Genomic DNA, 144179 nt, shown 5'->3' with positions numbered 1-144179 from the left:
CAGTGGTCTTAGTCCCCAAACCTCACACCAAAGATGGAAAGAAAGAGATGAGGTTTTGTGTGGACTACAGAGGGCTCAATTCTGTCACCAAGACAGATGCCCATCCAATTCCAAGAGCTGATGAGCTCATTGATAAACTAGGTGCTGCCAAATTTCTAAGTACCTTTGACTTGACAGCAGGGTACTGGCAAATAAAAATGGCACCTGGAGCAAAAGAAAAGACAGCATTCTCCACACCTGATGGGCATTATCAGTTTACTGTTATGCCCTTTGGTTTAAAGAATGCCCCTGCCACCTTCCAAAGGTTGGTGAATCAAGTCCTTGCTGGCTTGGAGTCCTTTAGCACAGCTTATCTTGATGATATTGCTGTCTTTAGCTCCACCTGGCAGGATCACCTGGTCCACCTGAGGAAGGTTTTGAAGGCTCTGCAATCTGCAGGCCTCTCTATCAAGGCATCCAAATGCCAGATAGGGCAGGGAACTGTGGTTTACTTGGGACACCTTGTAGGTGGAGGCCAAGTTCAGCCACTCCAACCCAAGATCCAGACTATTCTGGACTGGGTAGCTCCAAAAACCCAGACTCAAGTCAGGGCATTCCTTGGCTTGACTGGGTATTACAGGAGGTTTGTGAAGGGATATGGATCCATTGTGACAGCCCTCACTGAACTCACCTCCAAGAAAATGCCCAAGAAAGTGAACTGGACTGTGGAATGCCAACAGGCCTTTGACACCCTGAAACAGGCAATGTGCTCAGCACCAGTTCTAAAAGCTCCAGATTATTCTAAGCAGTTCATTGTGCAGACTGATGCCTCTGAACATGGGATAGGGGCAGTTTTGTCCCAAACAAATGATGATGGCCTTGACCAGCCTGTTGCTTTCATTAGCAGGAGGTTACTCCCCAGGGAGCAGCGTTGGAGTGCCATTGAGAGGGAGGCCTTTGCTGTGGTTTGGTCCCTGAAGAAGCTGAGACCATACCTCTTTGGGACTCACTTCCTAGTTCAAACTGACCACAGACCTCTCAAATGGCTGATGCAAATGAAAGGTGAAAATCCTAAACTGTTGAGGTGGTCCATCTCCCTACAGGGAATGGACTTTATAGTGGAACACAGACCTGGGACTGCCCATGCCAATGCAGATGGCCTTTCCAGGTTCTTCCACTTAGAAAATGAAGACTCTCTTGGGAAAGGTTAGTCTCATCCTCTTTCGTTTGGGGGGGGGTTGTGTAAGGAAATGCCTCCTTGGCATGGTTGCCCCCTGACTTTTTGCCTTTGCTGATGCTATGTTTACAATTGAAAGTGTGCTGAGGCCTGCTAACCAGGCCCCAGCACCAGTGTTCTTTCCCTAACCTGTACTTTTGTATCCACAATTGGCAGACCCTGGCATCCAGATAAGTCCCTTGTAACTGGTACTTCTAGTACCAAGGGCCCTGATGCCAAGGAAGGTCTCTAAGGGCTGCAGCATGTCTTATGCCACCCTGGAGACCTCTCACTCAGCACAGACACACTGCTTGCCAGCTTGTGTGTGCTAGTGAGGACAAAACGAGTAAGTCGACATGGCACTCCCCTCAGGGTGCCATGCCAGCCTCTCACTGCCTATGCAGTATAGGTAAGACACCCCTCTAGCAGGCCTTACAGCCCTAAGGCAGGGTGCACTATACCATAGGTGAGGGTACCAGTGCATGAGCATGGTACCCCTACAGTGTCTAAACAAAACCTTAGACATTGTAAGTGCAGGGTAGCCATAAGAGTATATGGTCTGGGAGTCTGTCAAACACGAACTCCACAGCACCATAATGGCTACACTGAAAACTGGGAAGTTTGGTATCAAACTTCTCAGCACAATAAATGCACACTGATGCCAGTGTACATTTTATTGTAAAATACACCACAGAGGGCACCTTAGAGGTGCCCCCTGAAACTTAACCAACTATCTGTGTAGGCTGACTGGTTCCAGCAGCCTGCCACACTAGAGACATGTTGCTGGCCCCATGGGGAGAGTGCCTTTGTCACTCTGAGGCCAGTAACAAAGCCTGCACTGGGTGGAGATGCTAACACCTCCCCCAGGCAGGAGCTGTAACACCTGGCGGTGAGCCTCAAAGGCTCACCCCTTTGTCACAGCCCCGCAGGGCACTCCAGCTTAGTGGAGTTGCCCGCCCCCTCCGGCCACGGCCCCCACTTTTGGCGGCAAGGCTGGAGGGAACAAAGAAAGCAACAAGGAGGAGTCACTGGCCAGTCAGGACAGCCCCTAAGGTGTCCTGAGCTGAAGTGACTCTAACTTTTAGAAATCCTCCATCTTGCAGATGGAGGATTCCCCCAATAGGGTTAGGATTGTGACCCCCTCCCCTTGGGAGGAGGCACAAAGAGGGTGTACCCACCCTCAGGGCTAGTAGCCATTGGCTACTAACCCCCCAGACCTAAACACGCCCTTAAATTTAGTATTTAAGGGCTACCCTGAACCCTAGAAAATTAGATTCCTGCAACTACAAGAAGAAGGACTGCCTAGCTGAAAACCCCTGCAGAGGAAGACCAGAAGACGACAACTGCCTTGGCTCCAGAAACTCACCGGCCTGTCTCCTGCCTTCCAAAGATCCTGCTCCAGCGACGCCTTCCAAAGGGACCAGCGACCTCGACATCCTCTGAGGACTGCCCCTGCTTCGAAAAGACAAGAAACTCCCGAGGACAGCGGACCTGCTCCAAGAAAAGCTGCAACTTTGTTTCCAGCAGCTTTAAAGAACCCTGCAAGCTCCCCGCAAGAAGCGTGAGACTTGCAACACTGCACCCGGCGACCCCGACTCGGCTGGTGGAGATCCGACACCTCAGGAGGGACCCCAGGACTACTCTGATACTGTGAGTACCAAAACCTGTCCCCCCTGAGCCCCCACAGCGCCGCCTGCAGAGGGAATCCCGAGGCTTCCCCTGACCGCGACTCTTTGAACCTAAAGTCCCGACGCCTGGGAGAGACCCTGCACCCGCAGCCCCCAGGACCTGAAGGACCGGACTTTCACTGGAGAAGTGACCCCCAGGAGTCCCTCTCCCTTGCCCAAGTGGAGGTTTCCCCGAGGAATCCCCCCCTTGCCTGCCTGCAGCGCTGAAGAGATCCCGAGATCTCTCATAGACTAACATTGAAAACCCGACGCTTGTTTCTACACTGCACCCGGCCGCCCCCGCGCTGCTGAGGGTGAAATTTCTGTGTGGCCTTGTGTCCCCCCCGGTGCCCTACAAAACCCCCCTGGTCTGCCCTCCGAAGACGCGGGTACTTACCTGCAAGCAGACCGGAACCGGGGCACCCCCTTCTCCCCATTCTAGCCTATGTGTTTTGGGCACCACTTTGAACTCTGCACCTGACCGGCCCTGAGCTGCTGGTGTGGTGACTTTGGGGTTGCTCTGAACCCCCAACGGTGGGCTACCTTGGACCAAGAACTGAACCCTGTAAGTGTCCTACTTACCTGGTAAAACTAACAAAAACTTACCTCCCCCAGGAACTGTGAAAATTGCACTAAGTGTCCACTTTTAAAACAGCTATTTGTCAATAACTTGAAAAGTATACATGCAATTTTGATGATTTGAAGTTCCTAAAGTACTTACCTGCAATACCTTTCGAATGAGATATTACATGTAGAATTTGAACCTGTGGTTCTTAAAATAAACTAAGAAAAGATATTTTTCTATATAAAAACCTATTGGCTGGATTTGTCTCTGAGTGTGTGTACCTCATTTATTGTCTATGTGTATGTACAACAAATGCTTAACACTACTCCTTGGATAAGCCTACTGCTCGACCACACTACCACAAAATAGAGCATTAGTATTATCTATTTTTACCACTATTTTACCTCTAAGGGGAACCCTTGGACTCTGTGCATGCTATTCCTTACTTTGAAATAGCACATACAGAGCCAACTTCCTACACAGCTGTATTCCCGATCGCAAAATAGTTTTACATACCAGTGCAACACGCTATTAGAAAGGGACCTTAACACGCCCCTTCCTAAAATTGACTTGCAAACCCTATTTTGCGAGTCGGTAACAGGTTTCTATCTCGCAAAATAGGGTTGTTACATGCCAAAAATCATTTTAATGGTTGCCAGTAAAATGCTTTGTACTTCTGGCCTCTAGTTCTCTGAAAACCCCAAGGCTACCTCCAAACTCTCTGGCGTTACAGCAGCACAGGAAGAAGTGTCAGCAGAGTGACAATCTAGCTCCAGCTGAGATCTCTTACAGACCACGTCAAAGGAAGCACAACTGTGTATCATCTGCTTCCACTATGGATCTTTTTCAGCACTCCATGGAGTGAGTGACCAAACAACCGTCCTCTCTAGCTGATCTTGGGGGGCAAGCAATGGGCTATCTCTCACAAGCTAGGAACAGGAGTATTTGAACACTTATGCAGTATCAGCAGCCTGCCTGCAGCAGATCCTTTTGCAAGAATCCCTCTAGGCTGCTCCTTTGTCAGTGAAAGCAGACATCATGAAATGTACCGGAGATCATGAGGCATTTCAGAAAGTCACTAATCCATATTAAACAAGGGGTCATATGTCTCCCTTTCTGACTTCCCTCGTGGCTTTGGGCACTTCTTTGTCCTCCTCAAGCACCATGGTGAAGATATTGGTGCTTATTCTACTTCAGCAAGGCTTGGTTGCATCAACTCTGGTAGTCCACTCTATATCCCCTGTTGGATCCCACTTATCTTTACGAGATAGGTACCTCTGTCCAAGAACCATGATTGAACTGGACATAACCAGGACCCGGACACTAGGACTGATACTAGTGAGGAAGAGTACTTTAATTCCTTAAGGAAGCATTTTAAGATCTTTGAAAAGGTTTTCTGGGCACAGTCCTTTAACAGCTAGGCCCCTCCATTGGAGAATAAGAGTAATTAATCTCTAGTTGATGCGTTTGCTCCCATGCATAAACTTTTGCTCTATATCAATCCCAAACCTAAAAAAGCTTAACAAATGTGTAAGAAGAACTCTGCCATAATCAGGTCTCTGGACAAGTAAAGGTCACCAAAGAATTACATAATGGTAGTGCTTAGGAACTCTCCTGATTAGTGGTGGTGAAGGCAGTTGCCCTAAGACATTCTTCTTCCTTATGATGAGATAGAGACAGGCTTTGACGACTACGGAATGAAAATTTAGGAGTACACTGGTCTCTCACCCAGGCAAAATATGTTGTTGTACCTATGGCACAAGTTAGATGGCCACACCTCAGAATTGGCTGAAACCACAGGAAAGTGGATGAGTGCAACACAGTGGGCCACGTTACGAGAGCCCCATCTATAACTGGTAACGCCCCCATAGTATTACAGATACTGGTAGCACTGGTAACTCTGGGGTGATGTCTTTGTTGGGTAATCAGTCATTTTAACCTCCTTTTTATTCCTCGATAAGCAGCCAGTTTTTTCAGAGTTCTGCAAAGTTACTGCAGGTAGAATAAATCCAGTGAGGCCAATTGCTCCTGCCGTGGAATTAAAGGACCATTGGTAGGAGGTGTGTTACCGTTTGCAGTGGGCTAATAGGACATGGAGAGTAACACTGATGGAGTACTCTTGGAGGAAGCACCATTACCAGGGGCATTTATGGGGCAGCAGTAAGAGGGCAGAAGAACGGGATTCATAATGCCCAAATAGTACAGGTGAAATTTCGAGCCTGGAAAATGTTTTTGTCCATCTGGAGCAGACTACCGCCCTGCTCCCAGAGGTACCCGTTTTGGGAGACACCAGATTTCAGGTGGATTGACAGAGTTAGGTATGACCAAGTGGAACGGGGCTGCATGTAAGCAGGGGATCTGTACAACAAGGGCATTGGGCAGGTTGTGGAAGACTTTCAGTTAGGATGGGGCAGTGTTACACAATATCTTGTTCTGGGAACAGTATAGAAGCTATGGTGGACAGTCAAGGAGATGCCGCGTAGATTTCCATACATTAGATCTGCTACCACAAACGGATCACGGCAGGAGACTTATAACAACGATGTGTATGTCATTGAGAGCAGACATTATTAAATTCCCATTAAAAGCAAGACAGAAGAGGGAAGCGGACAGTGATACTAGGTCGCCAGATAAAAGCTGGGACGGAACAATTACACTTAAACACACAGCCTTCAGTAATGCCAGATGTCAACTAATACAATTCAGTTTTATACACAGGACATACATCACCCCAGCTGTGCTGCTTAAAACAGATCTGCTCAAGACTCAGAAGTCCAAAATACAGACTCCATTTGTTATCACTTACCCTAGACCGCTTTTATAATCCCCAACTACAGGGGAAAGTTTGTGAATCGCTGTTATGAAGGGGTGGGTAGAAATGTTAGGCCAATAGGTGTTTGTTGGGTGTAGGCACCAGCCACACTAAAAGCAAAATAAGACAACATTCATAAATTCCACACTGCCCAAACATTGGCTAACCTCCAAAATCCTGAAAGCAGCCAGTTAGTTGAGAAGTGGGGGAATGTTTTGTGGCAGAAGGAATTCGAATGAAATTAACAGGACAGGATCAGAGGCACCATGAGGACTTCAAAATGTGGCACAAAGTAACCAGAAACATGCAGTTTCTACTGGAGGAGCATCCACTAAGAATGTATAGAAATCCTCATGGTCTGGAGAAATGATCAAAAGGAAAAGGAAAAGATAGAGGGAACACCAGCTAGAAACGGATTGTCGGATAATGCTGTATAAGGATATATGTTGTAAGATTACATGATTGTATAGATATATGTAGTATCGGTTGTAATGACACTCCCCACTTTTGGGTCGAGTTTGATAATTGTAGTTTGTAATTAAGAATGGAAAACGTCAATAAAAAAATAAATAGACCACTGGTAACGAGAGTTAAAGATTGAAGAGGGTTCTAAACTACAATAGCAGTCACTCTTGAAACAAATGGCAGCAGCCTGACATCCTAGCATATCCTAAGTGTGAGTTGTCCAGTCCACTGTAAGCAAGATATTCTGGTGCGTGCACAACAGTCATTTAAGATTTCAGTATATCGATGGGGACAGAAGATTAGGAGTGAACATTTCAGATGTAATTTATCATGGTTAGCAAGCTGGACTAGGGAAACACCCTCTATGCCGGGATCAACAAAAACACATGAGAAAAAAAAAAAGATGAAGGTTGCAGACCATTCAAAACTGGGCTGCCAGAATTACTCAACCTTTCACGCCGCACTTTCATCATACCACACCTAAAGGAGTTCTACTGGCTCCCCATTACACAAACAAGCACAATTCAAACTCTTCAGCCACAATTTTCAAGCACTACACAACACTAGCTCAGTATCCCTAAACAACTGCATTTCCTTTCACAAACCTTCCAGGCCCTTCCTCTCGTCTGGACCTCTACATATCCCACACATACAGAAAACCAGATCACCTTCCAGGGTGATAGTGTGTCTACAAATCTGCATAATGTAACATAACTTAGTGGTCTGGCCACATTTTTTAACATACACATTCCATTTTGTGCCGGTTAATGGCAGATTCATGTTTCTGTGTTATGCAATCATGCTACAGTGATCTTCACGAGAATACTCTAAAAATAAGATGTTGAACTCTTTTTTTTTTTTAAAGAACATCGAGTTTATTTTCCAATATCATCTTACAATCAATTCAGCCATTCAAAAGGAATTTTGAAAATATAGATTAGACACACAAACCTCAACAACATATAGTTCTGATCACAAGGCCTCGCAGTTTAAAGTAAAAAAAAAAAAAAAAAAAAAAAAAACATTTTTCTGGTATTCTAATTTGGATTCTAAGAACAGGAAAGCTCTGCTTGAAGAATATTCACTACCTGTGACGGGCATGTCATGGTCAGAATGACATGGCAGGCAGATAAAATGTTTCCACTTCCTGTATTATTTCAGTGGTAGGTTTGCTCACAGTACAGCTCCACCCTTTGATGGACTAAGTACTCATCTGGAACTCGCTGAAGCCCCCTTGTAGTCATCTCCTGCAACACACAAGAGTTAACTGTAGAGTTTCCAAAGGGATCACTGGCTGATATTACAAGATCAGCAAACGGGGCACCTTCTATTCTGAAGTTGTGATTCAATCCAGTCCTCTCAAGAAGAAAACGTAAAACAATTGCAGTCAATCATCAGGTCAGACTTGGAAAAGGTAATGCCCTAGCCATTTTAAGTTAGGCCCCTCCATGCGGATAACAAAGCAGCAGTATGGCAGGAGTGTCACGTCCTCTTCTGCTCTGGTCCTGGAAAGGTTCACCTTGTGTGTATGCTAAAGCGAGATATTCCTCAATGCCAGCAGCGACAGTCAGGCTCAAGGAACTCCATGTGCTCCTATCCTCTGCACTGGTCACAGAAGAGGAGAGATATCAGCAGAACGTCTCTCCTGGTCCAGCTCTGGTGTCCACAGCATTGCAGTGCCCTCTGCATCAGGTCTGCTGTAGGTCCACAACAGCCACTTGCCACTCATCCTGATCCGGAATGGAAAAGAAGTACCTGCACACGGATGGATCACTGACATAGCTCAGTGGTCAGACTTTTCTTTAATGGACTGTTGAAAAAAAAGAAATAAATAACATTCTGTTAGGAAATATCATTAGCAATTACTTTAGAGCAGTAGGATACCCTATTGTGGTTTTAGCATGCATTGAAAAGGAGTTATTTCATACCGAAGGTAACTTTATAAACATTCCAAAACTGCACCCCAGTTCCTTTGATCACTGCAGTCAAGCTCCTACACATTGCACTAGTCTTACCTACCAGTCTCTTTGGTCCTTCGTGCTAATGCTTCCAGGCAGCTGCAAGTCTGTGGCTCTGGTTTCTAAAAAGCTAGCCCTTCTCCATTCTCTAGCGTCAACTCACTTCAGTCTTTCCAGCTATGTGGAGCAGATGGGGTAGTCATCTCCTGATATTCAGGTCAGGCTGTCTTAGCAACATTCAAGTAAAATACCGTGAATCTTTATATCTCTTCTTTTCTGGGTCCATGCATTCTGGTTTGCTTATTACTGTAGTTCATCGATTTTCTGGCAGTAACTGCATTTGAAAAGTCTGAGATTCTCATGAGAAGCACCGGGCCAAACAGAGGTTTGAGAGCACCATAAAGATTCGTGGCCAGGTGTGTTTTATCAACCTAAGGTGTGTTCCTCTAGTTTCTGTGTTTGTGAAAATCTGCTCGTGAGAACCCAAAATAATCCTGAACTATCCTTAGCCAGAGTTTATCTGAGTTGTGTTGTTTAGTTATTACGTTTTCATTGTTACGTTCTCTATATCTTCCCATTTTTGCACATCAGCTACCACAGTGCAAGTGTGGAGGCTTCACTCAACTTTCATTGGGTGGCTAGTATTAATTTCACCAATAACAATGCCAATTCTAAAACAACATTTGTTTTCTTTGTGCTAGGCATCAGTTCATAGAGGCTCATCCCGGAGCACATTAATCTTGTTCTATCAGTCAAATCCGACACAGTGCCAACCACTGACTTCCAGTATTAAGACTGGTGTACTACGTGATAAAAGCCTGCTTTCAGTTTTCTGTATCAGGAACATGAAGATAAAATCACCAAAAATGGGGAAGAAACTTTAATCTACTCATACATTCCTTCTTATTACTGCTGATCGCCATCCTATCATACCCTACACTAGAGGGTCTCCCCTTTATGGATGGAAAGCCTCACCCACGTAATAGTGGCATGCTTCAGCAGTGGCTAGTCCATCCTGCCCAGGTAAGATAGTCAATATTTAAAAGGAATAGGGGTCGGTATCACTTTCTATACAAGGGACAGCATCTATGCTTAGGGAGGAACACTAAAAGGGCTTCATGAACAGTTTATGGTAGAAGGCTTTGTGCTCCAGCCTCATCATACATTGTTGCCAAGATGTCAGAGTAAATAAATTTGATGGAAGTCCAGCTGTGCTAGGTGTTTAACCTTTTGCCAGTTTAGCTGTTTCCCTTTTGACTGCACCGTGATCAGCGCATTCAGCATTCCTCTCGTCCTTAGTGTTTTGAAGTAAAAACTGCAGTTTTGTGTTACTGTGCCATTCCTTTCTACAAACTAGATTAACAGTCAGTAAAAATCTCCTTCATTTCTAATTGAGAGTGTACTAGCTCACGTTATTCATTGTAAATTGCTATGCTAGTTGACCTCTAGACTCACCGGTTATCTGCTTTAATCAGGCACGCATCGAAGAATACAAAAATGTGATTTGATTAATGTCAGCCATTGGGATGCGACTCGGGGTTCACATCCCACTCCATCGTGTTCTTTTGCCCACCATACCACCTCAGATTAGACCACAAAATATGCAAGTCAGACTTGGCCCTAATTAATCAACCATGTTGACAGTCGACTCTCCTTGCCCTGTCTTACAAAGTGACACCTTTAATCCATACATTATAACTTTGCTTGCAATACCAGATGGGCTTGGAGTGCTATAACTTGTTTTTCTTTGAGAAGTGTTTGAGTCACTGGATCGAGTGGCTCCTCCTTCTCAATACTGCGTATGGGCATCAAGTTCTTTGTTAGATAGTTTTTTCCTCCGCCATCGGGTTTGGACGTGTCTCTCCTCGCTCCGTATTCACTCGCTCTGGTTCGAGACTCTTTCCATCTTTACTTTTGTATTGTACTTCAATCAAGTTTCTTTAACATAATCTCCGATCAAGTTGGGTCGAACTTCAACCACGTATCCTTCAAGGTGGGCCTTGCCCAGCCCTAGGCCTATCTCTATGTGACATTGAAGAATATGAGACCCTGATGGAACAGGTGCCGTTCAGATTTTGCCCTCAGTGCCACGCCAAATTTCCACACACGGATCACCATCAAGTGTGTAACCTCTGCCTTTCCCCTAGATCACAACGAGGCCACCTGTGATGTGTGCCGATCGTTTTAGTCCAAGAAAACACTCCAGGACCGAAGAGCTTGCAGACTGGAAATGGCCCACACGGAGCAAGAGCACACTACGGATATTTTCAGGGATGAACATGCACAGGAGGAGAAAGAAGGGGCATTCTCAATCGAAGCCCCTTCTGACACAGACCTGCAATCTGATATCGAGAGTCAGGACATCACCTCGGTGCCCCCGTGAGTAATAAAGCTGCCCTTCCTCCTTCCACGAATAAAACTTGAAAGAGGTCACTAGACCACCACTACCCTCTGGCCATGGTCGGTCACGGAAGCTTGATTGATCTGCCCCACCCTCAGGCTCAGCACTGAAATCAGGAAAGACTGTGGCTGGGTCTTCTCTAGCGACCTTTATTGTTTCAGTCTGAGTGAAACTATCTAGCTTTGGAACTGACAACTTTGACACCAAGTAGGAGTAGCACATCCATCATTTCGGGATCCAAAATTTTACAGTGCCACAGAATTTTGGTGCCGAAAACAGCTGAAGATACAGAATATGGACATTCATTTGCTTCTCTGTCTCCAATTGAACCAATTCTAGAGACTATGGACACTAAGCAGCGCAAAATTCATATTTAAGAAGATACGGGCAGAATCGTGGCTTCTCTGACATTCCTGTCAAAAAGAAGCTCTCATTTGAGGAGGTTCTCAATACCTCACCTCCACCTAAGAAGCAACATAAAGATAATGTTTCTACTTCTGCTGCAGCAGCAGCTCCTCTTCCAGCTCTGCCCCACCTCCACCTCATCCCTCTCCTCTACTTCCCTCTGCTCCTCATTCACATAATTCTCACATTGAAGAGGATTACTCACCACAGGGTCATCTGTATATGATAGGGGAAAATTAGGGGGTGCTCCACAAGACCCAGACCCTTGGGATTCCTTCGACACTGATCATATTATTGATACGGACCCAGATCTTTACCCTGCCCGCCTCTCCTCTCCAGAGGACACCACAGGGTATCAAGTTATAGCCAGGGAGGCTGCTTATCACAATGTACAATTACATAAGGATCCAATAGAACAAGACTTTCTATTTGATACCCTCACCTCAACACACAGGGACATACAATTTCTCCCTATGTTGCCAGGAATGCTTTGACATGGCGACACATTTTCTAAGAGCCCGGGTGCTCCCGTATCATTGCGCCACGAGTTAATAAGAAATATAAAGCACCTCCATCTGGCCCACTTTACATCCAATCACAGGTCCCCAAAAGAGCAAATAGGCTACCGAAGATTCACCTCCGCCAGAAAAAGAAAGCAAATTACTTGAGGCAGCGGGAGAAAGGGTAGCTGCGTAAGTGGGCAACCATTGGCATATTGCCAATTCCCAGGCACTGTTTGTAAGATATGACAGGGCGCACTGGGATGAAATGGAAGACCTTCTTTAACACCTCCCAGAAAAAAACTGTAAATGTGCACAGCAAATAGTTTCTAAAGGTCAAACAATTGCAAACAATTCAATTAGATGTGCATTAGATGCAGCAGACACAGCCGCATGAGGGGTTAACACCAGTATCCTCCTTAGAAGACATGCTTGGTTAAGGTATTCTGGTTTCAAGCCAGAGGTGTAGCAGCTGTCCTTAATATACCTTTAGATGGGGAGCACCTATTATTTGGTCCACAGGTTGACTCCACCCTCGATAAATTAAAAAAAGACTCAGACACTGCTAAAGAAATGCGTACTCTACAAACTCAAGCTAGCGTTTTTTTTTTTTTGCCGATCAATGTATAAAGGTAGCTACACATCAACCACATCCTCTGAACATTCCATCTCACAGCAATGTCAGGCCTCTTTCTCATACTCTAAAGGTTTTTTCAGACGAACATATAGACGAAACAATTCCAGAGGCAGACGAAAGACCACCAACCCTCGTGACTAACCCTCCTCAGACAAACTTTGACTACCTCCTCATTCCGCTCCAGTAGGGGGGGGGCATCTTCAATGTTACTACAAACAATGGTAGCACATAACATCGGACTTTGGGGTCCTGACCATTATCCAACATGGTTATTGTCTAGAGCTTACAGCAACACCCCCAAACATTTCACCTTGCAGACACCAAATGTCAACAAAACACCTCACTCTTCTAAAGGAAGAGGTTCAATCTCGACTGTTAAAATGAGCTACAGAAACTGTTCCCATACAATACCAAGGCACGGGCGTATACTCTTACTACTTCCTCATTCCCCAAAAGGATGGCACTCTGACCTATTTTCAATCTCAGACCACTGAATCAATATATTCTCTCAGAGCATTTTCACATGGTCACTCTTCAAGACATAATTCCATTACTTCAAAAAGGCGATTTCAGGACTGCTCTAGACCGGAAGGACACTTACTTTCACATTACCATCCATTCCGCACACCGCAAATATCTAAGGCTTGTAGTAGCGGGACAACACTATCAGTTCAAGGTTCTGCCTTTCGGGGTCACAACCGCTCCCAGGTTATTCATCAAATGTCTAGCAGTAGTTGCAGCACATCTTTGGAGACAACAGACATGTATTCCTTTACTTGGATGACTGGCTGATCAATGACACCGTTTTAAGTCAATGCCAAACTCACTCTCAAATCACAATAAACCTTCTTCACAAGTTAGGGTTTACAATCAACATCCTAATATCACACCAACAGCCTCTTCAGATTCAACTGTATGTAGGGGCTATTCTTAATACACAATTGGGGTTAGCCTTCCCCAATCCAGCATGTGTTCACAATTTTCAGCAAACAATCTCTCAGATACAGGTAAATCAAACTTACATAGTCAGGACATATATTCGCCTCCTAGGCATGACTGCATCCTGCATTGCCATCGTCCCTCATGCCTGACTTCATATGCGCCCTCTACAGCAATGTCTCTTTCGCCAATGGTCGCAAGCTCAGGGTCATCCTTAGGATCTAGTGTTGGTAGACCGTCCAGCTTACATCTCTTTACATTGGTGGAATTCCACCAACCTACTCAAAGGATGGCCTTTTCAAGACCTGGATCCCCAAACAGTTCTGACTTCAGATGCCTCCCTCACAGGATGGGGTGCTTCTCATCTCAACAACCTCACACTACAGGGATCATGGAACCCCGGTCACCAGACCATGCACATCAATGTGCTAGAACTTCAGGCAGTCTTCCTACTCCTAGAAGGCTTTTCTACATCATCAAAAGCACAAATCTGATTTTATTTGTACAGACAACATGATAACAATGTGCTATTTACAAAAATGGGGGAGGTGGGTTAGGGACACCATATCTCCTGTTGTCTCAGCTGGTGCAAGCAATCTGGAAGTGGGGCCATCATCACCACATTCATCTCCTGGCAGAGGATCCCCAAAGAACAGACAACGACTTAGCAGATCTTCCATGCAGGACGCATAAACAAGACCACGAATTGGAACTCCACCCAATAGCCCTTCAAAACTACTTTCAAAAGTGGGGAACACCTAACACAGACCTTTCTGCCACAGCAGAAGACTCACAATACCAAACTTCGCATTGACAATGCCCTATGGATCAACTGGTCAGGGATATTTGCTTACGCTTTTCCACCTCTCCCACTCATTCCATTTCTGGTGCACAAACTCAAACTTCTCTCAAAATGATCCTTGTAGCCCCCACATGGGCTTGCCAAACTTGGTTTACTACACTGCTAGATCTCTCCCTAGTACCTCATGAGAGACTCCCCAACAGGCCAGACCTTCTCACACAAAATCTCAAACAGATAAGACACCCAGATTCCAAATCACTCAACCTTGTGATATCGCTCCTGAAGTCATAGAGTTCATTTATCTTCAGTTACCCTCAGAGTGTATGGACCGTCTAAAACAGGTACGCAGACCAACAACTAGGGCCAGTTATGCAGCAAAATGTAAGTGTTTTGTCTGATATTCTCAATCCAAACACATTGATCAATTAACACCATCAGTACAAGATATTCTTTGTTATTTGCTTCAACTGCAAAAAGCAAACCTTGCTTACACATCAATTCGGTTACACCTAGCTGCCATTGAAGCCTATTTACAAAAACAACAACAAACTTCATTATTCAAAATACCAGTCATTAAAGCTTTCATGGAAGGACTTAAAAGAGTAACCCAACCAGGCTACCGCCAGTGCCATCTTGGAATCTTAATATTGTACTCACGCTGCTCTCCCTCCATTTGAGCCTCTTCACTTTTGTCCAATACAATCAATTTCTTACATAGCAGCTTTTTTAGTTGCTATTACATCACTTCAATGTGTTAGTGAGCTGCAGGGCTTAACATTAGAAGAGCCTTTCTTTCAGATACATAAGGACAAATTAGTCCTTCGTACAAACCCAAAATGTCTACCAAATGTTGTCTCACAATTCCACATTAATCAAACCATTGAGTAACCGGTTTTCTTTCAACAACCGGACTTTGTGGCGGAAAAAACACTCCACACATTAGATGTTAAAAGAGCGCTCATGTATTACATTGACAGGCTAAATAATTCAGGAAAATTAAACAACTTTTAGTGGCTTTTTCAGTACCTCACAAAGGAAATCCTATAGCAAAAAATAGCATAGCTAGATGGATTGTAAAATGTATACAGATTTGTTATGCTAAAGCCAAAAGACAAGTAACAATTACTTCCAAAGCACATTCCAGAAGGAAAAAAGGTGCCACTATGGCATTTTTAGGAAATATTCCCTTAGCTGACATTTGTAAAGCAGCTACTTGGTCTACGCCACACACATTTACAAAACATTATTGCGTAGATGTACAATTTTGTCAGTAAGGTAATGTAGGACAAGTTGTCCTATGAACACTTTTTAAGACAAATGCAACTCCCACAGGCTAGCCACCGAATTCTTAGGAGGGACTGCTTTACAGTCTACACACAGCATGTGTATCTACAGCCACAAATGCCACTGAACAGAAAATGTTACCTACCGGTAGACATCTGTTCATGACATGTAGTGCTGTAGATTTACATGCGCCCTCCCCTCTACCCGGAAGCCTGTGACCGTTCCAGTTATTTCATATTTGTATATAGCTGCACACAGTTACTTATATTCGCATGGACATACTCTTTTCTATACTTCTCTTATACTCTATATCTCATCCGCTTGCGTGAAAACAAAGAAGTTGATGCCCTTGTACAGTATTACTGAGAAGGAGGAGCCACTCAATCCTGTGTCTCGAAAACACTTCTCGAAGAAAAACAAGTTGCAGCACTCCGAGCTCAACACAAGATGGCAGAATAATGCACAGCATGTGAATATACAGCACTACATGGCACGAACATATGCCCACTTGTAAGTAACATTTTCCTTTTAATTTATTTATGCAAATCTTCTCTTTAACAGCGCAGATGTAAAGGACCCTATCCTCGAGGACCCAGATTTAAATTTCCAAGGATGTCAGTCCTTGACTCAACTCTGCCTTCAGCCCAAGTGTTGTGGAAATACACAGGCAACATATCTCCACTTCAAACATCTCGGGTTCAGTTAGAGCACTGGATGATGTGCCCTCATTTTCTGCAAAGTAATTCTGGCAACCCTCACTTCTGATGCCCCTGGCCTAGGATCTGTCAGGGCTCCAGTCGGTAGTCGCCATATGGGGATGATAGCTCTTATTGTATTTTCCCAAGTACTCCGTTTGTATAATGGTGGAGTGCATCTGCAGGGTACATAGAAAGAAATGTATCCAATGCGACACATAAGTCATACACTGGGGGATAAAATGAGTATTCTTCTTTAACTGGGCGTCTGTCATGCCAAATCTTAGCAGCTGTTCCCTTCTGTAAGGGCTTTTACCATATGTACAGTTGGGGAATCAGGAAGGGGTGAATAAAATCCCTCTAGCTGCATATCCGCCACACAATTCTATTCATCCATTATTAGCACAGGTAGATGAACTAAACCAGCCATACCTGAAAACAGTGGCCTAAGATTAGAAACTAGCTTGTAATAGCTTTATTTCTTCTCTTCTGCCAGTAACTGCGGCGTACCTCCCCCCTGTATCTACTACAGAGTGTTCACTGAATAGGGAACCCCTGGAAGCATCGATATTAAGGTACCCCAAGCATAGGTACAGAGCTAGCTTAAAATATTTGCTCTTCAGTTTCTTTTTCAGTTGATTGCCTCTTATCGCTGTGAGGTGTTCCCTGCAGAACGAGAAAATGCGCTCCCCACTTTTTCAATGAGCATGTGTATCTATGCCTCAGACATTGAAGGTAACATACCTGTATAGGCTGATGCCTGTCATGATGTGGTAATTGCAAATACATAATTGCCTTAGTTTCCAACAAGGAGATGAGCAGCCCCTTTGGCATGTACAAAATGTCAATGTTGTGTATTTCGTGTCTCCACAAAGGCCTGGTGGTGCCTTCCCAAAAGAACCCTCCTCCCCACATCAAACTGAAGAAGTTGATCCGACAAACAACAGAACAGATACCGACAGATCACATTCCTAGTGTAATTTATCGATACAGGAAAGAAAATAGGACAGGGTTGCCAATGTTACTCACTCGTATCTGCGTGTTCAGTGATATCCCTCCACCGGGGCCCATGTCTCTCTAGTGGCAACATGTGTAAAGCAGAGGTTTGAACACTTTATCAATCTCAATGTCTCAATCCATTTTTTCGGCAGTCCCATGAGAAGGATCACTTTCAGATAGCTGATCTGAATTCGATCCAGAGCTCTTGTCTGGCAGTCCGTCATCAGTTCCAGCGACATCTACAGGTGACCTTGTGGTGCTCCTTCCGCTGCCATTGTTGCCTCTTTGTCCTGTGTTTGTTTTGTAGGAGGTCTTTGCCATCCTTATGTGTCGTTTCTTATCACTTCTCTTTTTCTTTTCTCAGCTCCAAGTCTGGTGGTTTGTTGGGGTAAATTCATGATTTTCAGCCTTCTTCCAAGCCACTTTTGGGTCTATGAAGAATAATATCGGATTGCCAAGGATTACGTTCAGTTTGGATGAAAAACATTAGCATGAAGCCAATTCCCAGTTCGCCAAGTTTCAACTTGACTGCCAGGAACGGACTAAACCGATGACTAACTGCAGTGGTATCATTGGGGGAATACAAGCATTGTGTTGTTCTCTACATTAAAGGGAGCATATGTACATGCTCTTTGCAAGTCTCTATCCCGGTGATTCAGTATCCTGACCATGACAGTTCTTGGTCTGGGGGTCACAATAGCACTCTATGCAAACACTCGATTTAAAATGTTAACAAATCGTGAGGTGAAACTGCGTGGGCAAGCCGAACCTCTAGAAGAGTTCCATACTGGGGATATCCACCTTTTATGTGGATATCAGCCGAGCCCCGATTACTACTGCACGCCGGTCCTGGGCGGGCTTCCATTTCTTTGCCTCTGCATTGCAGCTTTTCCTTCTGCTGGTGTGGCCGCCACTGTAACCTCTCCTGCTGTGTGGGCAGGGCCGGCTCCTCCGCCATTGCAAAGGAGCAGTCCCCACCCACCCACAAAGCAGAGGGAGCTGCAAAACTTTAAAATTAAAACGATAATAAACAATGTTTGTTATTGTTTTATTTTTTAAGGGGTGGTGCCATGGGGGGGGGGGAGGGAAGACAGCCATGGAGGGCAATGAGAAAGTTGCTTAATTGATGAACCATATACTTTGTTGATCATCCATATAGTAGTCATAAGAACCCATCACTTTTTTTTTTCTTCAGAAATTGTATGATATTTACTTGATTGATAAGGTGTTTCTTCCTGGCTTTTTACTAAATAGTCTTCCGACACAAAAATAACTTACAATGTTGATTTTAGCACAGCTCTTTGTATTTATCTACATGGGCCTGTTCTGCCAGTCTTCTAACTGCGCATGAGGATGCGGGCTGTGGTAAATAAAGCAACATAGCTTCTGTATTCCACCGACTCCTCCACTGTGTTTTAGATGCCTCATCTAAAGGATATTGACACACATGCAGCAAGAGGAAAGTCCCCTTCGGTTGCTTTACAGACACAGGCCCAAATCATATCAGCAGAACTGGACAGACTACGCCTGAACGTATTTTTACCATCTCGGAGAGCATCCCATATGGACGAAAGATGGTACATAAGATTAAGTAAAAGACTAATGACATGAGTCGTTTCTGCTTTCTTGGTCGTAAAGACCCTTTGATCATACGACCTTCTGGGTATTGCCCAAAATAAAGGACCCGTTTTCAGGGGGTAGGAAAGAGGAATTAGCTAACAGGCGCAGGGGAAGAGGACGGTGATGCAACAACCAATCCCAGGCTTCTGAGTTTAGCTTCTAAACTCTTTACATGCTGGGCCCTTGCTCCAAGTCCTTCTAAATGTAGGATATCCCACTTAGATACGACTAAAGGGCCTGCTTGAATAGGAATACATGAGTTACTGCAGTAGTAGTTTCTACTTTACCTTAGAAACTGGTGCTTGCTAGACGGACATAATGCAGAATTCAGAACCTTTTGACATAAGCAGAAGTATCACCACAGACAGAGGCTCCAATACACACCACAGCGCTCATTATATAACCTGCAACATCAATGTAAGTTTTGAAGAAGCACTGCAGCTCACAAGTCATTGGCCTGTGCCAAGTCCACCATTCCCTTTATTAATATCGCATAAGCATTTTCTTTCAATCTCTCTTGATACAATTTTTACACTGGAGAGCCACAAAAAAACTAGACTGTTTATGTAGTGGATTCTGACGGCGGCATACTTTACAGGATTAATGAAAGGCGGTTTATGGTGTCACTGGAACTTAAAATGAATTTAAAACCTTCTGAATTGCACATTTTATTTGTGGTGTTGCTTCTAGCATTTTTTTGTATTCATCTTAATCCCAAAATGCACCAACCTTCTCAAACTGTGTCCTTCCTTTGGGCCTTAATGCCTCGTCTTCATTTGCATGTCATTGTGCAGAGTAAGTCAAGCTCAATGATGAGGGACATCATTGTGGAGACCAACACGAACAGTAAAGAAATGTAACGTGAATTTGTAAAGTGTAAGTTCATGCCTTGGTTCATCTTAGCACTGAAGACATGTATTTATTGTTACTCACCTCATGGGTACTCATTTTATAAAACTCGGCGGGATGAAAAGCTGAGTGAACCTGTCGGGACTCAAACCTGTGACCATGATGTCAGACACAGGGTTCTGGTGTAGCTCAGTCCACAGAGCCACCAGATTCTAATCAGTACGGTTTGAACTACAATGTTTAAACCATATCGTTTTAAATTGTATTTTATATTGAGAATGCAGCTTTATTTAATCAATCAATTCACACTTGTATTTTTTTCCCTCAAAATGTGGCAGTTTTGTTAAAACAAGGCTTCGTATTTCAAATGTCTTCCTTGTTTGTCCTCTAATCTCTCCCTCATGTTTAGGTCCCAGCTACCACTATTATTCCATTCTTGTTTTTGTATTAAAAGGCATTTTTATCCGAATGTCTTCAAACATCTTGTCCATTCAATCTAATAGTAGTTCTAATTAATTGGTTGCCGAATTAAGTAAGACAAACTAACTGTATTTCTCACCATCCATTTCCAACTAATGATGTGCCGCCATTAAATGCTAAGTGCGTACCACACAATCACATAGTAGGATCTATGTGAGCCTCAACATGAAGATTACTGCTCAAGGCCTGCACCCACGCGGGTAGAACAACATAAGAACAGTGTAGTCTCACCCTCTCCAGCAGTGTCAGTGTTTACTGCGTTTGCTCTCGACGACGGAGGCCCCAGTGGACGCGCGCTTGTTGCGATGGTGTGGAAAGGTGGGCATCAGCTCAGGTTCACAGGCTAGAAATGGAAAGAGGCTAAGTCAGAAGTTCTAGAACTCTATTTTCCCAGAGTGCGCATAGTTTCCATAAACACAGTACTCACGTAAAGGCTTCTCCTTAAAGTAGGAGCTCTCCAGGCAGTCTTCGGCAGTGGCTCTGAGGAGGACACAAAATAGAGGCACTCAGTACTCAGACTATTGTGTGCAGTTAAAAGGAAAGTTCCCATCAGTCCTCAAATCACAAAACTTCATTTGCCAGACAGACTTCTCATTAAAAGCTTTTTTGATGCAAAGTATGTACAAGTTCAAAAGGTACATGTCTATCCCAAGTCACAATATAGGAGCTATGTTAATAAGTACAGTGAAAGAACATAAGACAACATTTGCATTTTTACTCAGGAGTCTGCTTTATATTAATGTCTAAGTATTCCTCTCCCCTGGCAAGGATCCTTAAAGTGCAAGCCTCCTAGCTCCATCACAAATGCCAATAAATGGTGATTTCCCTTCCCCCATGACATGAGGGAGTATACTGAGAATGCAGTTGGCAATATGGAAGACTTCAGTTAGGCCCTTGTGTGCAGCCTGGTATACCAGTTCTTCTATTGATTGCCGAGCGCAGCGAAGATACACTTTGTGCCATACATGGCGCGTCTAACCTGGATTTACCGCGCCACTGGGGATCCTTGTGGTAGACTGCATGTCAGGAATGCACATTACATATTTTCCTTTTTGTAGTCGTATTCAGATGGCTCATAGTTAAAACGGTTTGTAGAGTTGTTGGAATATGCTCTTCCAAGCTGCTATAAATGTGTATTCGTGGATATGGGGCTCTGTGGCATAATACCCGTAAGGATTTTGTAAAAAAAAAAAAAAAAAAAAAATGTATAAACTGAATGATATGTCCACTGAACTGAATATAATAAATAAAAAAAAAATCAGTTCTTATATCAAGGACCAGTTTACTGCGGCACTTGCTGTCTGTTAACTACAACAGTATATTGTGACTCTTACCGCCCATTACACAGTGGCAGCTGCTACGTTTTAAAAGTGATGTGGCACATCAAAAATTACATGAAACCCTTAAAAAATAAACTTATCTTTGATGATCTTCTGCAGCAGAGTACACGTTCGGCTTAGCTGCAAATACACCTGATGTTCCTCCTGCTTCGCGCTGCTTGCTGAATATTAGCATCCAAGCACTGCTCTCTTGCTGCTTACAAAGCTAAACAGCATAAGAGCAGTGCTAGGGCTGGGTGGAGCAGGGAAACACGGCGCCCCATCGTAGACCTACGGGCCTGTGCCTCTGCCTCTCAGCTGCCTTTCAGCTTTGGATTGCAAAAGCCTGAATTGCGCATGTCAGTCTGGCCACAGTGAAAACACTGGCCAATCTGACATGCATAGTTCAGATGATACAGCTTCAGGTCCTTCCAATGAACTGCTGTGATGCAGTTGGGAGGTCAGGGGGTCAACGCACCCACGTCCCTACGGACGAACTGCCCCTGCCATTACAAAAGGCAGTAAATCCGGAGTTTACTGCCTTTTAATTGATCAACAGGCTGTTTCACTTTACTCCGGCAAGGATCACTATCCAGAGCATTTCAGGAATAACTCTTACATTTCCCAAATATTTTTCTTTTAGCCTTGTACTTAAACACACTAATAATGTTGAGCCTTTCACGCAGGCCAATTCTTATGATTAAAAGATTACCAGGATGGCAAACTGCTTCGAATATATACCATAGTTCTAAGAAATTTGAGTCCTTCCATGTTCATATGTTCTTCAATGTGCCAAGCCTCGTTCTACAACCATAATAGTTGTCTCTCCAGTTCTTGTTCTTTTACCTGCAGGTTGAATTATGCTCTGCATGATAGCCCTTTTTTTTTTTGCTGTACCTTCATCCACTGTACCCCAAGGGAGGTGGTCTAGAATGACAAAAAAAGACCCCATGCTGATGCTTGGTGGACAACTTGTAGAGGGGCTAGGGGTGACAGGGAGAGGCACAAGGAGACTGAGAAAGAGCTGTAGGCCTGGAAGAAAGAGAAGCAATAAATAGCTTTGCCTTTCATGCAAATGGAGGACACGATGAATAGCATAGGAGGTTAGTGAACCTTGACAAAGGCTGCCGAAAGACTGAGAAGAATAAGAAGAGAGCAGAGGTGTCAAAGCCATGGAATTGAGATAATTGCATGTGGGCCATTTGAGGAAAGTTGAATTTACAGAAACTTGATTATATATGGATGAAGGAAAATGGCCCTTGTTGCAGTTACCCCCATCCCCCCACACTTTTTGCCTGATATTGATGCTGACTTGACTGAGTGTGTGCTGGAACCCTGCTAACCAGGCCCCAGCACAGGTGTTCTTCCACTAAAAATGTACCATTGTTTCCACAATTGGCACACCCCTCGCACACAGATAAGTCCCTTGTAAAAGTACCAGTGGTACCAACAACCTTGTGACGAGGGAAGGTCCCTAAGGGCTGCAGCATGTGTTGTGCCACCCTAAGTGAACCCTCACCTAACACATGCACACTGCGATTGCAGATTGTGTGTGTTGGTACGGAGAAAAAGGCAAAATCGACTTGGCATCCCCCTCAGGGTGCCATGCACACAAAACACTGCCTGTGGCAAAGGTAAGTCACCCCTCTAGTAGGCCTTAAAGCCCTAAGGCAGTGTGCACTATACCACAGGTGAGGGCAAAGTTGCATGAGCAATATGCCCCTACAGTGTCTACGTCCAGTGCACGCAAGCTAGTTGAGATGCCCAGCCCCCGGACAAAGCCCCACTTGTAGCAGCAAGTCCAGAGGGATAATTAGGAAAAACAAGGAGAAGTAACCACCTCAGCCAGGACCACCCCTAAGGTGTCCAGAGCTGAAGAGACCCCCTCCTTGCAGAATCCTCCATCTTGGTTTGGAGTACAGGAACCCTGCAGAGGGAATACCGAGGACCCTCCTGACCGCGACTGAACTGGACGAAGATAACTGATGCCAAAGCACCCACTGTCCCCCAGGCCTTGGAGAAATTGACTCCCGGAGCAGCAGCGATCAACAGGTGGCCCTCTTCCTTGTCTGACCGGTGGTGTGCCCGAGACACCCGCCTGGACCTTGCCTGCACCGCTAGAGTGACACCCAGGGTCCCCTCATAGAGTTTCATTGGAAACCTGACGCCCTGTTTGCACCCTGCACCCGGCCGCCCCAGTGCCGATGAGGGGTGTGAGATTGGTGCCTACTTGGGGCCCCTCCAGTGCTCCTGTAATCCCCCATGGTCTGCCCTCTGAGACACTGGTACTTACCTGCTGGCAGACCGAATTCAGAGTACCCCCTATCTCCATAGGAGCCCACGTTAAGATTGCTCAACATTGACCTCTGCACCCAGTCGGCCCTGTGTTGCTGGTGGTGGGTGTTTGGGGTGGACTTGAACCCCCAACAGTGGACTACCTATAATCCAAAGACTGGAACTGTCAGTCGTGTACTTACCTCTAAAACTGTACTTTTTTTTTTCTTCCTCCAGGAACTGTTCTGAAAAATGCAGTGTCCCCTTTTGAAATAGATATTCTCTGTTTACTTAAAAACTGTTTTCTTTGCTAAAGTGAAACAAAGTTACATTGAAGTCGGTGTTGTGTACTTACCTGCAACAGTAATTATTTCTGAACTGAATCTTGTGGTTCAAGTAATAAAGTAACAAAATATTTTTTTTCTATATAAAAACCTATTGGTCTGGAGTTAAGTCTTGAGTGTGTGATTCTCTTATTGTCTGTGTGTGTACAACAAATGCTTAACACTGCTCTCTGATAAGCCTAACTGCTCACCCACACTACCACAAATAGAGCATTAGTATCATCTATTATTGCCTCTGTCAAGCCTCTGGGGAACCCCTGGACTCTGTGCACACCATATCTCACTTTGATATAGTATATACAGAGCATCCTACAATGGATGAATACTAGAGTTTTGAAACAAGATGTGCCTATGGCTATAAAGTGGTAGTTGTCAAAGAATGAGTGGTCAGCAGTTCTGAAACACTCACAGTAAAATCAAGATGTAAAGGAGAGATCAGAGACCAAAGTAGGGCAGATCACTACTAGAGAAAGTGGGTGTTCGATGGCATCTGTCGCTGTAGATACACATGTGCATAGCCCGCCATCTGGTGTTGGGTCGGAGTGTTACAAGTTGTTTTTCTTCGAAGAAGTCTTTCGAGTCACGGGACCGAGGGGCTCCTCCTCTTTGTCTCCATTGCGCATGGGCGTCGACTCCATCTTCAATTGTTTTCTTTCCGCCATCGGGTTCGGACGTGTTCCTTTCGCTCCGGGTTTCGGAACGGAAAGTGAGCTTAAAATCGGAAAATTACGTCGGTATTGTTGCGTTCGGGATCGGATTAGATAGCATCAACATCGAATCGATAGGATAACATCTCCGTTGCCCTTCGGGGTAGTTTTCGATCCCCCGTCGGGGCCTGGTCGGCCCGACCGCGTGTGACATCGACGCTGATGGAACGGACCCCGTTCCGATTCTGTCCTAAATGCCACGACAAATACCCATATACAGACCAACATTCGGTCTGTAACCTGTGCCTGTCGCCCGAGCACAGGGAAGAAACTTGTGAGGCCTGTTGTGCGTTCCGGTCCCGAAAAACGCTCCGTGACCGCCGAGCCAGAAGACTGCAAATGGCGTCCACGCCGACAGGACACCGAGAATTCGAGGACCAAGAAGAAGTAGAAGCCTTCTCGATCCATGAATCGGACTCGGACGAATTCGACGACCATGAAACAGTGAGTAAGACGTCGAAGATAGCACATAAGAAAACTGACAAGGCCCAGGGGACGCCACTGCCATCAGGCCATGGCTCAACCCATAAAATCGGTGACCGACCATCGGCACCGAAGAAGGCCAAAATAGTGCCGAGATCGTCCGACTCGGGTCGAGACACAGGCACCCAGCCATCTCGGGACCGAGATAGTGCTGCCGACAAAGATCGACGCCGAAATAGCGGAGCCGAAGCTGCTCGACGCAGAGACAGCGGCACTGAGGAGGATCGACGCCGAGAGGGTTCGACTCCGAAAAGGAGAAAAGTCGCCTCGGAGCCGAAAAAGAGCGTGGACATAGTTTTGGTGCCGAAACGACCTGCAACCGAGCCAACTACCGATTCCTATTCAGAGGAACAATCACTGTCCTCTCAAATGCGAAAGCATAGATTCGAGGAGGAATTACAATCCACTGAGGTGGACCACACTCAAAAACTGATTTTTATACAGAGTGGAACAGGGAAAATAAGCACCCTTCCCCCTATTAGGAGGAAGAGGAGACTTGAATTCCAACAAGAACAAGCACCACAAACAAAACTGGTCAAGAAGGTAACTCCGCCACCCTCTCCTCCACCTGTAGCTCACATTTCACCGGCGCAGACTCCGTCACATTCACCGGCTCACACCACCTTAAGCCAAGGTGACCAGGACCAAGATGCTTGGGACTTATACGACGCCCCAGTGTCGGACAACAGTCCAGAGGCGTATCCTACAAAGCCCTCACCACCAGAAGACAGCACGGCATATTCACAAGTGGTGGCCAGAGCAGCAGAGTTCCACAACGTGTCTCTACACTCGGAGCCTGTCGAGGATGACTTCCTCTTCAACACCCTCTCTTCCACACATAGCACCTACCAAAGCCTGCCTATGCTCCCAGGAATGCTAAGGCACGCAAAGGACATATTCAAAGAGCCTGTCAAGAGTAGGGCAATAACACAGAGGGTGGAAAAGAAATATAAAGCACCTCCCACCGACCCAGCTTTCATCACCTCACAACTGCCACCAGATTCGGTTGTGGTAGGGGCAGCTCGCAAGAGAGCAAACTCTCACACATCGGGCGATGCACCACCCCCAGAAAAGGAGAGCCGCAAGTTCGATGCAGCCGGTAAAAGGGTCGCAGTACAGGCTGCAAACCAGTGGCGCATCGCTAACTCTCAAGCGCTCCTAGCGCGCTATGACAGAGCCCACTGGGACGAGATGCAACACCTCATTGAGCATCTACCCACAGAACTACAAAAGAGGGCGAAACAAGTGGTTGAGGAGGGCCAAAACATCTCCAACAATCAGATACGCTCCTCTATGGACGCAGCGGACACAGCAGCGAGAACAATTAACACGGCAGTAACCATACGAAGGCACGCGTGGCTACGAACATCTGGTTTTAAACCAGAGATACAGCAGGCGGTGCTCAATATGCCATTCAATGAGCAACAATTGTTCGGACCTGAAGTGGACACGGCAATTGAGAAGCTAAAAAAGGACACTGACACTGCAAAAGCCATGGGCGCGCTCTACTCCCCGCAGAGCAGAGGCACTTTCAACACCTTCCGCAAGACAACCTTTAGAGGGGGGTTTCGGGGTCAAGCCACACAAGCCAGTACCTCACATTCAGCACCGTCCACCTACCAGGGACAGTACCAAAGGGGAGGCTTTCGGGGCCAATACAGAGGAGGACAATTCCCTAGAAGCAGGGGAAAATTTCAGAGCCCCAAAACACCTACAACCAAACAGTGACTCACACGTCACTCATCCCCTCCACACAACACCAGTGGGGGGAAGAATAAGTCAGTATTACCAAGCGTGGGAGAAAATAACAGACACTTGGGTCTTAGCAATTATCCAACATGGTTATTGCATAGAATTTCTACAAATCCCTCCAAACATACCACCAAAATCACAGAATATATCAAAACAACATTCGGACCTCCTAGAAATAGAAGTTCAAGCATTACTGCAAAAAGAACGCAATAGAACTGGTACCAGATACACAAACAAATACAGGGGTTTACTCACTGTACTTTCTAATACCAAAGAAGGACAAAACACTGAGACCAATCCTAGACCTCAGAACACTAAACACATACATCAAATCAGAACACTTTCACATGGTCACGCTACAGGAAGTGTTACCATTGCTAAAGCAACAAGATTACATGACAACCTTAGATCTCAAAGACGCGTATTTAGTGCAGTTGACTGTTGGATGTTAGCAAGGGGTGTTATCCATGTGTGGGACCAGGCTGAACTGAACTTGGTTACGGTTCTCTTGAATGAGGTTTTGAGGAAATCTGGGTGGATGTGGACTGAGGTGAATTAGATGGTGGTCAAAAGGGGAGGGGCTTACTAAGGGGGATGAGTGGTTACAGACGTAAAGAGTAAGATGAGGTCTACTAGTTTGCCATACGAGTATGTGGAGAACATGTGAAGACAGAAAGTGAACAGTTAGATAAGAACTGATTAAATACAGTGGATTTTGATGCTTATTCAAGGTTAAGTTGCACAAGCCCACACGGTGTGTGCTGGGCCGGCTTTAGTGCTGTGGTGCCCGGTGCAACATACTTTTTTTATGCCTCCCATGACCTCCTTCTCCATGAATTCCCTCACTACCACTCGCCAACAGTGCACCATATCTCTCCATAGCTTCTCTCTGACCTATTTTCAGTTTTTATAGTGATACTCATTGTTCTCTGGCACTTAGTTCTGTGATCTCTGCATGGTGCACGTTCTTTGCAGCAGGCACATAAACCCTATGCCCTACTTCATGAGCCAAAACTGCCACTAGACAAAAAATTACGATATCTCACCAGCAGGAACAATGATAACCAGAGTTATCGCGACATCTTTATTGCTGCCTGAAAACTGCTGGAGCACAAGGATGTTCATGTGCTTTTAAACCGATAACTTATATTTAAACACAACGTGCCCCCACCAAAGTCAGCACCAGGCATTGCTGCAGCAGTCGCATCACCCTAAACCAGCTGTGTGTGTGTGTGGAAAGGATGCTGTGATTTTTTTCTGACTCATCTGAAAAGTTTCATATGCAATTCAGCCACTTTAATCTGGCCGAAAAAACCCTTGACCATATGCCACACATACCGCGTTGCCACAAGGACACGTTAACGACTTTCATACTTGTTTAGAACAACAAACTAGACAACTTTGCCATACTAATTTCCAGAAAAATAGGAAATTCCACTGTGATACCTATGTAAGAGCTACAGTTGGAAACACAGAATGCTCAGGCTGCGTTGGATTGATCAGTATATATCATACAGCCTCAGGACCACTGGAGAATGTACTCAAAGATCTTAGGCCCATACTAATGCAACAGTGACACCAGGGGAAATGTTTACTGCCCAACTCCTCCAACTCCCTAAACTCACACGTTTCTTTAAAATGTTGTTTATTTAATTTTATGCAGTAGAATAATAACAATTTCAGTCAGTACAGTGAGAGCAATACATACAAGTTAGGGACATAAGCCGCCCGGCAAGAGAAATGGGCCTTCAGCAACGGTCATGCATGATGAGGACACAAGACATTACATGCGATGCAAATATGTAGGTCTAGGAGGGATGAGAGGGGCGCTTGCAGGCTGCGAGGGGGAGGAAGAATCCAGATATTTGAGGGGCAAGAAGAGGGGGAAGCTAATTCAACGTGCTGATCAATCATATATTGGCTATATGCTGCGCCCTGTAGCCACCACGTGACCAAGGAGGCCCTTTTCTGCATCCACACCATAGCGGCCTATCGCTTTGCAAGCACTATTAGTTTAGCGGTCAGACGCCGGCAGAGATCAGGTAGTGCTAATGTGTCACCCAACAGAGCAATCTGAGGGGACAACAGAGCATGGATATCGAGGATTTCGGAGAACGAGTGAATATGTCTGCCAGAAAGGGGTGAGGCCGTGGCAGTGCCATGACATATGGCTGAAGTCGGCATTGAGAAGTCCACACTTGTGACATTCGCTAAAGTTGCATCCAGCAAACTATGGTATTCTAATAGGGGCATAGTACTATTGATGCAAACATTTGAACTGAATCACCTTATGTCTGTAATTAAAATGGTGTTTTTAATTTGTGTGCATCAATATGCCCATGCGTTGTCTATCAGCGAAGGACTCGGGAACTCTCCCAATGGCGCTTGACCTCAGGAAGCAAATCCATGATGGGACATTGTCGTGCGTCCGCTCTTTGAATGTAAGATGCAGAAAGTGCAGTTCCCTGCATTGTAGTTGGGAACAAATCGGACACATCTTTAAGTCAGTAACAGTGTATCAACTGTTAATGGCAGCCTCTCATGGGGCAGGCATAGATGTTTATGCACACGAAATGAATCTAGCATCAAACCATGTAAATATTCAAGGTCAAAGATTCACTCGCTTGTGAATGAAAACGTATGAATCCTCTTTAATGTAAGAAGGGGGCATTTGGTAAATGTTCAAAAAAGATGAAACAAGCATTCAAACTGGGAACAAAGCAACACTTATTCACCATCCATAATGTAAAGAACATTGCATTCCTTGGTACAGAACACGGCACGTCTTAATGGAGTTAACATTTTTGGGCCACCTGGGCCATTTCAGACGCTCCTGAGATTGAGACACCAGTGAAATAAAAGTGACTGAACTTTTCACCTCAAAATACAAATGGGGCCAATCAACATTTTGGTTTCAACTCACACTATGACCACACACATGCTCTTACAGGCAGGCCTACCTGGGATTCCAATGTATGCTGCAGTCTCCAAAAAAGAATGTACCACGCGTCATGACAGAATGTTGTATAAGATGTGAAGGCTGCAAAGGATGTCAATCCTGAAAGCCCAGTTTCCATGCACAGTGAAGACTGCCCAACAACAGAAACCAGGGAGATAGGCTGCTCAGCATCTGGGAGACCTAGCACTGGTTCATCACGGCCCATTTAAATCACTGCATACAAGGGGAGGAAGAGTAAGTGTAATCGTTCTTAGGATTTACCTTTTTTTGGGGTCGTACATGAAGAGGAAGTTCAGGAGGCGAAGGCCTGCCTCGGAGAGCCATGGGAACTTGTGCTTCAGGTTGTTATATGGCTGCTTCCTCACGGTATACTGGCCAACCAAGGGCAGCTTGGCGAACCCCTGGAAGAGAAGGATGGTAATAAACATCTGGCAGAGAAAGGGTTCTGCATCTAGAGAGCTAACACTTACTGGCCAGATGTTTTCATTGGGGGTTCCCAGCAGCTGCACGATCAGGTCAATCTGTTGGATCTCTGAGCTTCCTGGGAGCAGGGGCTTGTGGGCCAGCAGCTCCGCAAGGATACACCCCACCGCCCTGGGAGAGGAGGACGGAAAGCAGGGTGTTGGTCTAAAGACAAAAGTAACAGCTGTGCAAGCGGCACCCACTGCCTTGCAAGCGGCATTGTACGTTTGGAACAGAACTTCTATTATCAGCCTGACTCTGGGCACATGATTGGGTCTGGTTAGAGGCTGCTTTAGTTATCTAAACCATGCTGGTCAAGTCCTTTACAAAGTAAAGAAATGTGTGCACAAGTTTTCTTAAGGATGCCGTAAAAATGCAGTATTTTGTGTATGTTCTACTGCTATTGTCATTTTGACAAATTAAAGACATGCGCACATAAGCTTTTTAAAAAAATCCAACAAACCAGATGCCTTTTGTCTATTTTCTAATGTCACACTATAACTAACAGCCCATAAAATTACCTTGCTAACAACCACACTGCTGCATACAATGTCTTCCACAAACCACTAATACTATACTTTTTTTAATGTACTAAACAACCATTCCCCGTCTGTTTTGGCACGTATTAATGTAACAAAGTACTCCTATCCCACACGTTACTACCTTATACATGATATACAGCACTTTGAGAGTTAAAAAAAACCACACTTTTACTGATATACACTTACCCATGTATTCCATTATCTTACAAAAACTTTAACCTTTTAATTTTTATTCTCTCCCTCAACCTCCCATTCTGAATGGATCTTGCTATTGGTAAACATTTTACAACCAAAACATAAAATGTGCTGTCTTCACGTTTATCATTAAAATGTAACAGAATATTTTGCCACGTTAGTAAACACTATCCCTCTTGTTTTTCCTTCTTGAAAATGTCAAAAGCCAGTTCCTATTTCTCTATTCCATATGAAACGGCCTAAAGATGGCGCACTGTTTCAAGAGTGCTCCTGTGTGCTACTATGTAAGAGACCAGGGATCGAGCCTGTCATGGGATGTATGTGGTGGGCTCAGACACTGTTGTGAGGTGGTGTTTGAGCTCCAGAATGTGGTGGGGGAACCTTTACTGCAGGCCACAGAGTATTCAGGAATGGATCAGAAGTAGAGAGTTTTGCAGGAAAATCTAGGGATTCTCACAGAGCCAGGTGCCCTTAAAAGGTAAGTCGGGTTGGGGCAGAATTGCTCAAATGTTGGGCACCAGCTCCCCATATGTTAGTGAGACTGCCGAGCCCTGCTTGTCACTTACAGATATGAACAAATGAACGAATAACAGAAACAGACGTTCTGAAACGCACTGCTAACTTAGGGTGTCCTGGCGCGACTGGTCTGGTGTGTAACCTTTTGATTTGCCTATAGGCCATTCTGCTTGTACTTTTGGAAAGTATCAAGCTTCAGATGCAGTTGTGGAGATAGAACCACCCCAACAAAAAATACAGATGTTGCCTGATATCTAATTTACTGCAGCGCTTAACACTTCCTATCACCCTAGTTGTCTGCAAAGTTTTCCAGTTCAAATTCCTACCCCTCGTGAATGTACATCGCAGGTGAATCAGCATGTCTTACCACATGTCAATTGCAGTAGTCTGAGTTGTGGTTCCAAAAAGCAATTCAGGTGCCCGGTACCTGCCAAAAAAATATAATCGAGAAGGACATTGTCTGAAAATCTGTGCAGTAGTTCTTGAGTTGCCCAATTTCTACTCCTCAACCCTTCCACAAATTCTATGCCACCCTGTGTTTCCTTCCAACATGTATATCTACTGGGGCTTGCCCCAGTGCAGCGCTCTGTGGCTAACCGCTAGGTTCACACTTTAGAAATACCAAACATACATACATACATACATGCATGCATGCATACATGCAGGCTCACCTGCTCAGGACTATCCTTCAATGTATTTCCCATTGGCAGGTTGGGGGGGGTGTCTACATCCAAGTGACTGGAAGAAACTTCACCATTATTGTGAAGCTTGTGCAGATTAAATAGACTTCACCAAAGGCAATCTTAAGACATCAGACCGTGTGTGAACATCCAATATGACAACACCCTTCTACCTGCTCTGTGGTCTAATATTTGAGGTTCAATGGGAAAAAGCTTCTAACTTCCAGAATGGCTACTGGCTATAGTCATGTCAGGCGAGCTTGCAAAATGCAAGATTATGAGTTACTAAGCATAACACTTAAAATATTACTTGAGGTGATTTCTAGTGCTTGCCACAAGTTATTTGATGTTTTTTCTGCAGCATTTCCTAATCCAGGCACTGACATGTGTTAGCTGATTGATGCATCCGTTGGCAATCAAAAGCACCTGCTCGGGGTGATGATGTAACATCCGGTTTAAGAATGAGTGTGGCAGAAGAAATTGGTTTTATATGTAATCTTGCACAATGACAGGTCTGCTGTTTGCACAGCCAGGTATTGTCATTTGCAAAAACTCTACAGCTGCCTTGCTAACTGCCTATGCCTGGAGTTCTGAGATGATAATAGCCGGTTAGAGTCCTAGTCTGTGATTTGGTGTATTAAAATTTGCTTGGAGTTTGCTCAGTCTACTACTCCCCAAACTCAGAACATTGCACATTTTTGTTTTCTCAGTTGCTCTTTGGTGACATTTTAACCACTTAATTTGCTTAATATTTTTTCTTTGACGCATATCCTGTACCTAACATCAGAATAGATGGCAGGTCCACAGTAGAATTCAGGGAGTCTGCGCACCTCAAAAGCAGACTATGTTTCTTACTACAACATTACCAAAATTGGATCCTAAAGCACAGTATTTAAAGACATTGGTAACAGAGAGATTCTTGCAAAAAGAAACCGTTTTCATTGTCAGCTTCACAGAGACCGTGTCAGGACACCTCGGAAACAAGTGTTTTTCCCCCACTAACAAGTCACTGCCTTCACTAGTCTAGTAAAGTGTACCTGTTGATCTACATCTACAAGAAGAAAAGCAACTCACAGCAACAAACCCATACATCAGCAAACTGATTCTTGTCAAGAGACATACTGGAGGCTAAAACGAATCACTTATAACAGCGTCCGAAGAAGAGAACAGACAATACATTCCGAGGGAATTTTCCTAGTAGACACATTTGGAAGCAGCATTTAGTACAGCACTGAACATGAACCAAGAGAGCACAGTCGACACCTCTCATACCAAGCGCCTCAACACATAGCAGCAGCACGTCACAGAAAGCTTGTAGGAGAGGCAACTGAGCCCTAGCCTGTCCCCAAAAAACACACACTATGCACGATGACCCATGTGCTCTCGTTGTGTGGGGTTCACCACATTGAAACTCACCACAGAGTCACTACTTTTGGAGTCATCGGCTTTAAGGGAACTCCGTATGCACGAGCCAACCCAAAGTCCGCTGCGGAAACACACAAAAGCCATGTAATTAGAGATTATAATCAAGCAGGGTCTTGCTCAACTACATGCTGGAAACCTAGTCTGGCCCCTATTATTGTGGGAGGGAAGTAAAACACAACACAAATTACTTTGAGGGTTCAGCGATTAAACACATGGATGGTAAAACCGATGAAGATATTCAGAGACACAGTCATGTTGTCAATGCCCTCTGTGTAGTCACTCATCATCCATGCACTCAGTTACCCTGTCACCCATTCTTGCTTTCACCCACTCATCCACAATACCACAGCTCCACTTGTGAGCCTAGATCGTCAGCTTTCCCTAAAGAGGTGTCCAAAGATTGGATGGGACTTTAATAAGCCTGGCTGTCCATTTATTACCTTTGAAAAGCCCTGCTTAGTGATCTCTGACTAGTCTCTCCATCCAGCAGCCTTCCTGCACGAATTACAGATTCTAGCAGCTGCTTTCCCTGGCTGCTACTGTTCCCAGATCCCCAAGATAGAAGTAACTCCAGCTCTCCTGCGTGCACAAATACAGTGGGCACGTTCAGCAGAGTGCCCTTCATGTGTAGGTTGCATATGCCAGTGCGCTTGTCATGAGCAGTTGGTTCACCACAAGGCAGGATGACCGTACTGTGCATAAGCTGAATACGTGCTTGCATGTGCACTGAAGCATGCCCCTAGATAAACCAGCAAAGCGCAGCATAGACCCCACTGGTATGGAGAGTAGTCAACTCTGGGGCAAGCCCAGTGGCAATCAAAGCACTACCTAACATGATAACCGCTGTGGGAGAGGTACGAAACACACCAGCACAGCTCAGGTCTTTTTAGGGGCGAGCGCAAAGCGCTCCATCCTCTGTAGTAATCTCTCTTTGGCTTCCAACCACACCCATGTCACATCAGACACTTTCATTGGTTCGTGGGCTTGCCTTTTAAAATCCGCTTGCTTCCATTTGTGAAAGGCATGCTGACGTCATGCCTTTTCCGGTGTTTACCCCACCTACACAGCACTGGTAAACTACTAAAAACATATGAGGCTCAATGTTCTCAGCATGGTTTCCGGGCCACTTTATCTGTTTATTTTCCACACAGCGCGATCGGTTTTTCCGTTTTAAATTTCAGCACGATTACGCTGCATTTTACATAATGCGATCGCGCTCCCTTTTTTCCCTTTTAATTTGTGTGGCAAGAAAAGTCTGGTTAGGAGTTACACCGCTAATAGCTCTAACTCGAGCAAATGCGAGACCCGTTGCATTGAAAATGCTTGTTTCGTTTACCACAGCCTGCGTGCACCGCTGACTAGCCCACTCTATATGCCACAGGGCCATTACGCTTGGTTATGAGGTATATTTTAGGATATGGGAAACCACAGCGTATCGTACAGCACTGTACCAGCCCTGCTGCAAGTAGCACACACAGCATGAGGTGCAATTGTTGTTTTATCAGTGGCGACCAGAAGAAGAGTTTTTGGAGCTTGTGATGCCACAGCAGAGGGTGCTGGAGAAGATGGACCATAGCAAGGATGGTTTCTCCTGGTGCAGTGGGCAACAACAATACACCTCCCACTGCAGTTCATCTGAAAAAGCAAGAACTGGTTTTGGAGGGAGGTGGAGGGAGGGCTGGCTTTTCTCCAAGCAATCCTGGTTTACTTGTCTACAACTGTGTCAACTGGAGTATTTTATCTCTTTCACCACTTGTGTCTTGGAGTCATCTTATTATCACACCAGAACTGAGCCCCCACTACACCTACTTAGCATTAGGCCCTTAGGGAAATTACGCAGAGCAGTCCAAGGGGAGCTGGTGTGGGCTAAAAACTCAGAACTCTGCAATTTACACAATAATAGATTTAATAAATCAATTAATGTACAGTCAGTAGTTTGACTTTTAAAAACGAAAAGTACTTTAGTTCACAAACAACTAAATATTAAATGTAAAATTACAAATCTACACAATGAAAAGCAGACCTTTTTATACCATCCTGAAATAAAGATCTTTGAAAAAAGACCTCTCAGTGCTCAGCAACGTAAACCCTCTTACTGTGGAGTTTATCACAGCATCACAATGTAAAACCCCTTTCCTATTGGATTTGTCAGAGAAGCCACGTTGAAAGACTCCTTATTTTATTTGTCACAGAGTTCACAATCTAAAGCGTGTTCCTACCATATTTTCCACATAGTAACACCAGGCAATGTTGTTTCCTGCTGTATTTAACAAAGTCTGCATTAACAATGTCTCCGTCAGTTATAAGCAAAAGAACAACTTTATCGGCAGGCTACCACAACTGCTGTCCAATGAAAAGCCCATAAAGATGATGACCAACAATGGGGCGGAGCAAAAAAAAACCATCTCCTTATACAGTATCTGAATTATTTTTTTGTGATTATATGAGCTATTTAACAGCTAAAGCTGTCCCTAGCCAGACCTAACCAAGGCACTGGCATTGAAATACGACTGCCTATTTTTGTAAGTCATAAATGGCTTCCCATTATCAGGTCGCAGTTCATAATTGTTTCCTGTAGGTTGAGGAAGGACTAAGCTGAAGCTGCAAGTGCAGTTGCTGCGCTTGCAAAAAAATATAACTACTAATAACGTGAGCTACGAGGATATTGTAATGGGCAGCCTTTTGGGAGACGCCTGCCCCTTTCACAAACTTCGTTCATGAGGGACCTGGGGTCTGGCATCATGCCTAAGGCCCGAAGTGTCATCAAATTACATTTCTATCACTAAGTTTTGTTGGCGAAAGCAATCTGCACTGCACAAGCCTTCCACCCAGTTACACCGGGGCAAGGGACTGGGACGGACAGAAGCCGCACACCACATTCCTTTGAGCATAAGCAATATGGCGACATCCGCGCCCATCACAGCCTTGAATGCGCATGCGTGGCTACATTTTGATCTGCGACCACTTGCAGGCAGAAAACAAGGTGTGCTCACTGCTCATTTTGTGCAGATTAATTCTGTGATACAGCGCTTAGTCATTCTTTGTCCCCCGGAGGCGCAAACAAGATGGGGAAAACCATTTTGTGAAATTTGAAATTGCTCCGTGGAATCTGCTACACAATGCAGCTAAGTGAGAGATGTCTGTAAAGAGTAGCGAATAGGTTTCAAAACACAATGGACGCTACAGAATGAGTAACCTTGAGGCTACAGTAAGCCTGCTGCTCATTATATCCCAGCGTTACACAATGAACAATATAGTGCTTCGAGGAAAGTAGAAATAGTTATGGTCTTTGGACCTTATCTGAGCAGCCCGTTGTGACCATGCAGGCGCTGAAATAACCTCACAATAAACGTCTTTCCAGCACTAGGAAGAAGGAACATCCATCTTACTGGTGGCTCCAGTAAAGACCTACTAACCTGCTCCAGGAGTGCCCGCCCCCAGTGCCAGTGACTTCTCATGCATTGCCACAGTCTAGCTGCTCAGTCTGTCTTCCAGTTTGCCAAGTGGCTTTCTGACAGACTGTGAGCAAGAGCTGTGAATATTAAGCTTCTACGGCCTGTACACCGGCTACGTCACCTCCCAAAAAGACACTCTAATGCTCTGTATCTAACAAACGCTTCTGTCATCAAAACTTTGGAGAATACAACGTGTCAACAACAAGCAGTGTTAGTTAAACGCGGAGAGATATGGGGACTGGGCCAAGATCGGGGAACGCGTTGGTGTAGCAACAAAAGTGAAGACTCACACACAGGTCACAAAACGTATATAGGGCAAATGTAGGAGAAAGGACCACATCCGCTTTAAATGCATGGGATCTCTGAACTTACCGATCTTCACACAGCCTTTGTCCGTCATCAGCAAGTTGGACACCTTCAGATCCCTGGTTATTAAAACACAGGTACAGTTTGAGGGTCAGGCATGAGAAAGCATGAGTCATAATCAGGCAAACAGGGAAGAGACTGAATGATACAGTCTTGTGTGACCTGGCTGCTCCCTCCAGATGGGACGTTCTTCTACTTGCCAACTTCCCTGGCCAACCTATGCATGTTACCGCCTACTGCCGAGCAAGTTTTTATTCTCATCAACATCATTATCCCATTTGATTTTACATCCTCGAAGTTATAGTTCTTCACTTTAAATCTACCCAGGGCTAACCTGCAACGCGTTTTTCTTCCTCAAAATGCAATATATTATTTGTTAAGGCATGTTATAAACATTAAACAGAAATGTATCCTAATTTCCCTTACCTGTGCACAATGAAGTTTTCATGGAGGTACTGTAGTCCCCTTAAAAGCTGCAAGATGATGCACTTGACCTGAGAGAATTTAACACAATGCTTTATCAACTCCATAATCAGAGCTAGCGGTCTTGAGAGACTGTAATCCGAAGATGCAGCCATCAAACTACTGTTAGTCAGTGACGTTCTAATGTTTCTAAGGACCACAACAACGTGCATCATACCTGAGCCTCCGAGAAGGGTGTCTGCATGTTTTCCAGCAGGCTAGCAAGGTCCTGTTCACAGTAACCCATCACTAGGAAAATACTGAAAAAAATAACAATCAGAGCAGATCTGCCATCACGGGAGATTCACTTGCTAATGAACAGAGGAAGTGGTGATTTATCAGGTTGTGTAGAAAGACTCCCTAGAAAACAGAGGACAGAAAAAGCCAGGTTTCAAATAAAATTATCTCAAATGATCAGATTGTGGTTCTGAGACACTTACCTTTCCAGGTGATTTCCGACAACTACTTCCTTCAGCTCCACTATATTAGGGTGTCGGAGTTTCAAAAGAAGAGTGATTTCCCTCAGACTACTGATGGGGATTCCTGCACACAGACAGAGAGTGAAGCAAAGTGAGATCAGGCAAGGAACGGGAAACTGAGAGGCAACATCAAAATAAGCTGGGTGGGTGCGGGACAAGGTACAATTCAGAAAAACTGAGTTTACAGGAACTCAGGATAAAAGAAGATAGAAGTAAGGCAGATACACCGATGTTTACTTTCTAAAACCAAAACACTCAAGAACTTAACATGATGGGCAACATAAAATCAGAGTCCCAATTTAGATGGAAAACATTAAAAGTGAAAACCATCAATCTATCAGTAGTTCATTCACCATGTTGTACTGCTCTCTGTTTTTCCAGACTGGTTGGGAAATCGCTGAACTGGCAGGAAGGATCTAAAATGCTTCCCAAAAAAGAACACCTTGAATATCCTTTCGTGTGCAAGAGCTCAACCACGTGCACTACTTTAGACATTCACACATTGGCAATGCGTGCAAATATCAGACAGCAGCTCATCTTCACTGTTACAGGCCCTCCACCTCATGTTCAGCATGGAAGCCTCCAGGTGAACTCAATCACCAGTATAGCTGGGTAGAAAAAACATCTGGCCACAGGCTTGGGGACTTGCAGTACAAGACACACTGTTCAGGCTTGGACTCATCCAGGTGGTACCACAGAAACGTACTCCTGATGATGCGAATACATCTTCTGCTGCAGTCCTCTCTTTGGAGGTTGAGTTTGCCTTCCTCTAGTATCCCAGTACTGCCATATGATGACTGAGCACTACTGGAACCAGTACTTGGGTACAGCTGGAATCACCCCCATCTTACCCTAAAGTTGGCAAACACATATCTCACAGGGCTAGAAATCAAGCTTTCAAGATGTATTTCTTCTAGTGTAAAAGAATGCATAAGCCATTAAAGACAATAAAATTAAAAAGAAAGAAAAGAGGAGCAAGAAGAGATAATGTAAGAAAGCACCGTAGAAGCTCCAATAGTTTCTCCAGGCAAGGCTCCTTCATTAGGACCCCCCGCCAGCAGCAGCCGCTGCAAATCACCTTTAACAAATGAAAAGATAATAAACCATGTTTATTATCTTTTCGTTTGTTACAGGGATAGGGCATTGGGGATGACGAGATGAGGGGAGTGCACTAGGCACTCCCCTCACTGTGCACGTATGTTTGGCCAGCCTTCTCGGGCGGCCACACATACATGCACAATAGGCTCTTTCCCGCCCCACAACACAGTTGCGGGGCTGGAGAGAGCATGCACAGGCTCCCAGTCTGCTTGGGAACGCACAGCTCTGAGCAGCGCCAGGATTGTCGGCAGGGCTTGCCTGCAGCAACAGGAGAGTAGCGACGGCGGAGAAGCAGGTAAGTGATTTTCTTTTCATTAATATGTCCCTGTGCCCCCACCCTGCACCCCTTCAATGCCCCGCGAGCCGCTCCAGAGTTTCTCATGTACCGATAATGGTCACTTGAAAAGATTAACTGGAGCTTCTGATCCATAGGTAATCACTTAAGGGATTTTGTGATTCCTGCACTTAGCAGTTTTTCACAACCTAACTGGAGTCCTTTGTATTTGAGGAATACTCCTCCCATTTCTGCATAGATTATCACATGGTTGGTTGGTGGATTCTGGTTGTCAGAAGACAGTGAAGTTGCCTTACAGCAGCAGCCAGTAACAATCTTATAGCTCAGCCAGCATTAATAACCTATCTTAAGGAGCATGCAGGGGAAACTGAGCAAAGTACATACGTTTCATCACCCTAGATGGACTAAGATAATATGGATGGATACTGGTCTAATGTATCTTACTAGTGTGTGAGGTGGGCTGGCTCTAGCGCTTCGTGTTGTGTATGATATGAAAAGAAGTGTGGTTGCTTATTTATGCTACTGTTCAATATGTTACATTCACTGTGTTATATTATTTTTCGTATGAAAAAATAAATAATTAAAAAAAAAATAGCTAAGACAGCAAAAACTATTAATGGACCAAACTTTGTACACAGAAATGTTCAACCGGAAACATATGTTAAAGCAGCAGATCTATTATTTGAGGGGAAACTTTATATTATATTATCTACCAGTGAAGTAGTAGAGAAGCGCACAGAGATGTGGTGTCGACAAAGCCACTAAAAGCAATTTTATCTGTAACTGCAAGTCAAGGTGCCATTTAGCTTTCAAAACCTTTAAAGCAGACATCAGTGTAAAATGGAGCAACAAGCATTTAAACAAAACATACGCTTTTTTGCAGTAAAAGAGATCGTTTATTCTGTCACAACCACAAACTCCTCCAAAAATTTAGGCTGACCTCCCCTTGTGGGTGCAAGAGGTTTCTGTAATTGTCTTGGAACGTGCATAGCTAATAGGAGGAACGCTAACACCCTTCTACAAACAGTCGACGCAAATTATTCAAAACCAGTCATAATCCCCATTATCAAGTAACATTATGATTTAAATCACCTTTAGTCACCACTACATTCCCTCCAAGATTGTAAGAAGCCATTAGGAGACCCGAAAGAAGAAAAAAAAAAAATCAAAAACCTTCTTCTGAGGGACGATATGCATTATTCGAAGTATGCAGGAAAATGTCCTTGTTATTGCTTCGTTCCTTGCGACAAGAGAATACTGCAAAGTCACCATCTTACCCCAACTCGTCATACATGCCCTGCATCCGGTTCCCTGTGGTGTCCGTCAGTGATCATCTCCCTGCTTTTTAACCCTTTACCTGCATCACTTTCCTGTCATTATTTATTCCTGTGGATTCTGTTTTATCGTGCATCCTGCCCACACAAAGATCTCCATCTCAGTAATCATCCTGCCCTCACCATGACCAATGATCAATCTCAAGTCCAGTTCCCTGCCCCCGTCCAAACTGCTGATGGTGGCGCTTTAGCAACACATTTCTCTGAGCTTAAGGAATAATAGCCCTCTCCTAGCCCCACCCCAAAATATACCATAGGACAAAACTCTTTCAAGTCTCAACCCTACACTTCCACGTCAGTGGGTGGAAGACTTTATTGCTGGTATTTCTCTACCTCATTGTTGTCCTAGATGATGAGCTTCCGGGAACTTCTCCTAAGCAGACCCAATTCCATATTACAAATATATAAAATCATCTGTACTGAATCACTCTTAGATTTGTCAATGATATTTATCCTAACATGAGTGTCTCTAATTTTGCGTAAGGCTGTTGGGTGTCTTGGGTACTACGGGCTGCTTGGGGGTCCGATCCACATTTTATGAAACTGTTAAAATAAATAAACCTATTGACACCCGAAAAGGTTGATAAAAATGGATATCTAGAGATGAATAATTTAAGCTGCTACTTGCCAGCCTATTATCTGGCCTGAAGTCACGGGCACCTGGCTTTCTCTTGCCCATCCTATAAGAAACGTTGGTATTCAAACTGAAGGCCAGAGCCAGAGATTACCAATGTATGTAAATCGTGTCTCCACCTTAAGCAGCCAAAAGATCTACTCAATGTTCTGGCCCACCGCAGTCACAGTCGCAAACATGTATGACATCCCCCAGAGATGCGAACAGTCGTTCTCCTGCGCCCAATTTACAACGTTTTTTTCTTCTGCAAATTTAGGATGAAGTCACTTCCACGCCACGCATAAGACAATATGTAGAGGGAAAAAGCTTTATGAACCAGGCCTCTTGTTACCTTGAGAGGTTCTCGCTCAGTAGGTGCAGCAGAAAGAGAATGCAGCTGTGCACCTACTTTACTGATTCAAATAACGCATGCACTTGCCCCCTGCACGCCGCTCCCCACTCTGCCTTGATATCGCAAACCTGGTTACGTTTAAACTCCAGTGTCTCTTTCACAACAGTATTAATGATTCAGGTGTAATATGCAAAAGGTGCCCTTGTCCCATTTTGGACCTGGGACCTGCATCAGGACCATCACTTAATCCCGAGCTTCACAAAGAACCAGTTCATATGATATTCAGGCTTATCTGCTAATGTGTGAGCCTTCCCATCAGTGACATAGTTGATGCACTTTAGTACCCTGTTCCACATGTCTTCATCCTACAGTGGAAAGATGCCCTCCTTGTAACAAACTTGTGCTATACAAATAAAAAAGAACACCATAAGAAATAGAAGGAAATCCTCTTTTGTTGCCCAAAATCTAAAACAAATTTGTCTGACCAGACACCTAGGGCTAGGACATTGAGAGCAATGGAGGTTAATGCACACAAGGCAAATGGAATCACACTTCAGTGTCAAATCTGGTGTTTAAAGACTGGCTGATTTATTTAATGACTTTTAAGGCATTTTAACCCATTGGCTTATAAGTCTTTAACTCAAGTGCCCTATTGTATTCCACTCAACAAAATACACTCAATCATTTTTCTATAGAACTCGTCTCTTTCACCAGGACAATCTCAGCTCATATCTCTTTCGTAGTATCAGACAATCACCACAAGGGCAGGTAGCAACCATATAATTGAGGTTTTTTAGGAATGGGCGGTGACAGACAACAGCATCTTGTATTTTATCCTTCAACCGAAGTTCCTCTGTGACAAGGCAGCTGATCAGAGGACAGAAGGTCCTGGAACTCACCATCCTTCTCCTTGTCCATTCGTACCTTCTTCAGAGCTACAATCTCATTTGTACTTGTGTCCCTGGCACGATCTTAATAAAAAAAGAAAGAGAGAGAGGTGAGAGAGTGAAAGTGTGACCATCTGCCATGCAGTAGGTCCTTAGCCCACATCATGCATTTCAATTGCTAAATATTCCATTACATGCACAGAAAGTTCGTGAAATAAGTCATAAACTAGGAGACAAGTAAATTCACTGGCCACAAAGGAAAACTTTACATTTATCTTGATGAAGATGTAGGATCGGTTTCAACGAAATTCTCTTCAAGTGGTCCTTACTTACACACAATGCCATAAGTGCCTTCACCGATCCGATTCAGCTTCTCAAACTCCTTCACACTTCGGCACCTGCCGAGCTGGAGAGAGAAGGAAATTATCTCACGTACTGGTCCAGCAACATACAACATCGAAGGCCGACCTTCACACATCCCATTGTTTAACCGCCAAAACATCAATATACAGTGGAACGTTGGAACCCAAAACAGATTTAGCTACAGTGTTCAAACACATGCAGTTCTATTCCCCTTCTAAAGCGCTTATATTTAAGTGTCAATCACACGTGTAACTTAGCCCAACTTTTAAACATTTTCTGAAGGTCAAAGCCCTGCCCACTAGGCTGCTCTCTATGTAAATCTACACAAAATAGATACCCTTCTTCTGCAATTGTTATGTTTCAATATAGTTGGTAACTGCACATATGAGCCATCCCCCCATTTTGTGACAATTTTCAACTTGCTCAAGACTAACCAATAATGGTGTCCCAATGCTTATTAAGGACAAATTGTTTCCAGAGTCTACCTTGGACGTTTTGAAAAATGTACTGCTTTTGACACTCAATCACACAAAATGTGATGGAAGGATTGCTTGCAAATAGTCTAACCACTGGCAGTTGCTCAGCGTTACATTCCAACACATTATTTCCATTCACTCCCATAACATTTTGTATGAAAGATCTAACGCCCTAAGTGGACAAGGGAATGCCCTGATGTGGGCCCCTAGCTCACTATGCCATATGATCCAAGCTATACCACATCGATGACGCCTAACAAGGCCGAAGCTGGTCTGGGGTTGCTTCGTTCCCTTCTGGAGGGGGCCTCGCCTGGCAGGTCAGGTTGGACTGTTCCCATGAGGAGCGGAATCAGTACTGATTTGCATAAGGTGGTTCTTTGTCTAGAGTGCCACAATGGGTGAAAAACTATGGGTTGGTTTGCTACCCCCAGTGATTGCCAGCAGTTAAACTATTTGCAAGCATTTCTCCCATCTCCTTTTGTGTGACTGCTTTTGCTGATGCCACTTTGATGTGAAGCTCTTAGTCTCCTAAGCTGTGCTGCCTGTCACCCTACTTTTACTGTAACTACCTGTACATCAGCCACCTATTACTCTACCTCACCTCTCTCGGTCTTCTTATGCATCCCACCAGTGTAGTGTTTCCTTTTACTTCACTATCCTCACTATACTTCTCAAACCTCTAGTGGTAGTCTATACCTTTGTCACTTCGGGACAGATTCACATATATCGAGCAAAATATGCAATATACATTTTGCTAATTCACAAATATAGGTATACAATGCACAGGATCTGCATGAAAATAACTGTCAGTCTGCAAAAAATACATAATTTGCATATACCTGCGCATCTGTACATGGGAAAGTTCAACAAAAGATACCATAAAAAACAGTTATTGATCCCAGCTAAAGAGTCTGCTAACAAAAATGAACAACTCATTACTGTGAAAAAAATACATTTCGAAGCAGATCTTGACTTTTGTAGTGGTGATATAAGACACAAGGCCCTCTGCAGTAACTTGAAATCTTCTGCATCCTCGTATAACCCTGCAACCTCTGACGCATGACAGCCCAGTGGTCTCAGTGCTTGCTAAGTGAAACTCACGCGCAGACAGAAACTGACCAGCTCCCCCATTGTTAGCTCCCTTGTTTGCCCAGTCGTGTCCTGTGCCTGCTATGGTCCTTCAATCATACACAACAATTTCATCCATGTTGCATCCTAGTATCCTCTCTTCCACACCACCGGTCCCACTGCATTATACATGCCAAATAATCGAGGCGAACTTCCAACATAACCGTTATTTACCTCACACTACAGATGTTTCCCTTCTGCTTTCAATAATGCCTATTAAATCCATTGATCACTTGGACCACTGATCCTTTTGCACCCTCGAGTCCATACTCCTCTAGAGACACCCTTTACTTCAGGGACCCATCAAAGATCACTTGAGCCACAATAATACCCATGCAGCCTCTGGTGATTTGCCTTACTAGCACTGTGATCCTCCCCGTCCCATACTGGTATATCCCACTAACCATCTGAATCCAATCAGAGCCACTGCTCACTAACCCTGTTGCTCCCCCTTAGCCATATGCAGTTTAACCCTCTGCACTTCTAGAGTTCCCACTCATATATCCTATGTACCTGCAATCCAAGTGACTCCCCTCCCCTTTGACGCTGTGTTTTAGCTGTCCTCCCCTGTAGATTGTATTTGTAGAGTGTATTTATATAGCGCTTATAACTCCTCACAAGGTCTTGAAGTGCTTTACACCAGGCAGCACACTGCTCTGGAACCCAAGGTTAGTGGTTTTCCAGTGTTCTTGGTTACTTGTTTTTTTGTGATTAGTATTTCGCTATAGTTTCTCTGTGGAAGATAGAAATGACTAAGAGTTAGGTGTTATTGCTGGGAGTAGTGCAGATTGTTGGTGGGGTTAATAGTTAAGCTAGAGGTTAGGTGTGTTAGGTTGCAGATGTATGCCTTTTTGAATGTAAAAGGCTGTGATCTTTAAAATGAGTTGTGGGCAAATTGCAGACATATATTAATAGCGATTAAGGCAAACATGAAAGTGACTCGGTGAGGGTTGTGCCTACAGAGAAAACACCTGCAGTATAGTAAAGGAAGTAAATGGTCACTGTCCTCCTAACATCATGTAACTCCATGACCTCCAGTGATAACCTGAACCCTCTGGAACATCCTCTTAACGTTATTAACCGTACAGACCCCCGATGGCAGCATTAACTGTTCCTGCCCCCCCTACAATTCTAAGTGATGGTTTAGGACACCCATATTAGTGAAACACAGCCCAACCAGTGATCCCTGCAACCCACAGATCCCCATGGACCGTCAGTGATGCACCTGGACTCACGAACCCCTCCAGCCGATGCACCCAATATCTTTAACGACGCCGCCTCTTGCACCCCGAGTAACCCGCTGCATAAAGTGTGACCCCACTGCACATCTCTCCAGAGGTAACTCCCCTCTTTTCACGAGGTCCCCCCCTCTCTCACCCGGTCGTCCGGGGGGACGGTGAAGAACCCGTCCTGTCTGATTCTCTTTAGCTTGATGTGTTGCAGCTCGGGATCGGGGACGTCTGGCTCCCCCATGATGGTGGGGTGCAGGCGGCGACCTCGGGTCTTAAGCGCACCCTACTTACAACCGTCCCCGCCTAGGAACAAGTCTTTCTTCTCTTTCCTTCACGCTACCTTAGTACGTTAGGTCAGGTGCCGTTGAGCGGGAGCTTGGTGCCCTCTGCTGGCCACTACTGGCCTTGCATCTTCGAAGCTTGAGGACATCGCAAACATTTTCCCAAATACGTGGTCTGTGAAGTGACCGAGGGCCGCATTCACCCAAGCAGGGTGGCGGTCGCGGAAGGGGAGGATCAGTGCTTTAAATGGAAAAATAGAAGTTCAGGTACTCTGTAATAGAGTACCTGCTTGTTTCTGAGATGTGCCGGTACTCTCCAATTAAAAGTATTACGTTTTTCTTGAGATATGCCGGTACTCTCTCTCAAAATAAAAAAGTGCCGGTACTCAGTGCCGGAGAGTAGTGGTGTGCAGGAGAAAGGAAGCATGCACATCTGTATATCTAATGGCTAAACTGCATGCACAACGTGAAACTAGAACACCAGAGGTCAGTGCTTTAAATGGGAAAAAATAAGCGCACTACTCACCAAATTAAGCTATAGACTGAGGGTGGGGTTTTGGGCGGAGTTTGGGGTGGAGCTAGGGGCGGGGCTAAGGGGAAAACTTATTAACGAAATTAAGACTTCCTCGGTGCACAGTTGTGCATGAGGATACAGAAACATTTCTACTATCTGTATTTTTATTTTTGCATGTGCAAGAGGATAGTTTAGCAAGGTTTTTCAAATGTCAAATGCATGCAGATTGTTTCTGCACCTATGGCATCTGAGCAACTTTTGAATTTTCACTTATCCACTATAGTGGATACTGTTTGCAGCATGAGAAAGAACCCTAGACAAGAACTTACCACGATACCGCTCTTTTTGACAGATTTTGCCTCTTTTTATCTAGATTCTTACTGTTTATTCAGCTTTGGTGCTTCCTTTAAAGAACCTTTTGTAATTCTCTTGAATTCAATAATGTTTCTTCACCTAACGTGGTAGCTGTCGGTTTAAAAGTTAAGAAATAATGGTGCACATTGATGTAAATTATTTAAAGGACAAAAAACAAAGGTTGTGGAACTCCATGTGGTGACTAAGAAAATAAACATTGATGATTTATGTATTTTGTATTTCTTTACTTATTTATTAATTACCCTATTATGTTGCAAGCCAATTGACTTCCTGGCAAAGTTAAAATTGTATTCACAGTTCCTCCTGTGTACTTTTATTTGTATTTAAAGGGCCCAAGAACCTCTTTTGAATATTTATTATGAATAGACATAATTGTTTCATTTTTCCTTCATTTCAGCATGTAACTTTGTAAGAGGACAAATAGTATTGAAATGAATGTTGGTGCCAAGCTGCTGTTTCAGAAAGTGGAACCCCCTTAAAGTGATGCATTTTAATTCACTTTTAAATTAAATAAAAATGCAGGTTTCCCATCTCCTTTTCCCTCATTCTTTCTTTTCCTTCTGCTCTCATCGTTTCCACCAGTCCTTTCCATCCTCCTTTCTCTAATTATAGTTCTGTGACTCCCTGTCTCAATCCTTCTGTCTTCTACTTAATAATGCTTGTCTTCACCCCTCATTCTTTCTTCTATCACTTTTTCTCATCTGTCTCTTTTTCTTTCTTTAGTACCTTCCCTTCTCACCTTCTCCAATCCTTATCCTCATTCCTGTTCCTCCCTTTCACTTTATCTCCAGATTGTTTCTCTTCTCCTTTCTATCTCCATCTCCTTTCGAAAGGTATAAATGTGCACATGCAAAACTCGACTGACATTCATACATATCATGTACCAGAAAGAGCTATCTGCCAGAGAATCAGTGGCAAACAGTATTAGCCTTGTCACAGCGGTCAAACACCCAGCACATGCATTTCAGGGCACTGGTTTGTAACCCTATTTTCAGGGACACTGAAATTATGTAATTCTGCAGCTCAGGCATTTTCCGCATAGTAATGGAATTTCTGCATTTGTCACATAAACCATTATCTGCTTCATAATCTGCAGATTATTACTAAAATAATTGTTTCCAGCTTTAATGGTTCAAAAGTTGCTAAAAACATGGCGACAAATGCTCTTGTGCAGTGGAAGGCCGTTCGCAAAGGTTTGCTGATCATCTTTGAGTTTCTTATTGCTCTATCAGGGTAGTAAACTGGTACTAATAAGGTGAAATTGTTTCCCATACAGTGTTACTATATGTAAACATGAAGAAATATTGTAGTAATACTATAATAAAATGTGCCGCATTAGGCCTCCTAATTTGCCTTTTCTTGCTGTGTAATTTAGTAATTTCTGCCACATAATTTGGTCCTCTCCCGCAGCATAATTCCAGTGGCCCTGGTTATAGTGCAAAAAATCCTTTTAGAAAACACTAGGGCTGGACGCAGAATGAAATGCACCATGCTGCAGCAGAACCGATTTAAAGTATGACGGTGGCTTACTTTGGGCGCAAGTGCGTCACATGTATAACGTTTGAAATATCTGAAAATAAAGAATGGTGCTGGAAGGGAGCTTAATTGAGATTTCACAGAGAGTTACTGTTTGATTAAATCATGCTTTATTGGGTGTTTATGGAATTTGGTAATATCCATGTCCCTTGCTCTCCCTGTCTTCACTCTCCACACTTTTTTTAAATCTCTTTCTCCTCTCATTCTCTTCTCTCACATATTTCTCTCCCTCTCTTATGGGGCGCTGAGGAAAACTAAATGCAGCTTCATTATTTGCCCTTGTAAAACTGTGCCCACACAGAACTGGAATGTTTTTTTCACCCTGTCTCCTGCCTTCCAAACTCTACTGTGGCACAAACCATTTAGATCTGCTAAAAAAAACATAAGATTTACACGTTGGATTTAATGTCCTGTTTCGCATGGGACAGGCAACGGGCCCTGCATCACACATGTACAATGGGATTAGCTGCGCAGGGTCAATGGACCCTGCACTGTGAATCACCTTACGATGAAAGCTGTCTGAAACGCAGGGGGCCCTGGCAATGCACATGAGCTGCTGATGGTTCATCAGCAGCTCAGCTTTGAACAACACTGATACACGACTGTGAAATGTCGCGTTCATGTTCTCACTGTTCCTCTGAGTACTGGTGCTTTCCTTTTGTGAAGGAGACATTCCGGTACTCAATGAGTGAAAACTGAAAAGTGCTGGTACTAGTATCGGTGAGTACCCGCCCATTTAAAGCACTGCCTGAGATCAATCCCGGCTTCTAGACTTAACCAAATTGTGTGATCCTAGGCAAATGTTTTATTTCTCTTTCCCTCCTTTTCTTGCATTATCACATATAAGAGGATCTCAAATTATATGAGTTTGGGATGTGCGTTGTAAAACCCTTCTTCTATATTTGATTTAATAAACTATAATGTTCATGCTTTATAGCAAACCAGGCCAACCAAACGTCCACATAACTGACTTGCCTCTTAGTTCAGTATTGGCATTGTTGTCAGGTTGGGGAGAAGCATGAATGTTTCTAAGTTCATGTTAGAAAGCTATAACGTTAGAAAAAATGTATTGATCCGCATGTTAAGGAAATACATTTTTTTAACTCTGAAAATACTTGATCACATTTTTACACATTTTTCTGAAAGATGTCTTTAAAATGAAGGTGTGCAAACAGTTCAGTGGTGCAGGTCACCCTAGTTACTTCCTTTCTTTAATGTAAACTAACCTTTAAAAAATGTATGCTGCTTATTTAACATATTTTAAATGTTAGGGGTTGATTCTAGTAAAAAAACAGCCTAGTGCAGCTGTTGACTAGGGGGCTGCATCTAAGGGCAGGAGGGCTGCATGCGACCCCCGGGCTGTACTTTGAGTATCACTTATCTGGGACAAGGTTTTCTTTTTGTCTGATTTATTTATTTAGTTATTTTTTTGTGCAATTCTAATTGGAGCAAACAAAGGCCGAGGGAATGAGTGCTTTACAATTGAAAAGATAAATTACAGGCTTTTCTTGGGTATAAGGACTAAACCCATCAGTTAAACAGCGATAACTCCCTAAATCTGTGTGAACACGTTATCTCTCCAAACACTGGCATATAATCCAGTTATGGAAACCACACACGTAGGAATATAAAATTTGCTGACATTCATGAGAAGGAATTTTAATTGTATTAAGGACACAGAATAGAGGATTATGCTTTAGATTTTAATTCTCCGGTCCAAACATAAAATGTATCCCTATATCTGGAAAGAGCTGTGACTTCTCCGTTAGGGCCAAAAAGTGCCTCCCTCGCTGAGAGCACAACAAAGGTGAAAAATAAAAAAGGTAATAAAATGACTTTTTTACCATTTAATTTTTCACTGCTCCCAGCCTGAGCTGAGTGTCAGGGCTGGGTGGGGACGTTGCTGTAGATTGGCAGGAAGGAGAAGTGGTGCTTACTCCAGTTTAAAGTGCACATGTTACTTTGGGCTGCTGTCTTGTCACAACCAGCCTGCCATGCGCACTTTAAACTTCTCCAACCCAAGCTGCAGTAGAGAGCTGGGTGGAGAGCAAGCGCAGAACCCCAGTACCTAAAGGAGTGTTGAGCCAGCCTGCTCCAACCAATCCTGACTCTTCTCTAATGTTGCTTAGCATTATTAACAGCATGAGAGCAGCGTCAGGATTTGGTAGGGGAGTTGGCACATGCTTGGATAGACTGGAAGAGCATCGAGGACAGTAGGATGGAAACCAGTGGGTAATTACACCTTTTTTTCATTTTATGACCCACTGACAAGCACTGTAAGAAACTTGCACTGCCTACAGCCTCAACTCCAGAACTCTCAGTCGTGGTCCGTTATAAACACTGTTTATAACAAGCCAATGATTAAGAGCTTTGGCGTTGACCCTAAAGGCATTGCTGGTTTCTCATAGTGCCTGGAAGTGGATCAAATTAAATGATTTGCTTGCCCCACCACCTTTGCATGTCACCACCTGCCACTGTATATAAGCTATGTGAGAGGCACTCCGTTGCTATCACCTCACATGTGTTCAATAGCCACAAGCCCAAAGTTGGAACCCCTGCCTTCTTCCAGTGACTTGCTATTTTTAATTTAGCACATATAAAAGTTTCCAAATCGGCTGACCAATTTTACATCACTGTGTAGGTTTGAGGCCAAAACTTTGCACTCTCAGAATCTCAAATATCAAAACCTATAATATGTCTGCCAGGAACTCCTTCCGAACAGATCTTCAGGTTAGAGCATTTCCTCTTTCGAAGTCTATTAAGGGTCACTTAGCATGCTGGCATGTCCTTAAATGTATTGCGCCTTGCTTGTCAGCAGGACTATTCCTTCCAAAGTCTTCCCATAATTTCCCCCATCTGCCACCTAACCTCTTCCACCTCTTCCAACCCCCCACACGTCTTCCCTTCGTGTAAAGTATTCCCACGTGTCCCCGCCTCCACCACTGCCCCATCGCCCTACAGGGAGTCAATAAGGAAGTTATAGAACACTGATATTAAAGCTTTCATACCTGAGAAGCCTGTAATGAACTTCTTGATAGCCGTCATGTCCCTGTTATCGATTATGCTCCTCCCCAGTGGGGTTAGCCACTGCACGCGATGGCTGTGTAATCTGGATCCCACTAAATATTGATTAGTTCTATATTTGACCTCTTATGTCTGCAGGCAAAGGCTTATAAAACCACCTGATGGAAGAGCAGGGCAGGGCTGAGAGGTGGAGGTCCAAACCAGTTAAGTGAGCCAAATTCATGAAAGGGAAGAGAAAAAGAAAATGTAAAATTCGAAACCTAAAGAGAACACAATGGCCAGCAAACGGGGGTGAAAGTAAGTACATAAGGAAATATGAAAAGAAGGAAGGAAAGCTGAAAGGAGAAGTGAGAGTAAGAAATGGTGAAAAGAACTAAGACAGGATGCGTGGATGAATGATTGGAAGCATGAAAGATTGGAAGGAGAGGTGAAAGGATTAAATAACAAACGGTTGGAATGAAATAAGAAAGGACTGACAGGTGGATTGGCGTTTGGGAAAAAGGCTGTTAACAAAAATGAACAGAAGAGTGAAAGGATGGGTGATCGATGTGTGGACAAAATGGTCTCTGAATGGGTGCAAGGATTGATGAATAAACAAGTGGACCAATCGATTGAAGTAATGTCAATGGATTGTGGGAATAATGTAAAGTGCTTGAAATACTTTATTTGCACAAGTAATGAAAACCATTGCAATCTAATAAAAAAGACATTTAGAGAAGGGGGTTTGCATTGCATTGGGTACAGCATAAGTCGTGACAGTACAAGAAGAAAACGGTTAAAAAAGAGTTAAAATCACCACAGTAGGATAAAAATGTGAGATCTGGTAAAGCCATATGAATTTAAAGTGATGAAGTGCTAACCACCCAACTCGGAAGGAAATAGGCTGCCAGGACCCAGAAAAACCGGGAGTGTACAATTCCCAAGGTCAGCACTTTGCGTTGGGGCCTAGACGCATAGATTCTTTGGAGTGCTTTATAGTCCATGAGCTGGTTTAAGATTCAGTGCTTTGGGAAATATCAAGTTCTAGGTCCCATACAAGAGAGAGGGCAAGGGTCAATCCTGAAAAGGGTTGTGATCTTGCTTATTCTGGATTGCTGCATATTAGGTTGAGGACCATTTAATAAGAGAATCTACTTTTAAGAGGCATTTAGCAAAGCAAGCCATCATTTGAGGAGTCCGTTCTTCAGGCAGAACAAAATTGCTTGGTAACAGGAACTGATGGCATGGGTATTAAAGATATTTCAGAGGTACACTTTACGCAGTGCAGTAGAGCTGAACATACATACAATAAGTGCAGGAAGTCCTCCCGGGGGTATGGACAAAGGCAGTACCCTTTGTGCCCTGAAGATTGGAGCCATTTTGGAACAGCAATTCGTGAAGGAAGAACCTTGCGTGGAGCACTTTGATTTTTAGGTGGTTTCTTAGGAAGGCATCCATGTATCACTATACAGCTGGGCCCTTGTATGTATTAGTGATCATCCATGCATGGTTGCGTAGTCTGAACTTGGATTTGTCTTTATGCCAGGAGAGATACTTCACTTGTTTGTTCAGAGCTCTCTTGAGGGCCCTGATGAGGCAGGTTTAATTACCAATGTTGCTCTACTTGTAAAAGTTTACATGTTACCGCTAGTTATCCTGACCAAGAAATTTGATTCAAGGGTGTATTGGAAACAATTTCTTGCTACAGCAAGGCTCTTAAGGAGTTTGGTTTAACCTGTCTTAGCAATGAAGCATTTTTGAGAAACGACCTTTCTTGCAACAGTTCATGATCCTGGTGGCCAAAATCCAGTCAAATTTGTGCCAGAGAGTTACTTTGCGGCAATGAAAGATAAGGCGGAACATTTTGCTCTGAGCAATGTTCAGGAAGCTTGCAAGCTTACCAGGGAAGATCTCCAAGCTGTATGTTGATCTTGGAAGGTATTTTGCCTTGACTGCTGTAAGCAAAGGCTGCCTAGTTGGACTTTGGAGTTTAGTTGCCAAGACTTATAATGCTGACATTTGTGATGCCATTCTTGCTTTCAGAGTGTTTAAGTGCAATCAGTGGGACCATCTAGTCCGGAGCCTAAGTATTTGTAACTTCCACATCAATCAACTGGCCTTCCCCTACAGTGCCGTAGCTTTTTTTACTACCTGTTTGCCCAATATGATTACCTTTAATTTCTCAAGGTTGACTAAAACTCATTAGTCAAACAGTATTGATGCAGGGAACATATATCATCAGCATATAGTAGAGAGGTGATTAGTTGTTGACCCAGTTTTGGAGGATGGGAGTTGGTAGAATCCAGTTGACAACATAAATCAGCTAGGTATAGATTAAATAAAGTCAGGGTCAGCATACACCCTTGATTGATGCCTCTACCAATTCAGATTTTAGATGTGCCTCTCCTGTTGCAGCCAAGTGTGACCTTGGCCCAGTTCTTGGAGTGTAGCAGCAGGATTCCTTTTAGTGAATTTGGCGGGACTTTCCATTCAGCTAACTTTCTCCACAGACAAGGTCTATCGACAAGTCAAATGCTTTGGATGATGCTTTGGATAGATCTACAAAGCAGGCAAACATGGATAGATTTTTCCTGGTGTATTTTTCTGTCAACATGGCCAGTCCCAATGCCCTACCCTACAAAGGCAGCCAACCCGCTGGCCCTCTCCAGTGGTCAATTTCAGCCCCAGGAACCCCATCCCCTGAGGACCAGCCTTATCTAAATGTGGGTGGAGGCATGCAGCTCTGGGCCGATTTCGGCCCCAGGGACCCACCGCCCAGGGCCTGGCAAAAGGTAACAAGGGAGAGTGGGCCATGCAGCCCCCCCACCCAATTTCAGCTCTGGGGACCCCATTCGCAGGGCCTGGCTTCATTAAAATGTGGGAGGGGGCATGCAACCCCCCTCCCAGGCTGATTTCAGCCCGGGAATCCCCTGCCCTGGGGTCCAGTCAATTATTATGGGGGAGGGGCACGTGGCCCACCCTTCCCGGGTCAATTGCGTGGTTACTCAGCATCAACTGATTGGTGAATTGGAAGCAGTTGCCAATTCCAGAAGTGTTTTGATCCCTAGAGTTTTATGGTTTTATGGTGATCTGGGTGCCATAGAGCAATTTAGGTTGACGGTTTTGATGAAGTCTGGTACTGGGTAATGAAAAGGTTGAAAAGGAGGAGTGATGTGATCAAACTTTGAGGTATGCAGAAAGGGGCTGGTGTCATCAGGCCAGTGAGAGTATGCTAGTCTTGTGATAGAGGTAAGAGATATAGGGCCTCATTATGACCCTGGCGGGCGGCGGAGGCCGCCCGCCAGGATGCCGCCCTCCATTATACCGCTCCGCGGTCAGAAGACCGTGGAGGGTATTATGAGTTTTTCCCTGGGCTGGCGGGCGGTCTCCAAAAGACCGCCCGCCAACCCAGGGAAAAAAAACTCCCTTCCCACGAGGATGCCGGCTCGTAATCGAGCCGGCGGAGTGGGAAGGTGCGACGGGTGCTACTGCACCCGTCGCGTATTTCACTGTCTGCTATGCAGACAGTGAAATACTAGCGGGGCCCTCTTACGGGGGCCCCTGCAGTGCCCATGCCATTGGCATGGGCACTGCAGGGGCCCCCAGGGGCCCCATGACAATCCCTACCGCCATCCTGTTCCTGGCGGGCAAGCCGCCAGGAACAGGATGGCGGTAGGGATTGTCAGAATCCCCTCGGCGGGGCAGCGAGCTGCGCCGCCTTGGAGGATTCTTACGGGCAGGGGAAAACCGGCGGGAGACCGCCGGTTTTCCCGTTCTGACCGCGGCCAAAGCGCCGCGGTCAGAATGCCCAAGGGAGCACCGCCGGCCTGTCGGCGGTGCTCCCGCCCCCGTTGGCCCTGGCGGTTCTTTACCGCCAGGGTCAGAATGAGGGCCATAGTGATGAATGTGTCCTCAAATGGCAAGTTCATCTACCATTTGTAATAGGGTCTGGTGGTGCACTGTATCAAGGGAGGAGGGCAGTTTGTGTGGTAGTAGTACAGCCAAGCCATTTTTGTCCACACTAATGTTCAGGTAATCTCAGATGGATATCAGAGCAGTGTCTCTGCCTGCACGAAAGCCCTTTCGATGGTTATAGAGTAGGTTGTGTCCTTGCATAAAGTCAAGGATCTGAGTTAAGACAGTTCTTTCAAACAGTTTTCCTAATGAAGAGACATTGGATATTCATTGCTATCTGGTTAAATATGCTGAGTCAAGGTTTTTCTTATTGCTAATTGGACTGATATGAAGTCTCGAGGACAGAGGGCAAAGTCCCTGAAATTATGAAGTTGTTGAAGATGCTTCTTGTTCGAAAGGCAGCAGTTATGGAAAGTATAATGTCCTTGAAGGTTTGTACAGGGCCTGATGGGGAGCTAGCTGGCCATGTTGCCTTGACCAGCTTCTTGAATTGGTACTCAGATAATTTTTTTATGTAAGTACAGACTGTTGTCTGCCTCTCTCCTTCCTCTTGCTAATAGGATGACCAGCCTTACTGGTTTATTGAGATGAATCACTTTTCAATCTTGCACCCTGATGGCTTGAGCGATGCCATTTGGACGTATGAATGCCCCGATTGTAGTTCTAGTTTGAGATTGTAGGCAGTAAGCAAATGACTCAGCCTGTCAATATTTGCCTCAGGAGTAGTAGGCATGGGGACCTGAGCCAACACCAAGGCCAAACGAGCCTTCACTGTTTAAATTAGGGTTTGTACAGGTTCAGGGGCTGGTCTGAGGAATTTATATTTCCTGCCCATGCACCACAGCTTGTGCTTCAGTTCAGCAACTGCTACCTATTCACACATGCCCTTCTGGTCTTTGGCTCTGCATGCATATCCTGGCCTGGCCCATCCCTCTGTCCCCACAGACTGCAAGTGCAATGTGTGACATCTGCCAACTGCCAGTGGTTCCCACTTATCAACCAGTGGCTGCTTCTAGCTTTGACCGTCATTGCACCACCCCATCTGTTCTGCAGTAAGTTAGGTCTAGGGGCATTTATACGGGGAAACAGCAGCATAGTGCTGCTTGGCTGCAGGCATGTGAAGGCCATCAATGATCAGGATGCAGTCATGCATTAGTAATGAGGGCATCAGCCTGTTTGTTTTAAGTCCGTGCAGCATGCAGCAACTCCCACAAAATGTATTTTATTGATTTGTAAGTTACCACACAAGTGGCGGCAGTGCCATGGGGCTCACTGGGACTCAGGGTAGCAATACCACAAAATAAAATGATGGATGGAGTGTTGAACCTTTTCAAATACTCACCCCTAGTCACAGATCTGGGTTTAATCCATTGTTATTTTGCTCGCCATGTCACTCCAGTTGGGACCCAGCCATATGCAAATCAGTGTTGACCCTCCGCCTCTTGGGAACAGTCCAGCCCGAACTGCCAAGCCACGCCCTCCCTGGACCCGAACAAGTATCCTGGGACCGATTTTGGGGTATCACCCCTCATCAGCCAGGCTAGCTTGAATCCAGTGGTGCAGCAACCAAGAGACCCAAGTCTGGGCATACCTTGGCCACTTAGGGCGCACATAGCAACACCACTCGGAGTAGAGCAGGTAGTGTTTGCCTAATAGAAACTGTTGTTGCAGAAGCAGGAACTGTATGGCTCAGCTTGGACTAGTGCTGGAGATAGTAGTGCATGCAAACAAAAACTGAATTTTTAATTGTTAAGCAGCTCGGCCATAAAATGTGCACAGTCTGTAGGGATCTTCTAGTGAGGAGTTTAGCACAGGAAGCCCTGTCCACCCCTAATCCCTGACACCACTGCACCTGCTGCTGCACGCACAGGCAAACCCACTGCAGATGACACTCCACCTCAAGTAGTGGCAAAGGCAAACAGTAGTGGCAAAATGAAAATAGGCCCTTCTTCAGATGCCTGCTCTTCGGACATCATTGCAGCTTATCATGGATAGTTTAATATCAGTCTTCAAGAGGTTTGAATCTTTAGAACACTCCATGGGTTGTAATTTTCGCGGGGGTTGCAGTGTTCTCCATGTCTCCTACGTGATACCTTTGAGAAAGCGTCCTAGACTATGGCCAAAGTCAGAGGACACAAAGTGCATGAATGTTCTAGCAACCTGGGTTGACAGCTAGATGACCAGACCCACTTAAGTAAAGGAGTGTGACGTGATGCACTGACAGTCATGGAAACAGGGGCAAGGGAATGGAAATGGAATCACCTGATAAAACCCATGAGACCTGTGAGATCAAAGTCATGACGAAGGGGAGGGCAACTGATACAGTGGTCTAGAGAAACATTAAAGAGAAATAACTGAGAGGTTGTGTGTCATGTAAATACCAGCATACTAGCATTGGTAAAGCCAATAGGTCTGGACCAATATTTCTGCCATTGGCTACAGCTATAAGCTTTGCCTGTGCTTGTTTTACTTGCTGTTTGTCAAAGTTTGTAATAACTTTACCATTCCAAGATGATCAACACACGTGGAAACAATGTGCTGACAATCTTGGCTTGGTAAAGAACGATAAAGTATTCCAAGATGGCTGCCCATCTGTGCACACATATGTGATCACTTTAGGATGATTTGTGTTCCTTTTTAGGCAAAAACATTCAAATATAGCTGTCCATGTACATACGTGCATGCATTCACATGACTGGCCCTCTTGGAATCACTTTTGTTAGATGGTCCTAGCAGGTCCACATTAAACGAGTATCATTGAGTTAGATAACAATAAATATATGTTTTTCCACACCAAAATGCTCGAAGTGGTGGCACATTGTATAGTCTAACTTCGGCGTTGTCGTTTTATGAATTGTCAAATACCGCTAGCAAAGCTAGTAGGTCTAGCTTTAATGTGCTAACTCCTGTAAATAATATTTATGGAGACCTAGGCTTGCATTCTTTAGCATATTAAAGTGATACCTATTGGCTTTACGGGTTGTATTTTATAAACAGTAAGAAGACAACAACAAAGCTAGATATACAGTGCATTCGTAAAGCACAATGGCACTCCATTTATCAGCCTCTGAAGGATGAGAGACTGAATAAATCTAATGGTGTTCGAACCTATGACCATGATGTCAAACACAGATTCCAGTGGTCCATACATTAGTCTCCTGAGCTACAAGATGCAGGTTTCAGCATGCTTCAGGCTGCATCGAGCAGTGGAACAAATGGCAACAGTAATTTAAAAAACAGACAAAAATACAAGAGCGGCGTAAAAACCACATTGCAGATTACTAAAACGCTTCTCCACGCGCTACCATTAAATACTGAACTAGAAACGCAGTAGTAAAAGGAAAAATAAATATGCAAAGATAGTTTACAGTGCTTTAATATCAACTTAAACAGTGGCAGGTAGCCAACTAGAAGGGAACCTAGAGTTGGTTTATTGTACAAATAAATGTTGCTGTAATATTGACAAGGATTGGCATTCTAAAGGAGAGTTGCATGGGTGAACACTTTCAGAGGGACTTTTGAAATCACACTTTACTCCTGTGTTCTTTTCCCGTAACATCAATGTACTGCTTTGTCTTGAAGGAAATAATGGCTGGACCCTGATCTGAAAGGAAGGGAAGCAAAAGACATTGTAATGTTAACAAGTATTTACATTACAACCAAGGATGAGGCCTTAGAGCAGTGACAAGGGTTGTTTTGAAAGGATGGCATGTGATGGGTGCCAGTGACACAGCACTTAGTAAAAGTGATTGTACCTTGATAATGCATAACTATCGCTACCTTCGTTTGACTAATCCTGTTGAGAGGCGCAGTAAATGTACACGAGCACAGTGCAGAACTGCCGGCAGCCACGGCTGTGAGGAAAGAACATACAATATCCTAAATGGTAGGTGAAACCTATTAAGAAAACAAAACAAGTAATACACAACAAATGCAAACAGTTAAAGTAGATATCTTAGTTGTGTGGTAGTTGCTTTTCCTTTTCTCATATTAAATGCATTATACCTAAGCTTATTCTAACCTAAACTGTATTTATTCTGTTCTACATCTTCCATTGATTTTACAATACATCATGGAATGACTACTACTGCTGTTTTGTGTTCTAAATGAAGAATTGCGTGTTTTACACTTATAAATAGAGAGCAGTATCAAAGACTTTTCCCGCACTGTACTTAACCAAGGACATCCCAACTGTCTCAAGCTAATTACGTACAATATATCAACTAGCATATTTGAATAAATTGTGAGAATGACTGAAATCCAATGTAATACCACCATGAGAGAATCTCTGAATGTATTCTGTAGTAAAATATTTCTTCTTGCTTGTTCCCTATTGGTGCATATCTTGAAAACATTTGTCTAAAGCCCCATAAAAGGACGTGTAATTTTCTGTTCCCCAGAACTCCTCTTTCCTCATCTTTAGAAGGCAAATCTATGCCGCATTTCATATAGAACTGTACTGAGGTCCTTGTACTTATGATTTGTATGTTTTGCTGCTAAACTTACTGATGGCATATTTCATGTATATTGCCTAATAATTCTTTACATAAAATTCCAAATGATAAATCTTGTCTGTTTGTCTGATTCTTATAAGAATGTTCAGCATTGATTATTCAACTTGATCAAAACTGTATATGCAATGGGTCCACTTGGGGAGCACAAAAGTCTGTGTCAGAGCTACACCACTCCTAGTCATAGACATTGGCACGCCTTTTGGTATGATCATTTAGGACAAGTTTGTGCAACAACAGATCTGGTTGCAGAGGTGATGCTTCCGGTTGGAGCTGACCAGTGATTGACAAACTACTCGGCTATAGAACCAAGTACTGGACCTTCATGGTCCAGATGGTTCCAACCTCACCCGCCCCCCATGATGTAAATTGACCCAGTCTCAACCTCATCCTGGTTCCAGAAAGTCTAGGTGGCCGAAAGAAAATGACAAGAGCATTAATAGGGATTGCATGCATGTGAAAATGAACCAGTTGTGGAGCAGTGCATGTTGGGAGTTGTAGTAGGCTCGTTATGATGGAATGCAGTGGACAGATTTTGACAATTATTATTAGGGGGCGATAGTTATTGTGTTCTTAATGATATTCTTTTTTTAATTTTTTTATTGACAATTGTATGAGTTGTTATACACATGGTATAGAGCTAAAGAGAGAAACCTCAGGTTAGAGTAGTGGACTGAGTACCTCAAGTTAGAGTAGTGAACGTACATGCTACGGTGAGGTGTGCTGTGAGGCTCTATCAGTTACACCAAAATAGGAACCTCATCTTTTCTTCCACAATTGTACTAATTGAACTCAATGGCATCTGGTTCCTTAGTGCACGGGGTGAACGCGCCGAATACAGTGACTTTCACAGGTCGAGGGCTCACTGTTGGATTAAAGTAGTTAGTATTCTTACTGCTGTAGAGATTTTCTGTATAGTTAAAGCAGGCAAACAATAAAAAAATTGGAAAAAGTGGTTCAGAATCAGTCTGGCAGTATTCGGGTGTTGCTTCATCAAGGAGCTGTGCAAGGATTGGCTGGTGGGTGCCGCAGCTATGCCGTGGTAGGGTGACGTTTAGCAGAGATGTACTGTTATTCAAGGATGGATCGTGAACGCAGTAGTGTGGAGAAAGACAGTGAATGGAATAGACAGTGACTGAGAGCTTATCAGAATGGGAAATCCTTTGTCAAAGAAGGAAAAAGCCGTACATAAGGAGGAAATGTTTCCCCCTGAAGTTACTCCAGCTTGGGAGATGGCAGCCAAGAAAGGTTTGCACACGTGCATGTGGCTTAGCCAGTGGCACAAATACCCATCCAAAGATGGAGAACCTCGATTCCCATTGAATGGGACCTTCCATATCCCTCGAATAAAACATGTGAGGAGGAGAATGTATGAATTAAAACCACATGCTAGGCCCACACAATTTGAAGCCCTAAATCTTTGGGAGCAAATGGCAAGTGAAAAGAATAGAAGGACATTTGAATTAAAAATCCACAGTAGGGCTCATGCATGGAGAAGTGCGCAGGATGAGGAGAGGCAGAGAAAGTGAAGGGAGGAAGTCATTGAGATCATTGGTACCTATCCCTTAATAGAGAACAAAGAGAAGGAAAAAGGAGAAACCAAAAAGGGAGACAGAACCAGAGAGTGAAGTGGAAAACACCTTCATAGAGAAGCTCCTCAGCTTAGGACCACCCCCACACAATCTAGCAGCCGTTGCACCGAGCGCCACAGTCCTGGCAGTAACCGAGGCTGAGACAGTTGCAGACTCCCCTATAGATGCTTCACACTTCAGAGCTATACAGAAACCACTGTCTTATCCCATGCTCAGGTCTCTGTACCCACTGCAGTAAGCACACTGTTTTCATCAAGCACTGTAATTGCTTCTCCGGTTGAGGCACCTATCCAAAGCAAACCTTAGGACTTTGCACCGAGGCCTAGAGTAATGGCACGAGGGTTCTTGCAAAGAGATGGTTTAGCTAGCAGCAAGAAGAGACCTCAGACAACTGTACAGTTTCACCAGTTAATGCATTAGGCTCAGTGCAAACAGCACTGAGACTTAGGGCCTGATTTAGATCTTGGCGGAATCGGTCCCACTGTCGCTTTTCAGCTGGATTTCCCACCCGCTGCCTTGGTGGTCCGCACTCTGTATTTAGATGTTGGAAGTCCCATAGGCGAAAGACTGCCCGAGACCCACCGACTCCGCCGTGAGTCTCCACCTGCATCGACGGCACTATAGGACATAGCGGCTGGTGGCGGGATTCCAGCCACTATTCCGGCTTAGCCAATTCTGATGTACCTTACTGCCAAGGCAACTGTGCTGGGGAAATCTCCATACCTCAGTTGGTGGATAGGAAGGGAAATTATGTAAAACCTCCCTTTTTTTCCTTTTCCACTTCCGTTTCCGGCTGGACCTGACCGGACAAGACCTGCCGTTGCTGCTGCCACTAGACCACGAAGGTAACACAACCCCCTCATCGGCAGACTCGAAGGTAAGCATTCCATATTACTTGTGAACGTCGTTTGGTCACTTGACATTAGCGCAGAACCAGTGCATTAACATACATGTCACATTAAACATTTTTTTTTTTTAAACTTGTGACATGCATATGTCTGTAAAACATCTATGTCAGATCTCAATGGAGACACACCTGCATTAAAATAAAACGATGACATACACAATTTCTATTTTGGTGTAAGTACTCATTACCAAATGAATGCTGAACCAAAATTAAAAGAACATCACATTACATGTGTGCATTGTGCAATGGGACCTGTAAGTGAAATGAGGTGCTTCTAATTGTAAAGGTGAGTCAATACATAAATTTCACTAGAACATTAATTCCATTCCAGTGACACAATGAATTGTACTGCAATACATAATGTGGGACACACTGTGTGAAAGTTGGATTCAACTCATCAGAAGTATTCCTACTCTCATGTGTATTATTTTGGTAGTGTAACTTATATGTGACAATGGAAAATGTTTGGATGGGACAATTTCCTTTGTTGCCCTTAACTTGTCTCCTGCTTCTGGTCCAGGGGTGTCCTCGTCAAAAGTGGGCATTTATTGGGCACATATCTGGCACCTCAAAACTTTTACTTGGGAGAGGTGGGTGTGAAGTGGCTGGTTGAGGCAGAGGGAGCAGGAGTGGGTGATGTGCTTGTGTCTGTATGTGTGCCACTTGCATGTGGGTGTCGTTTTTGTTTTATATGTCTGGTTGTGTGATGTTTTGCTATGTGCAACATTCAGGTGAGTGTGGTTGTTTGGATGTGGTTGTTGTAGAGATGTGTGTAGTTGTGCTTTTGTGTAAATGTGTTTGTGTAGATGATTGTGTCATTGTGTTGGTAGTTGTGGTTCTGTTGTATGTGGCTGTAGTATCAATAGTGTGTGTATGTTGTGTTTAGGATGTATGGCATTTTGTGTTTCCTGCGTGTAAATATTGTGTTGTGGAATGGTAAAGGATCATGCTGTGTATGTACTGTATTGTGTAGTGTGTTATGCAGGTGGACACATATGGCTAAAGTACATGGGGTGTGTGTTACTCGCATCCTTTCCATTGCCATTGCCATAGTACAATGTACATTGTCTCCTGCTACGGGTTCACTCTGTCAGCAATCCACAGCCAGAACAACACCTGCAGAACTGTAACATCTAAATATGGTCAGCGGAAACCCGCCAACCTTTCTGTGAGGAAGTGCACTCTGTCGAGTTCAGGCGCAATACATCTAAATACGGCGGTCGGAACTTCGTCGGCTTGACGGAGTACTTGGGACCGCTGCCTTGGCGGGATAGCAGTATTCCCGTCAAGATCTAAATCAGGGCCTTAATGTTGCCCACCTAAAAACAGAGTTTGAAAAATTGTTAAGGGAAACTTGGGAATGGACAACTTAGGACCTCCCAGCTGATTTGAGAGAGACTGTTAGGGAGAATGTCTGCAATATCACTGGAAGTGAAATTGGATTGATCAAAGGTGCCAAACACCTAAAGATCACCCTTTGACCCAATGCGGGTTCTCCACAGACCGGCCCTTATAAAATGACTCCCGAAGGCATTGCAGGGATCACCCCTGTCATTGAGTGCACAATAGAACACGGCGTTTTAAAATAAGTTATCAGAAGTCCATGTAACTCACCGAACATGGCTTTACAGGCAAACAAAAAGTGGAGGATAGTTCAGGATCTTTGGAAAATTAACCAAATTGTCATTCCATGCTATCCTGTGGTACTGAACCCTGCTGTAATCTTGTTCCAAATTTTCTCAGAGGCCAGGTGGTTCATGGTCATTGACCTCTGCAAAGCCTTACATGCACAGGACCAGTTTCTCTTCACTTTCCAGTTCCAAGAAAAGACACTTGTGTGGTGTTGTGCTTCAGAAGGGTATACTGAAAGCCCATCCTATTTCAATCAGATGCTTTAAAAGTATCTAGAGTCCCTGCAGATGCCTTGTAGCTCAACCTTAATACAGTACATTGATGACCTTTTGGTCACCTTGATGACTAAGGAAGCTTGCAAGTAAGACACAATTCCTATCCTCAACCATTTGGCAGAGAACGGGCATATGGTCTCTCCTGAGAAATTACAATACTGTCAAAAGGTGGTCATGTATCTGGGACACCAGATAGAAAAGGGAGTGAGGCAGTTGTATCATGCATTTAAAGATCCAGTTCTTAAGATGAAGTTCCCAACCACACAGAGAAGTGTGAATGTCATTGGGCGTGGTTAGCTAATGCTGACAATCAATCCCAAACTTTTCTTTTGTGGTGAGTACTTTACTGAAGCTGACGCACACCGATGCCAATGATCTGGTACCAAAGGATAAGTAAAGCATTGCAGCCTTCTAGTAGCTTAAAAATCTTTGTAGCACACCCATTCTAGGAATGCCAGACCATACAAAATAATGTGTACTCTTTTGTCATGAAAAAGATGGGTGTGTAATATCTGTACTAACAACACAAGCCCAGGGGGATACTAAGCTCCCCGTTGGAAACTTCTCAGCTACTCTTGATCTGGTGGCAGCGGTGCTGCGTATTTGTCTCAAAGTGTCTGTAGCGGTGAGCCTTAGCATTCAACAAGCTGAGGGGATAGCGATGGATTACCCCCAATTTTGATGGTACCTCACTCCATTAAGATAGTTATGACCCATACCTGAACCCAACATTTGACAAATAGCTGCTTAACACATTATGTAAGAATCATTTGGCAGCTGAAAATGTTTCCATCCGGAGATGTAACACACTAAATCCTGCTTCCCTGTTGCAGCCTCAGAGGATTTTGAGGAAGGTGAATTTGATCATGACTGTGTTAGTGTTACCCAGTTGTGCACAAAACCAAAACCTGACATACTAGATGTACCCATTCCTGAATCTGACCATACTCTTTTTGTTGATGGGTCCTGCTTGAGAGATCGACGTGGTATCTTAAGATCTGCGTATGCTGTGTGTATGCTGAATGGAGTTGTGGAAGCATCTTACTTGTGCGATGTAATGGCCATACAAGCAGCTGAACTGATTGTCCTTACTAGAGCCTGCTGCATTTCAGAAGACTCACAAGTCACTGTTTACACTGATAGCCAGTATGGGTTTGGAGTTGTGCATGACTTCAGTCAGTTGTGGTCACAACAACAGTTTATGACCGTGGCTGGTTCTCTCATGGGCTTTACGTTTAGAATTTGTTGGATGCTTTGCAATTGCCAAGTGAAATTGCTGTGGTGAAGTGTGCTGCACACAAGAGTGGCAGTGATTTTGTTACCAGAGGCAAATGTTATGCGGATGAAATTGGCAAAATTGTGCTCTTGAGTCCAGCAGCTTCCATTCGGATGAACCATGTAATGCTAAGAGAGAAACTGTTTTCAACATACTACTGAATACTGTACACACCATCAATGAGCTGCAACACACTGCCCTGAGCTACAGAATGCCAAGTGGAAAATGATGGGATGTGTGAATGATACCAGTGACATCTGGGTTTCTCGTGATGGGAAAGGAAACCAGTTCTCCCTGATTCCCTCTTGCCTGCACGGTCATGGTTGAACACGTCGGTAGAGGCGGGATGATGTCCACGTTCAAATTTATTGGTGTAACCTTAATGGCAGATAGCTTGTGCCAGCATTGCATCACTTACCAGAAACAAAATGTGGGCAAAAAAGTTGCGGTGTCCATGAGCCACACTGGGAAGTCTGATGGTTCCTTTCACCATCTCCAGATCAGCTTCATGGAGATGCCCCACTGTAACCAACTGAGGTATATCCTCATAATCGTGTGTTTGTTTTCACAATGGTTTGAGGCATGTCCCACCACGAGATGTGACAGCCTAATAGTTGCTAAATTATTGCTGCAGGAGTCAATACCGTGATTCAGGACGCCAGTTCATTTTGAATTGGATCAAGGAACACAATTAAAGAGTGAAGTAATGCAGTTGCAGGGTACAGCCTCAGAGACTGACCAGAGATTCCACTGTATCTACAGGCCTGAGGCATCAGGCATCATAGACCTGTGACAGCATGACAGCACAGGTTGAATAATTTTATGTAAAACATCTTGGAATATCTCTACAGCGGATGACACTCCAAAGCTCAATGTTTTGTATCTGAACAACCCAACATGAGTCAACAAAGTGGTAATATACCTTCAGTTTTCTTCCAGCTCGAGTTGATGGTATCTCTTGTTCAGGTCGAGACAGGAAAATAATTTGGCTCCATTCAGCTGCATGATCATATCCGCAATGTGTGGGCCAGGATGTCTTTCTCACTCTATTGCTTTGTTGGTTTGGTGCATTGCCACAAAGATACACACTGCATCTCCACTATCCTTTTTTGGCACTACTGCTATGGGCGATGCCCTTGGTATGGGACCAGTAGAGCACTCAACAATGTTGTGTTTTAACAGGGTTTTCAGCTTCTTCTCGACAGCTTCGTGTAGGTGACACGTTATTCAGTGATGTTGCTGTGTAACAGGCGGATGTCTTCATTAGTGTGAAGGTGCACAGTCATTGTCTTGTGTCTTCATAGGCCATGAAATAGTGACGGAAACTGACTCAGAAATTCAGATTGTGTATTTAGGTTGTAATTGATAGATATCAGTCCCATGTCAGCAGCAATTGCAAAACTAAGTAGGCATGCACTGGATTGAGTACCTTGAAGAATGTGGATTGGGGCTTACACAGACGTCTCCTTATGCTGCAAGGTTGCTGTGAATAATCCTTAACTCCACAATGGTTTGGAAGTAGCCCATGTATACACCTTCATATAAGATGCCTTGAGTCGTGGTACAGGTGACAAACTATAAAATTGTTCAGCTTGCATGATGTTGATCGGTGCACCGCTGTCAATTACAAAGATTACGGGACAACAGTTAACCTTCAGATTGGGGCCATATCCATAAGAGCTCTTTTGTTTCGGTGACTCACTTGTTTTTGTCATCCATTGTTCTCTTAATGCACGGCAAGGCCCACGTGTGCATGGCGCTCCTTTTTAGACATGATCATTGCACATTCATCCACTTCGCTGTCGCTCGATGATGACGTTAAAAAATGTTTACAGGATGAGCTTGATGATGATCAACTTTATTTTGTTTCCATCTGTTGCAGTTGAGGTTGCTTTTTGTCTTTGTGGGCATGGTCAGAGTGCTTCTGGAACCTTCTGGCATCCATCTTCTCCTCTCGCTGTGACGCACTTGGTTTCTCTTTTGCCTTGCAAACCTTTATGACGTGGTTCTCTTTTCCGCAACCTCTGCACGTTTGTCCAATGGCAGGACACTTGCTTTCATGTGGAAATTAAAATCCGCATAGGAAACACAGTCTTTCTTTGTTTGAAGATGTCAACTTCTGGGCATCTACTTAGTGCTTGTGTTAACTCTTTATGACTAGTGCTGATTCCGTTTTTGTTGTTCCTGCTTCCATGTCAGCAGTTTGCCGATGTGCTCATTCCTCTGCTCTGGCACTCATTAGTACTTTTACCAGACTGAGCGTTTCTCTCAACATGCATCTTCAGTCCAGCAAACAACCATCAATGACTCTGAGGCGCATGGCTTTGTCATCGTTGAATTCACTAAACTTACAGTGTTTGATGAGCACATGAATTCTTTCAACAAACTCATCCATCGTCTCACCAACTTGTTGCCTTGCAGGACTGAAAATGTTCCTTTCATAGTTGACATTTGGCATCTGATTAGACTTGCCTGCTACTGCTTCTTTGATCTGACGATACAACATTGTCTCTGTCTGTGAGATTTTCTTTATCACTTCCTTTACTCCATCACCAGCAAGATTCTTTGAATATTTAATGACTTTCTCAACATTTACTTCTTCCAGGGCATCTACTAATTCATCAAACGCCTCGATCCATGTGGTCCATCTTGCACCAATATTCTCCTTTTTGGTGGTATCGGATGGGGGCGGAGGTTTCAAGAATGTCTCAGCACCATACTCCATGTTTCTGTTGCAGCCGACTGAAAAAATTCACTATTCCGAAGGTGGCTCCGGTTGCTTCTACGGCGACCAACAACCTTGCGAGTACAACCCCTGTGTTCGCTTGCAAGGTACAGCACGCAATTTTGAGGTCGTAAGGCCAGTGAGTAAGATTCACTTACTCGTACCTAGTTGTCACTGCCTTCTAGCATTATATGTGATTCTACGTTGTAATTGGTTGTCACTGCCTTTAGCATTCTCTTTGAATGAATAATGTCTCTGTGCTATGGTGCAACACTGTATTTTCTCAGCCTGGTCAGGAAGTCTTTTGGGGCTTTTTCCAATGGTGTTCCTGTGTTGGGCCTTTGACTTTTCCACGAGGCCTCGCACAGGCTGGAGTGGGGCTTTCACTCCATATACCCCAACTGCAGGCTTCTTTGCACTGGCATGGGGCACACATGGCAACCACAAGCAGTTTGCTATATTCTTGCAAACTCTCAGGGAGAGCAGTCTTCTTTCTTCAGGGCACGAATCCCCAACTCATCGCCAGTTGCTGCATTCTCCCCAGCCCGGGAGCATGCACAAGAAAATGCCATACACAGAGCTCATAATTAATGTCTTTATTCATCAGCGTACAACATTCAACTAACTTCTCATTATCCCATAACCATTAAGAACCACACCATAACACCTCCCAAATTGATTACGTAGGGGTCCAGGGGTCCTAGTGCTCTTGGGCCTGAGACACTACAATGTACACAGGGGAAAATGACATACTTTACTCTAAAGTTGGCCAGTGAATGAAGGGGTCTGTCCCGCTGCCCCATGCTGTATGCTGTGGTGTGTAGAAGTAAAATTGAATGACACTACAGCAGGCCAATGGGTGAAGAGGACTGACTGAAAGCCCCCCTATATATATATATGTTTTTATTCAACAGACCTGATTGAGACAGGAGAATCACAATTTTTTAAGCTAAAATGGCTTTATTTTGGTTGCCTCTCGCCTAAATTGCTTCTGCTTCAATAAAAGTCAATGGACTAAATACATTCTCCCAATTATTTTTTTTAAATCTCCCACTTTCCTCATCTAAAATGTTGGCATGTATGATGTTTATACATTTATTTAACAAAAACAAAATGTTATAGCTAATGCCAGACCTAGAAGTACAAGTAAGCATTTGTCTGCGATTGATATATGCACTACGCTTTAAAGGTATGCAGCACTCTTTTAGCTTGAGCAGGGTATAAATTCCAACCTCGGTGCCGGCTGATTTTTTTATGGTCGAGCCCGTCAGTGCCTGTGCTACTGCATGCATCTCACTTGCCAGACACTTTTGTAAATAATAAGGGCTTGGAGACTGTGTATTGCTTACCATTTGTTCACTTTAGTGTCCCTATTCTTTTCAGGCTCCTTAGTTGGCCATTGCTGGCCAAACCTCATTTCTGGTCATTTTACTGGTGCATGGACAAAGTACACACTGATTCTAGTTAATCCGTGTCCGTCCACTGCTCCCGATGTGATTAAGGTGCTATTTTCCCCACTCCGCCTGCCTCTTACTCTGTTCATAATGCTTGCGCTTTTTTTCTTGTTATTTTTTTGTTTTTGCAGCTGAGTTTTCTAGAGTGCCAATAACTGCACACAAGGCTGATATAGAGACCTCTGCATGCAGCGCTAGACTCCTAATCACACACAAAAACGCATATAAGCAGGAGTCAAAAGCCATGCTCTTAACCACACTTCATTGTTACTGCTTTCCTTCGTTGCTTTTTTTATTTTTTTGTGCCGGTGTCTGTAGGGTTGCCATAGAGTGCTGATAAGTCACTACTTTGACCGAAAAAGCCAGCAGACCAATGGCGTATACAATGAATACATTCCTTATTGCACGATGAAGCAACACAAGGAGATCCATAAATGGTTGTTGAATAATCTGAGCAGATGAGGTTAAATCTGTGCGGTGCAATAGAATCTCTGGTGCAAAAATAGTAGTGTGCAAAGTGCTGGTAAAAGATCCAGGACTGTGTGAAAGTGTCACACATTAACAGCACATGAATGTGACAATTTTCTCCAGAAAATGGCCAACTTCAGTTACATCCATTTGGAACCCAGTCATAAATCAAGTCCCCCGGGATCTCTTGAGAAGGCATTGCATTTCCAGCAGGATGGGCACTTTGTGGGGTTGGAAGGAGTGTTTTGAAGGGGTTGCCCATGTACATTCATTCCCCAGGCAAAGGGTCATAGCCAGATTTTTGGAGATCAGCAGAGCAAGGTGGCCTGGGTAGGTAATACAAGATGTGTCTCAGTTTTAACTGTGGGACATGAACCCGGTTCCCCTGTTCTGAAGTCACCAGTTCTGGCTCTAAGGCCAGATCCTCTGCATCCCGACCACTCGTATTTGTCAAAAGCTCACTCGACATATCTCACTAAAACAATAGCAGCAAGATCTGTGAGCATCTTTTAAGACAACTAGCTCACCTGTTCGCTCCCCTCACCATATACGGCCAGAAGCAGCAGATGCATTGTCAGCAACAAGATTTTACAAAACAGTATCTGTATTGTTTACAATTAAACACATGCTTAGGTAGTGCCCTGCATATTCAAAGCTGCCAATGTGTGACACCTTCACACAGTCTTGGTTCTTTTACCAGCACTTCCCCCACTACGATTTTCTAGCCCATTCTAAAAATGTTAAAACTGAAATCTCAAGTGGCAGAACGCAAAGTAGTGCATCCCAAAAAGCCAGAACTGGCTAAAGGTAACACACATGACATAAAGCCACTTAGCTATAAAATGAAGCTAGTTAGGCCAACAAGGACTAAGAACACGAAGTATAGCACTTTGGAATATTGGCATGAGCAGGTTGAGTGGTAATACGTACTTTGATACAGAGGTTATTTATAAAGGAATGCACTAGCCTTTGAACAGAGTGTGTGATTGCAGTCCTGTGGAGTTAAACTTTATCTGCTGCTGTAAAATCTTCTTGGATTTTTATCATAAAAGGGTTGGTACACACACCAACAAATTTTATAATATATACACAACCACCTATTGAGTTTTTTCCTAGTTTTTTAATTTGGGCCCGGCATTTGCCTTTCTTTTTATCAGAATTTGGAGATCAAACCCTGGCTTCCATGCTGCCAAGGCCGGACTGGCTGTACCGGGCATTGGACGTTTCCCAGTGAGGCTGAAAGGGTGGGGGGCTTCTTTTGCTACTGGGGGTCCGGTTTTGTAGCAGTACAGTAGTTTTAAAAGCACTGCAGATTTTCTTGTACATTCAAAAGTTTTCAGGCAACAATAAAAGTGCCAAGATAATTCTAGTGATTAATGTACCTGCTGGAGAGAGATCTGAATTTTGTCTAGTGACAGTTTTGACTCATCTAAGCTGGCGCAGATGGTTAATGTGTGTGCTGCAAAGAACGTGTAGTATGCTGATCATAGAACCTTATTTTATGTGCAGTACTCAGTAGGATACTGCTTTTTCACAGAGAGCCTTTTGTTAATGTGCAGTTCAGAAGTTACAATCATAATCTAGCACAGTGAGCTATGAACTGCCATCAAAGAGCTGCATGCAAGCTGCATGATACTGGTTAGAAAGTCATCTTTTTCCTAGTCTTTGATTATCATAATTTTGCTAAAAAAAGATTTGTTTGTGTAGAAATAAATTGTTATAAGTAAAGTCAACCCTAACCACTGTGTTACGTTCTGAATCCTGAGTTTATGCTTCCCCAGACCAAGCACTCAAAAAATGCCTAACAGTATGGATGGCATGTGAGCCCTACACTTTGTATTCCCCTTTGTCTCATGTAACATTTTCTATACATTGATTTACACTGGTATGATTCATTGTCTGTGTGATGCAAAGTCCTCCAACACCCTACACTGGTAAGGCAGGCCTATAAAAAAAGTGAAATGCATGTGAGGGAGGGGCTATGGAAAGATGAGAGGCACTGTTAGAGGGTGATGATGAGGGAATCATTGAAAGGCCCCCAATTAACACTGCCATGTCCTGGTGCACTGTAAGGTCATAATTTACTATGCTTTAAAAACAAACACAAGTGAATATAAAATGAAAAACATGATGTAGAATGCAGCGTTTTGTCATTTATCTCAAATTTCTTGGGGGTGTAGAGTCCCCAAGCCCCGTAGTAGTGGTCCGGCTCGCTTGCTGTGCACCCTCTGGCCAGGACTACTTTGGGTTCCCAGTCCGGCCCTGTATGCTGTCATTCTTCCCATGCAGTGCTCGATTATCCCCAGATCACTTAGGGTCTCTGTATGTCTAGGACAGACTCGCAACTTCCATCACTCATTGTAAATGCCAGCTGCCCCAATCGCATTCGCCCTGGCCAGGTCATATTATTTTTATTTAATTATTTTTAGCCATGGTGCAAGACAGAGGCCGCGCTGCTCATAGAATGGCTACAAAACATTGGCAAAGACCATACCTCTGAAATGTGAGACCTATTGGCTTTGCCAATGCTTGTTTTTTTTTAAAATGCAGCCCTCTTGCTCGGAAGTTAGAGAACTCATCTGGCATCGCTTGTATGGTATGCACAAGTAGTGACGATAATAATGTGGTTCTTAAAAAAGTGAGGCGGGCCAAAGGCGTGACGTAGAATGACTAGACTACCCGGACGTCTTGTAGCTGGGAAAGTCCTCCGGCGAGGGCACCCCTTTGAGGCTGAGCAGTATTTGGCGCTCGTGACGTAAGATGTAGAGATCTCGCGAGAGCATTAGAGAGGCGGACCCCGGAAGTGTCCGTAGACGGGGTTGTGAGTTGCTGTCACAGAGGTGTACCGGGGAGCCACATACCCAGGCATCATGGACGGTAAGAGGAAAGCAGTCCCTAGTAGATGGTTCGCCTGAGGGAAGAAACGGATGCTTTCTCGAGAGGGTCGCAGTTGTTATGGCGACATTGTTTGGATGTAAGCAGGTGCCTGCTCAGGCGAGGCTCTTTTTTTGCCGTTCATTGAGAGCGAGTAATGAGTTCTTGGATTTTATTTTATAGACGTTCTTCACGTATTTACCGACGATGGTGCTTTTAGTGTCGCTTCATAAAAAGAGGGCGCATCTTTTCTAGTATTACGCGATACAAAGGGTTGGCTATACTCATATGCTGATAAACACAAATAAAGTGGTGATGTTGCGGCTTGTTTTTGGTGGATTGAAGCTCCATAACCACGGTTTCTTTATTGATTCACTTCAACTATATATTTTTTTTAAAGGCGCCCCCAGTTGCTTATGAGACATATCTGATTAGGCTACCTGACAAGAAGTGACTACAAGTGAAGATGTAAGGGCGTCCACTTGTACCACTTAACTGTTTCATCTGATTAACCATTAAAGTATGATTTTATCTCTCTCAGGGTGCAGAAACAATCTGCAAAATGATGAGATTTACTCTAGTGGCTATGTTCCATATGCACTCGAGTCCAGGGCTTTAAACGGGTTGAAACAAGCGGGAGGTCTCTAAAAGTTGTGAGGCCAATATAATTAACCCCTTCGCTGCCAGGCCTTTTCCCCCTCCTGTGCCAGGCCTTTTTTTGCCTATTTGGGGCAGTTCGCGCTTAGGCCCTCATAACTTTTTGTCCACATAAGCTAACCAAGCCAAATTTGCGTCCTTTTTTTCCAACATCCTAGGGATTCTAGAGGTACCCAGACTTTGTGGGTTCCCTTGAAGGAGGCCAAGAAATTGGCCAAAATACAGTGAAAATTTCGTTTTTTCCAAAAAATTGGAAAAAGTGGCTGCAGAAGAAGGCTTGTGGATTTCCCCCTGAAAATGGCATCAACAAAGGGTTTGCAGTGCTAAACTCAGCAGCATCCTAGCTTTAAGGAACAGACAGACTTGAATCAGAAAACCCAATTTTTCAACACAATTTTGGCATTTTACTGGGGTATACCCCATTTTTGCATTTTTTTGTGCTTTCAGCCTCCTTCCAGTCAGTGACAGGAATGGGCATGAAACCAATGCTGGATCCCAGAAACCTAACCATTTCTGAAAAGTAGACAAAATTCTGAATTCAGCAAGGGGTCATTTGTGTAGATCCTACAAGGGTTTCCTACAGAAAATAACAGCTGAAAAAGAAAAATATTGAAATTGAGGTGAAAAAACCATCAATTTTTCTCTACGTTATACCGTTACGTCTGCTGGACTCCTCTGGTTGCGGGGATATATAGGGCTTGTAGGTTCATCAAGAACCCGAGGAACCCAGAGCCAATAAATGAGCTGCACCCTGCAGTGCGTTTTCATTCTATACCGGGTATACAGCAATTCATTTGCTGAAATATAAAGAGTAAAAAATTGCTATCAAGAAAACCTTTGCATTTCCAAAAAGGGCACAAGATAAGGTGCTGAGGAGCAGTGGTTATTTGCACATCTCTGAATTCCGGGGTGACCATACTAGCATGTGAATTATAGGGAATTTCTCAAATAGATGTCTTTTTTACACACTCTCCTATATTTGGAAGGAAAAAATGTAGAGAAAGACAAGGGGCAATAGCACTTGTTTTGCTAATCTATGTTCCCCCAAGTCTCCCGATAAAAATGATACCTCACTTGTGTGGGTAGGCCTAGCGCCCGCGACAGGAAACGCCCCAAAACGCAACGTGGACACATCCCATTTTTTTTAAAGAAAACAGAGGTGTTTTTTGCGAAGTGCCTACCTGTAGATTTTGGCCTCTAGCTCAGCCGGCACCTAGGGAAACCTACCAAACCTGTGCATTTCTGAAAACTAGAGACCTAGGGGAATCCAAGGAGGGGTGACTTGCGGGGCTCGGACCAGGTTCTGTTACCCAGAATCCTTTGCAAAACTCAAAATTTGGCTAAAAAAACACATGTTCCTCACATTTCTGTGGCAGAAAGTTCTGGAATCTGAGAGGAGCCACAAATTTCCTTCCACCCAGCGTTCCCCCAAGTCTCCCGATAAAAATGATACCTCACTTGCGTGGGTAGGCCTAGCGCCCGCGACAGGAAACACCCCAAAGCGCAACGTGGACACATCCAAAATTTTGGAAGAAAACAGAGGTGTTTTTTGCGAAGTGCCTACCTGTAGATTTTGGCCTCTAGCTCAGCCGGCACCCAGGGAAACCTACCAAACCTGTGCATTTCTGAAAACTAGAGACCTAGGGGAATCCAAGGAGGGGTGACTTGCGGGGCTCGGACCAGGTTCTGTTACCCAGAATCCTTTGCAAACCTCAAAATTTGGCTAAAAAAACACATGTTCCTCACATTTCTGTGTCAGAAAGTTCTGGAATCTGAGAGGAGCCACAAATTTCCTTCCACCCAGCGTTCCCCCAAGTCTCCCGATAAAAATGATACCTCACTTGCGTGGGTAGGCCTAGCGCCCGCGACAGGAAACACCCCAAAGCGCAACGTGGACACATCCTAAATTTTGGAAGAAAACAGAGGTGTTTTTTGCAAAGTGCCTACCTGTAGATTTTGGCCTCTAGCTCAGCCGGCACCTAGGGAAACCTACCAAACCTGTGCATTTCCGAAAACTAGAGACCTAGGGGAATCCAAGGAGGGGTGACTTGCGGGGCTCGGACCAGGTTCTGTTACCCAGAATCCTTTGCAAACCTCAAAATTTGGCTAAAAAAACACATGTTCCTCACATTTCTGTGGCAGAAAGTTCTGGAATCTGAGAGGAGCCACAAATTTCCTTCCACCCAGCGTTCCCCCAAGTCTCCCGATAAAAATGATACCTCACTTGCGTGGGTAGGCCTAGCGCCCGCGACAGGAAACACCCCAAAGCGCAACGTGGACACATCCTAAATTTTGGAAGAAAACAGAGGTGTTTTTTGCGAAGTGCCTACCTGTAGATTTTGGCCTCTAGCTCAGCCGGCACCTAGGGAAACCTACCAAACCTGTGCATTTCTGAAAACTAGAGACCTAGGGGAATCCAAGGAGGGGTGACTTGCGGGGCTCGGACCAGGTTCTGTTACCCAGAATCCTTTGCAAACCTCAAAATTTGGCTAAAAAAACACATGTTCCTCACATTTCTGTGGCAGAAAGTTCTGGAATCTGAGAGGAGCCACAAATTTCCTTCCACCCAGCGTTCCCCCAAGTCTCCCGATAAAAATGATACCTCACTTGCGTGGGTAGGCCTAGCGCCCGCGACAGGAAACACCCCAAAGCGCAACGTGGACACATCCTAAATTTTGGAAGAAAACAGAGGTTTTTTTTGCGAAGTGCCTACCTGTAGACTTTGGCCTCTAGCTCAGCCGGCACCTAGGGAAACCTACCAAACCTGTGCATTTCTGAAAACTAGAGACCTAGGGGAATCCAAGGAGGGGTGACTTGCGGGGCTCGGACCAGGTTCTGTTACCCAGAATCCTTTGCAAACCTCAAAATTTGGCTAAAAAAACACATGTTCCTCACATCTCTGTGGCAGAAAGTTCTGGAATCTAAGAGGAGCCACAAATTTCCTTCCACCCAGCGTTCCCCCAAGTCTCCCGATAAAAATTATACCTCACTTGCGTGGGTAGGTCTAGCGCCCGCGACAGGAAACACCCCAAAGCGCAACGTGGACACATCCCATTTTTTGAAAGAAAACAGTGCCTACCTGTGGATTTTGGCCTGTAGCTCAGACGGCACCTAGGGAAACCTACCAAACCTGTGCATTTCTGAAAACTAGAGACCTAGGGGAATCCAAGGAGGGGTGACTTGCGGGGCTCGGACCAGGTTCTGTTACCCAGAATCCTTTGCAAACCTCAAAATTTGGCTAAAAAAACACATGTTCCTCACATTTCTGTGGCACAAAGTTCTGGAATCTGATAGGAGCCACAAATTTCCTTCCACCCAGCGTTCCCCCAAGTCTCCCGATAAAAATGATACCTCACTTGTGTGGGTGGGCCAGGTGCCTGCAACAGAATAAGGCCCAAAACCTGAAGGGATAGAAGGGATAGCACAGCAAGTTTATAAGGGCATATTCCTTTATACATCTTTAGACGGACTCTGCTTTGGGGACCCACATAAGTGAGGTGTTATTTTACTTGGGAGACTGAGGGGAAAACTGGGGAGTAGGAATGTTGTGCTGGAGCAGTGATCCTACTAAGAAAAATCAGGAAAATATGCTTTTTTATGCAAATTTTGAGGTTTACAGAGGAGCCTGGGTAAGAAAATGTTGGGGGAGCCACGCAAGCCACACCTCCCTAGACTCCTTGGGGTGCCTAGTTTTAAAAAGTTTCTGGGTTTTGTAGGTTTCCCTACATGACGGCCGCACCCAGGACCAAAAACATAGGTGGGCCCTCCCCCCCAAACACAGGTATTTTTGGAATATATCACTTTGATGTGTGCACATACGTCCGTGATGTGCCAAACACTAAAATTGTGAAAAGAAACACACTTAGGTTATGTGAAGAAGACCCCTCACCCACCAACCAAGTTGGTGGCATGCTTCATCATCGGGGTCCCACCCGAGGCACCTAGCATGTCTCAAGTGTGCTGCGACGCCTGATTACAGCGGAGCAGGTTTTATTCATTTGTACCACACATACTGGTTGGATTTGGCACGAGGGTGAGTGATGGTTCAGTAGATCAAATTTTATTAACAAGAGATTTCACAAAAGTGAAATGCACTGGTAATATCTGAAAGGCCAAAAAACTGAACCAATGACTCACAGCTCGTGAGCTGTAAAGCCACGACAAGGCACCAACCGCTTTACAGTCCATTCACACACCTTTCATACATGACATGCACTAGACCATTCACGCCGCCAGCCATGGGCCCAGCACATTACAAGACTCGCATCCACAGACAGCGCCAGTCAAGGGCCCATCACTTTCATACGCCCACGTGCCTGATACAGCAATCACACCAGCTGATGAGTGTGTGGACTGGCGTTTGGCCGGCACTGCCAGCCCAGCGCCACCCCACACACACCGCCAGCCCAGCGCCACCCCACACACACCGCCAGCCAAGCGCCACCCCACACACACACCGCCAGCCAAGCGCCACCCCACCCACGCCGCCAGCCAAGCGCCACTCTACACATGCCATCCCCTTTTTTTTGTTTTTAAACAACAAAGAAACCACTAATCATAAATTAGTACAAAACTACAAACACAAAATCTCTAACTGAATACATGACTAATGCCAACCGTGAAACCGATCATATAAAAATATAAAACACCAGTTTACGCTCACGGAATTTCCCAATAATTCTTCTGTGTGTGGTAGCTCCTGAAACAGCCACCCACACACAGCCCAGGCTTTGAAGGACAATCAGGGCAGTACATCCTAGTCTCCTTCCTGATACCTCTTCGAGCACAGACTCTACATCTCTTAGCAGGAAAGTTTTTTTTGGCCGTGGGAGGAATGTGCTCAGCAAAGTGAAGATCTTTCAATCTAGCCACATCCTCCACCACTGCTTCTCTAGGAACTCTTGCCTGTTCCAGCACAACAATGCTAGCTATGATAGACTCCTGAAATTTCACAAATGTCATCCTTGACTCTGGAGAACTATCCTTAAACACAACAAAAGCATTAAAAGTTGCCAAGTGGAACAAGTGAAGCGCTAATTTCTTATACCACAAATAAGACTTACGAGCAGCAGTGTAAGGTTCTAACCTCTGATCTACTCTATCAACACCACCCATGTGCTTATTATAGTCTAAGATGCACACAGGTTTGCGCACTTCGGCAACCTGACCCCAAACAGCCACAGGTGAAGTACTCTCATCATGGATGGTGCTTAGCATGTATACATCCCTCTTGTCTACAGATTTCAGAGCTAGCCGCTCATCATTCCGCAAGGCACTGCACTGTCCCTTCTCAAGTTTTTTTACAGACAAGCTCTTTTGGATAGCCTTTCCGATTAGAGCGGATTGTGCCACAAGCAACAGTGTCCACTCCGAACAACTCCTTGAACAACCGAACTCCAGTGTAGAAGTTATCTACATATAAATGGTGACCTTTGTTAAACAGTCGTCTACCAAGTTCCCACACAATTTTCTCACTAACTCCAAAAGTGGGAGGACAACCAGGGGGGTCAATATTGGAATCCCTACCAGTGTAGACCCGGAAATTATAAACATATCCTGTACTACTTTCTGACAGCATATACAATTTAATTCCATACCGTGCCCTCTTGCTAGGAATGTACTGCCTAAAAACCAAACGACCCTTGAACAGGACCAAAGACTCATCTACATATATTTCTTTCCCTGGAACATAGATCTCTGAAAATCGATCTACCAAATGATCAAGGACAGGTCTAATCTTAAAAAGACGGTCAGAATCAGGATGATCTCGTGGCAAGGCTAAAGCATTATCTAGAAAATGCAACATCCGAAGAAGAAGCTCATACCGGTTACGACTCATGTGGCAGGAAATATAGCAGTTGCCTTCAAGGGACTAGTAGACCAATATGAAGACAGCGACGGCTTCCTTATCAGCCCCATCAAAAAAGTTAAACCCAAGAACTTTTTCAACTCTTCCAGATTTGTGGGAATCCACCGGCTAGCTCTTGAGTGTGGCCTAAGTCTGGCAGCGTTGTCCCTCAAAAACTGCTCTGCATACAAATTAGTCTGCTCAACAATCTCTTCCAAAAATATATCATCCATAAACAACTCAAAAAAGTTGACGGGCAAAAAGTTTTCCGTATTAACTCGACACCCTGGAAAACCGGTAAACGCAGGCAACTGTGGCTGCTCCATGTTTGGTGCAACCCATGCGTCAGGTCTTCCAATGGGAAGCCTTTCAGCCGCTGGCTCCTGCACCATTGGCACATCACTGTCCTCCTCTAAAACAGGTCCTTCATCAGCACTGAGAGTGGCTTCATCATCAGATGATTCATCTCTGACAGAAAATTCACTTCCAGAATCCTGCACTTCCTCCTCTGCCTCAGATGCAGAGTCAGTCTCATATTCATGGTCAGAAGATGACTCAAAAAGCACACTAACAACCTGCTAAGCAGTCATCCTACGGCTGGCCATGATCCTTCCTACAAAAATTAACTGGACAAATACACCACCAACAACCAGCACTGTGTAAGATAAGTAACAAAGTATAGGTTTATCACTAAGAATTATAAACTCAAAAACTATACTGCTCACTTCCCTGAAAAAGCTTGACTCACCAGCAACTACTCTGCACAGCCACAGCAATCACCAACGATATCCCACTAAAAAGAGAAAATAAAAAAGCAAATTAGACATAAGACAACACAATAATCATTGTGCATAACTCTAAGGACAATTTCACACACAATCCTGCATTCAGTACACCACCTACAAACATGTCATTCATGCATTGCAACAATACTCACTTGGAGTAAATTTATTTACTTACCTAAAACATGCAACTACGCAAACTGCAGGACAACTACTGCCAAAACTGCAACAAGCCACAGCAAAGTCAGCAAAAGCTTTGAACTAGAACAAAAAGGAGAAAAACTGTTATTATCATAAAAGCAAATACTTCGCCAGTTGACAAACACTCCGCCACTAACCATTTTTTAATTTTCCCTTGTGTCTAGTCTTCTCTGCTTGGGGGAAGATGGGCCTAAAAAAAAATAGGCCAATCTACCCCCAAGGGGAGGGGGCAGAAATCGCCCAGATTACATTGCACCCTTTGGGGGGGGCGACCCTTGCCCAAGGGGCCACACCCCCACACAAAGCACACACACACACACACACATATAGTATCCCTGGCGCTATGGGGATTCTGCCCCCCTTGGGGACAGAAAGGCCTAAAAAATAGGCATATCTGCCCCCAAGGGGGGCAGAACTGCCTAAAAATACATGTGGGCCCCTGGGGGCGACCCTTGCCCAAGGGGCCGCCCCCCAACACAAAAAATAAAAACCAACAATAAAATCCCTGGTGTCTAGTGGCTTTCTGCCCCCCTTGGGGGCAGATCGACGTAAAAATAGGGCCAATCTGCCCCCAAGGGGGGCAGAAACGACGATAAATACATTGCGCCCCGGGGGGAGCGACCCTTGCCCAAGGGGCCACCCCCCAACACAAAGCACACATACAAACATATCTTTCTGGCGCTATTAGGATTCTGCCCCCCTTGGGGACCGAAAGGCCTAAAAAAAATAGGCCTCTCTGCCCCCAAGGGGGGCAGAACTGCCCAAAAATACATGTGGGCCCCAGGGGGCGACCCTTGCCCAAGGGGCCGCCCCCCAACACAAAAAATAAAAACCAACAATAAAATCCCTGGTGTCTAGTGGCTTTCTGCCCCCTTGGGGGCAGATCGGCGTAAAAATAGGGCCAATCTGCCCCCAAGGGGGGCAGAAACGACGATAAATACATTGCGCCCCCGGGGGGAGCGACCCTTGCCCAAGGGGCCACCCCCCAACACAAAGCACACATACAAACATATCTTTCTGGCGCTATTGGGATTCTGCCCCATTGGGGGCAGAAAGGCCTAAAAAAAATAGGCCTCTCTGCCCCCAAGGGGGGCAGAACTGCCCAAAAATACATGTGGGCCCCTGGGGGCGACCCTTGCCTAAGGGTCCGCCCCCCAACACAAAAAATAAAAACCAACAATAAAATCCCTGGTGTCTAGTGGCTTTCTGCCCCCCTTGGGGGCAGATCGGCCTAAAAATAGGGCCAATCTGACCCCATGGGGGGCAGAAACGACAATAAATACATTGCGCCCCTGGGGAGAGCGACCCTTGCCCAAGGGGCCAACCCCCAACACAAAGCACACATACATACATACTATTTCTGGCGCTATTGGGATTCTGCCCCCCTTGGGGGCAGAAAGGCCTAAAAAAAATAGGCCTCTCTGCCCCCAAGGGGGGCAGAACTGCCCAAAAATACATGAGGGCCCCTGGGGGCGACCCTTGCCCAAGGGGCCGCCCCCCAACACAAAAAATAAAAATCAACAATAAAATCCCTGGTGTCTAGTGGCTTTCTGCCCCCCTTGGGGGCAGATCGGCCTAAAAATAGGGCCAATCTGCCCCCAGGGGGGGCAGAAACGACGTAAAATACATTTGCCCCCAAAGGGGAGCGACCCTTGCCCAAGGGGTCGCTCCCCTACACTAGTAAGCACTCAAAAGAGAAATCCCTGGTGTCTAGTGGGCATTCCTGCTGCCCGATCGCATCGCGATAGGGCAGCAGGAATGCTCAAAGAGACATCGAGGGAAAGGAAAACCCTTTCCTTTCCCTCGATGCCTCTCTCAGAGCACCCCCACCCCGCACGAAGGTGAAATACTCACCTTCTCCCTTGACGCGCTGGAAGCAAATGGCTTCCAGCGCGTCTTTCCCCCTTTCCATGAAATCAGCGCGCGATGACGTCATGGGGTGGTGGGGTGGATGTGAAAGGGGAAGGGATTCCCCTTTCAGCCCTGGCCTGGGGGTGTTGGGGGGCGGCCCTCGGGGGAAGCGCTAGCGCTTCCCCCGACTGCCAGCCCCAGGACGTAATGGTTACGTCCATGGCGCCACACGGGCGCTGCCATGGACGTAACCATTACGTCCCTGGCGGGGAAGGGGTTAAGGGTGTGGTTTAAACATATACACTAAATTTCTGTGATTCCCATAGTGTGCCTCCCCTACCGGTATTTTAGTGACTCTCTTACAGAACAACTGACAAAAAACAAAAACATCCAGGACCATTAGCTGTGTCGGTGATTGTTAGCTTTTTGAGATAAATGAGTAAACAACGAGGATTTTGCTGTAAATAATTCATATTGAAAATGTTTAAGTTCTGAGATTGTGAGACTGTGGTTTACATATTAATGAGTCCTGTGGAAGGTGTAGTGATCTTCAGTGTCTCAGTCACTCTGTTATGTTCACTCTGTCAAACATGTATACCATTTTCTCTCTACATCTCTTCCATCTGTATATCTTTTACCTCATTGTAGGAGGCTGTCTCAGTTTATGGTGTACATCTATGTTGTGGCACCCTGTACTGAGTCCAGGAAACCCTTTGTGATACTGTTTTGGTGCCTAGATAATCACTGCTCTCTAGGGGTAGGTTTGGAGAGCAGCTCAGGCGTATTAAGGAGGAGTGTAAAACACTTACTATACTACAGTAGTCAGTAGGTGATGTTCACACAATGTTGCTAAAGTCACACAAAATAGAACCACACCAAGGCCCTCATTACAACCTCGGCGGTCTTCACAGCAGCGGTATTTCTGGCTCCCTATTTCGACTTTTCCGCTGGGCCAGCGGATGGTAACAGTTTTACCATCCGCTGGCCCAGCAGATAAGTCCCATCAACATTGCTGCAGGCTCGTAATAGAGCCGGCGGCAATGCTGATGTGCCGCTGGTGCAGTAGCACCCGTCGCACAAATTTCGGGCAGTGAAATGCACGATGGGGCTACGCCTGGGGGCCCCTGCACTGCCCATGCTAAGTGCATGGGCAGCGCAGGGGCACCCTAAGTCCCCCCTTTCCGCCAGCCATTCCTAGGGCGGTGTTTACCGCCGTGGCCAGGCTGGCAGTCGGGGACTCATAATCCCCAGGGCAGCGGTGCTTGCACTGCTGCCCTGGGGATTATAGTGGAGTGGCCGGCGGTATGGCCGTGGCTATTGCGCCACGGTCATAATAGCTGGCTGAACACGCCAGCTTCCAGCCGGCCGGCAGGGTTGTAATGAGGCCCCAAGTGTTACAAAAATAAAGTATTCTTTATTATAACACTAGTACTATCCTAACGTTGCTATATCTTCACCTGGCAATATCTACACACAGAAAATATACTTAGAAATAAACAGGAAAAGCATAGAAATACATGGAGCCCTATTGGGGTGGGGCAAACCATATCCTAAGAAAGTGGTATAAGAATGGAGGTGCCTCAGCAAGGTAAGTGTGCTAGGGTCCCAGGGGCTGGGGGAGTACAAAATCACCCAAGGTAAGTAATAGAAATCCCCCAGGCGCCGGTGTGCAGAGGTGTTATCTAGCCGGGTGTCCCATAGGCTAACACAGCACCTTCTCGGTTGGAATTTTCAGGATTCAGGACCCTTCCCAGAGGACCCCCATTTGGCACAAGGAAGGATACCCAGGAAAGTGGAGTACTGACACCAAGGAGCCCAGGTGCATAGGGGTGAAGTGACGTTCAAAAACCTTTGTTGGTGTTAGTGAGAGCCTCGTTTGTCTAGCTGCTGTCACAACCCGTAGACCAGGACAGTGGATTCCGGACAAGAAGAACCTGAAAAAGAAGGGGACAATGTCCAGACCACTTGGAGATGTCCAGGTAGTGCAGTTAGGCAGCGCCCACCCTTCTTGGGGAGAAGTTCCTGCAGGTATGTGAAGGAAGGAGTGCAGCTGCAGGGTCCAGGTAATGCAGGAAGATCTTTGGAGTCACCCACAAACTGTCCCACGTCGGGTGCCGGATTGCAGAGAGGTCAGTGGTAAGCAGAACCACCAACATGCATTGGCAAATGCTAGAAGAAGCTGGAGGGAAGTTTGCAGGATTTTGGAGACCAGGGCTGACCCCTCAGCAAGCAGGAGAGCCAGAAGGAATTGTTGGAGCCCCCATGAGGCAGCAGGCACAGGGAGAAGCAGTGATGCCTCAGCAGCACAACAAAGGAGTCCCACGGCGCAGGAGTTGCAGGGTGGATGCTGTTCTTGGAGTTGCAGTGTGTTGGAGGCTGGGGCTTATTGGAGCTTGAAGATCTTCTGGAGGATGAGTCAACAAGCCTTGCTAACAGCAGACGCAGTGCACAGGGGTTCTGTCCCAGTGGCCACAGCAAAGACCAACCATCACGCAAGGCGGGTAAAAAACAAGTTGGACCTTGAGGGGATCACATAACCAACACCTATGTTGCAGAGCCTTCTCAGTGTCAGTGGGACAACAGGATCTACAGCCGGTTGCTGAGGTGCCTGTGGATGCAGGGGAATGACTTCTTCACTCCAAGGAAGATTCCTTCTTGCTTCCTGATGCAAACAGAGTCCTTGTAACCCTGGAGAATGCACAGCCACAGATGTTGAAGAAATCTTGCAGGAGCTGGAGAAAGTGTTGCAGTGGGAGCCCTCCCAACTGGATACAGCCTTGTTTCAGTTCCTAAGGCAGACCAGCAGTGGTTCCGGAGGCCAGGTTGCAAAAGAGTCTTGCAGAGAGTTCTTTTGTAGAGTCTTGCTCGATGAATCTGGGGACCCTCCTTCAGGGGAGCCCTTAAGTATCCCTAAAAGGGGGTTGGACACTATCTGCAGTGACCCACCTATCAGAGGGGATCAGGGACGTCACACACCTGGCCTTACCAGTCAGATGCTCCCAGGGGCTTCTGCACATCTCATTTCCAAGATGGCAGAATCAAGTGGCCACCTGGCAGGGCTCTGTGTACCTACCTATGGAGGAGCTGAATAGGGGTGGTGACTCTCCTGTCCTTTGTGTGATTTCACGCCAGAGCAAGAACCAAGGGTTCCTACAGTGGTGAAAACCAGTTTATGTAAGCCGGTTTATGTAAAGTAGGCACCAATTGTGCCCTTCAAAGCAGTCTAGTGGTGCTGAGAGGCCACCTCACCACAGCCCAGAGGCACCTAGTTCTAAAGAAGAGGATGTCCCACCTCCCTCCTACAGGAAACCCTTTGTTCTGCCTTCTCCTGCTCGAGTTAGGCTCATCAGCAGGAGGGCAGAACAGTGTCTGGGGTCTGCAGCAGCATGGGCTGGCATTCAGACCCTGCAAGGCTGTACAGGCAGATCTGGGGGCTCCTCTAAGGAACCCCCAGAGTACATGGTATCATGCAACTAACACTGGAATCGGTATAGTTGCATGATTCCAACATGTTTGATGCCAAACATGCCTAGGGTTGGTTAAGCCATTATGTAGTTGGACTACTCATGTTGACCAGTGTCTACTGCATGCCTTAAAATGGCCTGCCCACACTTATAAAGCTCAGGGAATGGAGTCTAGGGTTTGAAGGGGCACCTCTGCTCATGCAGGGGCCCCCTCACACTCCAGACCCTGCACCCTGCCCTTGGGCTAAAGAGCCTACATTAGGGGTGACTTACAGCATCCACGTGCAATGACTGCGATATAAGGCAAGCATGGGCTTCCATTGGTGGCATACTTCATTCTGCAGACCCTTGGTATACCAACGCCCTGGGTACCCAAGTACTATAGTACTAGGCACTTACATGGAAGCACCAGTATGTCAAATGTGGGGTGTAAAAGTTACCATACAACCAAATTTAGAGGAGAGAGCACTAGCTTTGGGGTCCTGATTAGCTGGATCCTAGTGTACTACCGTCCTAAACACACTGGTGGCAGGCAAAATGTGTGTTGGGGGGGGGGGTGTTTACTAAAACCAGAACCCAGCTTCCTACACTCATCACTTTCCTCGTCACTCTCCCCGAATGCATTTCCCCACACCTCCTTCACTTCACCGCCCCTGAACACACATCACATCCACTTACATGTAAGCAATGCATTTTCTTTCATTTTCAGCTTGTCAATATTTTTACAGCTGTGCACCTCCTTCCCACACATTTACACGGAATCACTATTGTAACTGTAATACATGACCATTGCACTGTAGAGAGGCCACGGATTAGAAGACCATGATTTTTTAACCCTTTTTTGAGGCACTGTGAGAAACTTGCACTGCCTTCAGCCTCAAACCCAGATCGCTCAATTGTGCCTCATAACATACACCTGGAGGCGACTCAGTTCAATATAAGCACTATACAAGAGTAATATACTACACGAAAAAATGCAGCCACACAACATCCTTAAAATAGGTAACACGCTTAGGGAATGCAAGATTAGATAGAACATGTGATATATAAACCGGAACTAAATTACTGACAGAACATGTGATATATAAACCGGAACTAATTTGCTGACATGGATTAACTTAACGTTCCTTATATTTATTGTTCAGAAAGCAATCCGTGCTTTTGCCTGTAAAGGACAATGATATAGGCCCATTTGGAATCCATTTCAATGTCCATATTTAATTATCTGGTCTGGCCCTGAAGGGACCCAGCCCACTTAAAGCCCTGCTGGGTCTTTAGTTCAATAGAAATGGTCTCATTGATACATGCAGAGCGGACCTTTGATCAGCTAGCACTGTGGGTAAACCAAATTTGTCACCCTCTCAATTTGGGAGGAGAAGGAGGAAGGTGAGGGGGACAAAATTAATGAGCTCCGTGAAAACAAAAACTGGCAAATGCGGCGATGTATGCCAGCAGTCTTCAGAACTGTGTTTAAATACAGCTGCAAGCAGTTCTTGTGCCCATCAGCAGGTCGGCACCCCTTGCTAAGTTGGCACTTTGGGCATAGGCCCAGCTCACATGTTAAAGGCCGGCCCTGGATTTAAGGATGGTTCACCTGAGCAGACTTTCAGGCTAAATGCTAAAAAATAGAGCGACAAATTGGCAAAGTGACTCTCCAGATAAAACAAATCCGGGTCAATCAGGATATCTATATCTGTTGTAGGAAATTTAGAAAAATAAAAATGTAATTTCTCATCTTAAAAGCTCCTTTTTGGATTAGTTTGCTGAAGAGGTAAAGTGTCTATCTGTGAAATGTAAATGATCTGTTTGTTTCACAAGGGCACTACAGTTAGAGGCAAGGGCAGACTTCTCTGTTTCCTCCATTACTCCCTTTTTTTTAGGTTTGGCTTATTTTAGCTGTTTGCCAGCCTCAAGTTATATATCACCCTACTGGTGGTTGCTGGTAGGTATTTATAGTTAGGGTCTAATTTCCCTAGGAAAAGCTTTTTTATGGTTTGCTTATAACTTTTGCAGCATTTAAGGAATCTTCACGAAATTCACAGAATACCCTGAAACCCTAGTCCTGGTGGTGGCTTCCCTTGTTCTCACTACTTTCTCCCTGCTTTTCTTCCCTTTTTATGTGTGTCCTCTCCTTGCTTATCCCTAGTTTTCACTGCTTTCCCCTTGCTTTTTCCCACATTTTTCAAGTGCCTTCTCTTTGCTTTTCCCTCATGGCCTGGGGTTGGATGCACACGTGAGGTTGGCTGCAGAGCTTGGCCACAGGCTAGGACCTGTGGCCAACCCCTCACTAAGTTAAGAAAACATAGAAATTCACAAAAAAACAAAGGTTACAGTGACGTTATAGTGAGGCTCAAAATTTACGTGGGCAAAACCTTTGAAATTCAGCAGTTATAGTTATCTCAAGAAACTATAACTTGCGCCCTAACATAACTATAACACACACCCTCGCCATGCAGTGCTAACTACCCCACGTATTGCATCAGTAATTGCATCTTCTATGATGTCATGGATAATATCATTGCAACATTTGCAGTAAAACTATTGACCTGAAAATGTGCATGACGGGGCCGCGAGTTACAAGTACCTTAGGGCACGAGGTATATTTTTTTTTTTTTTTTTTTTTTTTTTTTTTTAGATAACTATAGGTGCTGAATTTCTATGGTTTTGTGCATGTAAATTCTGATCCTAGCTATAACCTGAGGTAAAGTTTAACTCCACAGGAATAGAATCCCACACTCTGTTCAAAGGATAGTGCGTTCCTTTATGAACAAACTCTGTATCAAAGTATGTATTACCCGTCAGTCTGCTGATGCCAGTAGTCCAAAGTGCTGTAGTTGGTGTTCTCAGTCCTTGTCGGCCTAACTAGCTTCACTTTATAGCTGCTAAGTGGCTTTATGTCACTTGGGTAACCCAAAGGAGATGGATATATACTGAAAAAAACACAGGTTACAGGGACGTTATAGTTAGGTTCTGAATTTATACGTACAAAAACATACCTTGACCTTCACACTGAGCTATGGGTTTTGAGAAAACAAATTCAGCCCTTTATGGGCTATGTGGTACATGGGCTCCCTTGCGGACCCTCCTTATTTATTTAAAAAAAAAACCTTTACAGGCTACCTGGCACTGCGGGGCACCTTAAGGCTCCCCTATCAGTGCCATTGAAATAGCAACCAAGGAGCTGCTTTAAGCAGCAACTCCATGCTTGCTGAAGCATTTCATCTCTGTTCTCTGCACATGTGCAAGGAACAGAGATGAAAGCTTCGGATTTTGACAAAACCTGAAGTGTTTGCTGTGGCTTTGCTATGTCCTGTGAGGGGGAACACCGGGACATAGCAAGAGCCGACCCAGGGGGAGGGGGTTGCGGTCCCCAGGGCCATCTGTGACTCCAAGAGGGGGCTGTGCGGCCCCCCTCAAATGAAAATAGCCTTGGGATGGTGGTCCCCAGGGCGTGTGGGTCTCGGAGGGACCCCTTTTCTTCTTTTTTTTTTTTAAAGTGTGCCATGGGGGATGGTGGTCCCCAGGGCAGCGGGGGCCACGCGGCCGCCCCACAAATTACTTTTTGCCCTTGGAGTGTTGTGGTTCCCAGGGCAGCGGGGGGGCACGGGTCCTCCGCATATAAAAAATGAAGTCCCTGGAGAGGTGGCAGTCCCCAGGGTAGTGGGAGGTGCACGCCCCCCCCCCCCCCATGTATAATAATGAAAGCCCTAGGGAGGTGGCGGTTGCCAGGGTAGTGGGAGGGAGGGGGGGGTCACAGGTCCCCCATATATAATAATGAAAGCCCTGGGGAGGTTGTGGTCCCAAGGGCAGCGAGGGGGCACAGGACCCTCTGCATTTTTAAAAATATAAGCTTTGGGGAGGTGGTGATCCCTGAGGCTGTGGGGAGGCCACCCCTTCTCCCCAAAATTTTTAATGCCCCGAGACCTGACCCACCCGGGAGCCTATAAAAATATAAATACGGACTTATTTATTTATTTTTTTAAATTGCTGCGAATATCGCAAATTAAAATTTAAAAAACTGCTTTTTTGCTCTGGGGGGTCCCCACCAGTGCTAAGGAGTCAGGGTGTCTCTACCGTGGCCCCTTTTAAAAAAATGTTTTTAAAAAAAAATTTAAACTCTTTTCTGGGGCTTGGCTCAAGCCAAGTCCCAAGATGGCTGCCAACACTTCCTGGTTGAAGTGTTGGCAGCCAATCAGAGATGTGCATTTCCCAGCACACCCTCATCTTTGTTCGCAAATACTTTGCAGCCAGAGATATACAAATTTGAATTTCCCTAGATTGCTCAAAAACTACTGAACGGATGGATGTACACCAAATAAGCAAAAGTGTAATCTGCAATCTGAAAGCTAGCTTTCTGCTAAATTGTGTGTAATTCCATCCAGTGGTTTGGCCTGTAGTCATGTCTAAAGGATCCTATGCAAATTCACATAACATTTTTAGCCCTTTTTTCTTGGCTCTCGCTTGACAGATCACCCCAAAACTTTGCATGCGCAACAAGAATCACCGCAACACTTTTTTAGGAACATTTCGTGAAGATTCGTCTAATGATGCCAAAGATATAGCAAGTCAGAAATGCTTTTTCTATTGAAACAGGGTCCTAACTATAACTACTTAGTGGCGACAGCCACTAGGTAATAATTATTATAATAATTTTTTTAAATGGGCTTTGGGTCAGCTGCCTTTTGCCATTTGTGAGTTTGTCAACTAAGTGTTGGGTTATCATTTAGGACTGAAGATAGAGGCCCTCATTATGAGTTTGGCGGATGGCCAAACTCTTTCAGCCTTCAGGCTGCCTGTGCAGCCTGAACCCCGCTGGCCCTATTAGGAGTTCACCGCAGGGCCAGTGGGTTGAAACAGTGTTTCCGCCCGCCGGGCCTGCGGTGAACAGGGCGTTAACATCCTAATGGAGCCAGCGCCAATGTGGCGGTGTGTCGGGAGCAGCAACACCCTTTGCACATTCTACTACCATTAATTCGGGCAGGGGAATGCGCGATGGGGCTGTGTATGGGGGCCTTTGCACTGCCCATGCCAAGTGCATGCCCCCCCCCCCCCGACACCCCCATTCCACCAGCCTTTCGATGACTGTGTTAACCGCCATGGAAAGGCTGGTGAAGGCGGATTACAACCTCCGGGGAGTCAGTGGTCATAATGTGGGGGTCCTACCCCCAGCCTGTTGGCGGTGGGACTGCCACCGGGAGTCTGGTGGTCATTCGACCGCCAGACACGTAATGAGGGCCAGAGTGTTGGAATGGGTCAGACTTTGTTGGGACGGTGATGTTCCTTGTATTGTGTACAGGTGTGTTCCTCTGCCCTAAGTGCCCGACTGGCGTCATTTTTTTATTTTGGCTTTAGCCTTACACAAATCTAGTGTGTACATGAAGACCTGGGCCTGCCCCGTTAAATGAGTGAGGTCCTGAACCTATCCGGTGACCTGAAGGGACACATTAAGAATGCCCTTATTTAACTTACAGAGGACTACTGTTCCTCTCATGGGTTTAACCTGTAAAGTGGCGGTGTCAGCATACCGTGTTTTGTGAATCAGTAGTTGAGACTAGTGCTTTTTATCTGTGTCATGGTAGTGGAGACCTACAGGTCCGTTAGTGTAAAGTTCTGCCTGTATGCACTGACCCACACCCTAGCCTAACATCCCCAATGTACGTTATGCTTTTACATGTGTGTGGGCGTGGTGCAGGTGTTGTACGGATGAATTAGAGTAATGGCGACCTAGGCCCCATTTTAGAAATCCTGGTCTTTTGATAAGCACAAGATGGAGGTGAGGTTGTTTGCCCAGTCAATGGAAGTGTACTTGCTGACATTAAGTGCGAGGAGACAGAATTCCTATAGAAACTCCATTAGGTCTTTTTTACTGGGGGACTGCTGATTAGTCTTCCTGAGCACTGTTATTCAGATGGCGGTTGAGAAGAGTGGGGTTTCAGATTCTTTTGTGAAGGATGACAAGGTCCACCATTAAGTGAGACCTGCCTTTTATGTCTTTCCTGATCACTGCTTAGGATGGCTGTTGATAGCCAAGTGTAAAGAGCTCACATGTCCATTGTGCTTCTGTTGTGGGTACTCCAGGAATGAGACTACTCTGCTGTGAGGAGCCTCACTCTTCACACATGCTATGTCTGGAGAATTGTTTGGAGGGGACACTTGAAAGAAGAATCACCCCACACTGGTTCTGACGGTGCAGACCGAGAATCCACATTCACTATATAAAAGTGGGAGCCACTGACCAACTTATTCCAGTTTCAAGTTATCTTCAACCAAGGAACGGAGTGCTCTGCAGAGTACACTTAGGACTGTTGTGCAACCAGAGCTGGTGTCTGACACCCAGCTTACCAAAAGTGAGGGAACATCGCTTAGATTTCAGTGTTGCTGGAAGAAGCTAAACGTCTGACCTGACCTACAGTGAAGGCAACTTGCTGCTGAGAGAGGGAAGCAGCCTGTCAACCCTGCAGAAGTGTGCCTCAAATCATTCACCAGAGCAGCTTGCACACTAGAGCTGTGTGGGTCAGCCTGCTGAAGGAAGACTGAGGAGAGCTTTGGCTTGCCTTCAGGCATGTGGGCTACACTGTTTGTGAGAGCGATTTCCAGAGAAGTTGCATACGGTGCACATCACTGCTGATCTAAGAAGACTCTGCCCCAAGCAGATTGTGCCACCAACAAGAATCACGTTTCTAGGCCGCGTTCGCCACTGTCACAAAATTGTGCTGAAGGAAGGTGTACCACCACCAAGAAGTATTGTTCCTTCGGCAGTATGCCACTGTTGTGAAGCTTGTGCCCAGGGTGGCCATATTGCTGCCTTTCACACAAGAGCACACAAGGTGCTTCAGTGGTGCACCAGTGACCTCTGTGGTGGCTACCATCGCGCTGCTGTGACTTCTGACCTTGGTGGCCCGCAGACTGCAACTTAGCAGTGACCCTGAAGAGGTTTTATTTGCTTGCTGTAACCAACCCTTGAAGCTGAAGAGTACAGAAGCTGGTGTTCAGTAGCCCTCTCTTGACTGTGGATCATTTCTCCAGCTAGAGCATCTCCCCCAGAAGCAAAAGTGAAGACAGGCTTGGGCTGCAAGCTGCAGCTGTCAGCACCGCATTCAAACGTGAACTCTATGGCCTGGACTGTCAGCACTGAAATCATACTTGAACCCTAGGACCTGAGACTTTCCTGAGATAAACAACCATGAGTTGGGAGACCTGGTTCAATTCAGCAAATGGAGGGGACACTCGCAAGAGCTGCGCAAAGTTGCACAGATTACTAGGCGCAGTAGCCTTAGTGTCTGAACAAGAAATGTGCATATTTTTGATTGCTGTAAAGTAATATATTTTAATGTACATTGCTCTACTTTTCTTTCATCAAAGCAAAACACTAGGCTGGACATCAGGTATTGTGTTGCTGGGTGATTGTTGATTGCTGAGCTCGTTTGCCCACACTCTGTCCCTGAGAAGCCTATGACTGCTCGCCATCACTACCTCTGGGTGTCAAGTCTGAAGGGGTTGTACTTGGCCCAGGTTACAGGGCCATACTATGATGAACTAAGGAACATCCGAGACAGATTCAATGTAACTTTTTTTAGTTGAAAGTGCTCTGCCTCTTATCCTATCCAACTTCCCTAATTTTTATCTTATTTGGAATCTAAGCATGGTGCTTTTGCCATCTGTGGTATTGTTCAAAGTCCTATATTTTAAATGTACTTTCCTGTTTGGAAGATGACACTAATTTCCATTTAAAGCCCCTCTAGTACTGTTGACAGAGTGTTTTCTATTTTGCGATAGTCCCACTGAGTGGTTATACCAAAGAGTTAAGCATTCCTATATTTGCACTACATCTTTGGAGCTTCGTGACACTTTTTGTTCATAAAGCGGAGTCTTTACTGAATATAGTTCAAATAAATGCATTTAATATACTGTGTATATTTTAAGTTTCATTCTCTTGACATCATACCATGCTGGTACGTTATACAGGGTTTCAGACTGACTGTTGGGATCCAGTTTGACAAGCCAAAAAACGAAAATGGAGTTTAGTTTGAGGGACTATGACATCCGCCCCACCGGAAAAGGGGAAGAGGGTAATTGCCACATTTAGGGATGATGAAAATGGGTTTTTCAGTAGGCATTATTTTTGGTGCAGAGGTGTTCTGTTGTATAGCCAACTGCTTACTGAGCGTCATATTACATTGGAAAGGGGCCTAATAATGGACCATTTCAGTGTTCCTTTGCACTTTAATCAGGCCCTGTAATCCAAGTCTTTCTTCTCTTACCAGGTGTCCCTCTTCCAGAATGCATGGTGTTTAGTTCTTTTATACTCCACCATTGTCCCTTCACACCCGTCACTGGAGAATACACCTGGGGCAGTGATTGGTCTTATCATTTTGAATATCACCAAATGGCACATAGCAAGAGACTGAGTATGAGTTGTTTTTTCAATTGGCTTGTCTGTAGATTCGTTATAATTTCTTCCTGTTCCACGAAACTGCTAATGGTCCCTCCGGCTCCTTTCCCTTTATATGTCGTCTTATACACATACCTCCTTGGTCCTTTCTTTTTTGCTTGTGTTTGTCTGATTGTTTTTTCTTAAATAGTCTTCCCACATGTGAGGTGCTAGTTTCTGATTGGATTGTTTTCCTGACGGATGGGCTGTTCATAATGTTGACATGCAACATCTTCTGCCAGCAGGTATAGCATCTTTTCATACCATTATCAGAAGGCCAAGCTGGACTGAGGGTCCTGTTTTTAATGCCCTGCGGTCAGCGTCCAGTGTTGCACCGTCCCTGGGAACTCTCAACGCTTCATACTCCGCTGGGGACAAACAAAACAGCCACACCTCACTGCCTACAATTTGAGTGGCTCAACTCATATTATATATATATATATATATTATAATAATGTTACTTTGAGGCTATATTGTGATAGACCTGTTTTAAATCCTAGTAGTTTTTTAAAACGTTTTCTTGCATAGAGATTAGTTTATTTTTGATGCAGAGAGTGATGTATTTAAAATATAACTTCCAGTAAAATAGCCAAGTGAGTTAAGATTTTGCCTCTGAGATTCGTGTGTCATCTGCTGGTGACTGGTTGACTTCATTATGAAAAACTGAGTACTGTGGTACTGGAAGCCCACTTGGGATTTTCAAATACAATTGTGTCAACTCTTAACCTCATGCACATTCGGCTTGCAAAGAAGAATACCAGCCCGTTCACCCACCACAATTGGACTTTAGCTGCTCTGTCTTCAGACTAAATTAGCCCTAGTCGTCCTCTGAAGTAACCAAATGGCAACATACATTGGTCATAATAAATTCATACCTAAGCAGGGTTGTGAGCAGATGTTTTAGAAGGGTTTTAAGCATATGGCAACAATATAGAGAGTGTTGAGCGAAATCTAATTATTAATTGAGTGATCCGTTGACTTTGACATGAGAAAAGGGATGCAGAGAGGTATATGCAACAAATGTTGCTTGTCAAGCAGGTTCTGATTGTCAATGCAGTGAATGATTGTGCTTCATTACATCTTTGGTGGGCACGGACACAGAATGTTCTGTGTAACAAGATGGCAGGCTGTCACAAATCATCAAAGATAGACAATTCCCTTCTAAAGCTTGGAAGAGTGGCTTGTAAATGCCCCGCCTTTCTTTTGGGCAATCTAGATCAGAAGTTCTTAACCTTTTGATATCTGTGGACCTCTACTGAATCATGACTGAAAAGCAGATACCCCGACCTAAGCATTTTCTATGACTTGGACCTCACAAAAAAAAGAAACCAGTATGCATCAAACAAATAGACTAATTATGAAATAACGTTATTTCATTCACAAATAAAAAAAATATATACAAAAAGTGACTTTTTTATTTTAATGGCATGGTAGGAGCTTTTTTCAAAATGTGATTTTATTAATAAACGGTGAACTGACATGCTAGACCAGTGGTTCCCAACCTGTGGTCCAGGGACCCCTAGGGGTCCGTGAAGTCTCCTCAGGGGGTCCACGGTGGCTTAAAAAATTAATAATATTAACAGATTAGGTTCCCAGCTTTCAGTAATAACTCAATGGGGGGTCCCCAGATCCCAATAATGATTCAGTTGGGGTCCCTTAGTTCCAGTACTGATAAAGTGGGGGTCCACAACAGTCAAAGGGTTGGGAACCACTGTGCTAGACTTCAGCATATGACTTTTACTTTTTTGCTCCTAACTCATGTTTTCTTTCAGCACTTTCCAGTGTTTCAATTGGGGACACCAGTCGTCCTTACTAGTCAGTTTGCTGTACTTGCGCTGCTGCTCCCATGAATTAAGCTAAGGATTCTATCCTAATTATTACACATTCCTTCCTATTTACAAGAGAGTTTTAAATTTTTTTATTTTACCTTTTTCTTTAAAAAAAATCTATTTATACTTTAGTAATCTGTTAATAACTAATTTTCTAAACAGTCATGGACCCTCTGAATAGGTGTTGCGGAACCCCACAGGTCCAAGACCCCAGGTTAAGAACTACTGTCCTATGTGATGGCAGTTTTCCTAACATCCAAATAGCAACACTATCAGAGTGTTTTTATTGAAACCTTTCCTGTTTGCCTGTAAGCTTACTTATCCATAATCTACCTTGCCTGGCCTATGCCAGATGCATAAAGCCCAAAGGCTTTAAGCTCATTTTTGTGCTGAAGTACAGGTTTTCATTGGAAACATTGTAAGGGTCCCTATTCTGGTGATGGCAGACAGTATGCATGCTTTTGTGATAAAAAGTCTGAGCCTACAATCAAACTTTTTTAAAACCTTGAAAATGCAGAACTGCATCATGACAATTTATTAAAACATTAGGATTATGTTGCCTCCATTTTCAGTCAATCATTACGCTGGAATATCAACGAGTGACTGATACCTACCGGGTTGCGAAAGCTTCCTATTCGGCAGAAATGGGCTTACATGGTGTCACACTAAAGAAAATTAGATGACAGAAGGAAATAATTAAGGAAGAACAAATCATGAAGGAAGCTGTGGCGTTGTCGTAGAGAGTAGATGGGGTAATGTGCAGCTTTATTATTTTTATTTTATTTGATGGTGCACCTTCTCTAGCTCCAAGGACGTTAAAAACTATTTTTGCCATACAGGAGCATCACACAGTATGGTTCTGTGAAATTATTGTTCTTGAAAGATGATCCTTCTTTAACAAACCCAGACTTATCTCCAGTCACTGTCTTAAATGGTAACAAATGAACTTCTCAAGTGCTGATAACAGGAAGGGAAGGACTGAAGTCTGGGTGTAAACGGATTGCCATCCACTCCAAACTGACGAGCGGATTGGGTTCCTTAGCGCACTGAGAAAATGAAACTGGTGATGCAATAATTATGACTGTTTTGAAGACAATAAACCTACTTCAGACGCATACCATATACCTGATGTGGAAGTATTTTCCCAACCAAATTCTAAAGTAAATAGGTAAATGTTCTTTTGCCTGCTTAAGGTTAAATACAATCAGTTTGTAGTGGTGTCATACAGCTATGCTTAGTTGATGAAGCTGAATACACCAGAGGCATCCATATTCCATATCAACTGTAGTCTGGAAAGTATTAATTGAAAGCGCTCCTGTGCCAGTGGCCTTGTTCCTGATTATGAAGTTACCTAAGTTTCAGTTGGAACCTCCCTGTTGACTGTGATCTACTGCAAAGTTCCCTGTGATAAAGTTACCATATTTATAATTATGAAAACTTGCGCAGAAACATAAAAAGAAATCTGAAAATATTTTTTTTGTTTTACTAAAAGCGAAGGTAAAACTGTTTTGTCGAAGACCCAGAACTGACATATAGACCTGTTTCTCAACCTCCTCAAGTGAGTTTTTGATGGATAGTTCCCAATTTGCTTGATGCATCTTGTTGAGCCACCCTGTTTGTGTGTTCCTTTATTTTAAAATGCTTTCCTTCTTAGTTTGTGAGTTATCATGTTTGTTACTGGTGTTTTCTTTGATCAATTATGTAGAAATATTCTATTTAAGTTATAATAGCTTCAGGCATTTGAATGTTCTTAATAATCTTGGTGGTAATTTATGCCCAATGAGTTGAATATAACTAATCGAATGTGGTTATCACTTGCATCTTGCATTTTGTCCTCAGTTATTATTTTTATAAAGATCCACAAATGCTTTTGTGTTGTAACTGTCCTTATGCACTCTGCTGCCCTTTCGAGTCTTGTCTGCACTATATAAAACGGCACATACATCCGTTATGCTTCGGTAGTCTCGGAAACAATATCCCAAAGTATCATTTGAGTTCCTAACAATGCTACATTTTAGTTCATCTGTCAAACCCTCGCACCTGGCATTTATTACCTTTCATTTTACAATCCCCAATTTCAGTATATCGATGAAAGACTAATTGGCATTCGCTAACTCTGCATTTCCATGTATTAAAATAACTCCACATTCTCAACATACAATCTCTGACACATTTTGTCAGGGTGCAGATACTTTGCATCCTAAAAAATAAAACAACTTATCCTGTTGGTGGATGAATGATTCTTTCACGATCTACATTATTCTGACAACAGTAAATATTGTTACTTCTCTATAATTTCTCAAAAAGACCAATTCAATCACTGTTCTCTAAATCGGTCTGTTAAGCAGAAGCATCTGCCAGAAAGGCAGAAAAGTATAAAATGAATTGTGAAAAACTAAATCATCTATACTTTAAAAAAACAAAGAAAAGATATTAACATACCATTTTATCTTTAAGCGCCAGCTGTCTCCACGAACAGACCAAACCATTACCAAATGTAAACTGTTCTCTATTCTTATATATCGGAACGACAATTACAGTGTGTGGAATCCTTATTACATCTCTTTACACTACCCCCACCAACTTCCTGCCCAAGTGCAAGGAGTTCCTTCACTACTTCAGAGATAAAATCTGCTACATCAGAAACATATTCAATGTTGGTTCAGCCCCCGCTAAAATACGAAAACATGTGGGGCTCTTTCTTACCAATCAGAATGACACCCTATTAGACAAAATTAATCAGCTCAAACCAACAAAATACTACCATATTTTTGCAAATATAATTAAAGAGGATTTTTATATTTTTGAAGCCACCTGGTGTGGCCTGATCACTCTCGGTAGCCCAAGGTACTTTTCAAGACTCTTTAAAGTTTAATCTAGTTACACTTCTAATAATACAAAACAACGTGCTCGACCTAATCTAGCTTTTAATTTACCATTCTGTCTCTAACTTACTACACTGGCCAGAGAAAGCCTCAGAAAGGACTGTGGAAAATCAGTTGGACTCTCACGTTGATAAGAAACATCTTTTTTGGTACTATGAATATAGCTTCTATTCTAATTTCTGAAAGGGAAGTGCTACCCTGAAGATATGGGCAATGCACATGACATCTTGGACAGAAGAGATAGCTGTTTGCAAGGCCATCTAGACTTAGCCACTTCTCATGGCCAGTAATTTGAACAAATTGAACACTATGAGCTTTTGAGGTCAAGTCCAGAGTCGGTTCACCACCTTCCTCAGTAACAGATACCAAGTGATGATGATTGAGAACTACGCTAATGATAAAGCCACTATACCTTGTGTTGTCCCCAAGAGCTTGATTATGGTTTGATCCTCACAGATAGTGTTGTCTTTACCACAGTAAGTCAATGACAGTCAGTTATATCTAAAGCATCAGCAGTTGAGGACATTACCGTACATGCGTGCCTTGAAAGGTGACAAAACTGAATGTTGGAGAAATAAATGATGTGAAATTCTCTTTCTCTCTTTCTCTTCTCTCTCTCTCTCTCTCTCTCTCTCTCTCTCTCTCTCTCTCTCTCTCTCTCTCTCTCTCTCTCTCTCTCTCTCTCTCTGTCTCTCTCTCTCTCGTGTTTACACTTGATTCATGTGCACATTAACAAGATGGCAAAGTTGCGAAATTTCTGTCTTAACAAATCTAATACCTAATTCTCTTCACACCAGATGAAAATGGCAGTATTGTATGGGTAGTTGAATATTGTATATTATCCTGACGAGGTGTTAATACTCTGTTTGAGCAGTAGCAGTACCCCCCTCAGTGCCTTGAGACCCTCACAGGTGAGTAGTGCGCTTTACAAATTCCTTGATTGATTGAGTGGCCTGCTTCTGTAGCCTTCCTTGCCCGCAGTGGACAGCAGCACACTTGCTCAAACTTGGCCAGAGCGTTGCATATTGAGCAGTGACACAGAACAGGGCTCTAATGCAGGGCCCTAACTCCCCATGCGGCGCAGGAGGGCCCCCACCCTTCAGGGAGCTCCCATTCAACCCAAATCTAATGACTATATCGGAGACTCGGGCCCCTCTTCAAAGCAGGTGACATCATATCGCCTCACGCCGCTGACACACAACAACCACAATATATGTGCTGCAGGGCAACAGAACAGTAAATAGTGTCACAGCAGGTGTAGAACCGACAAAAAATGACCAATCAATGTGTTGTATGTGGATCAGGGACACTTAGCAGCCCCTCAGCATTTCATATGTGCAACAGGGAGGACGTCTAGTGATCAAATTATGACGTGCATCAGAGACAGAAGGAACAGACTTACCGCTTGTGCAGAAGAGGCAAATAGGAGAACAAGTATGGCATGTGTAAAAGTAAGACCTAATAGTCTGAGCACTGGATGATCACCAGTGGAATAAAGAGAGACAGGTGTGTACATGGCAATTGTGAAAGAAACATACAGTGGAAGATCTGTGGCATGTGCATTGACATCAGTCATATAATGGCACATGCAACAGAGACACCCAATGCTCTCAGAATGTAATGCGTACAGCACTGACTCCCAGTAGTAAGACGGAGTATGACATATACAGCAGTAACACGATCTGGCAAGTAGCTGAGTACTATATGCAGAAGTGACAACTCATGGGCAATTACAGTAATGCCATTTAATCAGTGCCACCTACTAGACAATCACAGTATGGCTCATAAAGCAGTACCACATAGTGAGCAATCACAGTAAGGGCCATGAAGCAGTGCCACCTAGTGGGCAATCACAGTAAGGCCCATGAAGCAGTGCCACCTAGTGGACAATCACAGTAAGGCCCATGAAAAGGGCCATGACGCACTGCCAACTAGTGGACAGGCACAAAGTTTATTGTGCAGCAGTTTACGTATATACATTTCTTAACTCAGCATTTGTGATCCACAGCATTAGTAGGAGGACCAGAACCAAGGAAAGATAACCACTGACTACGCACACCATATCTATTTAGATTCCCTGCCTGTAGATTTTTGTTATATGGATACCCTGAAATTCTGGAATGGTCCTAGCTTTTCCAGACTTACACTGGACACCACTGCAAATAGTGGTAGTTTTTAGATTGAGCTAGGCAGCCCACATGCGCCGTCTTCGACAAGTTGTAAGCTACTTCTGTGGGCTTTCACCACACCCATTTCACACCCATCACTTTCATTTGTTCCTTAGCCTGCCTTAAAAAATTCCCTTGATTTCGTAGGTTAATGCTTTACCTTTGTTCCGCCTTGAGGTTGCTTTGTTTCTCCCTTGGAGACTGACCTTTTTACATGGATTATTGCACAATCAGCCACATACCTTAATGTGGTGCACTATTTTTTTTTTCTTTTTTCTTTTGCCTCTCTGCTTCACGCTCTGTGTCTGTATGTTGTTTCTTCCTGTTCTTTGTTTTTGGGCATGCTACTGTTTCTCTGTGGTGTCTGCAGGGGGTTCTTTTGTGTTTTGTTATTGTGTTTTTTTTTTTTTTTTTTTTTGGGAAGTTTCATATAGTACGAACTTGATCGGAGGAGCGCTTTACCTGAGTACCACTTACGTACAAGTTGAGGAGTTGAAAAATATACAAACCGGCACATTTTAAAACGGGAAAAACACAGAAATCCTCAGTGCGGCTCTCCCGGCACAGCGGGAGAGCCTATACTACAATATTCACTGCACTCGGAAAACTCACCCATAATGCTTTTTCTGGGCATTTCTTTCACAAAATATTTTTGCACATAACTCAGCCAGTGGTGGTTCTATGGACAACGGGACCACCATCAAAACTTTCAGCATGGCACACTCTTTCGGTCTTGGGCATCTCTCGGTCCCCACACTAGGTTAGGGGAGACCCCAAAATAGTAACCTCCCCCACGATTCACTGTCTCTTTAAACTTTCATGGCTGGAACTTTTGGTTTACAGCTGAGAGTACTTTGTGTTTTTAAGGGCCTTGTTTGTAATATCATTGCAGTAGGCCTGCTAGGTCTGAAAATGTGTATGATACTACGCCGTCTAGGGGCTAAATATATGGTTACACTGCATTAGTTTCTGCCATTCTCTCCTATTGTGGTATGCCCTCTAGGGGCTGAATTTATGGTTACATGACAATTTGTTTTGCAAATGCTATTTTTATTGTGGTGTCCTTTAGGGGCTGTTCTGAGCATAACAGTCAAGATACTATAAAATTTGCTGCACTCGGAAACTCACCCATAATGCTTTGCGGGGCATTCCTTTTACAAAACATTTTTGCCCATAACTTACTGTGTGGTTGTCCTAGGACAGTTGGACCACCATCAAAACACGCAGCACAACACAATCTTTCTGTTAGATCATCTCTGGATTTCCCACACTAGATTAAGCAGACCCCAAAATAATGTCCATCCCCCCACCATTCAGTGCCTTTTAAGCTCTCTCATGGCTGGAACTTTTGTTTTACAGCTGGGAGTAGTTTGTGTTTTAAGGGCCTTGTTTGTAATATTATTCTAGTAATGCACTACTTTCTCTAGGGGCTAAATATATGGCTACATTGCATTATATTCTGCCATTCTCTTTTCAGGTGGTTATGCTCTCTAGGGGCTGACTATATAGTTACATGACCGTGTTTCTTACAAATGCTATCTTTATTGGGGTGCCCTCAAGGGGCTGTCCTGAGCATTACAGTCAAGATATTATAATATTTGCTGCACTCGGAAACTCGCCCCATAATGCTTTGCGGGGCATACCTTTTACAAAACATTTTTGCCCAAAACTGACTGTGTGATGACCATGGGACCACCATCAAAATGTTCAGCTTAACGCTCTCTTTCTGTGTAGGTTCTCTCTGGGTCTCCACACTAGGCTTGGTGGGAGGGGCTGCGGGGGGAGCAAAAATATCCTCTCCCACCATTCAGTGTCTTTTTAAGTTCTCTCATGGCTGAAACCTTTGTTCTACTGCTGGGAGTAGTTTGTGTTTTAAGGGCCTTGTTTGTAATACTATTCTAGTAGGCCTGCTAGGCTTGAAAATGTGTAATGCACTATGACCTCTATGAGCTAAATATATGGTTACACTGCATTATGTTCTGCCATTCTGTTTTCAAGTGCTTATGCTCTCTAGGGGCTGATAATATGGTTACATGACCATGTTTTTTTGCAAATGTTATTTGTATTGTGTTGCCCTCTAGGGGCTGTTCTGAACATTACAGTCAAGATACTACAATATTTGCTGCACTCAGAAGCTCGCCCCATAATGTTTTGAGGGGCATTCCTTTTACAAAACATTTTTTACCCATAACTCACTATGTGATGATCCTAGGACAATAGGACCACCATCAAAATGGTCAGCACAACGTGCCCTTTCTGCCTAGGTCATCTCTGGGTCCCCACTGTAGGTTGGGAGGGACCGCAAAGCAATAATATAAATAAATATAATACATAATAGCAGTTTTTCATTTTTGTTTTGCAGACAGAGGAAGAAGGTAAATGGAAGTGCTTTAGTTATATGCAGGGCCATTGGAATTATGTGACACAGAGGACCACATTATGCGGCAGGGTTGACCAATTTATGTGGCAAGAAAAGTCCAGTTATGCATTTACAACACCAATAGTTGTAACTCAAGCAAATGTGAGACCTACTGCATTGCAAATGCTTGTTTTTTTAAAATTATAATCTGTTTCATGGTCAGTAGAAATATAACGTCACTGATGTCCCATTCTGCGTTTTGCAGTCCTATGTGGAAACACTGGTACTGCTCCACTCTTTGCTTTGCAGTCTTCCCGAGCAGTACTTTTACTGCATTGTTTACTTTTCAGGCGAAAGAGACTTTGCCTGATGTTTTTCTCTTTTGCCATAGACATGATGTCAAAGTAAATTATTTAGTTTGACTGTTAGAATGTTACCTCAAGAAAACTTTACACATCACTCACATTTGCGCTAGAAGGGACAAGGTTTATAACTAACAGATGGTTCAAGCTTCGTATGTATAGAAATTCCTTGTCTATACGTTTTTACAAACACATTTTATGAAACTACTTCGTGAATTCTAGAACTGATTTAAGTCTGTAACGTTTACATTTTGTTGCGAAGACTGGAGCAAGGTAATATCATTTAGGGGACAGATGGTGGGTGTGGCAAGTGGGCTGACTGTAGACCCTATCTTCACTAGGTAGTGGTTCCTAATTATTTCATATCTATAAAATGGGGGCGAATGGTGGCAAATTTACTTTTAGGTTTTGGTGTGGATATCTTTATGCTCTGTGGCTGTAAAAGCATTATTCGATACAGATGACCTTTAAAAAGATGGGGGATTTGTTGATTTATTGTTTTGTTTTTTGTCAAGTAATAACACATAGCACTGCAGTGCTTGAGAGAACATTTGAATTGTAGCAGGTGCATCTTAAACATCAAGTGCTGTACACAAAACGGAATGCCACGTGTGCATCGTGGTTGAACACTGAATTGCGAAAAACACCGGAATGTAATCTTAACTTGAGTTTGTCCGGGGGGGAGGGGGGCACAGCGTGCAGCTATCCTCATTCATGGTAAAGATTATTTGTAAGTAGACATTCAGTACACCACGTGAAACAAGTGGTGGTTCTATACTGGCACAGAAGTGCATTTATTACATGTGTAATAGCTTAAAAAATGAAGTTCACTTTTGTTTTTTCTCATTGTATTTTTGTCTGAATGTATTCAGACATTAATTGCAAATACTATTTTTACTCTAGTCCTAATTTTTTTCTTTTGTTCTCCATCCCCTCAGATACACTGTTCCAGTTGAAGGTGAGTGATAAAGAAGTTCAGCGACCGTCTTTTCTACACCTGTCTTTAATTTGGTCATTGATTAGAAAGGTTGAGGCTGCTAACCAGTTTGTCTAAAAGTAGATTTTTCCTATCCCAGGGCGAGGATAGTGATGGAAATTCAGGATAAAAGGTAATTTTTACAAGCACACCTGAGGACATCTCACGATTACAAAATAGCTAGTACTAGTACAGGCTAAAATAGGTTTACGTTCTTTAGTTTATATTATACATTGGGGTTTTGAGCAAACATTTGCATATAGCTGGACGTATTTACAGATGAAAAAACTAGTGAAGATACAAACCCCAAGCAGAATTTGGCGGCTTACGGGGCAGTTTTCAGAATTCCACTCCAGTACCATGGATGATTGTGCCAGAAGCAGCACTGTGTTGCTGAACACAGACTTTGAGTTCACAGGCAGTAGTTCTACTAGAAAGTGTGAAACAAAGAGAGAAAAGATGATGAGAAAGGAAAAAAGAGACATATATATGGAGACAGAGCGACAAAGTTGAAACAATGAGAATGAACAGAGAAAGAAGACAAAAGTAGGCAAGGATCTGCCAGCTGAGAGAGAAAAGAGGATTACAGAGGAAGATGGGGCAGAGAAAAAAGTGAAAAACAGATGCAGAAAGATGCTGAGGGTGGCAGAGAGAAGGTTAAAAGGAGAAAAGGAATGTCGAAGGGGCACATAAAAGGTGAAATCCTGGAAACTGAGAAAGCATGTGGGGGATGGAGAGAGTCAGAGACGAATGGCAAGGCAGATGAGAGGAAGGAACAGATAGAGAAAAGAGATCTGAGAAAGAAAGAGCTTAAATAGGAAGTGAACCGAGTGATGATGAGAAGGTTCAATGTGTAACTTGCATGTGGGAGCTTTCAATCCCAATTTCAACATGCCATATCTTTGAAAATATTGTCCGTACGGTTCTGCTCATTCCCTTTCACGTAATGCAGCTCGTGATCTACATTTACTGTCCTGTGGTGTTTGAAATGTTAGTAAATATCCACCTCAATGATTTAGCCCAGGTGACCAGATATACAAAACCAAATGTATCTTGTGCAGGGTTCGGCTGTCTTTTGGCTGGGGTAGCGCTACAGAATGAACAAACTCACACAGACAGAAAATCACTTTTTTTGTTAACAGAAGGCTTCTTTTCAAAGAATGTGGGAGAAATCCATCCAAGGTTTGTCTGGCAGGTTACAGTGTGGCACTAGAAGACTTTTTAGATTAGTGCTCAACAGTCATATTATTTTAGGCATTTCTGCTCTTGGTTCTCCATTAATTGTTGAAGGTAAAATAAAAACATTACAGAAACAGAGCTTACACTAAAATGAAAACCCTCTGTTCATAGGCTTCACCTTCCTACTAGTCCTTCCCACTTTTGAAATGCTTTTGCCTACGGTCTGGAGCATTGCACAGGCTGCATGGATAATAGCTGTGCCTGGGGGAGAGTGAGCCAACAAATTAAAAGTGCAAGCCGAGTTAGAGGTGAGCCAAGGGCCTGGCTTGACTCAGAGCACGTGCAAAATCAGACTTGAAAATGTTTGCCATGCAAATCTTACAAAAAAACATGTAAAATATTATAAAGTTTCTTCATAATTCAAAAAAGTGTATTTCTTTAACTTGCAGAATCTTTGACATTGATATGTCACATTATAGCACTGCGCTGAGAAGTACCATTTAGAAATGTTAGTTTTTAAACATTAGCTTAAACCAGGCTTCTTCAGGTAGCTCATAAAGTACTAGAAGGCCTACAGCTACCTGCAAGTAGCTCTCCTGTGTGCACCCCAGTGTTCTTTTGCATGGTTGAATTTCAAAAATATATGTAAATCATTTGAATGATGACTCTGTTGGAGCTGTGAGGGGTATTACTCATATTATTACTTTGGTGCCTCCCCAGGGGTGTTGCAGCTGTGGCCGTTATGTATTATTCAGGTAGAGGCATTCCAAATTGTTAGGGGGCATATTTATGAAAGAGTTGCTTTACCCTTCACCCTTGCACCACGCAACGGGCAATTCTTAAATTAGACTTTTCAAACCACTCAAGACTATCTTGTGTGGCTTGATAAATCTAGTTCAACGCAATGCAGCACAAATCACTGCATTGCGTTACTCTGCCCTGGGAATGCGTTCCATGGGTGGAGTGCAGGTGTTTCCATGCACCCACCCATGGATTTTGGCGCATTCCCAAATTTACCATTACCGGAAGACCTTGGAATGGGTCAACATTTTAGGCCTCCTTCTCCCCAAGTGAGTCATAATGTGGAGAAATATCTTTATTTCTCATCTGTTTCCTCTTTTTACATGTGCTACATTCTGCAGCACAAAAAGAAAGAGGAAATGCTTCATAGGATGTCTGCAGGATTTGTGTACGAAGGTGTCCGTTCCTGCACAAAAACAATCCTGCTTACAATGCAGACAACCGTGCACCATGGTTCAAGGGTGCCTGCGTTGGCACTAGGCAACACATAGTGTGCCAGCGCAGTGAAAAGACAGGAATGCGCCGTATTATGTTACAGCGTATTTCTGCCCTTTCCCTGTCATGCAGAGCATCAAGCTTACTTGCTGCGCTGCGTGATTGTTCATGAATATGCCCTTGAGTTTTTAACATTACCACTGGCAACCCTACCTGACACACTGAGGGATCTCTGCTGGTAATGTTGCATGGTATGGCCACTAATGTAATCTAGTCTGATGCAGTTATTTTTATAATGCTAATAGTATTAGTGGCTCAGAATGATTTTTATTGAGCATAAGTAGCTCTTGATTTAAACCCATTCCTGCCCCTCCTCACCCTGAACAGTGGCATTGGTAAACTGAGAGGCACAGCAGTTGTCATGTGAACCCTGTCTGTAGCCCAGATTGTTATTAATACAGCAACATAGTCTATTAAACCAAACACAATAGGTTTTTGTACAGCTGGTATTCTGAACTCACATATTTGAAGGTGCCTTCATATGTGAAATGAAGCAAAAGGAGGGTCAGTAAAGTAAAATGTTTGCCTAACATCACTCAGCTAGACTAAGGGGAAGCTGCAATTAACCCAGGTATTGCTGCTTCACTGTGTACAAATCAGCCATTTAATAAGTATCCAGTTGTCTCTTCTGTTAATGCTTTGTTTTTACCTCTTTGTACATGAAGTTAGAACAAGGGTGACTGGCTTAAGCCATCTGAAAGCTCAGCTTGGTATGGAACCTCAAGCTGAGCTAGAGCCAGGCTTAAGGCTTGAAGCTTGCTCAGGCTTTTATTGGCTTATCCACGTCAGCTACGCCCCTGACAGGGCCTGCTTATTGTTAGTGGCAGCATGACAGACTTTGTTGATGCATCTCGAACGACCAACTTCTCCATGGTTTCCCTTACTATTACCCTCCAATGGTGCCCCTAATCTTCACATAGACCCGCTCTTGTGTGTATTAAATTTCCTTTATATTGCTGCTCATCCCAAGTATGTAGGGTAGGGTGTCGGAGCGCGTTACATCACACACATATTACACAGAGACAGTGACTCGTGTGTAAGTCAATGTATGGGAAATGTTACTTAAGAAAACGAGGACTACAAGGTGTAGAAGTCAGATGTCATGCATACTGATAGGTATTGTATGTGAACCATGCCTGGCCTGGAGAAATGCAGAAACTCTGGATTTAAAACATAACATGGTGGTTGGGGATGTTTGTACAAGTATTTATTATTATCCAAAATTACCCTATTTAGCAATCTCAGAATAATGAAAGATTGGAGAAAAACAACAGCAAGTAACAAAAGACTGACAATAGCAGTGATCCACTGATTTATCCACATGGAAAACAATTATTTGATCTGCATGTTACACTTTGTGCTTTAACTTTGAAGTCAAGATATTTCAAAATGCACCCATCTCACACCAACAGCTTGCCCAGTGGTGTGGTGGAAAAAAGCCCCTGGACAAAAGCACAATGCTTTGCCATAGGCCAGAGCAGGAGGAGGTCCGCTACACGCTATAACTGCCTAGAGTCATCCTGTATGTGACAATCAGCCGGCATGCAGTAAGACAATGGGCCCAGCGCAGTCCGTGTGAGACCAGAGAAGGGCTGCTTATGTGCTCAGAGCAGGAGTGCATGCCGGCCTCATCAGGGAATTCTGCAGAACTCTGAGGCTTCTCGCAGGGGAATAGTGCAGCTCACTGCGATCCGCAAAATTACGTACACAAGGCATCAGTACAAGGGATCATCACGGGCAATGAACGTGAAATCCAACTAAAGGACAGTTAGTGAAATTTACAGACATGTGGTCACCTTATTTGTAACATTGGTACTAGGGAATGATTGTTTACTGTGACGACACATGCTTGAGCGCTGAAAGCTGATATAGAAAGGTATATTTGTACTTTGTCTAGTTCGCTCATACCAATATCCTATAAAGATTCCATGCTCATGGATGCCTTTTTTCTGAACCACCCCAGTAAGCCTGCATAGTTGGAAGTAATGTCTGAGGAGCGTGCAAGGGATCATTCTATTGTAAAAGGTCAGTTGGATTGTGGAAGCTAGGTGGCGGTAAAAATCAGCCTTTCAGGTCGTCTTTTTCTTCACGCTCTCTTTCATATGCAGTATTCTGAGTTTGCAAAAAATAAATCTGTGGACAGAGGAAGAATATTCACCTTTCATTTCATTTGTTCAGTCTCTCTTAATAATGTTAGTCGCAAAGGAAGTGCTTGTTGGTGCTGTTAGATGACATTCAATTACTTTTTGGTGACACGTGAAAGTATTAACAGTGGGCTACTAAATGCTTTTACTAGAATTGCCCTTCCCAGTGTTTCCTCGTTCTTGCTTTTGGCCACAGACATGTCAACAGGACACAATCAGTTGTGTTTCCTACGATAAGAGAGGAAAACAGAAGTGCATGTACTCTACCGACTCTGAGAATGGTGAGGTTAAGGGGTGAACTAATGCCCTGTTAAAAAGCAGTGCAAGAGAGATTTTAATGGATATATGTTGACGAACATACAGGAAAGGTAACTTTTAAAAAGTTAGACTTTGCATGCCGGAAGCAGCCTCGTTGTCATTAGCCTGCATGCGCTGAGCATGTCCGTACTGCCTTTAATAATGGCCTATCACTGCTGCCTTTTAATGATGTGTGAAATTGTACTCGCGGAGCAGAGACTTGGGCTTGGCAGGATTGCTTGGGTGAAATATGGTGATAGTTAAGGAAGGCCCAGAAGTTTCATTAACTTGAAAGGTGTCGGAGAAGACCTATGCTTTTATAGAGTGGGGAAGAGAGGTTTTCAGTTCCTAGAATAGCTGTCATGGCTTGAGTTTCCCTGGAAAAGGAAGCTCCCCCAGAAATAGTTTGTCGTGGTGAGTAGGAGGGGGATTGCTCATTACCTTAGATAAACAATTAGGTGTGCCACCAGCTCCTTCCAAGGACAGAGTAGTTGTCATGTTGATTTTACAGAGAATTGTGTACTGTTCCTTAGTTTGCAATGGATCAAATAGTATGTTCTGCAGAAGTTGGAAGGTTTGCCCTTGGGAACCTTTTGCCCATTGGTGATGCAGTATCCAGGAGTTGGCAGCACCCACTGGCAAGCGCCTCAAAACACTTACTGGACTTGTAAAAGAACAGAAGAGGACTGGAGCTGCTGCTTGTAATCTGCGGACACCTGAGGGACTGGACTTGTTTCCACTTGATCCAGGATTGAGAAGTGGATTCCAAGAGTCAGTTGGCTGAATCCCTGTGCATGACACACAAACTGCAAAATGCCATTTTCCTGACGTGACCAGTAATGACTGTAACTAGATTGGATCCAGCTGGTGACCTCTGATGGAGCACTTCACTGTCCCTGAGTGCTGTCCTTGTAGTCTTGGGAACCTTAGGAGGGACCAAGAGCAACTGTTCTAGAAAGTCTGAAAAGTTGGAACCTGCAAACTGTTTGAACTTTAAATCCCTCCAGAGCGTTAGCGGGACCTCGGAGCAAATGTGTCTGACTTTGAGAGGACTTCATTGGATACAGGTGGCATGCTTGCCCCACTGGAGAATTTTGAGCTCCAAAAAAACAGGCTAAGGGTCTGATTTAGAGTTTGGCAGATGGGGTTACTCTGTCCCAAACGTAACAGATATCCCATCTGTCCTATTACGATTCTATTAGAGCCTATGAAAATCGTAATACGGCAGACTGGATATCTGTCAGCCTTGTGACAGAGTAACCCGTCCTCCAAACTCTAAATCAAGCCTTAAGTCTGAGGGTAGAAATCTTGTCTGGGTGAAGGCTTCAAAAATATCTGACTGACAAGGAGGCTTCAGTGGGTGTGAAATTAGAATTTTCCCTCTCAAAACTTTCCCTGCCAAAACAAAGGTCTTCAGCAGTACCTCATCCAACAGCTATCCAACTAGTAGAGGGCTTTGCCCAATACAGCCTGGAACCTTGCTCTTTGTCTTCTATTTCAGAGACTAAGGGCCTGATTTAGAACTTGGTGGATGGAATACTCCGTCACAAACTTGACGGATATCCTGTCTGCCGTACTACAATCCCATTATAGCCTTTGAGGATCATAATACGTCGGACAGTATATTCATCATGTTTGTGACAAAGTATTTCATCCACCAAGTTCTAAATTGGGCCCTAAGTCTTAAGGTAAAATCTTTTACTGGGATAAATCTGCTTGTCATATCCGACTTGCTCTCCATCACTGTCTGCCTGAAATTATGCCTAGGTCTAGATCACCTGCTAACAGTGATAACCAATTGGTGCTCTACTTTTTGTTGGTGCTTTTTTACGTTACTCTTTTAGAAATGATATCTCAGGTTCTCCTTATTGGATTGTAACTGTTTTTGCACTGTTATTCTAATGAAACTTTCCTCTATTTTTAGAAAGTGATTGTAGGAGTTTTATTCTGCGGTGCTTTGACTTTCTAATTGTTTTGTTTCTGCTAAATACTTTGCGTATCTGGGGCAGAAGGAAGGCCCTAATTGGCTGGCCACAACCTGACAGAAAAGTTGCAGCCACCATTTTGTTTGTCGCATCGGCTGGGAGATGGGAAAAGAAGAGTGCAAAATAGGGGTCAGAGGTATGCAGGTATCCTGACCCCATAAGATACATAGAGGGGTCCCTCATGGACAAAAATTGCCCGATTTATTTATTGATTTATTTATTTTGGTCCAATACCCGGATCCACATAGGGGCACAGCTCAGCCCCCGGTGTAAATTAACGGTGGATCCACTAATCATGGAACAAAATTGGGAAAAACACCCACTGCATCCAAACTCATGCTGCACACAGCCCAAGGCCATGCACAACTTTGGTTTGGGTGCATTTGGAAGGGTTGGCTGGAGGCCGGGCCCTGCGGCTAACCGCTACTACACAAGGTTAAATTAACGTGTATGCTTAAAAAAAAAAAAAGTAGAAATTCACTGACAAACCAAAGGTTAAAGGGACGTTATAGTTAGGTTCTGAATGTACTTTCACAAATAGAAGTTCAGCAGTTATAGTTATGGTTAACTCAAGTAACTATAACTCGCACCCTAAGGTAACTAAAACTCGCAACCCCGCCATGCACAGTTTTCTCAACAATAATTTTATTGCAAATGTCTCGGGATATTATCAATGATGTCAGAAAGGTTGTCATGACTGAAGTAATATGTGGGGTAATAAGCAGTGCATGGCGGGGCGCTAATTATAGTTACCTTAGGGCTCGAGTTATAGTTACTTGACTTTCCCATAACTATAGCTGATGAATTTCTATAATTTTATGTGAGTAAATTCAGAACCTAACTATAATGTCCCTGGAATCGTTCGTATTTTCAATGAAAATATATATTTTTAATACCCGGTGGCAGTCGTCACAGAGTAGTTAGTTAGGATTGTCTTTCCATTGGAAATGCATGTTCTGGTTTGCTTATGTCATTTTGGCGCCGTTGGATGAAGCTTCACGAAAATTTCCCACAATTATTATTATTATTATTATTATTATTATTATTATTATTATTATTATTTTTTTTTTTTTTTATTTTTTTTTTTTTTATTTTTTTACCTCTGCTCCTTCCTGGAAAGATTCAGGCTGATCTCTCAAGTGGGGGCCAAGAAAAAGGGGGGTGCCAAAACACGTTTTCCGCATTCATTTTTCCATAGGAACGTTAGACACAGCTACATTCCAAACCGCTGAATGGATTTACACCAGATTTGGCAGAAAGCTAAATCTTGGTTCATAAAGATTGCTTTTGTGATTTAGCATAAACCCGTTCAGTAGTTTTTGAGCAATTAATGCTCAAAAACTTTGTATTTATCACGGCACGGACGATCACCAGGGCCGACAGATTTCATGGTGAGATCTGGTAGGCTGTCATAAAAGATTTGGTGGCAGCCATCTTGGGACTCTGGATTCAGTCTTGAGTCCTTATGGGGAAAAAAAAAAGGGGGGGCACGGTAGGGATACCCCAACCCCATAGGCCTGGTGGTGGTGTCTCAGAGGAACTCCCTTCTGGGGCCACAAATGTCTTTATTTAATTTTTTTAATTGCTCTGAATTCGTGGATTTTAAAAAAGTGTGGGCTCCTGAGCTTGAAACTAACCCCCCACACCAGGTGGCCAGGGCACAGAGAGCCCAGTGTTAAATATATAGGGGGGATGCGCTGCCCCTCTCCACAAGCCTCTAAAAGCCCCCAGGGACCCCAAATAACAAAAGGGTAAGAGGGTTGTGCAGCCTCTCATCCCGGTCCATTCCCTGGGGCCAGCTCACACACTGTGTCCCAGGGAGCCTACCCTGGAACTCAGTGGTTTACTTGCCCGTGCTCTTGCAGGCTCAGAAACACATATTGCCCCCGCCCGGAGGGAGCAAGCAATAACAGCTGCTCCCTCTCGGCAGGAGCAATGTCAGTTCCCACAGCATGCAGGGAAAAGACTGGGCCACGGGAGCCCTGGGACTTCTCCCGTGGCCCCCAAGTAGTGGTTGGGAACCCACCTCTGGTGCCAGGGGATAGGGTCCCACATAAAGGCTTGTGGAGGAGGGGGACTGCATGACCCCTTCCCTATGAGATAGTTTCAGGGGAAGGAGTCCCCAGGGCCCAAGAAGGCATGGGGAGGCTGCACACCTCTTTCCCTTTAGTTATAAGATAGGTGCTAGGTGATTGGGGTCACCAGGACTCAAAGAAGCTCAGAGTCGGGGCTGCATGCACCCTCCCCTTATTAAAAAATTAAAGGCCCCCGGGAATAGGGTGCCTGGTTACTAAAGTCGCTTGGTAGGAGGAGCCTCTTATTTATTATTCACTGCTCCTTCAAAGAGGGTCCCATAATGCCCTGCGAGGACTATTTACATATTTTTTGTTTTTAGTGATTTCTCTGGCAAGGGCAGGGGCACCACCATTTTTATTTTTTCATTTTATTTTTAATGGTGTGTAGGGAGCTCTGCAGCCACCCAGCAACAATGGAAAAAACAGTAACTCACCTGGTTCATTGACTGCATGACCCTAGGAGAACTTTCCATATTTTCTAAATAATTTCCCAGGCTTGAGCTTTTGTTCTACAGCTGAGAATGCAATTCACGCTTGGGCTGGTTCTATGGCTGCATTTTATGTGGCCTAAAGATGTCTATGAAAAAACAGACCCTCATGTGTTTGTTTTTATGATTGCATTTCTTGCGCTGAAAAATATTGAAAGATTCAGAGGCCTGAAAAAAAAAATGTCTCTATTTACTTTCAAATTTTTGTCCCACAAAATGTAATAATAAAAACTACATAAAAAGAAAGAGACAGATAGGTTTTTTGATAAAAAAATGAAACTTTTTTAGTAATCAATATTAGTAAACCTTGTATTGTCAATTATTGAAATATACATTTGATTACAATTATTGGTGATTATTTTTGAAGAAAGATGATAGATCAAATGTAAATATAGTCATATGCTCACCCACTGAGAAAGCCAGTAGGCTCTTTTTTTTGTATTTTTTTTTTGGTATTTTAGTGTTGCAGAAGGTTGTGCATGTTGTAAGGTTGGCTGCTCAGAGGCCACGCTGTGCAAAGGCGGTTGGATGCACAGACTGACCACAAGCCAGGCCCCGCAGCCAACACCCCGGTGTGGTTGGCTTCCTCAGAGGGCAGTTGGCATTACGCATGGTAATAGAATGTTACTTTACGTTAAAACCCTAGAAATTCACTGAAAGAACCAAAGGTTAAAGTGTTGTTATTGTTAGATGAAAATATCAGTTAAAACATGCTGTTGTAAACGTGCAAAACCTCTGAAAATCACGTTATGGTTATCTCAAATCACTAGAACTCATGCCCTAAGATAACTATAGCCCACACCCTCGCCAACTACATATTGCTCCCGCCCGGAGGGAGGACGCAAAAAGCAGCTGCTCAGGCAGGAACAATGCGGGGAGCAAACGGTAGTCCTGGGTCTCTCTCTGCAGCCCCCAATCTTGTGCTTAGTGGGTGCCCCGGGAGGCGGGAGCCCCGGGAGGCCCTAGGAAATGTGGTCCTTGGGGCCTTTTTAAGACTTTGGGGGGGGGGGGGGGCTGATGCTCGCTCTCCCTCCCCTTAATGTATGTTTTGGCCTTTGGGGATAGGGTCCCCAGGGCCCGAAGGCATCCAACAAAAAAAGGGGGCTGGACATAACCCCTTACATCTCCTTACTATGAACTTCAATTTTCTCATTGACCAATATGAACAAAAAGTACCTCAACTGAGTTTAATCCTCCGGGTGTACGACTGTTAAGACATATGACAAATTCTGACTTCAAAATCCTGAGCTTCTTCTCCCTGTCTCCTCCTTTGTTAAAGATGACCCTGTCAATACCTTAAAATGACAATTTGTAGTATTTCTGTTATGAACCTGGGACCAATGTCTCAACACAGGGAAACTATTGGCAACATTTCTTGTGGCCCGCGTGTGTTCCAAAATCCTATTACGAACCGGAAAAATCATACTGCCTACATACTGTAAGCTACAAGGGCATATCAATACATATACACAAAAGTCACTACTACTAGTAATAAACTTGTTCACGTATCTGACTTTTCCAGTTGGTAAAGAGTAAGTCTTGGTGTTCTTGCTTGTTCTACAGGTTTTGCAGTGGCCACACTTCTAAAATCCTTGTTGTTTCTTAAGCCACCCACCCACATCACTTCTCACATTCAAATTACTATGCACAAGCATATACCTAAGCGATGGTGATTTCCTGTGTGTAACTAAGGGATTTGTTGATAGTTCCCTGCCAATCACAGGATCAGGTTTCACCAAATGTCAGTGTCTCTGAATCAACCTTCTCACCAAGTGTGATTTTGCATTTTAAGTGGTAATCAAATGAATTGCATTCAACCCTACCTTCTTTTTAATTCTAGGAAAGAGAAGCTCATCCCTCGTACTAATTTTTACCTTTTCTTTGGCATCAAGAAAAACTTTCTTGGGGTAACCTCTCACCCTAAATCTCTCCACCATTTTACGCTCTTCTTCCTGGTAAAAGTAAAGGTTACTGCAATTACATTTGACTCTCAGGAGCTCCCCATAGGAGAACAACATATTTTTGTTTAATGAGATGTAGTATTGACAGAAGGTCGGAACTGCGAAAAGTGTTGCTAATAAACCTTTTCTTTCAAATATTCCTGGTCCTGGAGTGCGCTTTTGCTATCCATGAGACGAAATGGAGCATTTAAGTGATGTGTTTTTGTGTGTGCGTATATATATAGGACTGGCAGATAGACAAGCAACTATCCATATAGCATCTACAAGGCTTCTCTACAGTACAGACCTCAGCAGTCATTAAAAATGTTTATTGTTGATTCTTTTGTTTTTCTATTTTATCCTAATCTTTCGGGAATACTGTGCAAGGATTGGGGTGGGTATTGTGATTTGGCTGCTCAGTCACATCTCCTGCCAGTCAACTGCAAAGAGACGAGGCACACATTAAATTTAAGGCCCCTTCTTCTTTGATTCTGTGCTGTGACTACCAGCACTTATGCTGAGATGATGAGTGGGATTATTGATCACCAGTGGCATATGTGGTGATTTGCATGTTATCGGAGGTTTAAATTCTTACATGACTGACTTGGTCTTACATCTTTCTGATGTGAAATGCCATTCAATTGGATAATAACATCTAGTATTTAAATCACTCAGAAATAGAATTCTTCTAATATGAAGTGCTATACAAAAACAAGCCAAGCGACCATTATCAGTACTCTTCAGTGTAGGGTAGGCATTCTCCTCTTATTTGAGATCAGCTGCTTATCCTGCCAAGCTTGTGAAACCCCCCCACCCCCCCCCCAGAACTACCTGGACTACATGCAGAGTAAGGGTATGTCTAACCTTTGAAAAAGGTATCATTTTGAAAAGTTGTCAGGATTGAAGTGCAGGGTTTTGGCGACCAGATATGGTGCTTAGCACTTCTCTGAGAGTTAGGAAGATATACTACCCCAGCCTCTCTAACTCTGTCTGTACCACATTGAGGGAACCATCATCCACTGTAGACAACTGGTGCTATGAAACAGGTTGAAGACGAAAGTAACTGTTTGCAGAACTGGCAGCACAGAAAAATTGTTCCAGCTTGATCCTTTTGTGAACGTCCAGGGAAGGATTGTCAAGCACTCCGGAGATGAAAGCCATTCTGTCATCAGATGTGAAGGCTCAGTTGCACCTTCAACCCATGCTGAAATTGCACCTAAGGACAGGTCTATTCTTCCTCCAGAGGTTCTCCGTCCTATTTAGATTGAGCAAGTCTCCTTTCCTGGGCCAAGTCTCAGCTCTGGAGACTTCACCATGGAGTTAATCCCACTTTCTCCTGAGAGTGGTTTCTGTCATAGTCCAAGCCTGACTTGGTTTCCTGACAGCAGAAGAATATTTTAGAATTTGGCTTTATGAAAATCCCCTGGTCAATAACTGTTGTTGAAGGTGAGTAACTTTTTTTCATTTTCACATTTGCTGTCAGTTTACTAGATGGAAAAGTGAATTCAAATGTTTAATTTGGACTCATCTCCTAGGCAGCATGAAAATCTTTTAAATATATCTAGACATCTCTTTCTCTTTAGTTCACGGCAAAGCAGTTGGAGAAATTGTCTAAGAAGGCAGAGAAGGACTCGAAAACTGAACAAGCCAAAGTGAAAAAGGTATGTGAAGGTCCAGGTGAGATGACTGAGCTTTGTCATTAGTTAATAATGCTCTCAAGTTTGCATTGTATTATTTTCATAGCCTTTACACAGTCTTAGTATCAAAGTGCTTTTTTTCTGGTCTTCACTGTTCTTTCATTATGATGTATGTAGCCTTCCTCATAGCAGTTGATAGTGAAGCAGCACATTGATATTTCTGGAGAGTTTGTTTATACAACTCTCAAACTGTAGCATGTTCTGTATTGTGGGCTTGGTCACAGAGAATTTGCACCTCACCGGTAGCTTTGCTGACTGCTTCTACCTCATTTGTTCATGGCACTTGACTATTTCTGTATATGTCTGTAGAGTTAAAAATGTACTGCATCTATAATTTATAAGTAGGCCCCTCCATTGCACACCCAACACATTCCTGTCCACCCTAATTACTTTAATGTTGCCTTATAATAGTGCTTTGGATGTCCTATGTCTTGAAAAATTAGTTTGAACTGTATCGTTGTATGCGGCAGCTCTGCTAATCTCTATCAAGTACCTTTTGTAAAGCACTCTAACATTCGTTTGGGGCATGTCCTCTCTATGTAAAAGCACAAATACATATAATCAGATGTAACTTTGTAATATTTTGGAGCTGTCCTTCAGCACTTTGGTTGTGAGATTTTGTAGTATTTTAGTCATTAAACTGGTTCTTTGAGAGGCATGTTAATGCTGCTGTTTTTTCAAATTAATGATTTAACCCACTGTTAAAGTTTTCTAGTTTCTTAAGAATCGTTTGCAATTTCTTTAGCAGTTGTATTTAATGTTGAGTTTGTGTAACAACTATTTATTTAGCTTGGGTTGAATAAACCCAAATGGAGTTTTTAGTTTGATTCAATGGTGGCCCAAAATGAGAGGTAGATACGTTGGTGATAGAGGTATATGTACTTCACTTTTTGTATTCGTTAATTTTATTGGCAAAGGTTACAAATGTATAATAGAAAAAACAATTAGTAATTAAATTAGTATGGACACATATATAATAATCCTTAAAGAAATGTTTTCAATGTATTGGAGTCAAGAATGATCATCATTTTAAATAAATTGTATACAGCTGTTTAGAATGTTGGACTATTATGTGTTCATATAATATGAATTCAGAGTCTACATGCACAGAAATAAAGGGAAGTAATGACATGTATTAAACGGCATTTGGAAGGTCAAACACACTTGACAATGTCTTTCTCTGTCGTTTCAGGCTCTACAGCAGAAAAATGTGGAATGTGCTCGGGTTTATGCAGAGAATGCAATCCGAAAGAAGAACGAAGGATTGAATTGGCTCCGTATGGCATCTCGGGTTGATGCAGTGGCATCAAAAGTCCAGACGGCTGTGACCATGAAAGGGGTAAAAGGAACATCTCCATGGGAGCTAGATGTGATTGTGCGGGTCACCGTCACAGACTGCTGAAGTTTCCCTCATGTGTTCTTCTTTTTTTTTCCCAGGTGGCCAAAAATATGTCGCAGGTGACAAAGGCCTTGGATAAAGCCCTTGGGGCCATGGACCTGCAGAAGGTGTCTGCAGTAATGGATAAGTTCGAGCAACAGGTTCAGAACCTGGATGTCCACACTTCAGTGCGTACATTTAACAATGTTATTTTTGATAGACTGGTTTAGTTCGATGTAATGTGCACCAGATATACTGGTTTCAGATACGGATAAAATGCTAAAAGCTATGACAGTAGCATTGGGAGGAATGTGCTGGTGGTTGTGTATTTTTGTTGAAGGAAATATTCAAGTATGTGTGTGTCTGAGGGTGAGAAGGTAGCCTGATCTGTGTTCCTGAAGGGGGCTGAAGTCTGGTGTGTGTTTTGTCAGCTGTTGTGTCTGCCGAAGATAAGCTAGGATTAGTGTATCTCCCTGGATGATGGGGGACAAGGTTGGGTGCTTTAAGGAGAGGATATTGATATCAACACCTAGCAGCGGGTGGCTGGGCTGGGTTCCAGGATGTGAGAAGAATGTGCAGGATGTTAATAGGCCAGCAGGTGTTTTAAATGGGAATGGAATGGAATGGTCATATGTACTGTTCGGTTGAGGAAAGGAAGGTTAGTATTGACTTCATGTCATGGGCATTTTTACACTTGGTTTCTGTCATTTGTAGTGGTTCCAAGTTAGGAGTTTGCTAGGTGAAAGAACCTGGTAGGTGGCAAATATTTTTAATAGATATATTTTTCCATATTTATTTTGGGAATTAAGTAAGAGAGAATCTTCATCATCAAGAACCTGCAGATGATGTAATTTCTAAACACTGATATAAAGATAGAAAATATTACTGCAGTTTCTCAATGTGAGCATGTGGTTTTGTAATTGGATATCTTGTATGTTTATTGCCTTTCCTATCCCTTATTTGTTGAGGTTTGGAAAAGGATTGGCGTTCTCTTCGGTCATGCTCCTGTGAATATTATGCTAGTTTATATTGTTCATGTCTAATTTGCCTTGTTATTCTAGGTCATGGAAGACTCCATGAGCTCGGCCATGACACTGACAACGCCTCAGGAACAGGTCGATAGTCTCATTGTACAGATTGCTGAAGAAAATGGCCTAGAGGTCATGGACCAATTAAGCCAGCTACCCGCAGGAGCTTCATCTGTGGGAGAGGCTTCTGTCAAGAATCCAGAAGACCAGCTTTCCCGCAGGTACACTTCCATTATTCCACTCCCCTGTCAATACTTGACTAGTAGATAATGACTTGTGTACTGTTTCATACTAGCGTATGTCATTTAGGAGGGTAAGTGTACCAAGATGAACAAGTGAACTACGAATACCAATCCAAGCTTAGACAACACAAAGGTTTATAAAGTCTGGGCTCATGTTTAACCTGAGAGACAAAACATGGTTACTTGGAATTGGTTTGGAAAATGGGAATATCTCCCATTTCCTCTCTCAGAAATTGCTTGTTTGCATGTTATGCCTGCAGAACTTCACAAACTGATTTGGCCTATGGCTTACAAAGATTTCAATGAAGGTTTGCCAAGTTATATAAATGAGCACTCGGAATAATACCTCCTGGCACATAATGAAGATGGCTTGAACCTTTCTGTCTTCTGTCTTTTCTCATTCCCTCTAGCCTTTTTTGTTCTTTGCCTTCTTTTTAACCAGGGTCTCCTGTTCCATTCCTCCGTTCTTCCATTCACTAGTACACCTTTATTTTTGGATCTTCCCTTCTTCTCTACCCCACATTGCTTCCCACTGCCCTCGCTCCATCTCCCCTTCCACAGTCTCTGTATTGTTTTGTTTGACCTTTTTGTTTTTGGTTTTCATCTAAATGTATTTATCATCATTTTTGGATCTCAATTTTTCTTAAGGGAGATTCAGTTCACTCTCTATAACTGCTCAATGCGGTTCAGGAAGAACTATTAATTGTGTATATCTGATTGTAGCTTCCTGTTATAAAGTGTGAACAATAAACAATCCCGTGCCCTGGGATTCGATTGCTCAAATCAGCATGTGCCATACTTACCCAGGAAGCACACTTCTTTTTCTTGTCATGTCAATGGGCTTCCGGAAGCACTCAGACCATCACTCCTTGCTAGTGAGCGAACTAGTGTGTGAAATAAGCACCATAAAACTACAAATTTCACAAAATGTTCCCATGCATCTGACATCCAGCTGAAGCTATGCCTTCTGCCTATGCACATGCCATGATTTATTGAGGTGTTCTGACCAACGAGTGGTTAATGACCAGCCACATACCTTTACATGTGGCTTTCTACTGTCAAACACCTCAGATCATTGGGAGGCCACCTCTGCCATCAGGATAGGTGCTATCTCTGCCCTTATTAAAAAAAAACGAACACCAAAAAATTACTAGAACATTGCTTACCGTGTAAAATACAACTTCTGCATCTTTGAATGATAACTGTACACTATTGAATGTATTTCTGTCTCAAGGAATTTTTCTAGAAAAATTCAAAAGTTAGTCATTGCACTTCTTTTCTGAAACAAATGCAACAATTTTGTGTGAACCTACTTTCCAACTATTGGCCAGTATCAAAACTCCTCTGACTAGGGAAAGTTTTGGAGAGATGTGTAATACTGAATTGAGTAGCTTTATTGCTAAGTAAATGCTGCTTACAAATTTCCAAACAGGCTTCTTGCCAGGGTACAACATTAAAAAAGGCACTCTGATCACCTTGAATGATGTTAAACACCTTTTTGGATGAGGGAGGCGCCTGCTCATTTATTCATTGTTGGTGGGCTTTGTTGGGGCTGAGTTATTAGGGCAGACTTATCTGTAACATCGAACATTGTATGAGTTTTTGTGGCAATGTACTGAGGTTGTTCTTTGTTTCCCACCAAGTGACATGAAGTGTTAAAAAGAGTGTGTTGTCTCAAGAATACGTATGTTGATTTGACATCTCTTAAAACTGTTGTTGTTAGCTGTCCATACATGATCCTGAGGTGGAGACCTGAAGTGATTCTACTCAATTTAAATGGCAAAAAAGATGCTGCTGAGAGGAGTTACTATTCCCAATATCCCCAGCTACCTTGAACTCTGCCCACTTGACCGGGCTCCTTTTTATGAGGTAGTGTTCTCCTGTGTGGCACAGGACATACGAAGTCAAAGCCCTGGCCTAGCACAAGCCATCCGCTGCCTTTGGAGGCCGGAAGGGGTTTGGCTGAGCCCATTCTCTTTATTTAGCCTTCGGTCTCCTCAATTTACATACTTCTTCGCAAATGCCATGGGAAAGTGAAAATCCATTGCTCCTTTGCCCTCTACAGTGGGTGGGGAAAAATCACTATTCTTCTTCGAGCATAGATATATTTCCTGAAAAGTTGGTAGGTGTACTGAATAAGGAAATTGCACTTACTGCTTTTTGTTTCCATGCTTTGCAGATCGAATGCTCCACCAAGCTCCAGTGGCCTCTATTCCTGCTAAAGGCAATGCTATTATGATAGATAAGGGTTCTGATTGCACTAACAATGCTACGGTGGGTTTTAAGAAACAAAAAAAACAATTAAATTAACTTTCTTTGTAAGTGCACCCCGAATATGGAACTAGGGTCAGTCTGGCCTGGTCGTATTTCCTTTGGGTATTTTCCCAGTGGACTGGAGCCATTGGAGGCTGGTTTTAAAAGTCCTGGGAGGTTGATGGCGCCACTGTCACTTTCCCCAGCTCCGCAAGGTTAATTGCAGAAGGCACCAAGGCTTTAAGAGCGATTGAAAAAGAGAGGAAGGAAGGTGGAGAGAAAGATACAAAGAGGAGAGAAGGAGCGAGCAAGAGATTGGATGGAGGGTGAGCACGTGACGGAAGAGGGCAGGGTTGGTTTGAGCATTTTTGCCAGGTCTGCTCTTGGCTACCCATTCTGTTCCGCTATGGAACACAATCCCCGTGGAGATTCGGATCAATCCCTAGTTTGAGATCTTCAAAAAGAACTTAAAATCAAGATCCAGAAATACCTTTATAATTAACATCAAGACACTGCACTGGGATGTATATATCCCCTTCTGTTGTGCCCAGTAAATGACTTGTGGGGTTCTGTTCTGGCTTTTCTTTAGTGTATGTGTTATGTCTCTAACGTCTAATCTATGTAAAGCATTCTGACACCAAGTCTAGTTTGTGTTACAAAAACTAGCTTGAATTAAAAGTAAATAAAATAAATTGATCTGCTGAGGACTTCAGTGATGTAATAAATAATTGTAACCATGACTAACCAAAAGAAAGGGATAAAAGTACGCAATCTGTAGTCTGTAGGTTTTCTCCAAATCTTTACTCTAGCTCACTTTGAACAAACTCAGATACTGAAGTGTATTGAACAGTGTTTACCTTCTAATTCTTTTCAGAAACCAACTGTAGCCACTTGTGAACAAGCTTCCCAGATCTATAGCTCTTTTAGTCACTTCCAAACTAATATTACTTTAGCTACTGCAGGGGACTATGCTTCACAGGCAATGCTTTACTTCAGAAGGAGAATGCTGTAACTAATACTCAATCCCCTGTATCAAGTCACAGTCAGGTGAAGCAGAATGTATCCAACTATGTGTCCAATGGTAATCCAAACATTTTACAGTTCCCGACACAGGCTGCTGTTGGTGTTAAAGAATGTTCCCCCACTACCTCACAAATGCACCACAAGGAGAACCTCTTCCAACTCGCCAACCTAACAAGGCTGTACGATTTTGTTTAAATCTTGCCACAACAGTTTTATAGTTAATCAGGGTTCCCAGGGTGAGGTGAGAATGGTTAGAAATGTGGCGAATTCTGTGAAGCAAGGTGCTGGTGACACTGGTGTCCTCCCTTTCGAATGTGCATCTTTTTTGTTGTTGCTTTGATTGTAAAACAGACGCCAACAACTCTGTACAGCTAGTACCTTTAGTTTGTTTCTACAGACATTGAATTCTTACTTTCAACACAATGCCAGACAACCTGCTCACTTGGTTATGAAAACTTTGATCATCGGACCAACAATTTATGCTGCCTTCTAGCTAACAGGTTTTTCCCTTTGGTTTGCCTAGAAGATAATGATTGCCCATCTGTGTCAGTGATATTGATGACAGTCTCGATTAAAGAATCAAATTTATTTAGTCAGGCACACAATCTGTTGTTCCTAAGATAGGAACAGGAATATAATTGCTGTCCTGGAATATATCGGGGCTTTGCTTTAAAGCTCTTGAAAGTAATTTGGTCACTTTCATTAAACAGCTTCGTGTTATTGTATTACAAGAACCTTGGCAGCATAGGCCCTTCATTTAGACCAGGGACCTCATTTGTTACTCCTAGCGCTCCATCCCCTTCGGGAAGAACCAAGGGAGGGTTACTTATATGGTTTGTCATTGACATTAACTGTTCCATAAAAGCACTCCTGATGCATCTTACATGTAGCTGATTTAATTATCCCTCCGAAAAATGTGCACCATATTTTTAGCTAATAATTATAGCAATAATTCTAATTCCTTCTAGTTCATCTCATATAGTCAAATTGGATTGGTATAGGGCTGTGCAATTAGCAGCAATCTGGAGGGAAATGTTCCACACGTTTTGTTAGTGGGGTATTTTAATACTAGACTGTCCATTGAGCATCACTCCTGACTTACTTAAGATAGACCCTCTTGGCTCTACGACTGTGGTAAATAATATGGCTAGTCAGCACTTAATGATACTTGAGCACCTTTTAAGAGGGAATCTGGCAATGTTGGCAACATTTTTCCCTGACAGTTATTCACCAGCTTTTTCAGCAGGAGGCTATACTAACACCATCAATTACATTTTTGCTTTGGATAAACTTATCAAATACATTCGTAATTTTGAAGTGAGGCAGAGTTCATATAGGTCTCATAATACACTGATTATTAACATAATTGTGACTCCTGCCCAGAAGAGTTGTACTGTTAAGACTACATATAGAGATGATTTATAATGGTAGGCAATTGTGTTGGAGATCTACCAAGCATGCGGTAGTCGGTAGTCTTGCATAAAGTGTTTAGTCTGGTTTACAAGGATGTCATGAACTATTTGTCAGATTCTTCTAACTGCTGAGACATGATGGTTTATGATACCGTGGCCTGTGCCTTTAATAAAATGCTATGTGGTCCTTGGCCTAGCAAATCGCGCCTCCCACATATCTAGATGATTTCATAGCAGCTGTAGCATGGCAAATCGTAAGTTGAGACCTGTTCTAATTCAAGTTGCCAGAAACCAGCTGCTTGCTCAAGTGTACGAAATTGAGTACTGTACATTGATTCATGTTAGTAAGCATGCATTAGAAGTATGGGAGGAATTATGAGGCCTTTAGCACTGGGGACACACCAGCTTTTTGGGGAGTAATTAATGATCATTGTTTTACTGGAGTCTCGTTGGAACCCAAGATTAGCAGTACACATCAATACAGACATGGCTAGAGTATTTTAAATGTTTTTTGCCATGATCGTTCTGATCTGCCAACAGTATATCCAAGACCATGTAACTTACCACTGAGCTTGAGTTTCAGTCCCCAAAGTCCTCTTGGCCCTGAACATCCGCCCTTGGTCCAGGTGGAATTCCCTAAGATCTCTTCAAATTGTATATTGAAGTGTGAGCTCCGTTTTTAACTAGTGTTTTCAATTCTGTATCTTTTACTTGCATCCTTGCATCTTGATCGACCTCTATTATTTTTTCCTGTTTTTAAAGCAGGTTTATCAGAGTTATTTAGAATGTTAGCATCCAGTATTGCTTATTGATTCAACTGTTTAAGATTCCTATTCTGCATTCTAATGGCTAGAATTCAGGAACAGGCTGCTTTCAATTACATTATTATTATCTGCCAATATGAGTTCCGTCCAGGAATGGGCACTGTTGAACATTGCTTATAATTACATACAAGCATAATTGCCTGCAGTAGCTTGGAAATATTTCCAAGCTCTGGGCAGTTCCATACATTTAACTTTAATGGATGTTACATCCGCATTTGTTAAGATGATCAGAACTAAAGTTGGCATATTCTGGAACATATTAGAGTCAATCCACCTATGTGTAATTTCTTTAAATCACTGCATACTGGTTTAAAAGTACAAGTGAGGTATCGTCCTAACGGTGAAGTCTCGGATATTTTTATTTAAACGCTGCTACTTCCGGGAATCCTCATTTCCCGAAGGTATTCAAACCAGTCCATTACACTGCTTTTGTGTGTTTCTGCGGCTTTGTGGGTTTTCTGAGTATAAATGCTTTCATTTAGCACTACTCACTGGACACAAGATTCAGCATGCATGCTCTGAAAACCACTACATCTGTGTTCTTACTGTGCTACTGCTGTCATCTCATCTGAGCTTTTCTTGGTTTGGAACAAGATTGTCCTACATTGGGCAGTGATGTCTCGATTGTGAGTTTGGTGGACGGAAAACTCAATCCTCCCGATAGGGTGGCCGCTGCCTACGCGGTGACCTCCCCTCCAGAGCTATTATGGGTTTCCTGCTATGTCAGCGGGTGGAAACGTGGCCTATCGGGAAACAGGCTACAGCATTGTCTCCGGCTCCTAATCAAGTAAGGCGGCAATGCTGTCGTCTGCTGGGTGCACCAGCAGCCCTGCAATGTTCACTGCCTGCAAATCAAACAGTGAACATTGCGATGGTGCTGGTCAGAGGGGGCCCTGCACTGCCCATGCCAAGTGCATGGGCAGTGCAGGGGACCCCCTGTGGCCCTCTGCACCTGTTAACTGCCAGCTGTTTAATGGCAGTGCTGCCCTGGCAGATTAGGATCTCTGCCACTGCCAGACTGCTGGGATCCAAGATCCTGGCGGAGCTGGCGGTTCCCTGGCGGTCCGACCTCCAGGGTTGTACTGTGGTGGTCCAGACCACTGCATTGGCGGCGGTCCAGATTGCCACCACGTGTGTGGCGGTCTATAGACCGCCACACTCGTAGTAAGGCAATGAGTGCCTGAGCTGTGACAGATTTTTAGGATTACCAAATCCTGAGTTGAAAATGCCACCAGTATAATATAGAGTAATCTAGCCTGTCAGGTGTGCCTGAATGGATTACCTATAACCTTTTTATTTTTTATTTATTTTGATCATGCCACATGCTAATGTGTGTGTGCATCGACCTAGGGCCCAGTCTGATGCCAATGACATAGCCTGAACTAGGAAGGGCACACAAAGTTCACTCTCATAATGACTGGACTACCATCCCTGTTGCAGGTTTCATGCATGAAGCACAGTGGTGGCAGTATATCATGTTAGTGTGTTGTAGTGACAGGCCTTTTTACCATGTGAAATATGAATGTACGCTACCGGCCTATTCACCAAAAAACTTCTGCTGCTCACAATGACCCAGAATGCGACATCCCATGCGTTGTAATAGGCCCTGCATGGCTGATAGAGACTTGCATGTTCCATTTCGGAAGCTCACATCCTGGAACAGAGTCCGAGAAGGAAGAGAGGATTATTTCTCCAGCAAGCATATATGTATTGCTAGTATTTTTTTAGATGGGAGAGGAGAGCACTTGATCTAGACTAGAACAAGATGAGGAAAAAAGAGACAGGCTTTCCTTGGAAGGGTCAGGGCCCTTCTTGTTACATGAAGATGTAATTGCCTCTGACTGCAGCTGATATCAGGTAGATGGCAGTGGGGCACTGGGTGAGGTGTGCATTTATCTGTTGTTAGGGAAAGGAGTCACTTGAGGGGGCACAAATTCTTGTCTGTCTTGCTGATCTCTCTAAGGAGGGATCTGAAATAGCTGGGTGCAGCCTCTTATCACTTCTTTGTAATTCTGTGGGGGGCACTCCACTTGGAGGCTGACATGCTTGGTAGAGCTTCCTTGCATGCACAGGCCAGGCCTGGACGGTGGCTTGGCTTGGACACATGAAAGGGGAACCAACCCAAACCAGTTCCAAAGAAGCACACATGTGATACACATCTGCAGTTTATGAAATCCTTATAAAGATACATGTTTGAGACTTAATATTGTGGCCTCTTTTACCAAGGAATGGATACTCGGGGGGGTGGCTACTAAGCTGTCAAGGGTTGCTTTCTACTGATAGCCAACTCCCCCGAGGTGAGAGAACATCTCATGGGGTCCAATCTGAAGGAGGAATTACTGACTGCCTGTGAGTGAGGAAAGGAAGCAACAACCCTGCAGGAAGAGCCTATTGTGGAAGGGACTGCAGAGGTGAGGAAACGTCGCATAGAGTACTATCTGAAGCAGGAATTACTGACTGTGAGTGCGGGGAAGGAAGCAACAACCCTGCAGGAAGAGTGGATTGTGGGAGGGACTGCTGTAATTGATCCTGGCATAGGGTCCTTCTGACTAAGACTTGCTAAGCAAGAGCACTGAAGGAATCCGGGTGCCGGGTCAGGGATTATGACCTTTGTCAAAAATCCTGGTTGTTGCCGCCAGGCCTCTGGAGTGGGGTGCCTGTGTAGTTGGCTCGACTGAAGCTGGGATTAGCCGCTGGTGTGGTCTGTGTGCCCTGTGTGTGGACTATGTTACTAAAGGCACTGCCGTTGGGGGGAGGACCAATCCTAAAGAGTAAATGATCTGAGATGTTCCCTTGGGGTGACTTGTAAAGAATAGAAGTAGTTGCCTCGACCCCTTCCCCCCCCACTTGAGCGATGCTCTGCATGGCTGGCTGTCGTGCAGCCCTTGAGATGATTGCCATGTACTGTCTGGAGCCTTCTACTTGCCTCTCTGAAGTCTGCATCAGCGGGAGAGCCATAGCCTGCAGCTCACCTACACTACTGTTGAGATTCAAGTGTGGATAGGGTTGTACTTGGCCCAGATTGCAGAGTCAGCTAGGGATAGCCCCGAGAGAGCAGTGGTAAAAATTCTCACCCCCCACAGTCCAGTATCCCCTGCCTGCCCTGAGGCCTCTTGAATGTCATCTGACATCAACCTGTATGTAAACGATTCACATTTTGATTCAATGCTTAATAATGTATTTTTCTCAATTTCTTGAATAGCTAGATACGCTCAAAACCTCCTCCTGCTTTAGAATCTACCTATTATGTAGGAAGATATCCCTTCCGGGACCGCGGGCATTTGCATATGAAGTCTGAGATCAAAGCACTGTTAAAATAAAACAACACATTTAAAAGCGTAAAAGTCTACTATGCTTTCAGTGCAATTATAGCAAAGGCACAGCAGATAAAATTGCCAGAGCTCTCGCTTAAAAAGCCAGTTAGAGCACGTATTACTAAAAATGTATGCAATTTTGAAGGTTCCTAATACTGTTTTCTCTCAATACAAATGTATTGAGCATAAACACATGACTGGAAACTGTTAACTTCAATGCAACAACCTCATGAGCAGGAGGAAAGATCTTCTCATAGAGAAAATGTGAGAAGTCCTTGAAATGAAAATAAAGATACATGAACGTACAGCTGAATTCTCTATTTTCCTAAAATCAGGCTTATGTTTGCCAACTTGGAAAGTGAGGCCACGCATTACTACAAGATGCAGGAAATGTGTAAATGTACAACCCTACATAAATGGCTTCCTGGCCTTACAGAATCATGAAACTTCACATGTATATAAAGGCTAATAAGAACTTGAGATTAATATAAGAATTACACTAAAACTCAGTTATGCAATGTATCAGTGCACGTTAGGGAACACAGATGTAAAGGAGCATTGGTATTAAGGCAACAGGAATGCATGGTTATGTTTTTCTCAGCACAATACCACAGTCTGTAATTCTTGTACATCCATGCACCCGAAAGCCATCGGGGATTGTGAGGCCAAATTGTTTTTGGCTAAGGCCCACAAGGAGCCACCTATGTGATCTTTGCACAAAAGTAAGGCACATGTAAGAAATGGATCGGCTGTGTTACTCACAAATAAGTGTGGCACGCCTTGTAGAATTATTATGCCTTAAAAGGAAACTGATCTTTTCAGAGACAAAAAACGGCAGTTGTCTCTCAAGTCTTCCCTACTTAATTATATTCATGTTGGTGGGAATGTTAGGAGGCAAAATTGAGAGTTGCCTGCATTGTTCCATCCTTCTTAGGTATTACTAAGCACAGAGAGTAGACCCCTAGCCCCTTTTGATGTGCTGCTCAACATCTCTTGCTCCTTTGAGGACACATTGTCCATCAGCAACCTGCTGTGATCTTTGCTGATGCTGTGGTGGCGGGTGGAAGATTCAGAGGAATGGAATCCGATATTGAAGGCGTGGGCAATGGTAGAGAACACTCACTGAAATACTTGCTGTGCTTGCCTTGTGCTATGTTTATCATTTAAAAAATTATTTTTTGGTGGAGCATTTCATCCACCTGAGGACCAAATAAAGGTTGACAATTCCAATGAAAGACAAGGTGTTCCTGTACTTCTGGGTAGAAACATGATACCTTAAGCTTAGCATGAAACCTTAACAGAGAATGCTGGATTTGAGTTATCTAGATGCAGTGTCAGCTGCACTGAAGGTATGTCTGAGGCTTACATTGGCGATTACTTCCCCCTTTGGTACATTACTCTTTGTGCCTCTGGGAGGTGCTTGAGAAGCTCCTCCATTTCCACTCAGTTATATTGGTCTACCTGGTAACCAATACCATAGAGGTGGCCATGTTCCATTTTATAGTTGTCCCACACAGCACCAATCTTACTCTCTTTGTCAGGAAGTGTAGTATCCCCTGTCCCTGGATAAGTACTCTCATTTTTGATGCGGGAACAACAAGACAGTCTGATGGTAAATGCCCGTGGATAAATAATAGGTCTTGTGGTGCAGGCTTGGACGTCTTCTCGACCCATGTGTTGACCATTCTTGTTTTAGCAAGGTCTTTGAAGTCGTCTGTAGTAAACTTAAGCATGGACTTGAGCATTGGCAGGAACTATGTGGTACACTTTATCTTAGACACTTTCTCCACAAGGTCTTTCTCCTCTTTTACATGCATGGGCACTTAATTAGGATTGTGGCCTTGACTTTTAGTGCATATTAAGGCAAAGGTGTCAACTAGGCGCCTTAACAGGGAATGGTTGTAAAGATGGATCCCAGTTTCTGCTAAGGTGCTTTCCTCAACTCGGTCAGAACTCTCTTCAGCACCAACACAGGTGACACCCATGGGAAGACTATGAAGTTTCTCTCTAAGCCCTTGAGCCAGAGGTGATTATTTATGTGGCGAGAGAGGAAATTAAGTTGAAATTTAACAAAGTTGGCAGAGCATTCTTAGGCCTCAGGTTTTCCTCGATGTAGGAGACATTCCCTTCTAACTCCTAGGCCTTCACAACACCAGATAAAGATTATTGTCATGCAGATAATGATTATTTGGAGTCTGATTACCTCCTTCAATACTGATGCTGACTCCTATCTGGACTGACAAAATGTGAGTGGCCAAGGCACTTCACCAAAAGGTGACATTTCTTTCCCCTTAGCCCTGCTTCAGAGGAGTTCTCCATATTTATGACTGCTGTTCAAAAAGTAACTAGAAGCTTAGATTGACCTTGCCCCTGCAGAGCCGTAGTCAAACGTTTTGACTGAGGTTCTGCAGCCCTACTCCTCAGTTGGCCCTTGCTTCTACTGAATGCGGCCCTCTTGGACTCTCATGCCTGCATGAGAGAAACCCATTTTCGGGCTCAGCAATCCACTGGCACATAGACAGATGATGTAGGCTTGCTCCTGGTGACCCCTCCTTTATGTCCTCTCACCTGCCACTGGGAAGTCTGCTTGTCCCAATGTCGTCCTAGGAGCAAAACCAAATGGCTTCCCCATCACCTGCTGATAGATAGTAAATAAAACCTGGGTCTGTGGGCTGGAAAGTGTTTGCTTCTGGAGGCTTGGCTCACCACATTGCTAATACCACCTGCCTCCTGAGCTGATAAATGCATGTTTTGTGTGAATTGACAAAACGTACTGTAAGCAGTTTGCCAGGCCACATGAAAAAGCAACTGTTTACATACCTGGTCAATGGCAGATTGGGTGTATCCAAACATCTTGAAGTGTAGTCTGGACTCCGTGAGACGCGATTGCTTGGTCCATGGATATTTCTGTCACACTGCTTCAGCTGACTTGGATGCCTTCTACTAGCTTACTGAATATGTTCAAGCTACACTCAAGCATGTGCTGTTCGATCGTGTTAGACTGCTCAGAGTGAAAGTTGACCCTTCCATAGAGCACTTCAAACTAAATAACCAAGTGGGTGGTGCGACCAGGAATCTTCCCATAGCATGCTCTGTGTGCGAGGGGGGGGGGGGGGGGGAGTGGACCTCATGTATTTCATTGAAGGACTGCAAACTAACAGAAGTGTTCTTCTCTAGATGGCGGTTTGTATTTCAGTCAGTCAGTCAAAATTCGTTATTCGGTATAAAAAGAATACCATAAAAGACAAAACGGCATTAAAAATGTTAAAATCTATAAAACATTTAAACCACCAGGACATTTCAAATGTAAACAAGCAATCCTACAACTATCACTTCCCCACAAAGCCTCTGAGTTTCACCGCATCAGAGATGAAGTTTTAAACACTCAAACATATATTCCAATTGTAAAAGCTGAAGATTAAACAGGGCTGGCCTGCATCTTCTAATATTCAGGTTTTTTAGCAGTATTATTAAAAACTTTGTCCTGGGTGCGGTATATAAAGTGCTAAAAAAAGGTTAAGTGTGACATAGACTGAAACGAAATAGAATCACAGGGAAAAGGTTAAAGGGCGAACTCCGTATACACATTACTCGGATAGGCTACTAGAAAGTGTGCAATGCCAGACCTGTAAACCGAACGAGGTAATACCTTTGATGGACTTCCACAGGAAATAACAGGTAGGACTCAATAGCCTCTGTAGCACCCAGTGGAAAATACTTCTCGCCCCTCATAGTGGATACTCTCTGCCCAGCAAACAGTTTCAGTAGTTCTTTCTTCAACTGACACCTAGGAACCAATACCAAATTTAAGGGTGAGTCAAAACAATCTGCTTTGCCTAGGGTTGCCAAGAGTTCCCTCACATACCTAAACCATGGGATCCTTTGGGCGTGCTCCAGAAGAAGACAATCTTGCACTATCTCCAGATTAAGAAAAGTGTCATCTTTAATCCGTATTGAGTGCCACAACATGACGGGGGCCAGCCCAATACGATCGCATAGCTCTGTCTGACACAGAAATGCTGGAAGACTATTTGGGACTGACAGGAGCCTCCTCAAAAAAACATTTTTTCTCAACTTCTGTAACTTTGAGGCATCCCTTTAGCCTCAAACGCCACTCCCATAGGTGACTGTTGAGCGTCACCCTGCCTCATAAATAGCAAGCATGGTATCCAGCGGCCTAGATCCTAACTTCTTAGAAAGCGTAAAAAGGGCCTCCATAGTTAGTTAGTACAAAACGGAGGCACCTAATATTAATAAGATGAGACCAATTACTTTTGCTATCAAAAGGAAGGCCTAAATAAGTGACTGTATTGACCTGTGTTAATTTTTCAAAAGAAGAGCCAGTAGTTTTTGGCACCCACCCTGGAAGAATCTGTTTCTACATCTTTCAGGCATTTATCTAAATCATTAATGTAAAGGCAAAATATAAAAATGGGGGCAGCACACATTCCTTCCTCACACCCGAGAGATCTTAATGGAGTCTGTATGGTTACCATCAGCACCATATATAATATGGCCCGTAACATCCTTGTGTAACTTAGCAAGGAAAAACACTAGTGATCCATCAATGCCCATATCTAGCATCTTGTTCCAAAGCTTGTGCCTATTTACCCAATCAAAAGCAGAGGTCAAGTCCATAAATGCAAGATGCAATCAACCTTTCGTGACCAAAGTATATTACTGATAAGTAGATGGAGAATGAAGCACTGCTCCACTGCGCCCAGGCCCTTTCTGAAGCCATATTGGATTTCAGAAAAACAGCCCTGAACCATCACCCAGGATTCTAGCCGACCCAGCAGATCTCTGCCCAGAATTTGACTTGTGGAATCAATGAGTGAAATAGGGTGATAACGTGGGTCTGCCTTTTCACCTTTTTCATATATGGGCCCAATTATTGCACTGGACCAAGACTTGGGAGGGCCATTCGCAACAGCAGACCTCAATACATTCGCCAATATGGGCATCCAAAGGTTGGGATGGTCAAGAAATAAATTGATGGGCACACCATCAGGCCCAGGGGACTTATTTCTTGCACACTGGTCCAGGGCAGCAAAAACCTCATCTAACGAGAGGCTTGCCAACTTGGTCTGAGACTATAAAAGGTCCAAGTGGTCTAAGGATCTAACCTCACCCATTTCACTCCCAAAAAGCTTTAGAAATGCTCTACTCAAGTGCTCAGGGGGAAATGACCACATCAATGGGGGTGACATGGGTATCTGAAAAATAAGGGGCATTCACCACTCCCCAGAAAAGCCGGGTATCATTCCTTTGTGTTGCGACATGCAGCTTTTCCCAGGCTTCTCTTCTAATCACCTTCTTCCTCTCGGCAATTGCCTATATATATTTTTTCCTATGGGCTCTCACAAAGTCCCTGTTTCTGGGTACTTCTTTCAAAGCAGAAATAAGATCCCTGTGAGCTTTTGAGCAGCTTGAGTCAAGCCATCTTTGAGGCTTTGGGTCCCATTTGTTATTAGAGCCAAGACATTATGGCAAATTCCTTCATAGGCCTGCAGAACCAGGTTACGATTAGCCGCAGTCTAGGCAAATCATAAATCCCACCCTGTTCCACTGCAAAAGATTTCTCAATGCTTCCTGAGGGTCCAGCAATGTCCATTTACGCAAAATCCCCTCATTTCGATGGGTGAGAAGAGGGAGGGCCCTAAAAGCAGCTTGCTGACCACATCACCTATAGCAAGAAAAAGTGACAAAGGGTAATGATCACTCGAACAATTGGATAGAATGTCAAAATCATAAACTCTTTGTCTATTGGATAATGGCACAGCAGTGAAATCAATTAGATCTTTGGGCCTGCTAAATCAATTGTAATGAACATTGTCCACCTTTTCAAAATAACATTCAAATGATCCCCACAAGATAAATGTTCAAAGTAACCAAGATCCTCCATGTCCCCACAAATCTGCCCGCATATAACTTTTTTAGAAGTCGGACACAATTTACAATTAAAACATAGTCTGAATTAAAATCACACAATATTTCATCCAATGCACAATCAAGGGAGGCAACTGTCTGTCTTTGTAGGCATTATATTCAGATGATAAAAGTTAATCATGACTGCTGTCTCCCTGAGTTAGCCCGAACAATTAAAACATTTTTAACAACTGTCCAGCCTGAGGTAGCTGAGATCAGAGTCAATAAGCCTCCTTTATGATGACCCCTGCTAGATGGCACAGCTAGACTAAGGACAATAAGAAAACCATCAAGAAATATTGTACCACGAGACCAGGTCTCCTGTAAACAGACCATGCCATATATCCGAATAAGATCATGCCACTCAGCATTACTTAATTTAATAGAAACTCCAGCCACGTTCCATAACAAAAACTTAGAACCAGCCTTTAAGGCGATAAGGCAGATGGCGATGACTGGCCCTTACACCACAGAGATGTCCCCACCAATCACCATGGGTGCGTTGTCATAGTTGTGAGGTGCGTCCTTTTGCAACAGAGTATATTGGACCTTGTTGATCTGATGATGCTCAGCGAATTCATCCTCCACTGGAGAATCGCAGATCTGCCAGAAATTAGCGAGAACGGCCCACTCGCAGTCTCCTGTACTAGATGAATTCAGCGACTGTATAGGGTTGCCTTCAAAAAGTCAGTCTTTGTCCTCAATGCCAGATAACGGCCTAAATCTGTTGCTAAGGATTAGTGGGGAATTAGTGCTATTAGCAAAATAAGTGATTAGGGGCCCTTTGCCGATCTCCACTTAAGGGAGCCAAACCTGTGTCCCTCAGGGATGTCCATTTCAGGTGCCTATAAAAATATTCTAAGGGCCGAATTTTAAAAGACTAGGCTTCATGTTGCCCTAGTTTGCTTGCGCCAAAATATCACCTGCCACAACTGGGTTGTGAACACTCACAACCACAGTATCACCAGCATAATTTTCCTCCAGAGGCCCAATACTTCCACCCTCCGGACAAACAATTTCTGAGCTCAAGTCCCACTGGCAGTTAACGGAGCTATACAGCCAAAATATCACCTTGTTCCTAAGGGACCTTTGTGATTCAAATAGGTCTAAAGGGAGCCATGGGACATCAGATAGAATTAAAACATAATGGCATGAGGCAGGAGGCAGGTTTATGACAGGTAAAGATGCCAAACTCAGCGGGCCGCTCCCTCCCCCACCCTGGCTAACTGAAGCGCGCAATATAGTTGGGGGCCTTACATCCTGAGTGGAAGGAGCTGAACTATTGGCCTTTTCAAGATTATCGGTCCCGTCTAAAAAGCTGGTCCCTCCTCCCTCTTGTGTCATCATCTGCAAACCACAAGACTGAGCAGCGTCACCATCATAATTTAGTTGCGCTACTGTGGGTGTGATAGGCTGGGATGACTGCTGTGAAATGGAATCCTTAATCTGGCTAGTGACATTTTTGCCAGCACTCCCTTCAACCAATTTAGTAATTTGGGACAGTTTGGATTCAATAGAGGAGAGGCTTTCATAGGCTGGGCATAATTTAGAATCCAGAAGATTTCTTAAGAAAGACTTTATGGCATTCCAGAAGTCACCCTCCATCGATGTAACATGTTCCCTTTCATGGGATCAAGGTGTATCAGAAAGCTGCTTGTTTTGGGCCGACTGATTTTTTTTTGGGGGTATTTTTTTTCCTCCATTTGGTTGAAGGTCCCACACTCTGGGAGGCCTGAAGAATAACAGAATTGTCCAACCGCTCTGTACACTCCATTTGCTCACCAGTGCCCACAGAGTCTATAACATGAGCACCTAACGCCCCAGTACTAGGCAGATCAGACACCCTCATGTATGTCGAACGTATGGGGACATTATCCACATCGGGGCGGAGTGGTGGTAGCAGAGACATGTGATGGTACTAAATCATCCGTTGTTAATGACAACCGTCTCTCAGTGAGTTTTTTCATTTGATACTAAATCTACCACCCTCACTAAAATGTCATTGATAGTAGCGCATTGGAGCGAGTGCTGCTGCTGACGAGGTTCCATAGCACCCATCACCTGTGCCTTCCTTTTGCCCAGGATTTTCCCAGCAATACAATAGCATAGACGGAACAAAGACAGATCAGATGTAGAAGGCACAAAAAGCTTACTACCAAGAGAGTAAGCCCAACCTGGCCTCTGATGGTCTATAACCGGGTAAGACGGGCCCGTCTTGGCCTGGGTGCACGCCAGGGCGGCTACAATTCTTTTATGCACCTCCAGTTGCAGGAGAAAACAGAAAGCGGCCTCCTGCTGGGAGTCTGTAGTGCGCACCCACCTCCTGTCCTCGCAACAAGTCCTTCAGGGCTTGTATTTGTAGTTCTCTTCACCTTGGTCCAGAACAGGAAGAGCCCTGAGTTCTACACCTGACACTTCCCTTTGATTGGTCCATTGTGGGATGCCTTCTGGTTCAACTGGTCTTGGGGCATCCAGTACACTATCGTAAAGACCCTTGTATCTCTATAAGACTGCGGGATTAGGGGCAACAGCACTTCTGATTGTAGGCAACAGAGTCACTCCTACACCAGTTGGTAGCTGTCAGCCCAACCCTTCTGACTTTCTAGCAGCACCTCACCAAAACACAAATAGTAAAGGTGATTTTTGGTAGCCTAGCGCATGGATTCCGAATTCCTCTCAAGGAAATCGCAGTGCGACAAGTCATACCCTTTTCTCTCGTTAGTAATGAGTCTCTTACACACCCAGGAAAGAAAGAATATGCAGAACAGTTTTCAATACATTTATTGAAATGACTGCAATCTACAATAAAATACATGAGCTGCAATGATTATACTGACAATAGACAGAGTGAGGATTGGGAGAATAAGCAATGTGAAGATGAACAATTCCAACATTTTGCAATAAACATGAATATACAAATTCCTCCCTAAAGCGTATTGCCTACCCTAAAGAAAGCAAGGTATGATAAACCTAATCTGCGAAAGCCATGCCCATGAGAAGCATCCCAACCCCTGTTACCTTAGAACAAGGTTGGTCTCCAGCCTCCAAATCAGGTGCTAGAGAGACACAAAGGCTGAGGTCTGCTGAAAAGTGACTTGCAGTATGAATGGAATCTCCTGGGTGGAACCCCCTCTAATGACCTTGGTTTCACAGAGTGTTTTTATAAGGCCCATGTTATTGCCCGTGCAGATATCCTGACGTGGGTAAGCACCTAAGCATTTGATTGTGTGCACAAACTTGCACTGGCAATATCATAACAAAATGCCTGACATGTTCACATTCTGTTCTTGTCTAACATGAAGCAAAGGGACATGATGACAATCCAGTACGTACATTAGTGATAATGGCGCTTTCATGGAATGGCCACTGATTATAAAATAAAAAGATTTCTTATAAAATGCAAGAACTGCAAGTACTGCTAAAATGAATATAAATTAATAATCAAATCGAGCATATTAACCTAGGTAAAAGGGCACAGGCATGAAAGCTGAAGCTAAGCTAAACTCTTATTCCCAAGCAACTAAAATGGATCCAGGACGACGCCTTTCCACAAATTTTACTTTTGTCTTAAGTGCTGCAGAATGTGCAGTAGGGGCTAGAGCATAGATGATGATGATTACTCCAAATTGGGCACTGAGGATCTGGTAAACTTTTCTGTTTAATCCTTCACTTGCAGCAAGATGGTCCGATTTCCCCCGCACCCCCCCCCCCCCGCAAGCCCTAAATACTGTGACTTCACACATGGTGATTCAGCAATACTAGCTGGACACCTTTTGCTTTCGCAGTGAAGTTGCAGAGATCCGCTTTGTGGCCAGGAAGACCAATGCCAAATCCATCTGTAGAGGTCATTGGGTTTTGGAGTGTTGTGAATTGGAAGGGCTCAACCCCTTCAAATATCGCCTTCTGACATCTTGCACAGCAATCTGGCAGTGGCTGCAGCGAAGGGCTATTTGGTGACCCTGTCTGCCTTTTCATATGCTCCAACTGAATTTCTTATCCCTCAGTGGAATTTGAATGTCCAATTGACCTTCTTGTTGTCATCTCCGTTTGAGCCAATGTACAGTTTCCTGGTTCGACTTCTTATGCTAAAGACAGTTTTGAAGAGGGTCTCTACTTGGGGTCAGAGATCTTTGGGCCCTCTCAGTTTGACCATCATTAGTTTCTATCCAGATACGTTGTTTTTTTGTACCTGCCTAACAAACTTGTCCAAGGAGGTTACTGTATTTCATTTGGCCCAGTCTGTTACCCTACTATCTATCTTCTCTCCTTCACAGCGACTGCATAGACTGGATCCCAGTTGTGTGATGTTTTACCACATTGATCTCACTTGTCAGGAAAGGCAGGATAATAAACTCTTCATGTTCTTCGCTGGGGTAAGAATCGCAAGGCTTTGAACACATAATTTTGCCTGGGGTCATCCACTGTGTTAAGGTCTGCTATGCGTTAGCCAGGAAAAGATCTTCTAGAGGACATTCATGCCATTCCACAAGAGCCAATTCTACCCTCATGGCCCTGTCCAGAGGCACCCCATTTGCAAAGATCTGCTGCACGGCTACATGGTCAACTTGTTGTATTTTTGCCAGCCACTGCTTCCTAACAGCTCAGGCATGCAGTGACAGGTACTTTACCTGAGAAGGCTGTTTGACTTTCTTGGTTAACCGGAACTACCAAATCCAACCTCCCTGGGAAGTATTGCTTCAGGACTCACTCATAAGATGAGGAATCTGCAAGAAGACGGATCCCTCGGAAAAAAAGTTATCTACCTTTCTTAACAGTATTTCTGTTGGATACATAATCTTCCCACAGACTCATCACCGCCTTCCCTATGAGTTAATGCTGATACTAATGATGTATGCAAACTTGCTAAATGCTGTATTGGTCACTCAGTTTCCTCTCTCGGTCCTTCTCAGCATGCCTCTATTGGGTGTTGAAAAGTATCGGGAACTGATGAAAGCTCACAGATTCATACCTTATATACCCCAGTGAGAGAGTTGTTTCTGAAGTTGCATGGTGTCACCTGAAAGTGCTAAGATACTGAAGGGGGAAAGCTTCCAATCTGAAGCCTGGAAGGATAATTCATAAAGTAAGTAATTTACAGCAAGGCTATGTATCCACCAGAAGTATCACGACTGTAGATTAGTAACTTCTTATTTTGTAGCCCTTCAAACATCTTGCAAGGTTATTGGCTTACATATTTGTGTGTTCATTTGTTTGTCTATTTTTAGGCTTGCAGCTTTACGGAATTAGCGGCACATGCACTCCGAAGAATGGTTCTTCTGCACTGGCTGATTTCTAGATTGATGCGAAATGCCACAGTCTCACTGCAACTTTCTGAAGAGAAAGGAAGACACATGGATTCTTCTCTCCTGACCCTGGCCTATCTCAACATTGTGTTTTGGAAATGTCTGGAGCGGACACTGAAAAGGGAACCTTTCTGTTTTATCTCTTCCTTTTGATTCTTTCCAGACAAGTGAATGACGTCATTGACAGATGTTGGTGGGAGGGTAAGGGGGAATTTCAGTGGATGTTTTGGGATGTGTGGGAGGTCTTAACTAAGGGTGGTGTCGTTTTAAAGGAAACATGAGTGACTTGCTTCCATGGCGCGCGCGCGCGCGTGTGTGTGTGTGTGTGTGTGTGTGTGTGTGTGTGTGTGTGTGTGTGTGTGTGTACACACAAATGATTTATTGGCTGGGGCATATAGTGATGGTCATTTTGAATTATCTTTTTATCATTCATGTTCTGTGTCTCTTGGAAGCCATTCTTTACTGTGCATTATAAGTAAGGCTTGTTGACTCTCTTATGTTCTCCCAGTCTCCATGCACTTCAGTGTACGTGAAGCAGTGCCTTCTTTGCTTGCAACTTGAGGCTGTGCAGTTAGCATACATAAAAAGACAGAGCACCGGTTTTGATGCATTCTCCAAAGGCATGTCTGTAGTAACTGCTGGATTGTACTGGATACTTTCTACAAAAACTGCATTCCTAAATGTGCCATGAAGATCAGGGTGTCATTGCCTTCTCTGACTCTTTATGACACCAATGTGAATCTCTGCTAAGAATTAGAGTATTTTCCTGCCTGTCATTCCATCAGTTGGGCGGGATGAGTTGATTTCTTGCAAACCCCAGTTGGACTGAAGCAGTGATGTCGCTCTAAGGTTTGGGTACTGTATTTGTTTTATATAGGCATTCATGTTACATGAACTAGCAGGGAATAACCGTCATTGCCCTTTTTAGTGAGCCAGAGCACCTAATTACAAACCGGCATGATGTCACACCTGCTAATGTCCAAAATATTAACCATGATGAGTTTAAGAACTGTGGCCTGTATCCAGTGCCTAGACGATGTCCCTGGAGAAGACCATTATCAAACAGTAACTCAGCTGAACACCTATGCTTCTGGGCAGCCTTAGAGCTGTGTTGTAACTGTACATATTTTTTCTTCTATTTTCATTGTGGTTGTAGGTACCTCTGGTCTCATACTCTTTGCCCCAGAACACCTCCCAGGCCCCTCAGATGTGCCTGTTATTGTTTTTGGCCTCACATCCTATAACTATTCAATCTCAGACCTGATCAATTGATAAAACACAGGTGCCTTTTAAAAATATTGTTTTACTTTATTGTGTTAGATCATATTTTTTTACCTTCAAATGATTAAGAAACACTAGGCCATGCTGCTGCATGTTTGCATTATAGGTTGCATTCTGCATCTACAGTGACCTTTGGTTTTGTTCACAATGTGTTATGATTGATGTTGTTACTTTAATCAATGGTTTGTCAATCATTGGGGAGATTTATCATGATGTACTAAACCCTGGAACCAATCTTTGTTGACGGCTCGGAGATTTGACCTTAATGCCTGGCCTTCTGGACCTGGATTGAGAAATAAGACCGAAGATATGGTTGAAGGTGATGTATAGAGCCATTCGGCCCTCCCATTCTGTGTGGACGCCAAGTATCTTAACATGTGCATAACGTTTTTTGGTGCAATCAAACATTTAAGCCTTTGTCCCATTTTGAACTTGTGATTCCCAAGTTTAGGCACCAGAGCGTATTTTGATTCATAAGATATGGTTTCCTCAATGGCGGAAGCCCTTCAGGTTTACTCCTGCCTAGCGCAAGGCTTACTTGGGCTATGTGTGTGGATGGTGAACAGCTTTATCATATTGTAAAATAAACTTTATATAGCCAATACCGTGTTTAGCATTTTATGTAGTGTTTTTTTAAACTTTAAATGTTGATTACTGCTGGAATGGTGTTGTGGAGGTTATGGGATGAACTGGAAGGTGTAAGGATGTCTAAGCAAAACCACAAGTAAACACTTCTAGTGTTGTTAGGTTCGGGTGAACGAGCTAAACATAAACACAAAAAATGGTGATTCTAAAGTTTGGGACCACCCTCCTTGATGGTAGTTGGATCTAAATTGTAACAAATGGGATGAGATAAATGATTTAAATTGCCTGGGTCCCCTCCCAACAAGAAAGGTGGAGTCGTGGATGCCACATACAAGAGTCATTCCTAATGGGCATTAGATTATCAAGCTACATATTAAGCTCTTACCTTGTAGGGGTCAGGGAGGTGTGCCCACTTAATCCACTGTAAAATTTTAGTAGGGTAAATTTGCCTATGTTTTTTCCATTACCTAACAAGTAGTTCTAATAGGATTTGTTGTCATCTTGCATACCTTTATATGAACTTGTATACACAAAGTAATGGCAGCTGCTTAAGGAAGCTATGTTTCCACTATTACCACTCATGCCAGATATTGCCAGTTCTGACGTTAACAAGCACTCGGTATGGCACCCATATTGCCAGTCACCTACAACACTAGTTTACACTGGACTTTTCTCTGCTCTTTCTTGACCTCTGTCTTGAGTGACATGACTCCCTAGCTATATGTTTTTCACTCCTGGCAGCAAAACAATCCCCATTTATTTTATCATCATCATTGATTTATTTCAATACCTCAGCTAATCTATTTTGAGTCAAACGTTTGAATTTTACAGTACCTCTGTCTATTACAGACGTTCACCATAACACACAATCACTAAATGGCAACC

The 144179-nt window shown here is 43.9% G+C and overlaps 2 protein-coding genes across 3 annotated transcripts; one reads left to right on the top strand and one right to left on the bottom strand.

The window, feature by feature from the left end:
• Window positions 1–7565: 7565 nt before the first annotated feature.
• CDK10 (cyclin dependent kinase 10) lies at window positions 7566–46796 on the bottom strand. Its single transcript, XM_069216840.1, has 14 exons — window positions 46617–46796; window positions 43606–43678; window positions 43285–43356; window positions 38655–38757; window positions 38393–38474; window positions 38179–38246; window positions 37759–37811; window positions 33923–33992; window positions 32194–32253; window positions 30582–30705; window positions 30373–30512; window positions 20701–20753; window positions 20505–20616; window positions 7566–8514 (listed from the first exon to the last, which is right to left on the bottom strand). The coding sequence occupies exons 1-13, from the start codon at window positions 46710–46712 to the stop codon at window positions 20519–20521; spliced, it is 1092 nt and encodes a 363-aa protein (XP_069072941.1). The 5' UTR covers window positions 46713–46796; the 3' UTR covers window positions 7566–8514; window positions 20505–20518.
• A 26919-nt stretch (window positions 46797–73715) lies between these two features.
• On the top strand, window positions 73716–143311 carry CHMP1A (charged multivesicular body protein 1A). Of its 2 annotated transcripts, none has more exons than XM_069216623.1 (7): window positions 73716–73812; window positions 105585–105604; window positions 118610–118687; window positions 119916–120062; window positions 120161–120289; window positions 121163–121350; window positions 141351–143311. In XM_069216623.1, the coding sequence occupies exons 1-7, from the start codon at window positions 73806–73808 to the stop codon at window positions 141370–141372; spliced, it is 591 nt and encodes a 196-aa protein (XP_069072724.1). In that variant the 5' UTR covers window positions 73716–73805; the 3' UTR covers window positions 141373–143311. The 2 variants fall into 2 exon arrangements, with proteins under 2 accessions (XP_069072724.1, XP_069072725.1); XM_069216624.1 differs by having other exon boundaries at window positions 73739–73909.
• Window positions 143312–144179: the final 868 nt, after the last annotated feature.

The sequence above is a fragment of the Pleurodeles waltl genome, chromosome 12 (genome assembly GCF_031143425.1).
Source record: "Pleurodeles waltl isolate 20211129_DDA chromosome 12, aPleWal1.hap1.20221129, whole genome shotgun sequence".
Classification (NCBI taxonomy): Eukaryota; Metazoa; Chordata; class Amphibia; order Caudata; family Salamandridae; genus Pleurodeles; species Pleurodeles waltl.
This window is presented reverse-complemented; position numbering and strand designations above follow the sequence as displayed.

What these genes read in the sequence shown, in the direction of transcription:
- CDK10 (XM_069216840.1), bottom strand. Translation starts at nt 46,712, where the DNA reads ATGGGGGAGCCAGACGTCCCCGATCCCGAGCTGCAACACATCAAGCTA. An exon ending in GAAAACTTCATTGTGCACAG is followed by an intron (nt 37,812 to 38,178) that starts GTAAGGGAAATT and finishes TTTAATAACCAG; the next exon opens with GGATCTGAAGGTGTCCAACT. An exon ending in ATGTACGACCCCAAAAAAAG is followed by an intron (nt 20,754 to 30,372) that starts GTAAATCCTAAG and finishes TGTCCTCCTCAG; the next exon opens with AGCCACTGCCGAAGACTGCC.
- CHMP1A (XM_069216624.1), top strand. An exon ending in CGGCTGTGACCATGAAAGGG is followed by an intron (nt 120,063 to 120,160) that starts GTAAAAGGAACA and finishes TTTTTTTCCCAG; the next exon opens with GTGGCCAAAAATATGTCGCA. An exon ending in GAAGACCAGCTTTCCCGCAG is followed by an intron (nt 121,351 to 141,350) that starts GTACACTTCCAT and finishes GTCTATTTTTAG; the next exon opens with GCTTGCAGCTTTACGGAATT.